This window comes from Protopterus annectens, chromosome 9.part0, assembly GCF_019279795.1.
Source record: "Protopterus annectens isolate FY-2018-M chromosome 9.part0, PAN1.0, whole genome shotgun sequence".
Classification (NCBI taxonomy): Eukaryota; Metazoa; Chordata; order Ceratodontiformes; family Protopteridae; genus Protopterus; species Protopterus annectens.
In genome coordinates, this window is record NC_056743.1 from 849,677,120 (window position 1) to 849,821,298 (window position 144,179).

Here is a 144,179-nt window from a genome sequence, read left to right on the forward strand (position 1 = left end):
CCTAAACCACTTCTGCAACATCAACAGAACAGATTGGAGGGACACATATATCTCACAAAGGATACATCTGTTCTAGAAAACATTCCTCATCCATGTAAAACAAAGCCACCTCTGTCCATATTCAAGCGCAACTGGGATCTATGTTTGGGTAATAGAAAATGTAACCTAGATCTGCCCCCTGTACTACTAATAGAGAGAGTAGCAGCTCCTAAATGCTTAATCTCATGCATGGGTCCCCTCAAATTTCAATGGTATGATCTCAGGCATTCTCACTAAGGGTAAGGTCAATCTAACAACAAAGAGTATAGTTTAATTTAAACATCAAAAAGCAAATTGGCTAGACTTAAAAAACTTCAACTCCCAGTTGCTTCACTGGCCTCTCCTAGTATGTTCTCCCCAAGTCACTGTTCAAACCTAGGTCAACATGATAACAAACAGGAGCACTCACTCTGCACACTAGCTGGTACAACTGTCAAACTAACAATGCCATCATTTCTGCAACTGCAGCCTCTTAAGCTTGGCAGATTGCAATATTTTCTACCAGAACTTACAATTCAGTCATTTTCAGAGCTTCATGCATTCCATAGCTGACATTTTCAGATTAAAAGTAATGTAGGAAACCAAAGCTAGTCTTAGCAACACCTATAAATTCAAAATTGAAATTAAAAATCATAGCATGGCCTTTAAAAATGCATAACAGAGGGCTTAAAGAGGAGTATATTTTGTTTATTCTTTGAAAAACAAGGCCGTTACTTGCTAGATTATTCATTTTATAGTCAGTGATAAAGAATCGTTCCATATATATAAAATCAGTAAAACTAGATGGGACAAGGCAAAATCTGAAGTAAAAAAATATAGCACTATGCCTAGATCACAGCAGTTAAGAAAGATGTATGCTGGGCATGCCTGGTCAAACTACAACTAAAATATAATGTTAATTGATTTCACATGTAGTCTTTAATTTAAACTGACCACATCAGAAAGGACTGTTCACAGAATATGTTAAAACTATAACTACACAAAACAGATCAGTATGGGAAACAGGATTGAAGTCATTTTCTTTACAAGACATTGTTTTACTGAAGGCTCAGTTTGGATTCAAGTATGACCCACTTTAAGAAAAGGGTATTAGAGCAAGAAGGGCATATCTACACGCTGCTGAGTCATTCTCTATCCATCAGATTTTGTTTGATTTTTGTTTTGCTGTTGTTTGCTGAAACTGCACTTGTATTGAGAAAGCTCAAAGTGTACTGCAGCATTTTTTTTTACTTTTCTTCACTGGATTGTGAGCATGGAGTTGGTATATATAAGATGATAGCGGAAGTCCCCCAATCAGGGGTCCAAGTTTTTATACTTTGAATTCTATTAAGATAAATTGTTAAAACATGACTTGCTGTTGGATGAGTAAATTAATCATCATGGAAGCAGTCAGAGGATCAGACTAAGGTACAGAGAGTCCATTAAAGCCTTGGGGTATAATGTTTAATGCCATGACCACTTTGAACTGTTTTTACAGAAGCATGTAAAGAAGTGAGACATGTTTGTTATTCTTGCAAATACAAATCAGTTTATCTTAAAGACATTATCTAGATAACAATTCCATTTAATCTGTAAGAAAATGAAAAAAAAATCACTGAACGATTCTTGTACAAACTGACACCATCAATACCAAATCCAAAAGTCTGTCTATGACTGGGAGACTCAATAAAAACTGACATCCAGGAAAGACTTTGAAGTTTTACTCATTGTGTATTTTTTAATGGACAGTAGCACTTTGATGGTTTGTATGTAGTCACATGCTTTCAGGGCTTTTCATGTATTTTTATTTTCATCAAAGCTATGGGTCATCCATTTTGGTAAAACCTGAATAGTTTCAGGCCTTGACGTTACTGTGTATGTCACACATACATCATTTTTTGTCCCCTCTTTATAAACATGCATTAGAAGTAAAGGAGAAATGATCTGTGAGGTATTAATCTTTATTAATTAAATGGATTAAATTTTGATTTATCAAAGACATACAACAGTAGACAACCAAGACAATGGGCCCAGTTCTAAAATAATCTGGTGTAAGCCTGCTTTATAGACAGGACTCATACCTGAGTAAGTCAAACTGAGAGTAAGTCTTTTGGAATCTGGCCCAATGTGTACTTAAAGTGATAGACATTTATAATTAATTAATTAATTAATTAATTCATGTTAGATATCTTTTGAGATCATGGAACTTTGTTTTTTTTTCTTTAAGTATATCACTATAAGAATGTTCATAATACATTTGGTGGCCTCATTCTGTGTACAGCAAAGTACCTGTATAGTTTTGCTTGCATTATGATATTTGCTAATTTTACAGATCATTGTCAAGAAACTGCTAGAGATTTAATGGATTTTCACAATACAATGTTTAGGTCATCATATATGCAAACATCAGTTATGATGCTTGTATTTGTAAATACTGTATCACCCTAAAGCATTGTACATCTAAATAAAGGTATCTGCATGCATTTTGCTGTGCAGTCACACTGGAACTTTTTCCTCGAGTCTGCACTGTAAAAGTGCTTTACTCAGCTGCCTATCTGAGTGAACAAAGTAAACAAATACTTAGTGGCAAAAGAAGGAATGCAGCCAAACTCTAAAGAAATAGACATTTTAAATGTCATCCCTGTGATGCCCCTGCACTGGCCCAGTAATCAAGGAGCCTCAGTCCTCACCACTGGCAACAGTGGGGAACGTACACAATGGGAGGATAACAAGTACACACACAGTAAAGTACAATTTCCCTTAAGAACACACAGAGATCACAGTCAGTCTGGGGCTGGTTTCTCTCTCTCTTTCTCTAGATCCCCAACAAGACTTCTCACTGGCACAGCTATAGGGTTAAGATTTCAGCTTAGAAGTCAAGCCAAGACCTCCAGCACCCTCTGTATCCAACCAGTGTTTCGTGTCCCTGCCCAAGTAGCTGACACACACACACTTTGAGGTTTGATTTATATACAAACACACAGACACACCTGGGGAAGGCTGGCACAGGCTTACTAGCTATGCCCCCTTCTGCCCAGACTATAAGGTAGTTATCACTGCCACCAACCCCTCCCTATCAGCCTCTAGAAGGCCTTCGCAAAGGGTGACCAATCCTACTGTGTAATATTACTATTATCCAAATGGTAAGTATGACCAAGACTTGCAAGGCTATATGCAAGTACTGTAAGAGCTTAAATGTGTCTCATAAATATCAGCCATAAAGATAGGTTTAAATATATTTAATAATAAATAATAAAAGAACAAGACAATACTCAATCAACACAGTTACTTCAGAGTTCAGAATCACAGGAAATATTTTAAAAACAACATTGCAGGACAGTTTCAAATAAATAAAGAAAACATCTAAACTAATCTTTACTATATTCATATCTATATCTAAGAGAGATACTATGCCCTAAGTCTTACTTACAGACAACACACAGGCAAAAGTGCTGATAATGGATGTTTCCAGGTGAAAGACAAAATACAAAATGCACAGCCTTTCTCTGAGAGAGTTCTTAAATTAATATCAAACATTACTTTTGGGTCAGCTTGGATGACATCACTCTTTGTCACCTGCCTTGTCTTCCCAGGCTAACAGAAACTAACATCGCTGTGTTAAAAATACACATCTCTCAGATGTTTGCTGAGAACTGGATGTCGTAAAACAATTAAAGACTTTTACGTTTTAGCCTAGTAATTACTTCTCTCCAAGACAATAGAAAAACCTCTAGCTCTAGACATTGTGTCTGCTTCACTGAAACTGGCAGATGACACAATTGTCAAACACTTTAATTTCAACTTATTTTCTTGAAGTTTTGTAAGTTAGCTTTTTATGTTCCAGCTTCTATTATTAAAACATACATTTGCACAGGTATATAGTTTATATACATTTCTGTTCTTTTCCAGTAGGGTACACTGTGGACACATCCTTGAAGCTCAGTACTGTACAAATCCTGTTCAACACACAATTCTACACCAGCAGTTTAATATACACAACATATAGCACTCTTACATTTGAAAGACAAGCATATGAATCATGTTGATATTCACAAATGACATATGATTATTTACAAATTTCCAGGTAGCTGGACTGGCAGTGTCACAATCCCTGCCCCCCCCCCCCCATGAAAACTCAAGCTAGTTTTTCAAATGACCGTTGAGAAGCATTGCTTGAGAGGGTTGAGCCTATCTGAGAATACCTTACCCCATTCCCTGTCTTGAGACCCCATCTGCATTGGCATTGCTAACCCATTGCGGTGCTGCACTTTCATATCATATGCTTGCAACTCTAGGCTCCACCTTAGTAACTTGGTATTTTGCTGGCTGGTTCAACGTAGCCATGTTAAGGGATTGTGGTCTGTAACTACAGTAAATTTACTTCCATACAGATAAGACCGAAGTTTCTGCAGTGCCCAACCTATGGCTAGGCATTCCTTTTCTACAGCTGCATAGCATTCCTCCCTGGGTTGGAGCCTACAACTGAGATATACCACTGGGTACACTTCTCCCTCTGAGAAAACCTGGGTAGGTACAGCTCCCACCCCACCCCATGGTGTGAAGCTTCCACCTGCACAACAAATTCTTTGTTGGAATCTGGACTGGCTAACACAGGGGGTCCTCCCAAAACTCCTTCAAGCTTCTGGAATGCCTGCTCACATTCTGGACTCCCACACTACCTTATCTGGCTTGTTTTTCCTTGTCCGGACTGTGAGGAAGAATGTCCTCACCTGCTTTTTGTTAACAGGGGCAGGCCATACCTGATTGGCTTCCACTTTGGTAGGTTCTGGCCTGATCTTAACACTCCCCATTCTATGTCCCAGGTAGGAGACCTCTGCCATACCCACCTGACATTTGCTGGGCTTAATGGTGAACCCTGCCCTCTATAGTCTGTCCAGCACCCCCCTGATATACTGAAAGTGCTGTAGCCAGGAATGGCTGTAGATGCCAATATCATCTAGATAAGCAAGGGCAAAATCTCCTGCTGCTGCTAGGATAAGATCTACCAGCCTCTGGAGAGTCATTGGGGCAATTCTCATCCCAAAGGACATCTTTGTGAACTCATACAAGCCAAAAGGAGTCACAAAGGCTGACTCCTCTCTAGCACTGGGAGTCAAGGGCATCTGCCAGTAACCCCTGGTAAGATCAGTAGTGGTAAGATACTTAGCCCCACTCAGCTGCTCTAGGGCTTCATCTGTCCTAGGCATGGGGTAAGCATCTGACTCTATGTAACTATTTAATTTCCTGTAGTCCACACAAAAAAACTGGTGCTGCCATCCTTCTTTGGTACCAACACCACTGGGGAGGCCAAGGCACTGCTGGACTCCTGAATTACCCCTAGTTCCAACATTTTCTGTATCCCCTCCCTCAGAGGCTATTTGGCTCCCTCAGGCCACCTATAAGGGGCCTGCATAATAGGCCTTTGGGGTCCTGTATCCACATGACACTGCACCAGATGGGTGCAGCCTGGTTTCCCAGTGAACATGTCCCCAAACTTCTGTAACACTGCTTGGATTTCTTGAACCTGGGTAGGAGATAGCTGCTGGGACATTGCTACCCCTTTCACTGAGGTGTCAGTCCGAGCCTCACTGAGGAGATCAGTCAACAGATCCCCCTCAGACTCCTCCTGCCATCCACTGCAAATACTCAGCACAAGGACCTCCCTATCATGGTAATGTTTTATCATGCTAGCATGGTACAATTTGTGCTCCTGCCTCCTGCTTAGCAGTTCTACCATGTAGTTAACATCACTGACCTTCCTTACCACCTTGTAGGGTCCCTCCCAAGCTGCCTACAGCTTGTTGTGTCTGACAGGAATGAGAACCATTACCTGCTGCCCTACAGCATACTCTCTGTCTCGAGCATTTCTGTCATACCAGACCTTTTTCTGCTGTTGTGCTTCTGCCAGGTTCTCCTGGGCCAAGCCCATGAGTTCCCTTAGCCTTGTCCTGAGGTTTAGGACATATGCCACAGCAGACTCCTTGTGGGATTCACACTCACCCTCCCACTCATCTCAAATCAAATCAAATCTAGAGGTCCCCTCACCCTATGCCCGTACAGCAACTCAAAGGGTGAAAAACCTGTGGATTCCTGGGGTACCTCTCTGTAAGCAAACAACAGATGGGGCAAATATTTGTCCCATTCCCTCTTAAACTGGTCTGCAAATGCCCATTTTCCATTGTCTTGAGTGTAGAGTTTAACCTCTCAACAAGACCATTACTCTGGGGATGGTAGGGGGTGGTCTTTAGGTGATTCACCCCACAGCACTTCCACAGAGAAGCCAGCAGGTCAGATATGAAACTGGTACCTCTGTCGGTCAGTATTTCTTTTAGGAAACCTACCCTGCTGAAAATCTCTGACAAAGCATTTGCCACCTTTTCTGCCTCAGTGAAGGACAGATCCACCACCTCAGGGTATCCTGTAGCATAATCTTCTACCACTAGGATATACTTTTTCCCTGTGGAACTTGGGGTACTCAGAGGCCCCACAATATCCATAGCTACCCTCTGAAATGGCTCCTCAATCACAGGCAAAGGAATCAAAGGAGCTTTGACCTTGTCCTTCTGCCTTGCCTACCTATTGGCACTACTCACAGGTCCTGCAGTACCCAGTTACAGCTCCGGAAATCCCAAGCCAACAGAAGTTCTGCATAACATGTCTCATATGTTTTATGTCCATATGACCTACAAAACTCACGAAAACATTCCCAAACAACACCACCTCCCCCCAAATCAAACCCTCTGCCCAACCTTCCACCCCAAACTCACCTCCCATATTCCACCTCAAACCCATCCCCACCTCATATATAAAAAAACGTCTCTCTAAGATTAAGCCTTGCTCCAATGCCCCTGACAATATCCCCTCACTCTTCTTAAGAACTGCAGCAGGCAGCATCGCCATCCCCATCAGCATACTCATCAACAGATCCATACAAGAATCATATGTCCTGAAACTGTGGCATGCAGCCTTTATCCTACCCCTCCATAAAGGAGGCAAAAAAAACAACATCTCCAACTTCCGACCCATAGTGATTCTCTCCCCTATTTCAAAAATTCTTGAGAAATGCATCCACCTCTAGCTCATGCCATTCATTACACATAACCAACTCCTTACCCCAACACAACATGAGTTCTTTCCTGGCCATAGCACAATAACAGCTCTTCTCTCTTTTCTAGACATTGTAAGCCATGCCTGTGACTCTGGAGAACTTGTATCCAGAGTCCTCCTTGACCTCTCCAAGGCTTTCGACACAGTCTCCCATACCCACCTTCTTCACCACCTTTCCAGTCTTAACCTCTCACAAAACACCATTACCTGGTTCAGAAGCTACCTCTCTGACAGATCTCAGGCAGTAAAACGGAAGACTGGAACCTCAGCCTTCCTTCCCACCCCAACCAGGGTACCCCAAGGATCCATTCTTGGCCCCATGCTCTTCAATATCTTCATTAATGATTTCCATGCAGCCATTCCTAACACTAAGATAATACAATATGCAGATGACTCAACTTTAGTTTGCTCTGCATCAAACCTCCCTGAGCTCCAAACAAAAACTCAAACTGTCTTCTCAAATACTGAGAACTGGATGCTCCAAAATCACCTCTCTTTGAATGCCAACAAATCAAAGATCCTTCTATTCTCTCCCTCAAAATCTATCTACCTAGACAAAACCTCTTTCAAGATTACAAGCCTTGCCATCTCCACTATAGAAGTTGTTCTTTTCGCTAAACTTCTTGGAGTTACTATTGACGAACACCTAAAATGCGATACCCATATTCAGCTAAATATAAAGAAAACCCATCAGAAACTTGGCATGCTGTACAGAAACTCCCACTTCCTCTCTCCCTCAACAAGACAGACCCTCGCCACTACCTTCTTACTACCCTCACTAATGTATGGTGCTCCCCTACTAACCAACCTATCTTCCTCTATCTCTTCTAAACTAGAATCCTGTTACAATAAAATCTCAAAGTTCACTACCACTTCCAAATACTCCACTCACCACTGTAAACTACTCCACCAGCTGCAATGGCTAGAATTCCCAAACTACCTTGACTACTTTCAACTCATCACCACTCACAAGCTTATTTTCAAACCAACTATATGCCCAGTGCTAACAAATATCTTAACATTATTCACCCCAAAACAGAACTCTAAGATCTAACCAGCAAAATCTAATCTCTGTTTATAAACCAAACCGTCCACTTGTCAGCTTCTTCTATCCTTTTTTGTCGCCAAAAAATAGAATTTTCTCCCTCCATCTCTAAGTATTTCTGAGAACTCTGAACACTTCAAAACCCAGCTGCATTCTTACCTCTCCCAAAAATGGAAATGCAATTGCACTCCACCTACCTAACCTGCTTAATACATAAATACTTTATAACACACAGTTTGTTCTTCCTTACACACTATTGATTAACCCTATGTACTGCCTTCATGCTAATGCTACCTCTATACCACTCTCAGAGGATTTAAACCTCTGTATTAATTTAACTCATGCTAATATTCATGTATAAAGAACTCATCCATGCTAATGTTACTTCTATATCATTTTCAGATGATTTAAATCTCTGTATTAATTTAACCTTGTACTACTGTTCTCAATCACTAAACATGTAAATATGCTTTATATCCTTCTCCAAGCTGCTGTTTAACTTTTGTTTAGTTTGTGCTATTGTGTATGTAAAATTTGCTTAGTTTGTTTCTGTTTCCACTATGTATTGTACTTCATATTATGGAGCTTGTACTATGTATTATTGGAGATTTTCTCCCAGGGCCTCCACTGAAAACAGGCTCTTTGAGCCCAGTGGACCTCCCTGGTCATCAAACTGGAAATAAATAAATGAAGGGAATATCATGGGCTATGCCTAGAAGTGCCAGATGGGCACTACAAACTGCTGTATTCTCTCACCCTCTAGCCCTCCCTCAGGGGTCTACTCTCTATACAGTAATTCTTTGTCCCAGATGAATCAGGTGCCTCACTAGCTACCTCCCTCAAGCCTTGTAATATAGGGTCTGAGAGCTGAGCCTGTCCCAACTCTCCCTTTGTAACCCTTTCCAGCTCCCCTTCCACAGGAAGTCTGGTGTCCTCTGACAGTGGTGCCTCACTGTTCGCATGGGTATTACTAGTACTCATTGCTGCCCTTGCAGTCACTCTGTCCAAGGGACCATCAGTACCCACAAGCAGCTGTGGTTCACCTTCAGTTTCACTGCTACAGGGTAGCTCTCTCCCTGACATAACCACCTCACCAGTCCTGGCTACAAGTGTGTGGTCTGTATGGGTCTCCTCCAGGCTACCAGACCTACATGCTTGTCTCCAAGCCTGAATACATGTAACTGCATGTACACAGGGTATTGCTTTATCAAAATTATTCCCTATCAGGACATCTGCAGGGATATCCTCAAACACACCTACTTGCTTGCTTCCTTTTCCACCCTCCCAGTCAAGGTGAACTCTAGCCAAAAGTATTTGGAATGGGATCCCTCCTAAAGCTCTGATTGGAGTAGACTTCCCAAGCAAGTAGTGCTCCTCTATAACCACTGCAGACTTCACAATGATTAGGTCAGAGGCTGTGTCTCTCTTAGCCATGGCCTCTTTCCCATTCAGTCAGATAGGATATAACCTCTTGTGGTAGTTTGATACCCTTGTTGTCTGGAGACAACTTACTGCTGGCATTTTGTCATTCGCACTTACTGGCTCTCCCAACTTTTGTTCCCCACCTTGCCTCTGTGGACATCTATATGCTACACTGGTTTCATTTAAAACATTTAACCCTTGGTCCTGGACGTATACCTGGACTAGTGGCTTTGCCTGCTACTGGTGGGCTCTATTGGGGCAGTCTGGGCTACCCACCATGGGTTCCCTTAGCCCCATGAGCAGCACTGAGTGTCCCTTTCTTGTGCAGTGATGCCCTGCTTCCTAGGTATAGGTCTCCCTTCTTCCTCAGATCATTTGCAGTAGTACATTGTCTATCAGCTAACCAGATTCTCATGTCCTCAGGCAAAGTGGTAAGGGCTTGTTCCCTCACCAAAAGGTCTGCCAGCCCTTCAACAGTGGTGACCTGACACCCACTCACCCACCTATGAAAATAAGTGCTTAGTTCAGCAACATATTCACACACACTTTCATCTGCCTTGCATCTATGCTCACAAAACTTTTCCTATAAGCTTCAGGTGTTAACTTAAAACATTCTAAAAGACAGTTCTTTACAACATTATAATTTAAACAATCAGTATCAGATAGTTTAAAAATGATAGTTACAGGTTTACCATAGAGTAAGGGGGGTCAGGAACCGTATCCAGAGCCCTTGGTCAACATTATACCATTCACATACCCTCTCAAACATATGAATGAAACTATCAAATTATCCCCCTCTGTAAATTGTGGAAGAAATTTACTGACCTTTGTTGCTTCTGGGGTTCAGTTACTCCCTTGCCCATGACTTCCATGACTCTGGTGAAGAGTTAGTATCTCCTTTTCATGTTGTCTCTGCCTCTCCTTCTCCTCAGCTTCCAGGTGTCACAGTTTCTCATTTTCCTCTGCCTTCAGACATTGCAGTTTCTCATTTTCCTCAGTCTCTAGACATCTCAGTCTCTCTGCTGCCTCTATTTCCAAATGCTTGGCCTCCAGCTCAAGTCTCTAACTCCAGATACATTTTTAAGTCCTCTGTGGAAAGGTCGAGCTGTCCATTTTTTGAGAGTTGTACATCTCCACGGCCAGTCCGATTGTCCTCCTGGTTGCTATTATGTGATGCAGCTGTGTCTAAAGCTGCAATCATGTCTGCTTTAGTCAGGTTAGTATGCACCAGTCCTTTAGCCTGGCACATTTTAGCCAACTGGCTCCTTGTCAACTTGCCATACTCCTCTACTGATATGCTTGCCTGCTCTCCCTGACTAACTTAGCTAACAAAAAAATAAAACAATTGTGATATGAACTCTGAATGTTCAATGCATGGCTGATTGAGAATACAAACACCTTCAGTGATCACTATACACAGGCTACAGGAATTCAATATCCACATCACTAAAAGCCAATTAATATGTGATGTGGATATAATATGCTACACCCCTGCACTGGCCCATTAATCAAGGAGCCTCAATCCTCACCACTAGCAACAGCGAGGGACATATACAATGGGAAGATGACAAGTACATATACAGTAAAGTACAATTTCCCTTAAAAGCACACAGAGATCACAGTCAGTCTGGGGTGGTTTCTTCTTCTTTCTCCAGATCCCCAATAAGATTCCCCACTGGCTCAACTATAGGGTTAAGATCTCAGTTGAGGAGTCAAGCCAAGAACTCCAGCACTCTCTCTGTCCAACCAGTGCTTCTTGTCCTTGCCCAAGTAGCTGACACACAAACCTTGAGATTTGATTTATATACAAACACACAGACACTCCTGGGGAAGCCTGGCACAGATTTACTAGCCATGCCTCCTTCTGCCCAGACTATAAGGTAGTTATCACTGCCACCAACCCCTCCTTATCAGCTACTAGAAGGCCCTTACAAAGGGTGACTAATCCTACTGTGTAATATTACTATTATCCAAATGGTAAGTGTGACCAAGACTTGCAAGGCTATTTAGGAGTGGCCTGTACAGTGTCACCAAATACATATGCAAGTACGCTAAGAGCTTAAATATATCTCTCAAATATCAGTCACAAAGATAGGTTTAAATTTATTTAATAATAAATAATAAAAGAACAAGACAATACTCAATCAACACAGTTACTTCAGAGTTTAAAATCACAGGAAATATTTTAAAAAACAACACTGCAGGACAGTCTCAAATAAATACAGAAAACATCTAAACTAATATTTACTATACTTCTATCTATATCTAAGATAGATACTATGCCCTAAATTTTGCCTACAGACAACACGCAGGCAGAAGTGCTGATGATTCCAGGTCAAAGACAAAATACAAAATGCAAGGTCACTCTCTGACAAGAGTTCTTAAATTAATATCAAACATTACTGCTGGGTCAGCTCGGATGACATCAGTCTTTGTCACCTGCCTTCAGTTCCCAAACTAACAGAAACTAACATCTCCGTGTTAAAAATACACATCGCTTAGATGTTTGCTGAGAACTGGAAGTCATAAACCAATTAAACACTTTTACATTTTAGACCTAGTAATTACTTCACTCCAAGACAACAGAAAAACCTCTAGCTCTAGAGACATTGTGTCTGCTTCACTGAAACTGAGAGATAACACAATTGTAAAACACTTTAATTTCAACTTATCTTCTTGAAGTTTTGTAAGTTAACTCTGTATGTTGCAACTTCTACTGTTAAAACATACATTTGCACAGGTATATAGTTTATATGCATTTCTTTTCTTTTCCAGTACGGTATACTGCAGACACATCCTAGAAGCTCAATACTGTACAAACCCTGTTCAACACACACTTCTACACCAGTAGTTTAATATACACATATATAGTTCTTTTACGTTTGTAAGACAAGCATATGAATCATGTTGATATTCACAAATGACATATGATTATTTACAACATTCCAGATAGCTGGGCTGGCAATGTCACAGTCCCTTTAACATATACATTTTGTTTAGAATTTATCTAGAAAATATGTATACATCTGTCTAGTCTAGTTTAATTGTGTATTCTAAGATTGCATTACTTATAGATGTAAATAAAATAGATCAGTACATTTGGTACAATATAACAATTTCTTCAGAGTTCTTCACAGTTGTGGTGACCGTCATTTTTTCAGATCTAGGGCAAAATGTGATGGTTATCATTTCACAGGTCCAGACTTCAACCCACAAGATTTGCCACATAGTTTCTAGATTTCTTTCCTGATATCAATGTAAGTGCTTGTCAGTATTGTTTGAGGCAGTATCATAAACATACTATGCTGAGCTTTTAAAGCATATTTATTAAAAACTTCCAGAATTAGGGTACCATGTTTGATACAACAAAGTCTTGAAGCTTTGGCAACATATGAAAATTTCATTTCAAACTGGCTATATAGTGCATCAGTCCGACAGCCTCAACACTGCATGTCCAACTTAAGGAGCAGGATCTGTACCTTAAAAGAAGATTTTGCCATCCCTTTGATAAAATATAACTAATTTTGATGTCTTGAAAAATAAAAGCTTGATTCCTGAGTTTCTAACAGACACCAGTATCATACAACTATGTTGATGCTCTAGGGTAAATGAACTGCTAACTACTAGGCCTTTACTAACATTTAAGATGGTGTAGCGAGTCAGCAAAGGATGGAAACTTTTAGTATTCTCACCCAAAAGTTAAAGTATATCTGTTTCTTCACAGTGTATCACTGGTCATTTCAGATTCATAGAATTCTACTTTTTTTACCCAAAACAGGTTTTGAATTTGTTGAATCAAGTCACATTTTAAACCAGGCACCTATATTTGATTTGTTTTATTAACTGTGGTATTCCACAAATGACACTGCTTAGGTTGGTTTCTGTGAAAAAATATTTCTTCGTAGTACCCATTAAGTATCTATCAGCAAGCATCACTGTGTATCACATGTCCTCTAAAACTGCAGTTTAAAAGCAGAAAAGGTTTCCCTGAGTCATTCAACCTATTGAAAATTACAAACAACCACAGCTGTCAGTGTGTATTTAATTTTAGCAAGACAGACCCACAGCTCAAATAACTTCCACTAGAGAGTTGTCATAACCACTATACTCGCCCCTACAAAATAACATATCTTAGTTTACATATCCCAGCAAACAGCTGTGTGTACTTCCCAAAAGATTTAGGACAAATAAGCAAATGGAGAGTAGTGGGCTATCTAGATCCCATCCATGTCACATGTAATTAAATGATTTTCCTTCAGAAAATTGTACATTTGTCACACAGCACCAAACGTTTCTGTGGAGCAAAGATCTCTGATAATTTACATAATCAGTTCTATGATCCCTGAATCTTACATAAATACAATCCATATCTGTACCGGTCTAGACGGAGAAGAGTTGTTTTGGTCTATTTATTCTCTTCTGTAGGTTTTGCTAGTAGGTACACTTCTATTTGATAAGTTTGTTTTCCTAGAAATTTACAGCACTGCTGCATGCAACCTATGCTATCAGGCAACATCTGACAATAGCAGATGCTTCTTTAATATATGACTGCCTGGTATGCATGTTTTATATATAGATGTTATCAGTTGTGTGTCATTTCTGGATGCCCATTGTCCTTCCTGTAAGTTCTACTTCCTGACCCAATATTAATAAACACTGCATTACACTATTGCCATTACATGGCCTGTAATCATGATAATATTATATTTACTTCTCATGATTATTATTAAAGTCAGGTAATGTAATATTTCTTCATACATTTTCCATGGATTCTCATGTCTTTTGCCTGAACAAAAAGGCAACTTGAGTATAGCAAAAATAACTATATACATATAAAAATAAATGAAAATAAAAAAATAACTAGTTAAGTGAAATCATAAAATCTGAGTGCCCTTTTCTGTGAATACTATACATACCGCTACTAACGATCACTTTCTTCATACAGTTGTACTCAGCATATTAATAGAGAAAGTACTAAGGATGTGCGTTTGTTGTATTTGCTCTCAGGCTGATATGCTACTTCCTTAGGATTTCATCCAGTCAGAGACTAAGACCTTAATAATATTTATTTTGTTTCACTTCCATTAGCATTTAACACTGCTTAGGTCGGCTTCTGTGAAACAATATTTCTTCGTAGTACCCATTAATTATCTATCAGCAAATGCCACTGTGTCACATGTCCTCTAAAGCTGCAGTTTAAAAGTTGAAAAGGTTTCCCTGAGTCATTCTTTTCAAACTCTTTACATGTCAAGAAAAGAGGCCTTGTTTCATTGCTGTTTTCTTTTCTTTCACATAGACTATACTCAAGTAAGCTACAGATCATCCCCGTAACTTCCATGTTCTCATATATATGTCTGACTTGGGAGTAATGTAATAAATAACTGTTTGCTTGTTTGGTGTGAGATTGTTTTTTTTTTTCTTTGTAATTAATTGTGTGAGACACAGCTGTTTGAAATTATGGGCACTGCCAGTCTGGAGTGTTCATTTTCCCTCAGCATGTAGCAAATTTCGAGAGGGTTATACGAACTGAGGGGTACAGAAGACAGACTACCCTCTACTGGTACACGAGAGTGGGAATTCTGTGCTCTGTGCACAACAGCTAATTCATTTGCTTTCAACACAAACATAACATGTCAGCTTGTAGCATTTTATTTGATGTTTATATTTACACAGTTTGTCATCAAATTATACATCTTTTTTGGTGATAATCAGTTCACAACAGTTCATTAAACTTTAGCATTGCAACCGTATCTTAATACATTAGCACACCCCATTTCAGCGCAGTTCATCCTGAACTCTTTATATTGCTTTAACCCATTAGCTATAGTGCAAACATTTTTAAATGTTAAAACAAAAGTAGGACCCTAGAAAACCAAATCTAAGATTCCTGCCAAGGAAGCTGATCAGGAGATATGCTTATCTGAACATCAGACTGTAGTCCATTACTACAAAGCAAGCAAATAAGTGTCTAGCTTTTGAATCATTTCCCATGAAACACATACCATGGGGATGATGACACTGCTGGTCCTTTGAAAGAGAAGATGTGAGAGCTTCTAATGCTCCAGGACATCACAGACCCTTCTCCACCGGAAGGACTATATCATGCCATCCTTTTCTATTAAAAGAATATCTCTTTTCATCACTTTATTACAGGGTGTAAAGCACTGCTTTGAGTACAGTGACTTACTGCTCTTAAACCAGGCATCAACAACCTGCAACATCCTGTTGAGCCATCACAGCATTTCGAAATGAGAGAGGCTCGATGGTCAAAGAATGCTCTGACGCTACTACAGCTGAAAGCAAGACAACGCAGGGTTTGTCAAATGGAGTTATCCAACACACCCTAACAGAAAACAATAGAAGTTTCTGTCTACCAGCATGGGTAAAATCTGACAAAGCTTTTTATTTATTTATTCATTTTATTATTATAAATGTCATACTCAGCCTCTAACTGCAGTTCTGCATGTACATCTCTGGTTACCCCTTGTGCCTCCCAGTGATTTAAAAGTGTGTCTAGGCCTAAGAGTGACAATAAGCTGTGGAATAAAGATCAGTGAAGCTCTGAAATTAAAATCTTTTAAAACCATAACTTTTCAGTGTTTCATTTGTTAAGATCAATATGCAACTCTATTCTGGTACTGCAGTTCACAAATTACTTGTTTAGTGGAGGAATAAACAAAAATGCATTGGTTCTTTTTATCTTTTGAGCTGCAGTCCTCTTCTGGATTCAAGCAAACGTTATGGTTTTGAGAAAGATGAGTGGGAAGGTTATACTTGAAGTGATTTGCCAACATTTCTGTATACATCGCAGCATTTGATCAGTCAAGTGCTACAATGTATTTTTCAGCTTGTCCTTTCTAACTTTTTTGGCCCATTTTTTTAATAAAAGCTTCGTAAACATTTTATTAAACCACAGCAAAAAAAATCAGCTTTTCCAGATGTGATGTTACCACAGGGGAACACAGGCTAAGTCTACAGACTTTAATGGGGCACCTTAGTATATGCGCAGTGCTGCACCCATTAAAGTCTACGGATGCAAAAGATGCTTTTCCTAGGTCTATGTCACTGAGATTAAACTTCCATGTTTTATCTTCAGTGATGTTAGTGCAAGGAAAATGCAAATTTTAAAATTAATTTTAAATATAAAAGTGATGACTAAAATGTTTTCTGATGGGAGAAAGTGATGTTTAGGAGTTTATGCACTCCATGCTGTAGTGCAAAGGTAGGTTTTGAAACATCAGCAAATCACTTTAAAGGACACATTTTGAAGCTTGTCTTGCAAAGTAAGCATCAGCTCCCCACTCAAACACACACACAAATGAATTGACCAAATTATTTTTTTTTCTCAGCCAAATCTGGAAAGAAGGATTCTGGTGTCTTCTTGTGGACTCCATCTGTAAATGAAGCAAAGCAGAATACTGTTAGTCCAGGCTAAACTTTGTACATCAGTTAGCATAACTTCTTTCCTTCCCAGAACTCAGTGATACCACCACCATCCTCACTGTAGAATTTTCTTTTCCAAACCTATTTATTGTTAATGCACTCTCTCTCTCTTACAACTTGCAGCTAACTCTTAGAGTGACCCGTGGACACACATTACTTTCCGTGGAGCTTATGTGGCAAAGGGGGAAACAGAAGTAGGTTGCCAGATCTTTCTTCCATATCTCACACACACACAGACACACACACACAGACACACACACACACAGACACACACACACACACACACACACACACACACACACACCTATGGACAGTTTAGTGCCCCCCAATCCACCTACACTTTGGAATGTTATAGAAAACCAGAGCACCCACAGATTCATCCAGTGACCATACCACGCATCTCCCTGCCATACTCCACTATCACTTACATCATTCGACTTTCTACCCACCAGTTAATTTATTCATTCTTCCATCCATCCAGCCCTTCCTCCCTCCCTACTTCTGTGTTTGCTTATAATTCAATCATCAGGTTGTACCTATGGACTGTTTACCTGACAAACACAAAGAAATGATGTGGCTAGATGCTAAAGACCTAGAGACAATATATATATCTGCACTGGCTGTGTAACTAGAAGACACATAGGCATCTTCTGTTTCATGTGCAAACTCTCCAAAATGTTAGGTGAACACTACTTTCTACTCATTGTGGTTAAAAATTAATTTTGCATGTGACATTTATCTACATGGACCTTTTTCAGATTTGGCTCAGAGTTACAAAAGTTAAATCCATTAATTCTTAAAGCAAACAGTCATTGTACTATTTACAGGGATACTTTCCTCAACCCAAAATATATACAGTAGAGGTTTGTGTCTCTCTTTTTGCAAAATAGTTTTCTATTTCTTTGTACTGATTCAGGACCTGACTTAGTTATCAGCTTTGAATTTAGGCACTCATATATTGTTACAGTCATACATTGCTGGTAAACTGCTGAACTGCCAAATGTATTATCAAATTATTTTGTTGTGTTATGTTGTTTTAGAAAAGAACAGTTTATATGATCAGTCTTTGTAACCTGTGTTGCTTTACGAAGACCTGCTTAACCTTGTCCTGTTCTGAAACTATTCTGAAATGGACAGAATGCTGACCACTTCTCTGACCCTGAAATTAAGACCAGTTTGTTATCACTTAAGCAGTCTCTTTCTACATTATTCCAAAAGATGCTGAGTTATGTACAGAATTAAACATTAATAAATAAACAGGTGCACTTTCAAACAACACACATTATTCTTCACTCTAATTATGTAAACTAAAAACATCCATTTAAGTAAATTTAAAAGTCATCACATGCTCATATATGCATACAAATATTTGTTCCACATTTTAATGTAAATATTTTGTTTGGTTAATCTGGTGGGTTCTGAAATGGGTATGTACTGCAAGTTTTGCAGCTTTGTTACAGCATTGTTCAAGTTTTAATTTTTGTGAAGCCGAGATGTTAGTAAGGGTGGCAGCACCATAAAGAAGAGTGGGGAGGAGATATCTGTTAATATTAGTTTGCTGTTCACTTAGTTTGTACTTTTATGAAACACTAACATAGAAACAATAGTTATTATTACTCTTGAATCAACACTGATCGATCCTGAAGGTACAACGAACCCAAAGGAAGAAAACAAACAATGGTTCAATGGTTCAACTGTTATAATGCTCAGAGGTGATCCAATTTTATTAAGCCGAAAAGGAAAATGTTATTATTAAAATGAGCAAGTATCTTAGAAGTAAACAAGTACTGAGAGGACTGGGATCTTGAAACAACCTCTGTATGACAAATATATTTTGTCATTTTTCAAAAGAAGGGCAATAGATAAATTAAAACACCACCTTTGAGAATATGAGATCAATTATTAAACATATTTAACTTGAATTAAAAGAAAGAAAGGGTGGCATCTATAAGCTAGAGAAATAATTGGTACAGTACAGTAAACATGAGGACTTTTAACAAAAAAAAAAAAAAAAAAAATATATATATATATATATATATATATATATAAATATAAATATATATATATTTTATATATATATATATATATATATATATATATATATATATATATATATATATATGATGAGGAGGAGAGTTCTTTGAATATTAAAATGAATAAATTATAGAGAAATGAACAAAGCTCTAAGCACTGGTGGACTTGTAATTGGTGGCCAGATAAAAAAGGATGTGATTGATAAGAAACCTATAGGTTATAAGATCAGAAAACAATTATATCCTGATGTTACAAATGTAAAGTGGAATAAGAATAAATAAATGCTTAATGATAGAAAGATTGCTGGTTCTAGTGTTAGTACCAATAATTTGGACAATAACAATGCTTGCAATATATGACATTCTAGGAATATTTCACAAGAAAGAACAAAAAAGATACATATAAGGGAATGCCCAGTTTGTCACTTAACTGAGATATTAAGCTAGATAGGAGAAATGTTGGCTTGTGTAAAACATTCTCTTTTTAAAAAAATATATTAGTATAACATTTATATACACAAAAAAGAAGAAATTCAATATCAAATACTGTTATACAATGTTAGGAATCGTCAAGATAATCTTGTACAATTAACACATTAAAAGTCTTGACATTTCAAGGCTATCCCAATCACTAAAAGTCTTATTATAATTTATAGATCTTATTCTGATCACTTCTTTTTCAGTTTTACATAGTATTGCTGGTAAATTTAAAAATGCTTTGAATGATGGAACTGAGTTTGAGTACCAGTGTTTTGTAATAACTTTTCTAGCTACTGCCAGAAGACTTCAGAGCATTTTTTGTTGTTTGGCTTTTACAGATGAAGAAAGTGGAACATTCATTAGTATTATTGTTCTATTTAAAAACAATTATCAGAGCACAGTCCCTTTAAAAAAAACACTTCTCTTCTGAATATATATTTAATTTTTCACAGTGCATAAACATGCGTGTCCAATCAGCTTTTACATCTTTACTATATCTCCAAAAACATAACTCATTTTACTAAACTTTTATAGTGAGTAATAAACATTCTATGTATATATTTCCACATAAAAACTTTCCAGTATAAACTTGAAGAAGTTTGACTAACTGATTTAAGTAAAAAAAGTTTTATTCTAACTACCTATTGAGTCACTAAATTCACCACTTATCTAAAAAGTTCTGGAATTTTGCATGAAAATTATTATTATTTATAATTAACTTGTATAACTTGGACAAGTTTCCTTTGTAGCTTAATTTACCTTGGATGATAGCATTCTTACATTCATATAATGGGGGAATATTGTTCTGTGTGAATAATATTAACTGGTTAACAGTTCCAACCAACATATAATCTTTCATTAAATATTCTGGCAACATAACTCTTCATTTTTCAAAGCAATCATACCATAATACTAACCCATTCCTTTTTAGTAAATTAATTTTAATATTGTTCTGAGTTTCCTTCAATCTAGAGGTGTGTGCAATGTGAGAGCATACAAATTTCCATTTAGATATTAATATCAACATTTTTAACTGTTTTAAAAATTGATTTCATATATGCAGAGTCCAAAAATTGAAATGAATTTCCTTCTAAGGTAAATTTTATTAACCAGTTGAAAGGATTCTCACATACTTCTAATTTATCACATTTGATAAACTTATAAGAATTTAGTATAATCTGCTCCTGAAAGGTTTTCAGTTGACTAGTGTAAACTAAGCTGAGTCTATCCAGAGTATAACAGAGTTAAACTTTGCAGCAACAGAATAAGATTCTACATCTAGGAAACTAATAGCGTCATACTCCCATAATATTATAGGATTTCTATAAGCAATTCTGTGATTTTTAGGATACCATAAAAATAAAGTTATCATTTTTTTCCATTTTATTTAAACATTTTTTGTCAGGTATTACAACTACTGAATGTAATATATGTATGTACATCTTGGGTAATCAATTTAATAAGTACGAACCTATCCTCAAAAGTAAAAAAAAAATTCATTCCATTTTTAATACGAAACATTTCAATTATGTTTTCAAAATTAGTTCTTGCTTATGTCTTGACAGTTCTTTCCTAAATATTGTAGGTATTTTCCTTCCCAATTATATTTATATTTATCTTTAAACTTACTATCTAGTAATTGATTTAAAACTATTATATTTCAGCAGCGATACTTCTTGAAACTTTTAAATTTTTTCAACTGAATAGTTTAAATCTTCTATAGTTAGTAAAATATCATATGCTAGTTTTTTTTAGATTGAAAATCCTTGTTAATTGAGACTCCATCATTTTTTCATTACTTCTTATACTATTAGTTAAGGGTTTGAGAACTAATGCAACTAGTAGAAAGGACAAGGGACACCCTTGCTTTGTGCCTTTGTTTAATGTGAATCCTTGAGAAATATAAGATCCAATTTTAACAATTTTAACAATAAATTGTTCTAGAAACGCAAATGTTTCTAAAGTTTTAAACAAGTAGTTCCAATCTACAAAATCAAAAGCTGTCTCTATATATAAAGTAATTACAGCCAATTTCTTGTCAATTCATTTTGCTAAATCTAAGATAGTTACTACTCTTTTTATATTATCATACATTAATTTACTGACTATAAATCCTGTTTGATCTTTATTAATCTACTATACCTCTTAATCTTAGAGTGAAGATGGAAGTAAACATTTTATAGTCTACATTTAATAATGAAATAGGTTTATATGAGGAAATTAAATTTTTATCCTTTCCTTGTTTAAGTATAAGCAAGATTACAGAAAATATTCATGACACAGCAATTATTTTATCACTCAGAATTATCCTGAAAATGTCACTAGTAATTCTAAATTATTTAATAGAAGCACACTATATAATTCCATACTTAAACCATCTAACCCTGGAAATTTACCATTTTTCTTTTTTAAAGCTTTTTTTACTTCTATTAGGGTAGTAGGCTTATTCAGCAAAAATATTATTGGTTATTGAGTTCATTAGGAACAATTTTCTTTAAATACGTGTCAGTTTTGTAATAATCAGGATTATTATTTGTATCTTTATTAAGATCTTCATGGAATATTTTACAAAATTCCAAGCATTTCCTCTATATTTGAAATAAGCTTATTAGTGTAAGATTTTGGCTATTACTGATTTGTGCCTTTTTGCTTAACATCTTACCATCATTAGCTAATCTATGTACATTTTTGAAGTAATCTCATAATGTGCAATTTTATTTTTTTTCTAAAGCTATCTCCACTTTATGCTTTAAAACTGTTTGATCTTTTGCCATTAATTTTCAATTACTTCAGTATTAACTACTTTCTTTGTTGTTGAAACTTTGCTTTGAATATTTTACCTTGTATTTCTAACAAATCTATATCCCACTCTTTCATTGTATTACTAGCCCATCTTCCCATTCTATCTTTACTTTGCATTTTCAAGGGGTCCCATAGTACTTTACCATCTTGGCCATTATTAGTCAAAGATAAACAATATTCTCAAAATTCTCCTAAATGTAATACTTAAATTCTTTTAATTTCATCATACATACTGGGATTTTATAAATAATCTAAAATGTCCTTATATCCATTAATATAGTAATGCTTAGTGCATTATGATCAGATAAAGGAAATAAATGGTTTTAAAACAATTCACTTAAGTGAATTTGTAGAGGCATAAATCCTATCAATTCTAGTGTGCATCCCATGCAAATAAGAATAATGTGTGAAGAACAATTACTTATCTTCTGCTTTCACTATTAAATCAACTAAATTATTATTACTAATCTAACTGTTTAGTTCTTTAGTTGTGCTTTTACTATTAAATCAACTATATAATTATTAATAATTCAACTGTTTAGTTTTTTAGCTGATGCCTGAATTTTAGCTTTCTTCTGTTCACTCCTATCTTCTATAGTAGATATAAAGCTAAAATCCCCTAAAATTAAACTTACTACAAAGTCATTGAAAGAGTAGTTTAAGTGATCTTTAGCCACTCTTGCACCTATTCCATGCATCCAGTAAAAATTAGCTAGTGTATAGAGCTTGCCATTATGTTTAATTAATACAAACGGGGTTACTTTAGGAACTTTAGGAAATTACTTTGGGATCATTAATGAATTCTGTGACCTTAGACATTACAGTATTTTTTTTCCAAAGCATAGCAGTTCCTCTCCTCTTTTTATTAAAAGAAGTAGATGATAACATTTCATAACCTAAGTTATTTAACTATTGTATATCTTTATCAAGTGAGTCTCCTGTAAGAATATAATGTCTCCACTATTTAATTTTAGATATCTCATTAATGATTTCCATTTGTTGTCATTATTAAATTTACATTAATACATAATGTATTAAAGCTATCCATACTGTGTATTTATAAAGATTTATTTTAAAAATAATATGACATTTATCCGTCATATTGATTTAATTGTATACAAGACTCTAATGTATTCCTCCATTACTATTTTAACATTCCGCATTTTTTGAAGTCTTCCTTTCTACAAACTAAACTACTAAAACTCATAATTAACAAAAGACAAAAACAAGTCTACAACTGTAATTGTATATATTGCTAATAAAACACAACCTACCATGGATACCAACATTCCTAGTTTGCCTGTCAAACTACTATACTATTTCTCTACCTACCAATATTTAAAAATTCTTGAAAAAACTAGTCAAAAGCTACAGTGACTTACAGATAACATTATATAACAGATACAATTAATAAGGGACTACTAATTTAGTTATATATTTTGCTATTTAAAACCTTTCCCCCATTACTGTATAAAAGCTTAATGATCCTATTCTATTAAATCACAAATATTAAATAATCCAACAAATAGTGTACTATATACCTATTTATGTAATAGTAGTATAAATTATCTACTAAATATTCCTGAATTATTCATTCATTCAACATTATTATAATTAAATCTTTAAATAAATAAGTAGATTAAAGCAGAACCTGAAGAGATAAAGATATATGTAAAACTTACAGGTGACAGTAATCTTACCATACTAAACTATTATATAGAAGAAAATCAATGCACATATATATTTACCATGCTGAAAGATACACACATTTATAGATGTAATAAAATCTCTGAATTAATTTTAAATATACAAGTGTCTATAGCTTAAAATTGTGTAGCATTCAACATTATAAATATTAAAATATTTAAAAATAATTTAGGTTATTAAACTAATTCATAAAAAATATGTGTATTACTAAGGTCAAAGAGAACATATTTCTGTTTCTGTGGAGTCAAAAAAATGCAGTCTATATTGCATTCAAAAGTTGCAATGTGCTTAATTCAAACCCCATTCTCCCTTCCTGGGTTCAAACATATTGAAAAATCTACTTTACTTTCTATCAAAATGGATGTACTGATTCAGCAATATAACACTCAAATTTCAGATCTGACCTATGAGTTATTTCAGGTAGTATTGGTGAATCTAATAACATACAATATGCAAAAACCTTCTAAGTTTACATGACCAAGCTTCAAATTGCAGATTTCAGGATATTTTCAAATATTTTTATATGATGTTCTAAGTTATATGAGATCTTGTACATTCACATTTCTGCCATATGTAGGATATGTAATACATATCCTTCTCATAAGCAGTTTGTTATTTAAATATATGTTTTGGTCTTATTTGTCCACTAGTATTCTACCTTATTCTATACAACTTGTACTTCTAAAATCTCCCATCAAAAAAGGTATTTAATCATCAGCTCTCTATTAGAGATTACAGTATGCATATACATTTCTTAACTTACTGATACTGTCTTTTCTTAATCTTACATAGTAGATATTTCATTCCTTGTGCATTTGCAGATTATTCATAAATGTGTATTCTTTTTACTAATTTTAGTATCATAATCAGGCTTGACTACATATAAAAGAATTCCTGCTTGTTTAATCTGAATGTGTGTTTTTAGCCATTGCGCACAGCTGATCTGATCTAAGCTTCACACCCTGATATTAAAATTTGATTACAGCATGTGAATATAACTTAGCACACAGTAGCTGTTAATTTCCTCTGTAGGTTCCTCATTCTTCTTAATTCTTAAAACTTCTCTAATTGGTAACAAACATCTAATTTTACTTATTTCCATTAATGTATACAGTTAGAGTTAATAACACTACAGCATAAGCTATTACCATACAAAATGTAAGTGAATTATATGTCAGCAACAGCTCAGTATAAACATTGCAATAGCTTTTGTTTTACCAATTCTTCACTTCTAAAAAAATATGTTATTTTGAATAGATTTTTCACACATATACTTAGAAAGCATAGAGAATAAACTGTTCTGTAACTGGGTAGATGTTCAGTCTTAACCTCAAAGCCTCACAAATATAATAAAAATTGAACAGACCACAGCTGAAGAGTATATAGTTGAAACCAAGGTTGTTTAATACACAAAGTAAGCACTTTCGTGATCTGTAACTGACCACTTCTTCAGACTTATACATTCAAATGAAATAATCATAGCATTTAAATAGTATCTCATCAAATCAACAATTAAAGTAAATCAGTAAAGTCTATTAATCAAATTAATTAAGCACTTAAAAACACAGCAAATAGATTCTGTCAAAACATTTGAAACCCTAAAAACTAATAAAACAGCAAAGTTATAAATACAGCTAAGCTGAATAGCAATAAATATCTTTCAAAAAGCTTAGTGTTTAAGTGCAAACCACTACCACTTGGAAGAAAAGGGTAGAGGCAGTCAAGAAGACTGGGGGCTGGCTAGGATGCCCTGTAAGACTGTGGGGCAAAGCCTGCCCTGGATTTGTAGAAGATAGGTAGGTGGTATTGCTTAGTGAAGATATGAAAAGTAGTCCATGTTGCAGCCTCCAGGATGTCCCTGGTGTGGACCCCTCTGAAAAAAGCTGCAGAGGTGGAGGTTGCCCTGGTGGAATGTGTCCTGACCCCCTTTGGGGGCAGTTTCCCATGCTGTTTGTAACAGAAATGGATGCAGTGTGCTATCCATTTGGAGATTGTTTGGATATGGCCTTGCCCTCTGCCCCTGCTGCAAAGCTGACTTACAATTGGTCAGTTTTTTCTAAAAGATTTAGTCCTATGCAGATAGAATCTGAGCTGACTGTGCACATCTAGAGAGCGCGGAATCCTTTCCCCACCTTGTTTTGTGGGAAAAAGGTGGGCAAATGAATGGATTGGTTGAGAGCCACACTGGACACCACTTTAGGTATGAAGGATGGGTTAGTCCTGAGGGAGACTCTGTCAGCATGAAAAATGATGAAGAGCTGTACAGCCATGAGTGCTTGTAGCTCTAAAACTCTTCTAGCTGAAGTGATGTCCAGAAGCAAGGCTGTTTTCCAAGAAAGGAGTTTTCACTCTGCTTAAGCTGCAGGTTCAAAGGGGGGGTAGGGTGAGTTTGTTCAACACAAAGTTAAGGTCCCAAGCTGGGGTAGGAGCTCTTCTGGGTGGCCTTAAGTCATTAGCCCCTCTTAGGAACTGTTTGATGAGAGGGTGTGAGAAGAGAGGTGGCTCTGTGCTGTAATGAGCAGATATGGCAGAGGCATGCATTTTAATAGAAGAGAAGGATAAACCCCTGTGTAATAGGTCTGCTAGGTAATCCAGGATGAGAGGTAGGGAGGACTGTGTCATTTCAGCTCCCTTAGGCTGGATCCAGGTGCAAAACCTTTTCCACTTGTCAGCATAGGATTTTCTAGTACTGGGGCATCTGGCCTCATGTACAACATCTAGGACTTGTTTGCTTAGGATGGCAGCTTGAGGAGAGGTCAGGGAATAAGCCAGGCTGCCAGGTTGTGGGTCTGCAATTGGGAATGCATGAATTTTCCATTCTTCTGGATCAGGAGAGTTGGGATCTGAGGTAGGTGCCATGGTGGCAGGGGTGACAGGCTGGGCAGCAGTGGGTACCAGTGCTGGCATGGCCAGTCTAGGGCAATCAGGATTGCCCTTGGTTTTTCCTCCCTTATTTTGAGCAGTACCCTTGAAATGAGTGGTAGAGGGGGAAATGCATAGACCAAAAGGTTTATCCATTGGAAGGCTAGAGCATCCACTTTCCAGGACTTGCTGTGAGGCTCCCTGGTGCAGAATTTGCTGAGCAGATGATTGGAGTGGGAGGCAAAGAGGTCCACCTTTGGGGTGCCCCATTTCTGGGTTACAAGGGCGAAGGTTCTGTGGTCTAGCTGTCACTCATGTGGGTCTAACACATTTCTGCTTAAGTTGTATGCCAGAGAATTTAGGGAGCCTGGCAGGAATTGTGCTAGCAGGTGTATTTTCATGGCTAAGGCCATGTGCCAAAGGGTCATGGCAAGCCTGCAGAAAAGATAAGAGTGAATCCCTCCCTGCTTGTTGATATACATTACTGTAGTGTTGTCTGTTTTGATCAGTAGAGGCCCCAGGGACAGTAGGGGTCTGAAAGCTGTAAGGGCATGCTGAACAGCTAGCATCTCTTTTTGGTTGATGTGCAGATGTATTTGATTTGGGCTCCAATGGTCCTGAATGCACCTGACATCCAGGTGTGCACCCCAGGCATAGTCTGATGCATCTGTGGTGAGGGTCTGGGCATCATGGGGTTGTGAGAAGGGAAGTCCCTTGTTGTGGTTGCAAGCTGCTGCCCACCAAAGAAAATCTTTCCTTAGACAGGGTATCATTGGTATGATAGTATGCAGGTCTTCAGAGTGTTGACACCAAAGGCTTTTTAGGTACCATTGTAGTTTCCTCATATGCAGTCTGGCATATGGAATGTGTGGAATGCAGGAGGCCATGAATCCTAGAGCTTGCAGGATTTTCCTTGCGGATGACTGGGTTCTGGTGGCTAGTTGAGAGAAGTAGCCTGTCAGGTAGGCTTGTTTTTTTGGAGTAAGGAATGCCATCTGTGATGCTGTGTCCAGGCTTTCTCTCAGGAATACAATTTTTTATGTGGGGACTAGTTTTGATTTCTTTTCATTGACAGTATACCCCAGGGAGGTCAGTAAGTCCTTTACAAAGGTTAAGTGCTGTTACAGCTTTTCCTGACTGCCTGAATCAGGCAATCATGTAAGTAGGGGTACAATTTGAATATTTCTTTGGCTCCCAAAAGCAATGGCTGGAGCCAGGCATTTTGTGAAAACTCTGGGAGCAGTGGATAAGCCAAAGGGAAGCATAGAGAACTGACAGTGCATAGATCCTGTCCTGAAACGTAGATATTTCCTGCAAGATTCCCTGGTTGGAATGTGTAGGTAGGCCTCTTTTAGATCTAGGGTGGCTAACCAAGCATCCTTGGAAAGCATAGGAAGAAGCTACTGGAGGGTGAGCATTCTGAATTTTGGTATCCCCAGAATGATATTTAGAATGGATAGATTAACGATTGGGCGCCAGGTGCCCTCTTTTCTGGGTACCAGGAAGAGTTTGGAATAGAAACCTTGGCCTATCTGGTCTGCAGGAACATGCTGTATTGCCCTCATGGAGAGCAGGGAAAGGACTTGCTTTTTGGCCTCTGCCCACTGGTTTGGAGGAAGATCTGGGAACCCTTTTGGGGTTGGCAGAGTGTGGAAATAAAATTTGTATCCCTGGGACACTGTGTTGAGGACCCATTGGTCATTGGTAATAGAGGCCCAGTTGTTTACATGGAAGGAGAGTTTTCTTCCTAAGGGCACAAGCAGGTGGGCAGAGGTAAGGGGTGGAGGTGTAAAGTCATTGTGAGTTCTTACCATAAGGGGGTGGCTTAGCACTCCCTTTTTTGAAGAGGAGGAACTCCATTGCTTAGATCTCTGCATTCCCTGGGACTGCTGTCTGGGGTTCTGCTTCCCCTGGGTCTGGGCTGAGCTGGCCTGGAGGGGGCCGGAATGGACCAGTTCTTGGAGGGGCAATGCCTACTGAACCTCGGAGGCCGGACCTGTAAAAAATCTTTAACTGTCTGCATAGATTTTAGCTATTTCTTCCATCTTTTTAAGACCTCTTCTGTATTTGTGCCAAACAAATTGTCTTTGTTCAATGGTGCGTCCAATAATTTTGATTTGACATGGTCTGGCAAGGTCTGTTCCTTAAGCCAAGCATACCTTCTAAGGGCAGAACCAGTGACTGCTGCCCTGCAAGATGCTTCTAGGGCATCAAAGCCACATTGCAAGGTGTGCTTAGTAACTTGGCTTGCAGAATGCATAAGCTCTTGTAATTCTTTATTTTCTGCACAAGCAGGAAAGGAAGATATTTTTGTTTGAGGAGTTCCATGGTATGCTGCTGATATTTCAGCATGTGGAACTGACAATTTAGTGTTCTAATAGCAAGAGTTGCAAAGGTTTATACTTTTTTACCCCATCTATCTAAAGCTTGGGAATCCCTGTCTGAGGGGGTAGAATTCTTAGCTGAAGTTGCTTTAATTCCTTTAGGTCCTTGGGAGATGACCTCTGGATCATCAGTAGGATTTTTGAAAAGGAATTTGTGAAAGTCAAGGACTCTGTAGTACCTGTCAGGTTTCCTGGGAGCAGGAGGAAGGGTGTCAGGAGTCAAACTGGATTCCATAAATACATCATCCACAACAAACATCCTGGATAGGAGGAATGGCTAAAGGTCTGTGCTGTGGTAAATCTAAGAATTCCCCGAGTCCCTTTTTTGACTGAGGATAGTCCTGACATTCCCATTGGAAATGCTCCCTTAAAGTATGTAGGGTTTCACCAAATGAAAAATCCTCAGGTGGAGAGGCAGAAGAAATGGATTCCTCTGCATTAGAATCCTCATAAGCAGAGAGGAGTTGCATGTCTTCATATTCAGAAGCATCAGAGTCATCGGACTCCTGTTCAGATAAAACTCTGGAGACAAGTCTCTTTTTCTTTTGGAAGGGGTAGACTGGTTTCCCCTAATAAGCATAATAAGGTCTTCTGCCATTTTAAGCATTTGAGATTGAGGCATGGAAGCAGGTGCCTGAGCTTGGATTGTCGTTTTTTTGGGTGTAGTTTGTACCCTGGGCCTTAGAAACTCAGTAGTTTTAGAAAGAACTGACAACGCGAAAGAAGTCATCAGTTTGTGTCGAGTATTGGTAGTGCGAAGAACTTCCTCGGAAGCCGGTGCCTGAATGGCTCCGGACCCATCCAAGGTAGAGACATCCACAGGATCCTTAGTCAAAGAAGAGTCTCGCGGCATACCGGACTCCAAAAGGGTCTCGGTAGCAGCCTGCAAATCCACAGAAGCAGGCATCAGGGAGAGAATTGACAACTAGCTTAACAGAAGCATCATCGGCAGTTTTGGACCTGCGAGGTCTGTCTCTATCTTTATCCTTATGTTTTTTCGGAAGATTGGTAGTCGGATGGCTTACCAAAGCCATATCAGAATTCAAGGACTGAGAGCAAAAATATCTAGCCACAATAAGTGCCCGATGACGTATAGTTCTGGCATTGAACAAAGCACAAAAGCGACAGCAAGGGACGTCATGGTCTGGGCCTAAACAGGTGACGCAGTAAGAATGGATGTCTCGGTGTGGTATTTGCTTTCCACAGGCGAAACAATTGTTAACTTTTTCTGACATTGGTTAGAGCAAGAAAAAAGGAACCCCAATGGGGTACTTAGCTTTACAAGACTTCAGCTTCAATTCGGAAATGAAAACTCAGGTAGTGGCCAACCGGCACTCATGCAAACTGCTTCTGTTTCGGGCTCCTTAGCAAGAATGACTGATGTAATGGCATCAGCTGCCTGATTTTATACCACTGATGACCTGATGTCAGTCCTGGAGCGACAGCAACTGACGCAGAAATACTAATCCTCTGGTATTCGGGCTGACTGAGGGCTACCTCTGGCAGGATAACCCAAGTCTGATGACTGCAACAGTGAAACACGAAGAACATCAATGCAAATGTATATCCTGGGGGATAAGATTTCTGCTTACCAAGCTATTGCTTTGTACAGCCTTTGTAACATTCTGATTCAAATTCTGTCACCCACTCAGCATGGCTTCAGACCAGGGCACAGCACCACTACAGCCCTCCTCTCCTTCCTTGATACAGTTAACTGGGCACGGGATTCTGGTAAAATAATCACTTCTCTTTTCCTCAACCTCTCCAAAGCTTTTGATACAATTTCCCACACTATACTCCTCTCTAAACTATCTACCCTCCACATTTCCCCACCTACCCTACAATGGTTCAATACCTATCTCTCCAATAGGCAGCAATCCACCAAATGGCAACAGTCTTACTCTTCCTTCCTCAATACTTCCACTGGAGTACGCCAAGGCTCCATACTTGGTCCTGTCTTACTTAGCATCTTTATTAACAACTTTCACATCACTCTCCCACAATGCTCAGTAATCCGGTATGCTGATGACTCTACAATAATATGGACTGCAAATTCCAGCTCTGAACTCCAGCAGATCACCCACAATGCCCTCACCTCTACTGAATCTTGGATGCTTAACAATAACCTTGCCCTAAATCCAAAAAAAAACTAAACTAATAATTTTTACCCCTAAGAAAACCACTCCCCTAGATAAAAAACTCTTTGGTATACAAGCCCAAGACAATACCACTATAGAAGTTGTCCCACACACTAAATTACTAGGCATTATTATAGATGAAAACCTAAACTTTGACCTATGCATAAACAGTAACATCAAAAAAACACACCAAAAGCTTGGTATGCTGTACAGGCACCAACACTTTCTTAGCCTCTCTACTAGACAAACCCTTGCAACTAAATTTTTATTACCCTCTCTCCTTTATGGTGCCCCTCTCCTCACTAATATCCAAAATTCTACAAAATCCAAATGATATGTGTTATAACAGAACAGCCAAATTTGCCACCAAGGCCAAATTTTCATCTCACCACTGTAACTCACTGAAACAAATAGGCTGGTTGGAACTCACCCACCATCTCTCATTCACCTAGCTAACTAGAGCACACAAAATAATCTACAGACAGACAGACTGTCCTGCTCTCTCAACTCTACTTGCCAAATACCAACCCAGCAGGCAACTAAGATCTGAAAATCATCTACTTCTAAAAGTAGAAAAGCCCACCTTACTGGCTGGTCAACTGCTCTACTCCTTCACCATTGCCAGACTATGGAACTTGCTTCCTCCTTCTACAAGAAACACTGGCAGCACCACCGCCTTCAAACAAACACTGAAAAATCATCTCAACTCTTTCTGGCTATGTACCTGCTCTATAAGCTAACCACTTCCTTCTCCTTATATTATAACTAAATTCCTATGCTTTTTACTACTAGTGACTGATGATACTTTTGGCGCAGTGGTGCAGCGGTAGCGTTGTCGCCTCACAGCAAGAGGGTCTCTGGTTCGATTCTTGGCTGAGGTGCTTTCTGTGTGGAGTCTGCATGTCCTCCCTGCATTCGTGTGGGTTTCCTCCAGGTGCTCTAGTTTCCTCCCACATTACAAAGACATGCATCTGGAGCATTTCTTCCCAGGCCTCCAATTAAAATTGGCTCGTTCCAAGTTGGACTTTCCCGGTTAACAAATATAAAATTAAAAAAAAATACTTTCTCCATATTTAATTTATTTTTTTTTCTTTCATCACTTGTTGATACTGGTACAATAATGCTGATTAATTTACCTCTGTTTTTACCACTCTGAATTCATCTGGCAACCAACTAAATTCCTGCTTTTATGTATATATTCTGTATATGTTACTGTAATCAAACCAACTAAATTCCTGACTTATGTATATATTCTGTATATATTACTGTAACCACTATGTGTAACACTGTTTCCACATCTGTACCAATTAATGTTTAATTTTTTTTTCTGCATCTATGTTCTTGTTGGAGCTTTTCTCCCCGGGCCTCCACCGAAAATCGGTTCTTTTAGGCCCAGTGGACTTTCCCGGTAAATAAATAAATAAATGAATAAATAAATAAATAAAATAAATAAATAAATAGTGTAAGACAGACTGTGTTAACTACAAACTTAATCTGAAAAAAAAAAAACTCTGCCTTGCCAATTGGGCGGCACAGTGGTGCAGTGGTTAGCATTATCACCTCACAGCAATAGGTTCTTCGGTTCGATTCTCAGCTGAGGTGGCCTTCTATGTGTAGTCTGTCCAGAGTCTGCACATCCTCCCTGGATTCATATGGGTTTCCTCCAGGTGCTCCACTTTACTTCCACATTTTAAAGACATGTGTCTGGAGTGTTTCTCACTGGAATCTGCTGAACATGGCTCTGTCCCATTTGGGCTTTCCTAGTAAATAAATGTAAAATAAAACAAAAATAAATATAAAAAATGAGTTACCCAAAGTGAGTATTTGAGTAGTATTACCCATGGCACAGCATTCCACAAAAAATAATGTTCTTCTATCAAGGCAGAGAACACCAATGACATTTAACAAAGGAATACGTGCACCATTAATCTTTATTACTGGGGTACTGCATGCCCACTCAGCACATACTAGAGCAAATACTCTTAACGAACATGATTATTCCATCCATGTGTGTGTAAGATTAGGAGTAAACTCTGTAAGCAAAGGGTTCCTTTGTAACTTGGAATACAGTACTTAAACCCAGAGAAATACAGCTTATTTCATTTCTTGTTAGTGCCACGGCCTTTGAGTGACATGTACTTACCTCCACATCTGTCCACGCTCTCTCCATAAGTCCTAAATTTAAGAAGATTTTACCTATTTAAAAACAAGATAAGAATCAGAAAGCTTTAAAAGCAATGATGCCTCATTCACTATAATTATACAGAGCTGAACATTCACATTTCATAAGCTGCATTTGTATAATGTGTGCATCTGTTACTAATTATGTGCTAATGGAAATATTGCTTTGCATTATTTGCTATTTAGTGGACTCAGGTGGTGCCACCCTGAATTACCCAGGCTGTTCTGGCACAGGCTGACACGTATTGACAGATTTACATAACCTTTGTAAACCTAGTAAGTCCTGTTATGAGCTGAACACCTTCTTGTCACTGAATTTTCAAAGGAGGGTTTTTATTGCAGTAAGAATGCAAGACATGGTCCCTTCAGTTTCATATTAGGTCTTAACTTCCCAGCATTAACTCACTGGTGACAAAAGTGAAATATAGCATCTGCAGTGGGAGTAGGGGGTGAGAGGCATGGTATAACCAGACAATGTACATTTGAAGCCTTCTTCTTCTGTATATAATATTAATATTAGAGAGTAAGGGTGTAAGAAATGTGGGTAGAGTCACAATTACAAAAACTCAGCTTTGAATTATGAGTAACACAGACCTGCATGATGGAATCTTAGCAACCAAACATTTCTACATTATAAAGGCTCTTAGGAGCACTAATGAAATGTTATCCGACTTCTGTCATAGGTAATCTCCATCCTTTCTTACTTCTCCTTACTGAAAGAAAGCTCACTTTGATCAGTGTTATCCCTGGTATTTGAATTAAACAGGTGAGATGGGAATGGGTGTTTAGGAACAAGGAAAAAATACCCCCCACTCCAACATCTACTTTTAAGTCCCTGATGACATCTGTGTCTGAGTCTTTCTAGTTCATCTCATGTGAACAAGAAATATACTAATGTTTCTTTTCTCAGATTTGTTACTGATCTTCCAGATTTTGTACTTTATGTGTTTACAGCAATATATATTTGAATCTATCTACATACACGTGTGTGTGTGTGTGTGTGTGTGTGTGTGTGTGTGTGTGTGTGTGTGTGTGTGTGTGTGTGTATATATATATATATATATATATATATATATATGCACATATATACATACATGCGCGCGCGCACACACACACACACACACACACACACACACTATGTAATGTACATCTACATATGGGCCTACTGAATGTTATCTAATGTACATCATTGAACTATAGCTCATCTAAAAGTAAGAACAGACATTGCATTCGTATACAATTCAGTTCATCGTAATCTACCTACAATTATCCAAACAGTGCATTCTGCACTCTCTCTTAACATAAATAAATACATAATTATGCCCATACATGGGAGGCTTTGTTCCCCACACCACCCCCCAATTTTCTCATACTAACTCCATGAGCATTCTATCATGAAGAGAAATGAAAAGCCTGCATTCACTAAATCGCTGCCAATGCACTATCACAGAATAGAGTGGCAATGATTACAGTTCACTGGAACATTTTACGGAATGTTTACCAACACCAACAACATAGAACTGTAGGTACACTGCCAGAGCCCTACCATCAACACTGCTTAAAAATGTGCAATAAAAACACATCTACCATTTCACATAGGGAATGTTAAAATGCTTTTTGTTCTAGTGTGTGAGTGTGTGTGTGTGTGTGTGTGTGTGTGTGTGTGTGTGTGTGTGTGTGTGTGTTTACTGAAAGATCACACTAGTTTCTTAGTGTCACACAAGGATGAAAAAAGATCACACGGACTAGTTGCTTGACTTAGTGAACAGTATGTAATAAACACTAGCTGACATGGGATTTGAACCCTAGCTTCCCTAATTCATAATTATGTTCTATATCTCAGTGAATCAGCTAGCTTCTGAAATCTCTGAAAATGTAAACTGTAGTTCAACCAGATTTGCATGAACAGAAAATATTGTGCCATACCTTTTCTTCCTTGTCAGAGCTACGTGCAGATGATGAAGAAACTAAAGACAGAAAAGAAAAAAAATTACCCACTTTGAAACTCATATTTGAAATAATTGCAAAGAATATCCTACCCATTGTCATTTAAGACAGAGATACAACCCACAGACTTTCTGATAGGTCAATCGTTGGCAGTACTGGAGCCTGCCATTTTGTGTTAGTAACAAGTATACTCTAGGACGTGGAGAATGCAAGCTTCTTAGAGCAATTCAAGTGTGAATGAAAGCTGGTGGACTGACTGCACAAGATCTAAGCCTTCTGCTTACCCAAAAGGCAACATGCATATTGTTCTCCTGACAATAGAGCAGTTGGATTTCCATCTTTGATTTAGTTGAAGTCTGGGTATTCGGTGTTACATTTCTTCCCCACTAAGAAGATCAGAACTTCAGAAACCTGACAGAGCGACAGTGTATTACAGTACCCTTGGCCTTAGCATGTGCCCTTCTCTGCACATATTGACTTTCATAAAGGAAAAAAGGTACGATAGTATGAAATGATGCCACACTCCCCACTCCCCATTACTGACACAGCCTGCTTGCTTTATTGAAAGGATGGTATACTTGTCCCAAGTAGCAGGACGGGCATGATGGGGAAGGTATTACTAGTATGGATGGGTTGTATTTGTCAACCGGAGTTGAAACAACAGCACAAATCTTGCTATAAATAGCACATAAAAAAAAAGAAATAGTACTAAGGAATTCCATTGAAGGCTTCTCTACTCTGAGATAAACTCAGTAGTAATGGACAATGAGGGGTCGTTACTACTCAGAAGGGTGCAGCCCTCAGTTCTCTAAGAAGCACAGGAAATATGCTTGTTTGAGAGAGTGGAGTTCCCCCTTATGGGGGGGGGGTCTCATTAAAGGCAGTTGTATGTTACATCTGCTGAGCTGCACCTTTCTCCTGTACTCACTGATTTGTGTCCTGCCACATGAGAAGGCAGAATCCTGATGCAGTTACTGTTTCTAGGAAGGAATATCCAGCTAGGAAATGTACTGTTTCATCTGATCTCCTGCATAAAAACAGAAACTCTGCTTCAAACAGGAATGCTCAGATGAGTCACAGAATCCTGATCTACTGAACTGACAAGGTCTGCACATCTCGAGCTTACAGAGTTTACCTTAGATAAGGACACTATTAGAGTCTGCAGACGTCAAGTCATTAATACACAGATGAGTTGATCTAGATCATTCAGAAACAGCAGTGGTTTGCTGTGAAATTCAAAGGTGGTGTGCTAACAGGAAATTTTCAAAATACTTCTTATTGAGGTCGAACATTCTATTTCAAAACAGGCAAGCACAGGCAGTAGGCATGGCGGCAGATATTTCCACACTAACAAAGAATTACTGAACCATTTCTATTTAACCAGGAGACTAACACTATGTAGCAGGAAAAATGGGGATAAATTTCAATGAACAAACCTGAGTTTAACACTCTTAAAAGTAAGAAGGGAAAATACAATAAATACGCCTGCTCTAAAAGGAATATTTTTTGTTGTAATAATTTAGTAATACAGGACTCCTGATATTTAATGTTTTCTTTAGCTATTATTTTGCAGTCGTAACTAATATGTTTTTGCTTCCTCTATTTACATAGTATTTCAGTTTATTACACCCAGTTGTCAGTGTGGGGACATTGATGTCTTACAGCTAAAGTAACAGTGTTTGGTTACTAGCAGAATAACAAACTTTTCAAATCTCTCCTGCACAATTTTTAACTGTTTTATATTCAAGTTTATAAATCTTGCATATGAACCCTGATAACGGAAAATACATTCCTTAGCATTTTAAAACGGATGCAAGCACATTCTGATGTACATTATTTCTCTTTAACTTAATTATTACTGTGTTTGCATGTTACCATATACAGCTAGTAATTCATACTAATTCATTTTGACACAGTGCTCAGTTTCTTATGTCACAATAGCTAGAAACATGGGACTTTGAATCCTTCATTTAACTTACAAGCGCTGGAAAGGAGCCAGTAGATCAATTTCAGAAATCCGTACAGGATGAAAGCTGTGATAAACATACCAATGGCATCTTCAATGGAAGGACCCGATGCTCCTGGGGGAAAAAAACAAACAATCAAACACATCAGCCTTCCAACAAAGTTTAGGACAGCCCAAAGACAGACAGACAGGCAGGGAAGATGAATATCTGCAGTAGGCAGGACTGGGAAGCATTTTGCTTGAGTCACCATCAATCTATGGCTATTCAATTGGCTTAGAACTCAGAACCAGGAATCTTAGCATAACAGTAGATGTCCTTTTCTTCACTGCTGCAGTATTCTTTACTATAGGGCAGGGAATGTAGCTAGTATTTTCAAATTTGTAATCACAGCTCTCACACTGCTGCCCCCCCAGTCAAGCTACAGCTTCATATAAATTATTTTCTCTTTTTTCAGCTGGCACCCACTAACTGTCAAGCCACCCTCCTATAGATATGTTGACTCATTTATTAATTCATATCCAGGGTCTCAGCTTGGGGGGAGTGGAGTCTTAGATTTTACACTTGACCAAGAAGCCAGGTAGGGAGTGGTGCCATCATCCTAGATGACCATTGTTCTCCTGTCCTTAAAGCCCTTCTCTTAAATGCTAACATAAGTGTTAGGCTGGGTAGGCAATGTTAAGTAGTCTGAGTGGGTGTCCTGTCCCATGTCCATCAAGTGGCCTTGCCTACTGTTGTCCTACTGCCCACCCCAGCTTGGAATCTTTTCAATGAGATCTATCTTGCCCTAGAGAGACACTTAAGTGTCCCTCCTCCCAAGACTGGTATGCTTATCCCTTTTGCCAACCCCATTAAGCACATAAATTGCTTAAGCTTGGGTCACCTTGACCACAGCTGGGACTTTTATGACTTAAACAGAACATGCTGAAGAGACAGATGTGTGTCCCAGAGACTACCCCTCCTATGGAAGAGGACATCATGTGAAGCCGAGTTTGTCTTACCCAGTGTAAGCGCAACCTCGACCAGTGGATGGGGAATAGGAAATTTACACAGGGCTTGGCACCCATGTCCCTTATGAACAGAGGTAGCTTATAAATGCTTGGTCCTCAAAGTCTTATTTGGATAGGAGACATCATTATTTTTTGAGAAAACTTAGCTAGGCTTATAAAGGCCCCGCCGGGTCATTAGCCTAGTAACACTCTATGAATCTATAAATCTATAAATGTTTTGGTCCCTTGCTCCTAAAATGTGTGGCTTGTTGCCAGTCATTGGGGACTGAAGTCACTAAATAATGATATTAAAGATGGGATTTTTATAACCATCAATGTCAAGGATTTATAATTGTATACCTCATAATATTGGTTTGGCATAGTTTTCAGATTATTTGGTTTTTAAGATGAGCATTAGTCAAAATCAGACAAATACTTTGACACACCTGGTGGAAATGGTGCTTCACAATAATTTTATTTATTATGAAGGCCACTTTTTGGAGACAGCTTGTGGGCTAACTTATATAATATTGTAATGGCAACCTGAGAATATTTATACTGCAGTGAATTTTTTTAAGTTTGTCAGAATGTATACCCGCTATCTAGATGATATGTTCATAGCTTGGCCAGGCCCTCATGAAATTATAGGAGAGTTTATGACATTCCTTAATAGTACAACATCATTTTTAAGGTTTACTCATACAATTGGTATTTAACATTTCTTTTTTGGATGCTCATTTGTCTAAAGTATATTGAGTGTTGTTGTCTTGTTTCAACTATTTATAGAAAGCCAACATATCCTAGTAGCTTTCTGCATTATAGTAGTAGCCATCCCCCACATCAAGAATGGGCCTTTATTAAGGGTCAGATGATCCAAGCAACTAGGATGACCACATTGTATGAAGACTTTCTTAAAGAAATTGATCTGTTGGCAAAAATGTTCACTAAAAGAGAATATCCAATGCAATTGATTTAGGAAATAAATAAGGAAGAAATACAGAAGAGATTGTCAGATGTTTATGCCCATTATTGAATACGAGTCAGAAATTACCAGAGCAGGTTTTGCAGCAGAGACAGTCATCTAATACTGAATATCAAAAAGGTAACACACAAGTACTGGAAAATGTTACTGATAACAGGAGTAATAATACAGAGGATTATACCCCTAAAATGAGTATAATTTTGTCATAACTTATAATACAGACAGCAAAATTATTAATCTTATTATTCACAAAAATTGGTCTTTAATTTCTAATGACAGAGATTTATATGAGAAACTAGGTGCTAGACCAAAAAAGCTTACAAACAGGGCACTAGTTCAAAAATATTTGATAACACCTTGAATACACCCTTGAAAGAAGTAGGAAAAATGTCTAAATGTGGTTCATGTACCAATACATATTCAGTGGGCAGGTACTTAATATTGGCAATAAGAAAATTAATATTATAGGTAGGTATGATTGTCATACTTCAGGCGTAATATATGCAGCAATTTGTAGGGATAATAGGCAGAACATTTGTATGCAATGGTCTGCCTATTATGTTGGAAAAACAGAAAAGAAATTTAGACAGAAAAACAGAAAGGAAATTTAGACAACACATATATGAGCATCAGTACGACATTAAAAAGGCTAACATGACTAATGCATTGTATAAACATATTCCAAATAATGTACATCACAATTTTCATTTTTTTATCCTGGAGAAGGTGAATAAAAATCCAAGGCACAGTCCATGGGGGACTATTTTTGAGAAAAGAGAATTATGGTGGCAAATTTTTCTTAATGCCACTACACTGCCAGGTCTTAATGACATAATTGCAAGCCTTCTTAAGATGAAGCCTTATGATAGATAAGTGTATCTTATTTCAAATTTATATTTAATAGTTAGTATTTTAAAAAATTATGGTTGTTTCTATGGCCATTCAAAGATGTTGCTGCTGCTAATATTATGCTAACATTTTTAGTTATGCTTTTGCTAGGTTTTAATCAATGCATAGTGTCTTATAGTAGATGCTTAGTAGTCATGTACTTTTAGTATGTAACTTATTTATTAATGTTATAGGATGTTAAATGGGTTTATAGTGACATTTTAGCTTAGGTAATGGGTATTTTCCATGATGAGTTATAATATGCATTTATATGTATCTATATGGTTTTATATATATTATGAGCATTTTTTACCATTTTGTCAAATATTTAGTATACATTTTATATTTTTCATCATTTTCATTATTTACAAATCAATGCTGTTATAAGCATAATATGGTAAGGTTTAGTTTTATGTTATAAGAGAACTTATATAGTTTTATGTATCAGTTCATTAGATAGTACTGTCTCTTTAAGGATTTTGACTCCAAATTCAAATAGCTGGTGGATACAGAATTTATTTATATTAGTTACATGCATAGTTACTTTGCCTGATGAAGTCTTGTTTGTACATTTCATAGAGATGAAAGCACTTAGCTTTTTTCAGTGTGTTATATTGTGTCAGGTACATTTTAACTTTACTTACATTAAATTTCTTTAGGTACTCTTTAGCATGCTATTTTGATGGGAGAATCAGTCGAAGCTGAGATCACTGGATGTCCTCAAAACTTGACTTTCATAGTCTGTAAATATTACCATTTAGACTTTAAATTTTCCCATGGGCACCTATAAAACCTGGAGGTCTATAAAGAGTTTAGGATGTAGGTCATGGGGTGCAGGGTGAGAAATGTCATCCCCAGGTAGTAGTGTAGTCCATGACATAGGAAGCCATCTTGTTTCAAGTTGTGCACTTGTAGCAATTATAAGTTTGGAGTTCTGGAAGGGGTGGTTTATTAAACCACTTAGTCTTCTGGAAAAAAATTGTCTGGCAAGTCCAAATAAATGCTTGCTGCTTTTCATGTTTTAATGGCATAGAAAAGGTTCCTAAAGCAGGGGTTAAACCATTAGGTTGTCACAATTCTTTTTTTTTTTTTTTGGCTTTTAAAGCATTTGTCATTCCCTGTTTGTTGTCACATTATTCATGATTTTTTTTTGCTAGTTAAGTATGACATTTCCTGTTTGTAACAGTGTAATGAAGTTCTATGTGGATGAAAGCATTCACTGTTACTTTTATTAAAGTGTCTTGAACATCTGAAGCATTTGATTCAAAGTGTCTTGGGTTTGCTGATTGCTTTGTTTTCACATCTGATTAGGGCAAAAGAATGGAGAGAGCAGTTACAAGCTAAGAAGCATATGGCTAAGCAAAGCAAAAAAAAAATTCTGCTGGCTTAACCTGAGCTTACAGGTGAGCTTGCTGGGCTGGCCAGATAACCGTTCAAAGACAGTGCTATTAAAAGTCAATTAATCGACTAGTTTGTTAAAACTGGTTTGCTTAAATAACATACTGAATGAATGGGTACTTATTAGAGTACCTTTCTGTACAAGCCAATGCTTCAGGATTACTGCTGTAATTAGATTTAAAGTTTAGGGCTAGAGTTAAGTTAAAGTTTAGGGTTAGAATTAATTTCTTTGGTTAGACATAGTATTAGAGCTTTGATTAGGGCTAGAGTTAGGGGGTGGAGAGGGTTCTCTAGCCCTCATGAGATAGGTTGTAATAAGTTTCTTCAGTGGTGATGTGATTTGAGCAATTTCAATTAATTGGTGCTCTGATAAAATTGTCTTCTGTGTTACTGACAACATCTGTGTGGACATGCCAAAGTTGTATTCAATATGATTTTTCACAAGTTAATCTAGATGCCCTTCTGAATACTCAAGCAAACAGATAGACTAGGGAAACAGGCAGGCAAGAACCAGACAATCCATTTTTATGCATATTTGAATTTTTTTTTAAATGCACTGATCCAAATCAGACCTACCTCAGATATAGTCTAGATTCAACACAAGAACAGAGTTTCATTACACAGTTTTATATATTGTAGTGTTTTAAAAGGATGTTGCACAGTAGATAATCATGGCCTTTTACAGAAAGACAGAGTACCTACAAACAATGCATACATAATGAGTAGAAGAATTTATGGTAGTTCTATTTCACTTTGGCTTATGTTCACAGAACTGGTTTTTCCACAGTTACTGGCATCGGTGTAAGGATGAACTTACAAACTAGATGGCAAAAAGGGTACACAGAAGAAAGTGTTCTTGTGTTATGAGGGGTATTGAATACCTACAATGGCTTGATCAGGGCTGGGGAAACAGTGGCTTTTGAGTGTTTTGCAACACAGATTAGCAACTGACTTCTGAACTGTCAAGTCTCTGGGACCTCTGACAACAGGTAAAAAGGTGTCCCAGGTTTTGGGGGTAGGACTGATAAGGAGTAACTGCTACAGTGCAGTATGTGAATTAGAACTAATAGTATCATAAAAAAACAGATAAATAAAAAAGAAAAATCAGAAGAGATACTTGAAAATGCTTTTCTCTATAACAGTGTTACTTAAGTTCATAACTCTACTATACTCACTCTGTCCTGCCTTCCTCCATTCACCTCATAATTTAATGTTAAGATATGGATAGATGGTTATCCATGCTAAATTAATCCCTTTCTCTCTTCTCTCTATCCTGTATCACCCTCTACACTATCACTCTCTCCCACGCTCCTCCACTTCCCCACCCTCATAGCACCAACCTCCATATATTGTACCTCATTGTTCTACCTGTCCTCTACCTTACACCTTAGCATCATGTCATTATAGTCCAAATAAACCTACAATAACTAAGTAAACAGAATTGTACGTACTTTGATTTGATTGATTCCTGCTTTGGTAGACCGATACCTGCAATGTTGTTATAAAGTTCTTGCATGCTTAATACTGTACTTGCACTCTTCATATGTATGGTAATCTACTTCTTTGTCTATTAAGTACATTGTACTGGCTTTTCCTGGGCTGATCCTGAAAATTGTCCACCTGGATCAGTCCTCAACTGCAGTCAAGACATATAAATTAAATAAGTAAAAATAAAATTAAAAAAATATATATATATATATATATATATATATATATATATATATATATATATATATATATATATATATATATTCACACACACACACACACACACACACACACACACACACACACACACACACACACACACACACACATTATAAGGCCCGTGATACCTTAAGGAATCAAATGACACAGCTTCAAGGGAATGTATCAAATTGGCGAATTTCATTTCACTAAGAGTAAAATGTGTGAACACTGTTCAGCGAAACTAACTTCAACAGTGGAGTTTGCTTTTTTCTTCATTGTTGTGTGACCTCAGAGTTGGTATACATGTATAAGTTTGGGGGGCATAGGGGATGTACCCTCACATGGCCGGGGTGCATGGCCTTCCTTATCTGCAAAAAAATGTTCTCTTATGTTCACAAAGGTAGTTTTAGGTGGAAGCTTTTGAACTTTCTACTATTGCCAAAATTATCTTTGGTGAGTTGAAATGATTTCCAGTTTCAAAGAGGTAGAGAATAGTTAACTGCAAGTCTGATAATGACAAAACTGAAGGAAAACAAAATGAAGAACCATGTATCCAAGGTGTGAAAATGGGATACAATGAGCAATCTAACTGTGGTCGATTGTGATCCAATCTGAGCAGAGTAAGCAGAAGTGACTGTGGCCTACATGCAAACCTTAAAGGTGCAGTTAGCTATTTTTATGCAGATGTTGTGCAACACCGTGCATATCTGTACAATGAAGCTGTTACTGGAAACCTGAATGTGTGATACCTGCCTATTACCAGTTAGAAGTGGTATAGAAGGCTAATGTGGAGACGTGCAGGACACTGCACTGGGGAAGGAATAGTGCACTGACATACCTACATGGGCAGTATTTGCCTGCCCATACTTAGCTATTCTCAGTACTCTGATGGACATAGCTAGCATTAATACAGAAGGCTAATGTGGAGAGGTGCATGAAAGTGCATTAGAAGGAATAGTGCAGTGACACACCTACTTGAGTATTACCTGCCTGCCCACACCTAGGTGTTCTCAGTACCCTGATGCAGACAGCTAGAACTGGTACAGAAGGTAAAGTTGGAGAGGTACAGGAAGGAATAGTGCACTGACATACCTGTATGAGTATTACCTGCCGGAACACACCTAGGTGTTCACAATACCCTGATGCACACAGAGAGAACTGGTACAGAAGGCTACTGTGGAGAGGTGCAGGAAGGAATATTACACTGACACACCTACATGAGTATTACCTGCCTGCCCACACCTAGATGTTCTCAGTACCCTGACACACACAGCTAGAACTGGTACAGAAGACTAAGGTGGAGACATGCAGGACACTGCACTGGGGAACAGTGCACAGGCATACCTACACGGGCAGTACTTGCATGCCCACACTTAGCTATTCTCAGTACTCTGATGGACATAGCTAGCATTAGTACAGAAGGCTAATGTGGAGAGGTGCATGACAGTGCATTAGAAGGAATAGTGCACTGACACACCTACATAAGTATTACCTGCCTGCCCATACCTAGGTGTTCTCAGTACCCTGATGCACACAGCTAGAAATGGTACAGAAGGCTAATGTGGAGACATGCAGGACACTGCACTGGGAAGGAATAGTGCACTGACATACCTACATGAGTATTACCTGCCTGCCCACACATAGGTGTTCTCAGTACCCTGATGCACACAGAAAGAACTGGTACAGAAGGCTAATGTGGAGGGGTGCAGGAAGGAATAGTGCACTGATATACCTACATGGACAGAGGCTGTTCTCCTAAAAGCACTTTAAGCAAAGACAAGACAAAGAGCCCTAGCTGTCACACTGCATGTTACATCAGAGGCAATTTATGTCTTTCTTTTGCGCACGTTGCATAATAATCACACCACACTCCTGGTTAATTACAATAATTTGGTTCCAAAAGGTTTTGCATCATAGAAAGTCTAATGTGTTTAGAAGACAGCCGATAAATCTGGTGCCTAAATGATGAGAATGACATCACAGTCAAAATATATGATTCATGGGTTCAAGCCCCAGCTAAGACATTGCCTTATTTAAATTTGGCTGCATGATTTTCATAACATACCATACTCTTCTCATGTGACTGAAATAAGTAATTATTTAAATCTGATCCATAATGTCAACAGCCAACTCACAGACCTCTAGCTCGTTGAATTTAAGCTGCTTAAAAGTCAGGTTTTGAAAGACTAAGAACCCAACTGCTGAGGTTCAAGACAAAAGACAGCAGTCACTGAACTGAAGCATTTTTTTTAAGAAGACAAGCCCCCCCAATGCATTCCCTCATGTGTGGGGCTGCATCCCCCACATATTCCTATTTTTACGTGCCATTTCCAAGATCACACAGTCATGGAGGAAGGGGAACAATCTAGTCTCTGTATATAGGACTCTTCCCTACCACCCATGATACTGCTCTTCAGGTTTATTTTATTTTTATTATTTTATTTGTATCTGTAAAGCACTATTCTCATAGGTTCATAGGTGATTACTAGGCTAACGACCGCAAGGGCCTTTTTAAGCCTAGACATGCATCCCAAATCTCTGACAAGTTCTGATACCCTTGATAAGTGTAAGCAGGGGCCTGGGAGATGAACAATTTACATTTTACCTGTGTCCATTAAGACATAAGTGCCAAACCAGGGACAAATTTCCGGTTTCCCATCCAATTGTCTAAGTTGCACTTGAATTGGGTTAGGGAGGTACTCTGCTTCACATGGATGGGGAGCCTGTTCAATAGACGGGGTAATCTCTGGGATACATACCTATCTTTACACCAGGTCCTATTTATATCACAGGCAAGGTTTAAGTCTTTAGAATGGCAAATTCTGGTACAGTTTGTTTTATGGATACAGGAGGTCCATCAGAGTGGGGTCTGACAAAGCCATGTATATGAGGCATAGATCTCCCCTCAAAAGCCTGTAGGAGACAGAATACAGGGATAGGGCCTTGAGGCAGTCTGCATAGGACATATTACTTATGTCCTGTATTCTTTTAGTGAAGAACCTCTGTGGACATTCCAGTTGTTGGATATGCCTGGTTAGGTACATACCAAAGGGGGCATTGTACTCAGTGATAGGTCTGATGAATGCCGAATACAGTGGAACAATGACTTCCTTAGACTTAGATGCCATACCTTTGTTTATAAGTTGCGCAACAGAATGATTTCCTCACCACTATAGACACATGATGATGAAAGGCTAGATTACTATCTATGTGTGTCCATAAGTCCCTGACTACTGGGTCAACTCTAAGTGGTGTGTTGTCAATATGATAGTTACTAGGGATGGATGACTTCCCAAAGGACACTACTATGTATTTCTTGGCATTTAGTTTTATTCCATGGCTCTGACACCAGCTGCTTGTCTGTGTCAGCCCCTCCTGGAGAATATTTGTGTCAGTGTGAGATTCAATGACAGCTCCTAACTTGCAATCATCTGCAAACTTAGTCAGCCAGAGACCACTGACATTGGCCTTGACTTCTGAGAAGTAAATGCCAAAAAGGATTGGTCCAAGGACTGATCCCTGAGGGACTCCACTTGTGACTGGCCTCTTTGTAGAGGTGGACCCCCCAATAATAACTTCCTGGGTACTGTCTGTGAGCCAGTTGGCTATCCACCTGGTGTCATTGGACCTTTTTCAGAGTCAACCTGGATGGACTATCTGGTTAAGTGTTTTGCAGTGTTTAGACGTAGCTGTGGCACTTAAGATTTCATTACCATTGCTTGCTTTTCAGTTATTGTTTCCCTTACTTGCCGGAATGATTAAAGCCTTCTGAACACAGCTGGGATAGACCTTAATTTCTGAATGCAGCTGAGAGAGACTTTTTCTGTTAACAGCCTTTAATTGTTATATGGCTGAATGTTGCTGTCTGGCTGTATTCCCCCAGTATATGCACCTTCCCTGCCCTGCCATCCATCTGAGGTATCTTCCCCATCATCTGCACCACCTTTTCCAATACTTTCCTTTCCAGATGCATGACTATCTGCTTTAACATGGCTGAATTACCACAAGTCTACAGCTACTAACATGCCACTGGCTGCTATTCAATGTTTCAGTCTAAGCTCCCATTAATGGTCATTTAGATGGCAGTGCTTAACACAGGCACCTCTACCAGTTGTGACATTGTTATCTGTCTTTACCAGGCCATAAAAAACAAAATCTCTGCCCTATCAGAGAGCTGCCCTGCAATTCTACTATTCTCTCTCTTCAGCTATACTGTCTCCCCTGACTTTTCCCTTATCTTTAAAGTTGGACAGGTCATCCTTGGCTACTTTTGCAGTTCTAATACTTTAAGCTACATGGCCAGTCTTCAAGTTGTGCTACACCATATGCACTTCTGTTAAATGCAGTGCAATGCTTAGAATTGCTAAACTGAATGCTGCACTACCAGGGTGGCTAAACCAAAGCTAGCATTTAAGTACCTTCTCTTGAATTTTAGAGGCCCCTTGCTGTTACAATGCATCTCTTCTTCATCCTCCTGTTTACCTGATGTCCTGAGCTGGTGATCACAATTAACATATTCCAGGGATACACTTAAATTGACATATAAAATACTACAGCCTTTTTCCAGAATACTGAGCCCTACAGAAAAATCCCCTCCCCAGTACAGCAGGATAACAGAGCCAGCCCTAGCTTTGAGCTTACTACAATGAGATTCAATAGAAAATGAGAGAGAGAGAGAGAGCGACAAACCTGCCATCTTCACAACAGAGGTCTTCTTGGTGCCTGTCTTCAAGGAGACATGTGAGACATAACAGGTGAAAACTGTCTCATGGTCTTTCATCTCTGGCCGGATCCAGATGTGGCTGGTAACATTATACGTGCCATCCGAGTTCTGTCTGTGACTGGTTTGCCAAGATTCATTGACATACTGAGATTCACTCCCTGGAGCAGCACTCTTTGTTAACCATTCTATTGTTACATCCAGTGGGTAGTAACGGGAAATGTCACAACTTAGCTTCTCCTCTCGTCCCGGGAAGACATACACAGGGTTCGGGGTGAGACTCAGCTGGGGAGGTTCTGTAAAATAAAAAAAAAATAATATTTATATCAGTAAACATTACTTTCTTTGGAAATTGTAGGATTGTTTCTCTAGCAGGTACTAAATGGGCATTTTCTCATTTTCAGAGAAAATTCTAGCCTTTCCTAGCTGAAAGAACACATACTGAGCCTTCAAAAAGACTGCTAAAATATTAATTTATCAGAAGCAAGCATATCATCACCCTGTTATCTAAACTTTGTGGCAACTTTGTGTCCCTTGAGTCCTAGTATTGACTTATTTACCTAACTGTCATGGGACATCTCCAGCCATTCAAAAGCCATTGTACACTTCCTATGCCAGAACCTAATACGGTATCAAAAAAAATGTGAAAAAATTTAAGGATTTTCCATCTCCAGCCAAAAGTCAACATATTATTTTCCTGAACCATAAGAACTTTTATAAACTTTTCCCAACATCTAGGAATAAATATGGTACATCCTTACTGCCCAAGAGTCAATTAAAATGTTTCCAACCTCAAATAACCAAAGAAAATTCATTCTGACAGATAAAATATAACATATTATTTCTATACCCTCCAAAATCCTTTATGGAATGACTTTAACCCAAGAAGCTGTTACTTGCCATACATTTAGAGCAAACATCTTCCCAACCCCAAGGAACCACAACAGAATTTCACCAATGCACAAAGTCTCATATGCTCCCTAAATCGTAATATTCACATCTTATCACCAAATGATGTAGCATTTCCTCTGACTTACAGCTGACAGCATGAAGACTTCCTAATGCCAGTGAATTAACATGGCACCTTTCATATCCCTGTCTCTGCTAAATTATGATTTAATAAATTATCTACATCAGCTTATTAATCAACATCACAAACACTGCACTCCTCACAAGATCTTTACAAGATGGATATAAAGTATTTCTCCATTCCCTTATGACAGTGTATCCTCCTCTCATGGACTAGAACTTGTCTACATATAAGCAACACACTACGGTCATTAACACAGAGACAACTTTTGTTAGAAGGCAAACAGTGTGGTTATCAAGACAAATTCTACAAGGTTACCAGGTCAAATTCTCTTGCACTGGATTGTTGCTACATTATTCAGGAGAATGTTAAGCTTAATAATTACATATTTAGTTCCTCACAATGCTGTACTGTAGTGGAACTTGCTATTGTTACTGTAATGACAATTAAGTGTGAGTCATAGTACAAAATGGTCTAAGCTATGGTACTGTACCTATGATCTCCAGTTCGATTGCTTGCTGGGAATGAAGGTACGGTACATACACTGTACAGATGTAAGTTCCTACATGCTTTATATTGACATCGCGGATGAGAAGTGAGGCATTGCCACTGGCGTGAAGCTCCTCAAAGAAAATCTGTGTTCCTTCCTGTGCAATTTCCACACGATCCCGTACTCCATCATAAGCATAGACCACATGGCCAGATCCCTTGTACTGATAGCGCCATTCAACTGAGAATTCCTTTGAGTTTTCTGCTGTGAAGCCGCAATCAAGGATTACGTCACGTGACAGTCGGGTCTTTATATTTGGGTTGCGAGTGAACACATTCAGGGCCACTAAATAAGAGCAAGAAAAAAAAAAAAACAAGAAAAGCAGTCCTCATTACATTTTAATCTTTTTCTGTATTTGAGTCTACACTTTGGACTCAAAGCCAGGCACTGAGACTAAGCCAGAGACAATACAACCTACATTCTAAAGGCATTACCTTTCAAATGTGAAATTTCACAGGCAACAGAGCATTTTAGTCTTGGTGTAAACACAAGGACAAGACATTAAGAATACTGATGTGCTCACATCACTTCAGTAGCTAATTTTTTTCATCTGTATTATTCATTCAGTGGTTTGAAAGCCATACATCCTTCTTTTATTTTATTCTTTAGATTCTAGTGACTTAATTCTGTTTTTTATAAACTTGCCAGTCAGCACATCAGCAGGATTTCAAATTAAATCACTAATGACTTGGGTTGAAGATTGCCTAGCCTGCCTGTAGAGATGGGTAGGCAGTTGTAAAGGTACCACGAATGAGCATCTGATATACAGTTCTCTTCTCTATGAATAAAGGTGTAGAGTTCAGTGTGAAATGACACCTGCTGTTGGTTTGGTACTTCACATTCGGCTGAAGGGACTACCACATATGTGACGCATACTGGTGAATCACATATGTGACGCATACTGGTGCATCACATATGTGATGCATACTGGTGCATCACATATGTGACACATACTGGTGCATCACATATGTGACGCATACTGGTGCATCACATATGTGATACATACTGGTTCATCACATATGTGATACATACTGGTGCATCACATATGTGATGCATACTGGTGCATCACATATTTGACGCATATTGGTGCATCACATATGTGACGCATACTGGTGCATCATATATGATGCTGCGGTGGTGCAGCGGTAGCATTGTTGCCTTACAGCAAGAGGTTCTCCCGTTTGATTCTCAGCTAGTGTGCAGGGAGTGCCTTCTGTGTGGAGTCTGCATGTCCTCCCCACAGGTCGAGTGGCATTCCGAAAGACGTGTGAATGGGCGTGCCTTTGTTGAAGGTTGGGCATTGAGCTGGCAACTCAGCACCGTGAAAATCTACTGCCAATCATTATTGGACCGGAGTTCCGCTGTGGCGACCCCTAACCGAGAAAAGCCGAAAGACAACAATAACAACTGGTGCATCATATATGTGACGCAAACTGGTGAATCACATATGTGATGCATATTGGTGCATCACATATGTGACGCATATTGGTGTTCCCCAGGAAAAAAAAAGGAGTACAGCCTTTGTTCCTGTAAACTGAAAGTGCCTCAGCCACACTGAAACATTGTCATTATAAGTATGTGTCCAGTTTTTGAACAGATCCCAGACAATTCCATCAAAGAGCATTATAGATGTCTGAAGGCAAAGACCCTGACCCCATCTGGGGCATAAACTTTTGACCTGATTCCAAAAGAGTTGATCTCAGTGTAAGTGACTTACTTTGGTGTAAGGCCTATCTATAAATAAGTTTATACTGGAGGCCAGATTCCAAAAGACCTTTTCTCAGTCTGCCATCAGTGTAAGTGGTCACTTACACTGAGAGCAAGTCTTTTGGAATTGGGCCCTTTCAGTGTGACTTTTACCAGTATAGGCTTTGTCAGTCAAGTAGCATACTCTAAAAATGTGGGTGGCAGTGTGATGGTAAGTATTCAACAGTGGGGGTAGATGACAAAAGCCTTAGAAGATAATAAAAAGGCTCTCCCAAGTGAGTAATGTCAAAATTACATGTTCTGAAACAATACGTATTAAAATCAACTGATATATCACAACATGATTCATCCTATACTGGGGTCCAAATGGAGAGATGATGAAATCAGCAAGAAAAGGAGAGAAGTATTGCTGGAACTGAATTCATTCTCAAGTCTTGGTGAGTACCCTCATGTGGCAGACCACGTTTTTTGCAAAATCTCACCAAGATGATATTGGACTGCATTTATATAGCATACATTATGGAGAAAAGTAAATTAAAAATACAAAATGGCAATTGGGTGCACAACTCCCAGGATAAAAAAAGTGTCCAATCCTTGTGTGCACACTGGTGCCAGGACTGAAAAAAATGGCAGTATAGTATCCTCAAGATACCAAAAGTAGTCCACAAAAAACACAAAAACTCACAAGCCAAAAAAAGAGCCATAAAGATGATAGAGTAGATTGTTGAGGACAAGGAATAAATTGTGTATTGTTACTATTATGCATGAAGCCCAGAATGTCCAGATAGAAGATATTCTGAAAGATTAAGAGAGAAATTAAAAAAAATACTTCCACAAGAAAAACTCTCAAAAGCTTCAAATGCAAATTTGCATTCATTAATACAACATATCCATGAAAAACATTACATAGAGAAGAAAATTTCAGCCGCCTGGAAAAAGAAGTAACAGACAAAGTGCAAAAATATAAAGAACAAAACCCAGAGTTTTTTTTAAGTATAAAAAATAAACATAGTCAAGGGAAAGAAAAATAGATCTGATATGATGTAATATTTAAGCAAAGGAAACAGCAAAACTAATCAATACAAAAAAACAGCACCAAAGATATTTGCAGAGAAACACTGGCAGAGGCACCTGGATATGGAACATTTCGCAATACATAAAAAGGAGGGGATAGAAAACAGGATTAGTAATAGAAAAGTTAAAAAAAAGACAGAAACTGAAGTTATGGATTACCTGCAAAGTGAAGGATTTAGTGTAGAAAATCCAACTTGGGTAATGTCACAGCATGATAAAATAATGAGTCACCAAATTATGTAGAAACAGGTAGAGTGGGAGACATCTGAAGAAGAAATATGGACATGGGAAAGAAAAAGATATGATATAGTGAAATATTTATGCGAAGGAGAAAACAAAACTAATCAATACAAAAAAGCAGCATCAAAGATATTTGAAGAGAAATAAAGGCAGATGCACCAGATATGGAAAATTTCACAATACAAAAACAAAAATAAGAAAAAGGGGAAAAGTAGAAAAGAGGATTAGTAATGGAGAGGTAAAGAACTAGAAACTGAAGTATGGATGACCTGTGAAGTAAAGCATTTAGTACAGAAAATCCAACTCTGTTAATGACGCAACATGATAGGACAATGGGTCCCCAAACCTAGCAATAACAGGTGGAATGAGACCCACCTGATGATTTGTCACACGATTATGATGCTCTGGAGCCTTCAGTAGGAAACTAGCTGGAGCTGCACAGCAAGGGAAGGAGCAGGAAAGAGTGGCAACTCTGACAGAGGCAATACTGTGAACTGATGAGCCAGTGAGTTTCCATATGAAGGAGCAGTTAAAGAGGCTATGTCACAGGAAGACATTCTGGAACTTTCTGTAGAATGCCCAGAAACAGAGAGAAAAAATGTGATCTCAGTTTAGCCACAAAATGATCTAAGGGAAGAGTTGTTTGCTCTAATAGAGATGGATAGACATATTAAGATCGATGAATGAAATAGACAGCAGAAAGTAAATAAGACCCAAAATGTTAGAAGTCTGATAAAACAGATGAACACAGTGATGGAAATTCATGTGATACAACAGAACTAGGTAGGATATATTACTGTGCAGCTAAATTAATAACAGAAAAAGTCTTACCACAAAAACAAAGCAATAAGGGAAATGAAGGGAAGAAATAAAATGTCATCATGGAAACATTGAATAGAAAAAAAATATAAAGCAAGTAAGACAAGAAGTGTCACTGTTAGAAAAATATAGAAGAGGGAACAGATCAACAAAAATACTTAGACAAATAAACATGGTAAAAGCAACGCACAGTATCAAACAGACCAGGATCTATCATACACTGTTGCAAATAATAAACTAAAGCTATCAGCACAGGCAGAAAAACTTAGAAGACATGCAGATAAATATAAAGGAAAAGTACAAAATAAGCAATTTTGTTAACGACCTAAAAAAGTTTTGTAGAGAACTGGGAAACAAAGCAAAAGGAACGGAAACCCCACCAAAAAAAAGAAGAAATAAACACATTTTGGAGAAATATTTATGAATACCCTGTGGAACATAAAAAAGTTGCCAAATGGATAAAAAAAAATAAAAGAAACAAGTAAGGAGTTCAAATGTACAGGATATGAAACTAAATGAAGGAATGGCCAGAGAAATTGAAACAAAATTTAGAAAAGCTCCTAAATGGAACCCCCCAGCCCAGATACAGTACCTGACTTCTGGCTAAAAGTATTACTATTGTTAGGCAAAAATGTAGCCCTGAGTAATAATTACCTATATGCGCATACGAAACAGACACCAACTTGGTTGGCAACAAGAAAAATGATACTCCTCCTTAAAAGTGAATCTGTAAACCATCCTAAAAACTACAGACCAATAACTTGCCTTCCGACGACATACAAGCTATATGCTGGAATTAATGGAGGCAGCGTCATTTAGAAGAAAACTTAATCATTGCAATAGAGCAAAAGAGTGACAAAAGTAAAATGGAACAAAGAATCATTCGTTGCTAAATAAAATCATAACAGAGAATTGTAAAAAAGGGAGGAATCTAAGAATGACATGGAAAAATTACAAAAATGAATTTGACAGCATCCCATATTCATGGATAAAGGAGACCTTAGAATGTATAAGAGACATTCTACATTGATCAATTACATTACAGTGACCATGAAACAGTGGTAAACACTTCACAATTAAGCCATTACAAAGGGCAAATTATTATCTCATGGCTAAAAATTCAAAGGGGGATATTCCAGGGTGATTCTTTGTCACCGCTGTTTTGTCTTGCCCTTAACCAATTACGGTGTTTACTTAACAGATTAGGTCTGTGTTACAGTTTGGCTCCTAGAAAACAGCATTGCTTAAAGTCTTCTGATTTCTTTTTTGTGGATGACTTGAACTGTATAGTTCATCAGCTGAGGAGAAGAAAGCATTATTGCAAGTGGTTAAAAGTTTGTCAGATGGTAGAGTGACACTTAGTCTCAGTCTTGATAAATGTGCAAAAGCAGCATTTAAACAGGAAAAGTTGCACTACCAAGAAAATATCAATTTGGGACAGGAATGTGATATAAAAGAACCTGAGCAGGAAGGAGTGCACAAATATTTGGCATTGGATGCAGGATCAGCAAAACAACATGAATAAACACAAACAAACTCAGTGAGGAATACTTCAGAAGACTAAAACTTATACTGAAAACAGAATTGACATCTAGGAATAAAGTCTAAGCTATAAACCAATTAGATCTTCCTGTTCTAACCTACAGTTTTGCTGTGACTGACTGGCCCCAAAAGGTATTGGATCTGATCTGAAGGAGTTATGGGCCTTTTGAAATTGATTACATGTATAGATCTGCAGTCATTGGACTGCATACGTATCTGTTGACATTATCAGATCTAAACATAGTGAAAGTTTTAAAACATGGAGGAGAGGAAGTCTTAAGCTTAAGCTTAGTTTAGCAGAAGCATTCCGGTGTCAAGCGGGAATGGAAGTCAAACCAGGAGTAGACAAGATCAGAGAGCAACTGAATGTGCCAAAAAACAAAACAAAGATTATAAGGAGAAGGAAAGAAATGTGGAAAAGCCATAAATATAGTAACAAGTACAGAGATCTCCTGGAACAACTTCATATTGATCAGGATTTGACACAGAAATTGTTAATTAGAGTTGAGCTGAACCTAAAAGGTGAAAAGTTAATAATGGCACCCCAGGATAGTAGACTAAGTACACTTTGGCTTACAAAGTCCATTTGTGTACAAACACTATAACACAGAAGTAGCTGAGAAGCACTTGAAACATGAATCACAGAGCATTATAAAGAATGATGAAGTATACATCACATCTGATGAGAAAAACCTAGACATAGTATTCAATGAAAAAAGACAAAATGTAGCACTGAGCATTGAAATTGCCACACCTAGTGATTACAGTGTCTCACGTACAGAGAGACACAAAGTCATAAAATATCAGGATTTGTGGGCAGTAATGGGAGCAATGTTGAAGGAAAATACCCAGACTGTTTCAATAGTAGTAGGAGCAATGGAGCAAATAAAAAGAATCTACAGGCATACTAAGCTATGCTACCAATACACATAACACTGTATGAATTCCAGTCGGAGTCACTTCTAGGCACATTGTGGGTGCTGCAAAGGGCACTTTTGACTAACAAAGATTAAAACAATACTAATTTCATGAACTTTAATTATACCTTGACTTAAGAATGGGGTCCATTCTTTCTCTACCCTATGCCTGGAGAGATCGAAAGAAACAAGGATTAATTCATTTCCTATCAGTGAAACATAATCCCAGTGTATCCATGTGTACTTTGATTGTGATGTCAAAAACTTAGCTGTACCCAAAACCAGTCTTAAAGCTTTTTTAGCCACTAATAAAATCAAACAGCTGGTAGTAGGTACCCACAAACCTGCATACACCTTACTGACTTGGTGTACAGGGAACTTGAAAACAGGACAATGCTAAGCATTATTTCATAACCTCAGCTAGCCTGGCTGGACAAGCTGAATGTTGGAAGTAGTGGGGATCTTTGCACAGTGCATATTACCATTAGTAATTTTTTTGATGTATACTGACAGACACTTGGAAGAGGAAAGAGCACCTCTGATTGTAAGGGTTAGTAATGCAGCAATGCAGTCAGACAGCAGTTCTTGGATGTGTCACATACAGTAGATGAGAGGCATCGTATATTAAGCGGATTGAGATAGTGGAATCAGAACAGTAAACTCAATGGACATTAATGCAGACATCCGAGAAAGAGAACTGAAGGGTGGGGCCAGGCTATCACTAGACATAAGAGAATCACAATACTTAAACAAGATAAGGATAAAAGCATGTTATGGGCCATGAGACGGGTCTATGGTTAATTATCAAACCAAGTAAACGTCAAACAGCTATCCATCGACGTCTATCCATCGAAGGTGCACTTCATCGAACCTGTGAGACAGGGAAAGTAACTACTTGGCGAACACTTCCTCATCTCATACCCGGCATGATTTCAAACCCACCCAATGGGGGGCTTTGCCTCCCACACCCCACCAACTACATACACCAACTCCAGGACTGGATTACAGTGGGAAAATGGGGTTCATAACACTGCCATACGTGAGACAGGGAAGTGTTGGCCAACTAGTTACTTTCCCCATCTCACAGGTTTGAGGAAGTGGATGTTCGATGGATGTACATTCAATGATTTTTGTTTGATGAATAGCTGTTTGGTGTTTACTTCATTTGATGATTGGCACTAGACCCGCATGAGAAGCAGCAACATAGTTGAGGTAGTCAGCACAGTATCAAAATACCTAGTAGCTCAGTGGGATATGGGGTATCACTAAACACAGGACCTACAAATGGACCACAGTACTTCCACACTAGGAACTGTTATTGGAAGCTCACTCTGTGACAAAAAAGGGGTTAGTGGGCAAGTGCAAACACCTCTGGAGCAGCCCTTATTATAATGCTGTGCTCGGGGGTAGTGAACAACAATCTGAAATAATTTCTAATTATTACACTCAAGGATAATCCAGATGCACTCTTGGATGGATAGAGTTTTCTAGATGCTTGCATTTGTTGTGTTCTCCTGAACTTTAGGGACATCAGGGTAATAAGAGGATGCCTAGATATCTGATTAAAATCTCACACTCCTCACCAAAAATCTACACAGCCCACAAACATTTCTTGTGGCCTATTCAACCTCTATCAAGTGCTTGCAAAGTTACAAGGATTTCTTTTATCTAGTTCAGTTAGTCTGAGACCAGGCAAGCACAATGAATCAGATTAAGCTTATCAAGCAGGTACATCTAATCAACTAATGCCACAATTTGTTCAACTTAAAAAAATGTACTAATCCAGGATTTTGTTTCTATGCTTTCTACCCTAAAAAGTTCTAAAAGTTGGCACAGTTTCTTTTTCATTTGTCACCAATCAACACACTTTCTCCTGCAAAAAGTTTTAATAGCACAAGTTCATGCATTCATGGTGTGAAAAGTAAAACTTAGTTTGGTAGGTGTATTACCTTTAAAGGAAATGCATAGCCTACATACTTGAATTAACTTAAGATATGACAGCAGAACTAGATGCCTCCTGCCCCTCTCCAACATACCTGAGGTGATTGTTCCAAGTGCTCCTTGCTCATGGTTTCCTTCGTCGTCACTTGTGCCTGGTGATGGTGATATCACCTTCATGATACTGGAGATGCTGAACTTCTTGTTGGCTGCTTGGATGTTGCTGGTGTACCAGACCCCACCGAAATGGAGTGGGCTTACCTCATTTTTGGTTAAGTATACAGTCCAATCCACAAAGGCAGCCTGTGGTGTATACAGATTAATCTCACAAGCCGACTTCTCATTTTTTTTCTGAGACTTATGAAAATTGTTATTCCTGATGACCCCTGTTGGATCTGCCAAAAATGAAGCTTAGTGTCAGCAGATCAGAATACGCTTTCAGGTTTTCTGAGTAACTTATTCTTTTCAACATGCAAAACACATTCATACAGTAAATGCAGTTTTGTGGAATACATTATACCAATATGCATCCTAACTGAAAAGTAGAAAGTAGTCAGAACTGAATTTACTTATTAAACAGACTTTCTTGTTTAAAGTACGCCACAAAATCTTTAATTTCTACTTTAGCAACTTCTAGAGTTAGCATAAAAATGTGCAATGTTTTACTGCTCTTGTTTGATAATGTCCCCAATATCAGTAGAGTCACTAAAGCTTATGAAATTCTGTTTTACACACACAAATAAAGCTAACCTATCCTCCTAAAGCACCACAAACACATTGTTTGCTTATCATCATACAAAAGCTAAGCCCAACCTTACAAGCTTCTTAAATATAATTGGCTTAACTTCCATGCTTGTATACACAGAGCTCTCTATCGTACAAGAAAAGCTTTATGCTTGGAAACCTGCAAACATCCACATCCATTTCAAACAAAACATAAAACGTAAGTCCCAAAACAAGACCCTACACTTTAAGCTGAAAAAAATACTTTTTAGGAATTTTCAAGAATTTCTGGATGAATTCTTTGAGTTCTGTAATGGTCGCATCACAATTTAAATGATACTATTGATACCTCAACTGTTGTGCATGTGCCATTACTAACATTTTATAAACATCATTTACCACTTTTGTTTGTTACTTGTGTAGATTATTTAGTCCAAAAAAGTTTCAGTTACAGTCTGAACCAAAAGGCAGAGAAAAAGCATCTAACCGAGTACTTAAGAAAATAAACAAAAACAAATTATTAACAGCATAGAAAACCAAAGTATAAAAGATATTTGCCAATCTCGGATCCTACACCAAACACTTATCTACACAAACATGTTTTCAACCTCTTTCTCTACTTTAAACAAGTCAAAAGGCTGTCAATCCCAGAATAAAACAATGACACAGAAGGACATAATGGAGGACAGAAAATGTAACAATCAAAACATGATATGTGAATAGCGCAAATCATAATGCACTACCTGTGCTTCCAAAAGTTTGCATTCACTCACACCGTGTAGGTAATATACACACGTACAAACAGAATTTACAATATGTACACTATTTACAAAAGATATAAATATCGGCTAAAAGTGATACACGATGAAACAACTGCAATAAAGCATATCAGCAATAACTTCATGAAAATCAAGAAGACTTATCCTGTGTTCTTAAAGCATGTACATTTATATGCTCTACATAGGCGGTAATTTTATAGGTTCATAGGTTCATAGGTTCATACTAGGCTATCTGCCCTGGGGCATTTATAAGCCTAGGCCGATTGTGTTTGGCTTACGCCACCCCTTTATTTGAGTATATTGTGCCCTTTTTAAAGTTTAGTTTACTGTGCCGCTGTCTAATAGGGACACGGAAGTAATCCCCGGGACAAACCTACGATCCCCCATCCACTCATCAAGATTCTTCTTGAAGAGAGTCAGTGAGGTGCTCTGCCTAACTTGAATTGGAATTCTATTCCAGAGCGAAGGGAGCCTCTGGGTTATGAATCTGTCCCTGCAGCATGTTCTATTTATTTCTGTGCTGAGGTTTAAGTCCCTCGAGCATGTGGCTCTAAGGGATTTAGATTTACTGAGGTGGAGCATGTCCATTAATTTTGGGTTGGACATAGCTTTATATGTCAGGCATAGATCACCTCGAAGTAGGCGGTATGCAACTGAGTAGAGCTGGAGCATTTTTAACCGAGCAGCATATGGCATCTGTTTGAGTCCCTTGATCCTCCTGGTGAGGTACTTTTGGGGTCTTTCTAATTGCTGCAGGTGTTGGGTAAGGTACATCTCAAAGGGGGCATTGTATTCTATGATGGGTCTGATGAGGGATGAATAAAGGGGCACGATTACCTCTCTTGATCTAGATGTGAATCCTTTCATGATGAGGTGGGCTATGTAGAAGGTCTTTCTAACCACTTTGGCAATGTGGTTGTCAAAGGAGAGATTGCTATCAACTTGGGTCCCCAGATCCCTAATTACTTTCTCTGTACTTAATGGGTTACCACCTATGTGGTAATTTGTGGGCACATTGTTTTTGCCAAAGGGTATGACTATACACTTTTTGGCATTTAGCTTTAGACCATGACTCTGGCACCAGTTATCCGTCTCTGCGAGACCTTTTTGAAGGATGTTTGTGTCAGCTGGAGAGTCGATTATGGCGCCCAGTTTGCAGTCATCTGCGAACTTGGTGAGCCATAGTCTTCCCACATTGGCCTGTACCTCAAAAAAGTAAATGCCGAACAAGAGAGGTCCCAGGACAGAACCTTGTGGGACGCCACTTGTGACCGGTTTCGAGTCTGACATGGCTCCAGCAACTCTGACTCTGTGGGTTCTGTCTTTGAGCTAGTTTGTGACCCATCTTGTGACATAGGGGTTTATATTTAGGCTGGATAGCTTATCTATGATGCCCGAGTGGGGTATTGTGTCAAATGCCTTTGAGAGGTCCAGATAGGCTGTGTGGACTACCTTCCCTTCATCTATGGCCTTGGTGACTGTTTTAAAGAAGTTGACCAGGTTTAAAAGGCAGGATCTGCCCTTGACAAAGCCAAATTGGGTAGGATCTAGTGTCTGTAGGTCCCCAATGTCTTTGTTTATGAGTTCCATGATGATCCTCTCCATAGCCTTGCAGACTATGCTAGTCAGGCTTATAGGGCGATAGTTTCCAGGGTCTGCAGAAGCGCCACCTTTGTGGAGTGGGACCACTGTTGCTGTACGCCATTCTTTGGGCACATATCCTGTAGTGAGGCTGAGATTGTACAGCAGTTTTACTTGAGGGATTAGTTCTTCTTGGAGTTCATGTAGGACGCAACCCAGGACGCCATCTGGTCCCATGGAAGCAGTGTTTTTTTGCTTTGGAGAGGGCGGCCTTCACCTGAGCATCAGAGATGTTTGGGAGGCTGCACTCTGCCAGGATAGATACTTGCTCTTTTGGGGGGGGGGGGTTTGCACTGAACCTGTCTGCCAGGATATTGGCGATGTCTTTGTCAGTGTATTTTTTGTCGCTTAGAATCAACTCAGAACAAGTCTGGGAGTTGCATCCCAGGTTCCTAACATAACTGAAAAAAGCCTTATGATTGTCTTTAGTGTCCTGTGCAATTTTTCTCTCGAAGCTGGCCTTGGAGGATTTTATGAAGGATCGTAATTTTTTGCTATTACCGATCAGAGATGCCTTCCCTTTTAGGGATTTTGCTCTATCGTGTAGTAGCTTCCTCCTTCTGTTGTACAGTTTATTTATGGCTGGGGTCCACCAGACTGGACGCCTGCCTTTGGATGATTGGGTCTTGATTTTGTTTGGGATAGCATGATCCATGCATTCCTGGAGATGTCCGTAGAATGCGTTTATATAGGATTCTGCAGTTTGGGCCGTAGTTTCCACTGGCCCTGGGGCCTTGAAGAATTCCACTTCGGTTTTGAGAAGTGTGAAGTTCGCTTTTGAGAAGTTTTTCACTGTGGTTTTCTGGGCTGGGGGTGGGGTCGGGATGTGGATATCCAGTGAAATTAATTTATGGTCTGATCTTACCAATGAGGGATATACTTCTGGTATGGAGCATAGAGTGCCCATGTTTGTAATGATCAGGTCTAGTATGTTTTCCCCTCTTGTGGCAGTGGTGACTAGTTGTTCCATAGCATATGAGTTTATAAATTCCAGGAACCTTTGGGCTAAGGTGCTGAGGCTTGAGTAATGCTCTCAGTCTATGTTTGGGTAGTTGAAGTCACCCAATATAATGGTGTTCGGAGAGATCTTCATGTTCTCCAATGTTTTCAGGAAAGCCGAGTGGGATTCCTGACTTTGAGAGGGTGGTCTGTAGGATGCTATAAACTGAAAAGCAGTCTTGCCCACTGTCAGTTGCACATGGATGGTCTCTGATACTTCGTGCAATGCCACTAACCTGGAGGTGTGGATATCCTTGATAAATATGGAAACTTCCCCCTCTTTTTGTGGTTCGGTCCGGGTTTTGGGGCCGAAAAGCATGATATGAGGTATAACCTGGTAGTGCTGGGGTGCTCTCTGGAGCCTTGAACCAGGTTTCTGTCACTGCACAGATATCGATGTTCTCCACACTGAGGAGAGCTTTGAGTGCATGCATCTTGAGGTTAAGACTTCTGGCGTTTAGCAGCATTACCCTTAGTTTCTTGTTCCTTGTGCTGTCTATGGAGGTGGGTTTGACTTTTGAGCCTTGACTAAAAAAGGCACTATGGGGGTGGCAAGAGCCTTTGCCAATATCCGAAAGCCCAGGGGTGACAGGTGCAAGCCGCCCTAGCGAAGCAACGTGGCTTGTCGAGCATGTCATCCCAGGCTGACAGACACTGGATCCCCTTTGAATGACACCAAAATTTTAGCCAATTGTTAAAATCGATCATTTTGTCTTTATACTGTGGCATCATTCTAGGTGAGGGTAAGATGCTGCTCAAGGTCAGGGTCATACTGGCCTGGGCTACATGATCAGAGAGCTCCTCTATGTCTCTTTTTAAGTAGTCGAGGGAGGTACGTCTCAGGTCATTCATGCCAGCATGTACAATGACAGAGTCATATTTGTATTTGCTTTGGAGTGACCTGAGTGCTTGCGTTATGTGGCGGATCCTAGCGCCCGACAGGCAGCTCACTGTGACCTTCTCTTTATTCAGCCTGGTGAGCGGGATGTCAGTGTGTCTGACAATAGAGTCACCTATTACAAGAGTATCAGGTGTGTTATTCAGCCTTAAGGGCTGTGACTGCTTGGCACACTGACTTTGTGTGCTATGTGTTGTATGTGTTTTGTTTTGGGGTAGCGTTTGCTTGGATGTCTGCTTTGGAGGTCTCTGTTGCTTAGGTAGATTTTTGTTTAGAGCCTCCGAGTATGTTTTTGTGTTTTTATGTGTTTGGTTTGCTGTTGTGGTGGGACTATATGATACTGGAATTGTGTTGTGTGAGGTTACCTTCTCCTCCTGACCGGTTACACCAGTTTTGAGATGAGAGAGCTCAACCTCCAGTTTGGCTATATGGCTGCATCTCTCACATATATTTGAACCTGTCTGGAGGAGGAGAGGGTTGTCCGTGTACATGAGACAGTTGTAACATTGCCTCAAAATTCCCAGATTCACCAGCTGGACTGGAGAGGAAACCATTGACTGACCTTTGGACATGCTAGAGTAATATAGGGAACTGAATTAAAATGGACCAATAGGGGACAAGGTAATCGTAGAGAGTATAAGAGTAATAGTGCTTATGGTTTATTAGTGCTAACTTGTAAAATTACTTATTTGGAGCAGTGAGGGGCCTTAGAATGAGAATATGGTGTTTAAATTGAGAGATAGAACAGTTCTAAGGTAAAAAGTGAAGAGCAGACTTTGTGGAGCCAGGAATAGTTTAAACCCAATTAGGCGGCGCTGCCCGATGTTGCGCTATGTGCAAAAACATGCAAAACTGTGCAAAAGAAGGTTTTAAGAGAGGAAGATCAAGGAGTTAGGAATTTACCCAAAATGGCCAATAAAACTACAGTTTCAAGGCAGTAACCACTCCCACAGGGGCAGGCAGGCTGCTCAATGTTTATCACTGCCACTGATGAACACAGAGACTTCCCTTTAGCCCAAGCAAACAATGGCCTCCAAGAAACTTACAAACAGTTCAGAGCAGCAAATCTGTAACTGAACTTTTATAAATCTCAGAAAAGAGCAAGATTTTTTTTTTTTTTAAGGAGAGCAGAGGTTCACAAGTATCAACAAGTTAGAACAGTGCAGTAAATGACCCTACACTTGAGTGTTAGGACAGAGACAGATAAAATGCAAGTTTTAAGAAAAAAAATGATTTTAAAAATAAGTGCAGGCAGGAAATTCAGTAATCAGCTCTAGGTTGTGTTCTAAATACAGTTACCAACACAGAAATCAAATTTAACAAGCCAGAAAATGCTCAAAAGTAGGCGGCAATGCAGAAAAACGTAACAAATAATCTGAAGCAAAATACTTAAAATCTCAAAAGTGGCTCCTTTCTTCTCTCAGCATTTTCTCCTCTTGGTGGGTGCTTCACCAACAGCCAACAAGTCCAAAAAGATGCTAAAACCACAAGGCAATCGGGTTTTAAGAGAGGAAGATCAAGGAGTTAGGAATTGACCCAAAATGGCCAATAAAACTACAGTTTCAAGGCAGTAACCACTCCCACAAGGGCAGGCAGGCTGCTCAATGTTTATCACTGCCACTGATGAGCACAGAGACTTCCATTTAGCCCAAGCAAACAATGGCCTCCAAGAAACTTATAAACAGTTCAGAACAGAAAATCTGTAACGGAACTTTTTTAAATCTCAGAAAAGTGGGGAAAAAAGCAAGATTTTTTTTTTTTTTTTAAGGAAAGCAGAGGTTCACAAGTATCAACAAGTTAGAACAGTACAGTAAATGACCCCACACTTGAGTGCTAGGCCAGAGATAGATAAAATGCAAGTTTTAAGAAAAAAACGATTTTAAAAATAAGTGCAGGCAGGAAATTCAGTAATCAGCTCTAGGTTGTGTTCTAAATACAGTTACCAACACAGAAATCAAATTTAACAAGCCAGAAAATGTTCGAAAGTAGGCGGCAATGCAGAAAAACTTAAATAATCTGAAGCAAAATACTTAAAATCTCAAAAGTGGCTCCTTTCTTCTCTCAGCGTTTTCTCCTCTTGGTTGGTGCTTCACCAGCAGCCAACAAGTCCAAAAAGATGCCAAAACCATGAGGCAATCGGGTTTTAAGAGAGGAAGATCAAGGAGTTAGGAATTGACCCAAAATGGCCAATAAAACTACAGTTTCAAGGCAGTAACCACTCCCACAGGGGCAGGCAGGCTGCTCAATGTTTATCACTGCCACTGATGAACACAGAGACTTCCCTTTAGCCCAAACAAACAATGGCCTCCAAGAAACTTACAAACAGTTCAGAACAGAAAATCTGTAACGGAACTTTTTTAAATCTCAGAAAAGTGGGGAAAAAAGCAAGATTTTTTTTTTTTTTTATTAAGGAAAGCAGAGGTTCACAAGTATCAACAAGTTAGAACAGTACAGTAAATGACCCCACACTTGAGTGCTAGGCCAGAGATAGATAAAATGCAAGTTTTAAGAAAAAAACGATTTTAAAAATAAGTGCAGGCAGGAAATTCAGTAATCAGCTCTAGGTTGTATTCTAAATACAGTTACCAACACAGAAATCAAATTTAACAAGCCAGAAATAGGCGGCAATGCAGAAAAAATAATCTGAAGCAAAATACTTAAAATCTCAAAAGTGGCTCCTTTCTTCTCTCAGCATTTTCTCCTCTTGGTGGGTGCTTCACCAGCAGCCAACAAGTCCAAAAAGATGCCAAAACCATGAGGCAATCGGGTTTTAAGAGAGGAAGATCAAGGAGTTAGGAATTGACCCAAAATGGCCAATAAAACTACAGTTTCAAGGCAGTAACCACTCCCACAGGGGCAGGCAGGCTGCTCAATGTTTATCACTGCCACTGATGAACACAGAGACTTCCCTTTAGCCCAAACAAACAATGGCCTCCAAGAAACTTACAAACAGTTCAGAACAGCAAATCTGTAACTGAACTTTTTTAAATCTCAGAAAAGTGGGAAAAAAACAAGAATTTTTTGTTTTTTTGTTTTTTTTTAAGGAAAGCAGAGGTTCACAAGTATCAACAAGTTAGAACAGTGCAGTAAATGACCCCACACTTGAGTGCTAGGCCAGAGACAGATAAAATGCAAGTTTTAAGAAAAAAACGATTTTAAAAATAAGTGGAGGCAGGAAATTCAGTAATCAGCTCTAGGTTGTATTCTAAATACAGTTACCAACACAGAAATCAAATTTAACAAGCCAGAAAATGCTCAAAAGTAGGCAGCAATGCAGAAAAACTTAACAAATAATCTGAAGCAAAATACTTAAAAATCTCAAAAGTGGCTCCTTTCTTCTCTCAGCATTTTCTCCACTTGGTGGGTGCTTCACCAACAGCCAACAAGTCCAAAAAGATGCCAAAACCATGAGGCAATCGGGTTTTAAGAGAGGAAGATCAAGGAGTTAGGAATTGACCCAAAATGGCCAATAAAACTACACTTTCAAGGCAGTAACCCCTCCCACAGGGACAGGCAGGCTGCTCAATGTTTATCACTGCCACTGATGAACACAGAGACTTCCCTTTAGCCCAAGCAAACAATGGCCTCCAAGAAACTTACAAACAGTTCAGAACAGCAAATCTGTAACTGAACTTTTTTAAATCTCAGAAAAGTGGGAAAAAAGCAAAATTTTTTTGTTTTTTTGTTCTAAAGATCTAAATACACTATACTTTGCAACTTTTCAAATATGTTGCGCAAAGAATTTCAGGCTGCTGGAGCGTGTGTCTACTATGAGTGGGCAAAGTTCAACCTGCTGAGGATCAGAATCCCTGAACTGCATTTCCTGAAAAAAAAAAATTTGAAAAAACGCAAACACAAAGAAGCGGTATAATACCCCTGAAAAGTGACAGTTTTATATTTTTCAGCTATGTGTGGTTATGAATAGCATAACTGGAGCTTTTGATGTGTTAATGCCAAGTTTGTTATAGGACAGCCATTTCCAAATCAGGCTACAGTCATGTTGGAACTCCTTTTGCAAACCATGATATGATATGACTTTTTAATGACTTGTTTAATATTACAATGTTATAGTTTGGATGGAAACTGATATTTCCTAATGTATTCTAATATATACATACCTATATATATATATATATATATATATATATATATATATATATATATATATACATATACATATTCATATGGGTACGTATCACTTCACCTAAAACTCATTTCACCTAAACTCAATTCACCTAAACCAAATTACCTAAAGTTCATTTCACCTAAAACTAATTTTAAATCAAAGGTATATTTCCTTTTCCCCACTGTCGTGTGATCTTGGTGTTAGTATATATAGTTAGGGTGGTGTGGGGAAACAGCCCTCCACAATGGGGGGGTGGGGGGTGAACCCCCCACTTATTTTGGTTTTATGTTGTCTGGTTTTGTTTTACATTATTTGGTAAAAGCCATCTAGGTGTGGGCCTAAGGCCCCCACACCCCCCCCCTTACTATATATTCTAACAACAGGATTGCACTACAGTGGGGAAAAGGACATATACCTTTGATTTGCCTTATTGCAGTACTTGTCAGTGAAATGAGTTTTAAGTGAAATGAACTTTAGGTGAAGTGATACGTACCCATACACACACACACACACACACACACACACACACATATATATATATATATATATATATATATATATACATACACACATACATACATACAAAATGTGTTCATTCTTAAAGACAAAAAAGTTGGTACTCAAAACATACTCAATGGAGTCCAACATAAATCTACATTCCCTACTTCATACGATGAATGAAGATGAATGAAGAATTTTTGCAAATAAAGGGTATGGCCATGGGGGCCAGGATGGCTATAAATTATGCCAACTTGGTTTTGGCCTTCTGGGAGACTAATATTTTATCCCATTTAGAAGGTAGAAGTAAGTTGTGTTTTTACTATCCGTTTATAGATGATTTGTTTTTGTTTGGAAAGGGACAGCAGCTGAACTGGATCGTTTTGTAGAGTGTAAGAACAAAAGCACATCTTTTAAGTTTTTCTTTTGCATGGAGTGTTTCCAGTGTTTGGGTTTTGGACTTAGAAGTCTTTAAACAAATTGAGGGATATAAGTTTGGCTCTATCATTAGTTATAAAAATGTGCAAGTAATACTTTATTGCACTATTCCAGCATACAAACTACCTACGTTAAGCATAACATCATTAAAGGTCAGTTGGTGAGATTAAAAAGCTTAACTACAGATTTTACAGTTTTGGATAAACTCATAGATGAGTTACTTGTTAGGTTTACATATAGGCAATACCCATCGAAGGTAGTAAGGAAGATGTTGATGGGGGAAACATTCCATCATGATGTTAACGTTAAAACTTCACCAGATTGGTCCATTTCCATGCCACTGTTTTTTAGTATTGATTGTGAGGCCATCAAAGGGGTTATAAGAAACAATTGGATGATTTTGGAAGCTAACAGTGGAGTGAGATCAGTTTTGGGTTCTGCTCCTTTTTTTTTATTAATAACAGGGCAAAGAACTTTAAGGAGTTGTTAGAAGTCAGTCACCATTCAGAGGAAGTGAGAACAAGGGGCACCTTTAAATGTATGAGTTGCAATTTTTGCAGATTCCTAGGAGAAGGTCCGCATTTTCAGGTTAGTACCAGTAGTAGGATCTGGCAGGTTACAGGAGTGTTTCATTGTGGGTCAACATTTGTGGTATATCTAGCTCAGTTTTCTGAATGCACATCATTCTACATTAGCAAAACCAATAGTCAGTTGAGAAAAAAGGATGTATGAACATCTATATGCCATAAAAATACAAAAATATGGACAGTGCACTTTTGAAGCACACTTTGGTATATTCAAATTATAAAAAAAAAATTATTTTAGTGTAATTGACTGTGTGCCTAGTAATTTCAATAGTGACTAAGCGGGAGAATTGGACTACAGTGAATTAGAACGGCAAACTGCATTTAATGCATATAATGCACCTGGGATGAATGGTGGAGTGAATTATAAAGCAATTTTACATAGGAAAGTTTATTATAACAAGTGTAGATAAGATTTTTTTAGGTTTTTACATTGTTTTAGGTGCACAATAATTGTACTTTTTTTTAAATTGCATCATTATTGTTTTTTGAGATTATTGAGAATACGAGATTGGGTATTGTTTAATTGGTGAGAGTATTTAAAAGTGTAAGGAATGATATTTCTTTGCTCTGAAGAAGGCCTGTGTTATAGCCAAAAGCATTTAATTCTTGTATTCATATTAAATTGCTCAAGATTTTGGTGGTTCACCTCTTTTTTTGTTTTATTCATGTAGTGTTTTGTTTTATTTTATATATATATTTTTTATGTGTGTGTGTTTTATTTGTGTTTTGTTTTATTTTTTATTTATATATATATATATATATATATATATATATATATATATATATACACACACACACATACACACACACACACACATACACACATATACATCATATACATACATAAATGATTTTATGTACTAATTTGGCTAATGGCTAAAATATTGTATGGGAAAGAAATCATGTTTTGAAGAAAGGAAATGGTTTAGATAAGAAGGCATATCCTAGCTTTAGCAGCTTTGAATGCAGGATGTGTGTCTTCAGGTAATTTATGTGTTCTACAAGTTATACAGTCGTTTGACTTTTTTTTCAAATAAAAGGCTGAGTAAGAAGCACATCTGTCTGTTGTAGGAGGATTTAAGACTATAAAATTGAGACTGGATGGAAGAGAAGGAAAGGTGAATTAATGTTTAAAACCCTTAGTCATTTGAGTATCCACTAATGAAATTCTGTGAGTATTTGTAATTTAAAACTGTAGTTCCTAAAGATTTTATATTCTTCCAAAATTATTTAGGGTTTCCTAGATGAACGTTTAAAGCATTCAAATGGTTGTAGTAGAATCAGTGTTAAGTCTGGTTTTGATCCTAAGTTTTGGTACATATTACATTTAGTATTGTTGTAGGGATATAGTTTCCAATTGTCAGTGAAACCTTTTCTGTAATCTTTATTTGGTCACTCATGTGAGTCATACCCCAAGGGGGAAGGGGAGTTTTTATTTTTCAGGTTTTTAATGGGTATAACGTATCCTGTATAGAACTGTGAATATCATATAAGATTGACAAAATAGCTGCCGGACAGTTTTCAGTGTTTACCAGTCAATACAGTCTGGGTCAAACAGCAAGCAAATTCTGGAATGTGAGAAATATTTCTGTTATGCATTATTGTTGGAAGATATTTATTTTTTTAAGACAAATCAGACATGACAGGACTGTGGTAACTCACCAAATTGGGAAGAAACTTTAAATGAAACTGCTTTACTAGGAATGTTAATAATAATGACATCTAGTAGAAAGCTATTGCCTGCTTGAAGATTAGGTTTTGTTACTTCATGCAATTGGAATTCATTGGAATAAGATCGTGGAGAATCACCTCTCAATCGTTTCAGTGAGCTCAGGCATGTGAAGGATTAAGAAATATGAAGAAAAGGAATTCCAACTTAAGTTTAGATTACCAAGAATAACCAATCTTTGTCTGATTAAATATAGGTTTTAAAGTGTGTTTAAATAAAAAAAGAAGAATGTGATGAGAAACAGACTGAGATAATGTAAATCTTTGTGCATACCCCTACATGTAACTTAGTTAAAATCCAGTTTAGAGCTGTAGTGCAGTTTGTATTGCTTCTAGAATTTGAGGAATGGTTTGAATTCTTATTCTATTCTATTCCTGTAAGGCAACATGCAGAGTTAGCAGCACAGTAGTTGGGGCTTGACTGGAGATTACTGTTGTTCCAAACTACCACAAGGGATTGTACCCTGTCCTGATGGAGACATGCCATTGCCAGGAGGGTAATCATCACAACAACTGTTAAACCTGCAGTGAATAAACAGAAGTAATAGCTGCCCAAGCAGTCTACTCCAGTTAGGCCCATCGGAGGGACACTTTTTTGAACCAATGGCCAGGGTTCATTTTGCCTGGGAATGGGGCACGGAGACAAGCAGACAATAGATCTTGATGATTTCCTGGAAGCTGTCCTGATATGATAGGACACTGGTGATTCCTTACCTTGTACAAGGAAAGGTATTATCAATGTCATACCTTATTTGTGTACATACAATCATATACAGCCAGGCATAGAGAAAAGCATGTGAATAAGGAATCAAAGGGGAACACAGTCAAAGCCCACAGTTGTCATAAAGGTTGGTAATGTGGCAATTTCAGGAACTGGGTTGGGCGTTAGAAACAAATCAGAAATAGAGCCACAGATGTGAAAAGGTACTAGACATCTTTTGAAAGGGGCTTTTTTAGAGGAAGTGATAGTCGTCAGCTGTAAGAATAAATCTGAACCACAGTTGCCAAAAGATGCAAGATTTCCTCCTTGGATGTGAAGCTAAAGAGGATCGTGATGGGAGAGTGGTGACAGGCATATCTCTCAAATACCACCTTGCAAAAACTGAGGAAGACAGCCAAAGGGTCTTCTGACGCTCAAGGGCAGAGGATATCTGTATATTAGGATTAGAAGTTATTATACAAAGAATGAAGTCTTAAATGGTGTCTACAGGGGAAAGGGATAGAGCAGTTTGTACTCCCAAGTTCGCAATATCAGGCTTTTCTGGTCATAGTCTATGATATTCCCTTTTCACACCATCTAGGCATAAAGCATACAAAATAGGCATATGCAAATGTTTTATTAGTCAGGTACCGCAAAAGAATTAAGGCAGGTTAGTATAAGAAATCTAAGAAATGCCAATTTGTCAAGGCAAAGATAAAACTAATGCTACTTTGGTGCCTTTGCTTGCTAGCCTTGGATATTGTGGGACCTCTCAATACACCAAGCACTGAAAATGAAAGATAAAGCTTGGTGATAATGGATCATGAGGTGATGACTTTGCCCTCTACTGAGACAGAAAAGGTGGAATATCTTCTCTTAGAATGTTTCAGTAGGGTAGGTTTTTCCTGAGAAATACTATCAGGGACTAACTCTCTCTACTGCCTGCAAACAAATGGCCTAATCGACAAGTTTAACACTAGTCTTAAAATCATGCTTACAGCATTTGCAGACCAATTTAAGTGTGAAAAGTAGCTGCCACATCTTCTTTTGGCATACAAGACACTGCTTGAAGAATACTCAGGTGTTTTGCCATATCACTACTTAACAGTTACAACAGAAGGAAGTATTTAGATTCCAGTAAGGAGTCTGTTGGAAAGTATGTGTTGAATTCTAAGACCAACCTTAAGGAGCTCAAGTTGGCATAGCAGCACGTTACAAGCACAACAGCAGCAACAAAATGTTTGGCAAGACAAAATGTAATGGTGCTTATTCCAGTTTGGGAAAATAAGTTGCAGTCAGCATGGGAAGAACATTTCACAGGTCTAAGACAGGTAAATGATGTTGAGTATTTAGTGGTATTGCCAGGCAGCAAGCAGACACACAAGCTTTGCCATATTAATAAAATGAAACCATAACAGAGACTCATTGGTACTCACAACTTCTGTATGTTACCGGTGGAATCGGAGGTGACTGTTGAAGTAGACCTTCACAGTGAGGCTTGGTCTGGCACTTTAGTACATGAGGCAATTCTCTCACAGCAGTTACCCCCAACTCACATTCAGAAACCCCAGACAGTCCTATAACAATTTGGTGACACATTTAAAGCTAAGCAGGGGTGTATGCAGCTGGAAGAGCATCATGTAAAGTCAGGGACCCAATGGTCAATATAAAGGGCAGAAAGTAAAAAGATGCCAGGTGGTATTCTAAATCTTCCGTTACCAAAAATGCAAATGGCTTCCCAAGGCAGGGACTTTAATGACTGCTCTATATGAATGTATTTTCAATCTAAGAAATGTTTCTGGGAGGTCTATCAAGAAAACTTACTTGTTGTCTAGAAACGGGGAGAGAAAGGTCAAGAGCTGTATATTTCTCTAAGATGTAGAAAGGTCAAGAGCTGTATATTTTACTACGTAAGTGAAATATACATTTTTTAGCAGTAGAATAGCTGTGTATAATAGACTAGAACTGTACTCATACTCACTGTTTCTTTTCAAAAACTGCATTATCACTCATGCTTCCTTTCAAAAACTGTATTATGTCACGTAGAAATGAAAATCTTGGTGTATTCTAAGCAGAATAGTTTAAAAGGGAGAAAAATATGTTTTATTTGAAACAGTAGTCCCTAGAAGTACTAAACCAAGACAGTTGCTTTTTCCTTCTTTGTTTGGACTGCTTCCCATTTGTAAAGAAGGCTTAATCATGACTCTTACAATTCCCTGTTATTTTGGATTATGGACCTGAAAACTTATGTTCAAACCTGGAAGCAGCAGAGCATTTTGACAGGGACTTTAGTGAACAGAAAATACAACTTACCCCCCCCCCCCTCCAAGAGTCAGTAAGCCCAAATCTTGGATAATCTGCCTATATGTTATTGCAGCTTTTGAATATTTTACTGATTTTATGGTAAACTACTGCATTCTCTTGAAAGCGGTAAGAACAAGACTATTTTGGTGCATTTAGAGCTATCCTGTTGCCAAGTATCTGTTTAAAATAGTTTCTCTTATTCTTCCCTGTACAAACAGTTATTTGTTTGCATATTTAATTGGGCTTGTATATTTTTTGGTCTTTTAATTTTAATTCATTTTCTAGTCACACATATTCAGTTCTGAAACTGTACGACTACTGTTTTAATTGTTACTCTACAAGGATAACCTAACAGCCCTTGTGTGATTACTGGCATCTGCCCCTTTTGAAGAGAGAGAGAGAGACTACTTGGCTATAAACTAGTGTAATTTAATATATTAACTGGTTCACTGGCAGAGTTTTATTTTATGTTTTGTATACCATGTCAGCTGACTATAAAGTCTCCTCAATCAACCATGTCCACTCATTCTCCTGCATGATAATTCCACTCAGGATTTGGGTGAGAACTATGAGGAGGGGGTTGTTATTCAGGCCTCCAGGAGGGTACTAGCAGCTACAGAGGCATCTGTCCCACCTACTGTGTGATAATGGCTTATTCTCTGAACTGGAATGTTGAAGAGTGACCTAACCTAACATCAGCAAGCAGGCGGGCTCCTCGTCCAATCAGTGGTCTGCATCATGCTGTAACAGGTACAGCAGGCATTTCCTCCCCTACCCTAACTCTGCCTGTACCCCCTCTTCTTGGTAGTGACACAGGCATCTCATCAGTGGAGGAAATCCAGTGCCCTTCCCTTGATACGTGTTTGCTCAAACACAAACATGACTCCTGAGGACTCTCATCACTGGCTTAAGATGCCAAGCTTACCCCCCATCAGCAGATTTCTGAGTAAGCTTTCATGGAAGCATAGCTAAAAGACAAACTCCCACTCCTCTGCCATTGGAATGGACAAGCCAATCCAGCCACTTACTCCCTCCCACTCCCCCATACCAGCTCCAATGGGCATCCAAGCCACTAACTGAGCTCTGGTTGTATGGGTAGTAGTCAGGACTTCATCCCTCTATGTCATTAGAACTAGTTAGGTCATTGGAATAGTTTTCAGCAAGAGACCCTGGTAAAACATTAGTCTGTTTTATGGCAACACGTACCGTGAGTACATGGAAGGGGTGCTGGCACTTATTGAGGTATCAGTAGCTCGACCTGGGAAACACTGTGTGCATGTGTGTGTGTGTGTGGGGGGGGGGATTCCCTTCACAAGCTCAAAGTTTTAAAATTTCGAATTGCAATTCGAGACCATAAGATCGAAGTTTTGAGAGATTGCTGTACAGAGCGGAACGGGATATTTACTGTTTTCCTCATTATAGAGTGATCTCAGAGTTGGTATATTTATTTAGCAGGGGGACTGATGGGTGCAGGGGGGAGGGCTTGCCCCCTGCAAAAACATAAAAAAAGTTTTTATTTTTATTTTTTTTATTACAATTTCAAAGTTTCAAAACTTTTGTCTTATGGTCTTGACAATTTTCAGTTCAAAGTTTTGAAACTTCGAGCTTGTGAAGTAGATCCGTGTGTGTATATGCGCATGTGTGCATGTATGTGTGTGTAAGAAAAACAGTTTTAGCCAAGTCTCAATTACTGTTGCTATGACTGTATTACAAGTCACTGTGCTCATTCTGATGTTAGTTAAATCCTGGGGAGCCAGTGATTATAATTCTGTTTATGGATATACCTAAGGGCACTCACCCCCCTCATATGTTGATTTGGTGGTCAGTAGTGTAGATGGTAAATCTGTAGCTCCTGGATATTACATGTCAGTTGGTATCAGTGGTATACAATTTAAGGACTGCACCCTGGCTCTTCAAATAATTGGTTGCAATGGTTTATGACTCAAACCCTATAACCCCTAATCTCTCACAAAGTGTTTCAGTATACAAAAAATACAAAATCCAGCAATGGTGCAAAGACAGTTTTTAGCTGCATAGCTGTACAGAGTCAGCTACCCCATATTTAAAATTGCATTCACAACAACTTTTATCAAAACTTTAATCACCAAGCGGTGAAGTACATATAGGATAATTTTACTAATATACAGCCGTTTACACACATAATTGGATAACAATTATACTGATCTGTCTCCAACACAATGTATTAGCGTAAAAGAGCATGGGTTGTTGCCAAGCCTAACTGCCAGGCACATAACATATTTATGGCATATGTTATAGAGAGATAAGAACATATCTGTACCATTAATGTCGAAGAACAGCCCTTGCTCCACATCATTAGGAGGGATGAAATCCAGCGGTGCACCAATCTGTTCATTTTTCCGTAGCAGAAGCAGCGATTTCTTCTGAGTGATTGCAGTAGGGAAAGAACCCATGCGCCCGCCCTGTTCTTCTACGTACCAGCAATCCAACACAGTGCCCAGCACTGTTTCAGAATTATCACAGCAAACAGCTGGAAAACAAACCATGGCAAGTCTAAGAAACAGAATCCAACATACATCATAAACTTATCAGCAGATCTTCTAAACAGGTGGACTCAATCAGTACTGCTGAGCTAAACATTTCAGTTATTTTCACTTCATGCATTTGTTTGTTTGCTCCTTTGGTGTTTTTCAGGACCATTTTCTCATATATGACCCAAATAATTAATAATGGCACAGTAAGATGAAGGAGAGACACAAATGACATGAAAGGCCTTTCAAAGAATTGGAAGTTAAAAATACAACAGTGGGATCTGTTTTATTATTCCACGAAATAGTTGCTTAAGAGACGAGCACCAACACAAAGTTATTCCAAGAAGAATAGTTTATTCCAATACAGCCTTTAAAAACATCAATTCTAACAGTCCAATTTACCTTTTATACTAATTTATTAAATGATTAACCTATTAAAACAAACTCTGTTTGTTCAAACTAACAAATCCAATTCCTATTTCGCTCATAAATATTCATTAGTTTAATGAATATTAAACATGTATTCTTCAAAACGTTTCATTTAGTTGGACTTCTTTAAAAATTAATAGTTTGTGGATTATAAAACAGTGAAAATATATAATCTGTTAAGAAATAAATTTTGTGAATAAATGTGAATGAAGATAAATATAAGAATATATATATATATATATAATTCCTTGATGTTGTCACAAAACAATGATGTGTACTGAGTACATAAAGCTCCCTCTAGTGTAAAAAACGGGGATTTTCCCTCCAAACAAATATTCAGTGCTTACCTAATCTACTTACAAATTCCAATAAGTGTGTGACTACCTAAATAAATTAAAAGATGAGTTAAAAACTTAATAATGCTTAATAATTTAGTCTACTACTGGTGATGTCACGATATTCTGTGTTAAAAAATATATTAACACATTCAGACTGTTAAATGTGCTTATTTGTACAACTACTAAAACTCAGTGAATGCTCACTGTGTCCATTTGGCCTGACAATACAAGTCATTTGGTCACTGTGTGAAAGGATTCATATTGACTGCTACAAACAATTATGGTAGTTTATTCTGCAGGACTATGCTAGTAATCATCCCCACTCTTTATACCAAAACATTTACAGAACGTCTATTACTTTTATTTATAATTTCTCATATGTTTATTCGGCATCCCTGTCTTCAGTCTACAGCTTTGCAAAAATGTAAAACTATTGTTTTGGGCAGATTAATACTTTTTAATGTTTCATTAATATCACCATGAATTCAATTTATTTAGTAAATTACTACACAATTTTCACAATGTTTTATAGAGCATTTCATTGGTTTATTATTTACTAAAGCAAATATTACCTGCTATGAACACGTGTAATACTTTGTATAGTGTTTCTTTTTGTGGAATTTTTCTCTCCAGGCCAAAGCTAAAATGCTACTTTACCCAGTCAGACTTTCTCAGTCAGCAAATGCAAATCAATCAATAAACAAATAAATAAATTTCAGCATGGTTAATAGAACATTAATGCTGACAATTCCTTTTTCTACCCTGACTACAGTTCCCTCTACTAAATAGTTTCTCACAGAAGGAAGATGTTAATCGGTGTAGACAGTTTATATGCCACTTACAATTTAACCTCTTTATTGTAACTGCACAATTATTCATTTATTCTCTGATTACTAACTTAATCCAATTCTACTTGTAATTTTGTTTTAGATTTAAATGGCTGAACATCTAAGAACGATTATTCATAAAGATTACTCAGAAAATGAAAAAAAAATATATTAACACAAACAACAATATTAATAATGAATAGTGTGTATTAATAAATAATGTATAATGAATAATATATGTATATAAATATATAAATATGAATTTATGAATAAATATGTAAATAAATAAATTACCCTTCCCTTTATAAATTCATACCTTGTTGTACTTTAACTTTAATAAGGGTCCGATAGAAATGGTTTCATTTAAACCAGGTTTCCTGCTGGCATCAAGGAAAACCTGCCACCACAATTCTCTACTTTCCAACCTTTCTTCCCATGGACCCCCTCTAAAATCTGGTTTTACTTGTTCTAAAACAAAGAATAAATATTCAGCTCCTACACAACATTTAGAGTGTTTATAGAGTGCGTTTGTATCCTTAGCCTTACTAATTTTGTATAAATGTTTGTAAATACGCCTTCTGAAGACCCTCTCAGTCTTGCCAACATAAAATGCCTGACAATGTTGGCAAATAGATATATAAACATATACATAAACTATTTCGTGGATTACTGGTCATTGGTTGAGTTGCTACACTTGCTTTATCTGGTTATCTGTTTTATTATACTTAATGTTGAGAGTCACCAAAGAAAAATATGTGATATACAAGATGCAAATTCACCTGCCAGGGTGTAAGATGAAAGTAAAAGAACCAATGAATGTATACGTCACACCAAAAAAACAATTACTAATAAGCCTTTTCCAATAACATAATACACAGTTGTGGCTCATGGGCATCCTTTTCAGTGCCACCATTAATTTAGTCTTCAACAGTGTGGATTACAGATATTGACTTTGGAATGCTTTTACTGTACCAGGAAAATATTGGATTGTGGTGACAAAAAAGTACACGTGCCCCAAAAAAATAAAGAACCAGAATGAAAACAAATAACAGCTGAACAAGCTGAATTCCTGATCTTAAACTAAGAAACATGAACTATGACTGAGGAAAATGAAGACCTGCCCCTATGCTATCTACTTCATCTGTCCCTGTATCTTACTTCTTCAGTGCACTGCTTTCTACTGGGATTTGGCTTTGCTTACCTGACAAATGTTTGAGCCACTACACAGTTTAAGTTTACTTCTGCCCCCACAATTTCTAACCTCCACCCCTGGGAATTCATTAATTGACCACTGCCTTAACTTGTTCCCTGTAGAGGTAAAGGTAGGATGACAGACCCTAAAGCTGTCATACTGTAGTGTGGGGCAGTTATGTCCTCTCCAAAATGCTCCATCCTCCTGATACGTGGCATGTAACTATGTCAGTGTCAGAGGTATATGAATGTTCCACAGGTACACTGTACTATAGATAGCTCTCTGCCATCCCACCATGCTTACCTGTTGCCTAAACCTATGACCACATGGAATAGCAGACAGAGGTAGTCACAGTTGCTTGGGTACCCCCCCCCCAAGCTGGTTCTCCATTACCAAGGCTGGTAACTGGACTTGGGTCAGTTGCTGTCATTACAGATAGGAGCTCTCTGTACACTAGCCCATCAGGTTTTCTCATTTTCAGGGCATCACAGCAATCATCCCTGCTCATAGGACCAGATATCCACACTCAGTGTACCACACAGGATTTATGCTCCTGCCTGAAATGCATACATCCCAGAAGGACAAAACACTGATCCAAAAATATTACACCTCAAGTAAATGAAAAACCTAAAAATACGAAAACATGTTTTATTCAGGGGAAAGCCCACCAACACTATCATACTTCTTGTATATACCAACTCTGAGATTGCACAACAGCGGGTAATAGGCAAATTACCATTCCCTGCTGTACCATGATCTCCCAAAAGCAGGTACTGGATTTTTTGAACACGTGAGATTTTGATCTCAAAAGCTGGAACAAGACAATGTTCAATATTCCAAATGTTCAATGTAATAGATGGATCCAACTGCAGAAGATAGTGAAATATGGAAAATCGGACAAGATAAGGCCTGTAGATTCTCTATATTTGACTGGATTTTCCAACACAGACCATGTTTCCCACCCTAGATAATTCATTATGTTTGTAAATAATGTTGGGAAGCACAGGGCACATGTACAATTTTTAAGTTATTGGATGAAAGGCATACATGACATTAAATACCAAGCTGTAGCACAGAGGATTATAGCAGTGTGCCCTAATCCTTAACCACGCAGGCATTCTGAACTGCAATAGTGACAGAGGTGATTTAGTACAACTGTAACACTGTTACTACATGTAAAGGAATGACATTGGTTTGATTTGTTCTGCTCCATTTCAGAGCAACCAAAATTCTGCTTTTCTTACGATTACAGAATACTGTGAGGATTTTGAGCTATTTTTATTTGTTGTATGAAAAACAGTAGACTCAACAATATTCAATCATCTTTTGGTCAAAAGGCTCAAAGATGGATGTTTCAACCAAAGTCCAGTGAAAGTCGAATTTTCCTAAAAACAGATTTAAGAATGCAATAATTTTCATACAAATAAGAAAACAGTCTGATTAGCTTAACAAATTAACTTTAAGAAGGCACTTTCTGCAGTTGTTACCCATTTGACTAGACAAAGGGCCTCTTCCCATAGTCCAGCTGTATTTGCAGTTCAAAATTACTTCTTAACCTAGAAAAGAAGCTCATTTTGATGGATTTTGTCTACAGAACCCCAGACTGACCTACACCCTTCCTGTTAGGATTATCCTTTACCGCGCTGAGCTACAGTTCTCAAGATATACAGTATCAAAATGCTGCAAAAAAACTTACAGCCCAACATCTCACGGCAGTTAAAAAAAAGACAATTTAAACTCACCCCACATAAATGACGCAAAAACATATGTCAGACTTTGATTACTCAAAGTCTGTGAGTAGATATTTTATTACAATTTATTGGAATTAGTGGCTTACTATATATCGACCAGTGAAACAGCAACAGAACATTGGTATTTCAATACAGTATTAAAAAAATATCATTTTTACTTGTGTTTGTAGATTGACAACAGGGTAAAACAGTTCCTACATTTCATTTTAGTTTAAAATTCCTTGCTTTAGTTCTAGTATGCTTGAAGGTCGCTCCAGAAATCCATTCTGTGAAGTATTAGTTCATCATAGTTATCTAAACCACTCCTGCTTAAAGCTTCTCTGTGTTTTTGTAATTCCTAACAAATATCATCTTGATATATGTGTACACCCCATAAGATGTTTAAGGTCTCTGTAATATCCCTCCAGATTGGGATTTATGGACCCCTTATAGCTAGAGCAGGCCCTTCCTTATATGCCCCATATACAAGTGATAACCTATGAAATGCAAATTCAGAAAGATATTCCTACACCAACCTGCATATCTGTTCACCACTATTACATATAGGGTATACAAACAAAGTAAATTTGCATTTCACAGATCTGACTGCTCTTTCTAGAAGCTCTGGTGGAGTATGGTGAAAACATCTGGCATACTGGCATACCAACATCCAACAGCAGACTGTCACACCCAGACATCATTCTGAGTCCTCATTTTCAAGGCCAATACACAAGCACACAGCAAGTGGCAACCATCATCAAGTCCCACACCTGTTTCAGCAGTGATCTGTATTCTTGGCAGTCTACATGTAACAGCGGTCAGTGCTGTCAACACCCCAGTGTTTGATGAGTGGTGCACACCTTCAGTCTGAGAGATAAAGGAGCACCACACCACTAAGCCCTATGCAACCCAGTCTACGATCATAGCCTTGTCTCACTTTTCCCTTACCCCATATGCAATTTATGTCTGCAACCTCCTTTCCTCTAGTTTACCAGTGGTGGCCAGTCTCCCTTTTTTGTCAAAAATCTGTGTCCTTGACCTCCTTACATATAGCCTATCTGAAGTCGGAGTCACTCCCACCTCCCTCCGTAGTCTTTCTGACAATATTGCACATCGATTACCACTTACCAATCCTTCTGCTAGTCAGTGCACTTGCCTACCCCTGCTCCCATTTTATCTACCACCCCAAGCCAGACATGAGCAGACACAACTACCAATTTGCTCTCTGGCCTATCCTGACTAGACAAATCTATCAATTGCCCCACTTAAGTTGGTATGATCAGACATACCAGCCCAATTGGCTTGCATCTTACACACAACAATCATTCCCTTACTATCCTAAGTGACTTATGCTGAAGAAATGACTGATCTGCCCCTCTCTCACACACAGTGCACATTCTCTGTCAGGTACTGAGCTTGTTTATTGCAGCAGACATCCAGACTATGGTAATACTGTGTAATAATTATGTTTATGAATCATATCTCTGTAACAGAGTGTATGGTGACTGGTGTAATGTATGCCGTCAACCACCCAGTACTGTACTACATCTGATAAGGCCATGTCATCTTACTGATGTCATGAAGACATTTCTGCAGCACACTGCAGTAGTGTCAGAATGAACATCAATATTTCTGTCAATGCCAGCTCCCACATCTTTATAATTCACAAATCTGCATTAGGAAGTTTTTTGGCCTTTGTTTTTAAATGCCTGCCTTAGAGAAGGAGGTGCTTCAACTACCAGACGATATCATACAAATATCCTTCTCCAAACCACTTATAGACATTTGTAAAACCACGTCATAGCTATTGATTCTGTACACAGGATGAATAGAAAAACTGAGTGATAAGACCTCCTGCATACAAAACTGACAGATGCTATGCATGTCTCAGGTGAAATACTTTACAAATAAGATAAAACGCGTGGGTCTAAGTACCCTGAAGTCCATCAAGGACGGTAATGAAAAGGCATTCTTTGCCCTGATCCTAAGTTTCCTATAGTCAGTATTCGCTGGTACAGTAACTATTAGCCAGTCCAATGCTCTTCACTACTGCTGGGTGAAGAATATAAACTGACTCAAACATTTTTTTTTCTAAAAGGTCAGTAAAAATGACTTAATTTAGGAGGCCATTGTCCATATTGTTGCTAAATGGTGTGATGTCTGATTATAAGTGGGTTACTGTTATGAGCTAGAATGTAAATGATATGTCAGCTGTATTTTAGCTGGTAAACTGAAAATATGTTGTTTAATCTACAAAGTGTGTATTTTCCATTGGCACAGAAAGATGTGTGAAGGTGTGACCTTTTGCTATGAAAAAAGTACATGGAGTTTCTGAACTAAAAACTGTGACTTCCTTTTCCTGGGAATTACAATAATGACACAGAATGTAAAAATGTAATTCCTAGAAGAGGAAGTTACATTTTTTATTTATTTATTTTATTTTACATTTGTTGACTGGGCTAGTCCAAACTGTCCATTTTCAGTGGAGGCCTGGGGAGAAAAGCTCCACTAAAGATAATAGCAATATCAGATACAGTACATTTTTAAGGCTAGGAATACAAGTTATTTACATAGTAGCTTAGTATCATATCATTGACAAAATTTTACAAGATAATAGTGAAAGTCACTATGTAGTGATCTGCAGTAGGGATCTGACCCCTAAAGGGTCAGAAAAGAAAAAAATATTTATTTATTTATTTGCAGTTGGTTTACCAGGATAGTCCATTGGGACAAAAGAACCCATTTTCAATGGAGTCCTGGGGAGAAAAGCTCCAAAAACAATTAGCAAGGTTACAATAAGGTATTTCGTTTCAGTTATACAATTCCTATGGACTTGGAAATACAGTAGACTAGTGTACAAACATATACAAATATTACAATCTTGTATCGCTGAAAACAATTTACAATATAGAAACCGAGAGGTTTTTACAACTTAGGGTGGGTTACACTGGAGATATCTTTCATACATTCAGGATGAGTAGCTTAATACAATCAAGAGAAAGGTATATGAGCTGACATAGAACCTTTCAATATAGAAACAGAGAACCTTTTCCATCAGAGGGTATATTTACACTAAGGTACCTTTAAGTATTCAGAAAAAGCTAATACAAGCAAGAGCAAGATCTATGAGTTTAGGAGAGTAAGTAGAAATTAGAGAGGAAATTGCTAGCACAGAAAAAACAAACCCTGCTTAACTGCCTCTGCAGCTTCTGTATGAAAAAAGAGATGAGCAATGTAAAAGCTTAGAATACTTGGGAAGGACTGCTATCTGGAACTTGTGATGTACATATGTGAGTTTGTTTAGTTGCACCTTCTTGTATTTATTAAATTCTGAAAATTCAGGCTTATTAGTTAAGGGCAGTAATTCTTTCAGTAAGAGACTACAGAAAAGGCTTAGTTTTAGAAAGATATTTTATTTCATGTAATCTATTTTCTGAAACACTATTTTAGGTTTCTTTGTGCAATTTTATAACCTCTCTCTCTCTCTCTCTCTTTATATCCCTGTTTAACAGTTAACTTTATTGTTTAACTTGTTATTTTCTAAGTAATCTATTTGTAATCACTTTAAAAAAGGTTTGTGTTTGGTCATCTGTTTACTCATTTGTTATTGCTACACAGTGACAGGCTATTGGCAGACTGCAGTGCATTGTCATTTGCATTTATAATTACTTATTTACAAGAGTGAAGCAGTGACGGGGATCCCTGCCTGATACCTGTACTGATAACAGTTTACTAAGTTGGGGCAGAGCAGAAAAATACAGTGTTGAATATTACCAGTCTTCTTTGGGAATTAGAGAGAGGGGGATAGAGAAACAGAGAAAGAGAGAAAGAAAGAAAGAAAGAGAGAAAGAAAAAGAAATCAAGTGTGTGATGTGTGTGTGTGTGTGTGTGTGTGTGTGTGTGTGTGTGTGTGTGTGTGTGTGTGTGTGTGTATGTATGTATGTTTGTATAAAAATGTTATAGTTTATTCTAAGTACAATTATCATGGATATATGAGCACAGAAAAGCACTAATATTTAGAGAGACTGGTGGAAAAGAAGTCCGGGAAATAGGCCAAAGACTGTACTTGGTGGAATGTTCAATGTGAATGGATTAGGTCCTTACTCAAGGCATCAGTACACCTTTTCTGCAAGCTGCTGTGGCCAGACAGCATTTAGGCATTTGTTTAGTGATTCGCATTTGTGCACCTTGTTTATACCTTAATCTGTCTGGTACTAATGGTGAAATTCAACAGACCATTTACCTGGTAGGCATCAGATTTAAGATTTTAAGATCTGTAGATTTAAAATTTTCATTTATTAGTGGGCAGTGGCAGTGGAATAGATGAATTAGTTAATGGTCAAGGTGTCAGAATTTGTATAGAATCCATTTTGGTCTTAATACCACCATAAATGATAGATTAAAGGAAATAGCATATATATGTCCAGTGTCATTGTTCTATACATGGAGAAGAGTGAAACGGAGTAGAAATATAGGGTACTACAACAAAATGCTAAGAATAAAACAGTGCAGAAGGAAGGATTATATAAAGTCTTCATAACCAGTTGCATGTGTATAAAGAATTAGTGAGTCAAGTGGCTATCAAGACAAGACCCAAAGAAGTATATTTCCGTTACAGAAGTGGCTCACCTGAATTTATGTAACATAGGTCTATACATTGATTTGGGTAAATGTTTACATTTCACATAGGGCAAAGGTAGACAGGATGGTATAACTGAAGATGGTAGATGATGGAGCTGACATGCCAGGTGAGAAAGATTAAACTGCACTGTCTGCAGGTTAACACTATATGGGAGGCATGGAATATCATGGGCTGGAAAACTAGGACAGATCATTCTGATTTACTAGAATTTATTAAATCTTTTGCTGTATTGCACATTCAAGAAACTTGGTTAGAAAATCCTTTACTAGACTCCTGGGTAGGCTTTAAGGTATTCCAAAGTGAAGCAAGGTAGGAGTCAAAGGTTGGCAGACTGGGAGTTGGGGTGGGGGTGGAGAGGATGTATTAACTATGTTAAAGCTGTTTAGCATGATTAATGCAGACCGTTTTCTTAACAGATTACTGTATCATTATTGAAGGCAACCCAACCAGAAAGGAAGAAGGATAATGCTGGTTATCGTCTATCTACCTCCTGCAGGGCAATACAATAAAAAAATAGTGTCTGGAAGAGATTTGAAAGCATTGCATCTCAATACCTTGTGAATCTAGAGTAATGAGTGTGCTGAAAGCTGAGCATTTTAATCCCCATATTGGGATGTGGGATTGTAGTTGAGATAACTCCATTTTTACAACTTCTGATGTTGCTTATACCCCAGAATACGATTTAATGACCCCTTAATTAATGAACAGAGTAAGAGATTGATTATCCTTTTGGATGAATACAGTTTTATTCCACTGAACGGAGATTTGAGCAGGCTAGAAAAGGTAATTCATATGCAGGATCATTTTTTATAGTTATTGATTTTTGGTTATGAAGAGATGATGGTTTTAAATCAAACTTGGAAACAGTATTGCTTACTGAAACTGATGACATGCCTCTGGTAATGACTACATAGTTGAGATGTGAGAATAATGTAACTATTATTCCACTAAATTCAAATAAAAAAGTCAAACGGATTATCAGGCAAAAACCTCACCAGTTCATGGCAGTTAGTTGGTACAATCAGGCAATGGCAAAAAAAAAGTACTTTGATTTCACAAGGAGAACAGATAATTTTTGTAGAGGTTAACAAGGTTTGTGAGACTTTATCAAGATACATGTAATGAGCTTTACACTTACCTGTTATAATATTTATCAAGTCACCAGAGGTGATTTTTTTTTTTTTGCAAACAAATGTTCTAAGCTATTTGCTGGCACTATTCTACCTAGGCACACACTTGTCCACGTATCTACTTAGATGGTGTTGTGGTGTGGGCCTGTAATCCCACTGGCCTGGAAGGCAGTGCTTTTTGGATTGAGTGAATCTGAGGACAGACGGTTGAGTAATAGGCCGGGCTCAAGAGCAGATAATTTTCATCCCGGAAATCACTGAAAGACAGCTGAAATAAAAAGGTCTGATTAGTGATACAGTCTGGAGTTTGGTCAGAAAATAACCTGATCTGAGGGAAACCCTGCCAGTAGGCTTAGAACCAAATGGAAACGTGGAAGAAGATGATCCCGTATGAAGCAGGAAATGCAGTTTTCAGTGCTGGCTAGCAAAGAGGTGGTGGAACAACCTAAATCAGGAGTCCCATGCTAGTCAAAGGGACCTTTTATCCCACTCCCACAACTTCTCATTTAACAATGAGTAAAAGTGACTTGTACACTGAGGAGGAGTTTTTGACAGCTTCCATGATATCCTCAATCAGAATTTCCAGAGCGGACAAACAACAAACTACACAGATTGCTGGCCCAAATTAAGCCACCATTAAATTGGGAAACTGATGATGAAATTAACTTAAAGCAATCTCTGTTGTGACGGGCAAATGCTGAAAGGTGGGTTAAAACTGCAACAAGCAATACCCTCTGGTGTGATGCTGTGAAAAATTAATAAAATGGCAAATACTGAAAAGGCATATTAGGACAACTCAATCAAACAGGTGATGAAATATATCCAGTTAACACAGACAGTATGAAAGGCCAGAATGTTGGGAGTAGTCCACTACACTGGCAAAGAAGCACCGCTTGTTGGACATTTAGGGAGAGTAATACTGTTTTTTTGTTGACTTATGACTCTCTCAGGTAGTGGATGAGAAGGATGGTACCAAACCTCAGAAATGTCCTCACTTATCTAGTAGCTACCATGACTGAAAATGGCACCTCTCAGAAAGAAAAGAAAAACAGAGAGAGAGACACACACACAAACAAATAAAGAGACAGTAGCAGTCTGAATTAGGTGGGATGGTAACACACCTATTTATGTGTTAAATAAATAAGCAGACTGCTCCAACTAATCATTTGTAGCACTGTTTTGGGCCAGATTCTGGCAATATCACTGTGGGGTTACTACACCATTTGGTATGTACAGAACCATCAGAAGGACGCACCACAGTACCGATCAGGCTAGGTGGGTTTCAGCCCAGGGTACTTAGGCTGGATGGGTCTCAGGATATGGTACTTACTTGGCTGGATGTGTCTCAGCTCATAGTAATGAGCAGAATGGATGTGCTTTAGCACAACTAGACTGTCTTTACTATTCACAGGACTTTCAGGAAATGCAGCATAACAAATCACAAATCTTTCAGGAAACCTTACGTTTCTCAACATGCCATTAGTGACGAGAATCCATAGAACAGAACAGTGGCCTTATCTTTCACAAAAGTTAAACAGGCCCAAAATGACTGCAAGCTAGAGCACACACAGAACACACACAAGATCAATTTTATTGTAACTTCTTACTAGATACCATGAGGGCAATATTAACAAACAGCTTCAGTCTGAGTTTTAAAAGTCCTAATAAATACAACTTCCACCTCTCCATAAATGAGCACTTTGCATCTGTTTCAAAAATTGAATGCAAAGAGTTCAGTAAGTCCTTGCAAATGCATTATTTGAGTCAATAACATTTCGTAAAGGCCTCACGCTTCTCAGCATAAGGTAACAAAGCCTGAAATTTTTATGATGTTTCGCAGGCCACCTGCTGCACAGATCTTACAGATGCACAATACTGCAGGGAAATGTCATCAGAAAAGCAAACAAAACTGTTACAGAGAGGAGCTACCAAATCTGAGAGAAATCAGCCTGAACAGGAGACCTTCCTGACTTGTACTTTAAATTAATTATCCAGTGTTGTAAATAAGAACAGAATTAGTAAGAAAGCCAGAATGCAACATAGAACGTTCAGCTAAGGCTGGTAAACTAGCTAGATGAAGACAGTAATAAGGAGACACTAGAATTCTAGTTTTCTTGAACAAGAATCTTAAGTCTGCCCTTACCTCCAAAGAAGCCAATAGCTCCGATGGCCAGTTTAAATACTATTGCATTCATTTTCCAGACAAAACAGCAGTAGACACGTTATCTAGAAACCTACAAAGTAGAACTCTTTGATACAACTGATATGCCAGACTCTGTTTCACTTTCACTTTCTCATAACAACCAAATTCCCTTTGGTGATACCAAGTATGGGGGAGCTTAGCACACTCAGGTTCAGCACATGCTGCTGCTAAACACGTCACACCCCTCTGAACTATGAGGCAGAAAGAGTACAATATGAACAAGTTATACGATGCTACAGGCCAAATAATTGCAAACAGCACACCTCTTAACCTGCATCTTTTGTGCTAGTGTGCTAACGTACTTCCACCTTCTTGTTTGGCTAATCGTTGCCTTATCTCTTAAACTTCACTGGAGCTCCCTCTGCTGGAGATCATGGGCGCTGCCAGAATTCCCCTTGTCATGCACTTCTGAAAGTAATGTTTATTATTCCTTTTTTAATAAACATCTTTATAAAATCAAAACTAAAACAGTGACACAGGTACATACATATATGCTAATATAAAAGAAAACAAGCCTGGTAACATTTTTTCATGCAGTATACACATATGTTTCCTGTAACAATTCACTCAGGCATTACATAAATTGCTGAATTTCTTCCTTCACACTCCTCCTGAACATTATTCTGCATGTATTGTTCCCACAGATTCCATTTATGTCTATGTAATTTCCTCTTTCATTTTTAAGGCTCCCATTTAATATTTAGTATTATTTTAACCTCCTTGCAAGTAGACAGGGTTTCAATATTTCTTCTTTCTGAAACCTTGTCTCAGATTTGTCTGTCTTTATTGTTTCCTTATTAGAATGACCGTTGTTTTAGACTACATCAAATGGCGTAATATCAAAGCAAAACGCAAGATGTAACACAGCATCTAAATAACACTGAAAAATATTTTAGCAGGTTATGATAAATCTTAACTAATATGTAACTAATTTTGGTAACAATAATTTTGTTACCGATTCCAAAGTTAAGCATATATATCCTGGGCTCATATACAAAATATGCTAATACTACATACAAACCCTGAGTAGCATCCTGCCATCACCCAGAATAATATCACAGTACAAGGACAAAATGATTGACTTCAGCAATTGGCTAAGCTTCTGGTGTAATTCTAAGGTGATCCAGTATCTGTCTGCCTGGGATGACATGATCGACAAACCACAATGCTTTGCCAGAGATGGCCTGCACCTGTCGCCCCTGGGATTCCGGATACTGGCTAAGGATCTAGCTACCCCTATAGTGCCTTTTTTAGGCAAAGTTCAAATGACAAATTCACCACTGTAACAGGTACAAGCAAGCAAAATCTGAGGGTACTGCTACTTGCTAGAAGTCTAAACCTCAAAATGCACTCACTCGAGGCACTCCTTAAAATGGAGAACATCGACATCTGTGCAGTGACAGAGACCTGGATCAAGGCTTCAGAGAGTTCCCCTGCATTACCAGGCTATAATTCATACCACACCTTTCGGCCACCTAACCTGGACCGAAACACTAAAGGCGTAGGCGTGTCCATATTCATTAAGGATATCCACACCTCCAGACTAGTTGCTCAGCATAATGCATCCAAGATTATCCAAGTGCAACTAACTCTGGGCAAGACCACAATCCAAATTGTAGCTTGCTACAGATCCCCCACCATGCCCCAGGATTCCTACTCCTCTTTTCTTGATACATTGGAAAATATTAGGGTACAACCTAACACCCTAATAATGGGCGATTTCAACTACCCCACCATTAATCCAAAAACAACAGGAAAGGACCACCATGAAGTAAAACATGCACAAGGTTTATTCCAAATGTATAAAATAAGCACTTTCACGTGCTGCCAAGGCATGCTTCATCAGATTTCAAAAGACTGATTAATTTCAAGATGTATATATACTCATTGCATCACAAATTAATTAACACATACAAATAATCAATAAAGCAATCAAATCTTATTAAACCATTATGATTCTCTAGGTTACCAGGTCCTTCATTCTATATAGTGCTTTTACATCATGTTTAACAGCTCCTTCATAGTCATGAAACAGTATTAAATGTCATTTACTATTGATTATATTACTGTACTTATTGCCTAGTCAAAAGTAAAAAAATAATAAAGAACAATCATGTACATATGTATATGAAACCATGTTAATAAAAATAAATAAAATAGGATAAAAGTCCTCATAAATGTAATATATGAGTATAAAATTATATACTGAATAATCATGATAGTCTAGTTAAGATGCTGCTACCTACCATCCATCTATCTACGTGCAGCCAAAATAGACTTAATACTAATAAATTGATTAAGACCCAGTTCTACATGCGCTCTCAACCTAAAAATCCAACATAATTACACTGACTCCAAATAATTCATTTTATCACCACCCTGCTTATTGTTAGTAACCATTTGTAAAACTCTAAACTTAAAACCATGATCTGTATAGGCTGCAATGTGCTTAGCTAGTGCATTAAGTTGATATATTTTCCTAATATCATATATATGGTTGTACATCCTGTCTTTTAATCTTCTAGATGTCATACCTACATAAAACACCTTGCATTTTGTGCATGTAGCTAAGTAGATAAGATTCATACTGTTACAAGTCGCATGAAAATCAGGTGTAAATGTATACTCTAAAGAAGGATGAACAAAATACTGTCTATCAATAATATAGCTGCACATATTGCATTTATTGCATGGGAAAGTACCTAATCGTGGTGATTCCCTGTGTGTCCCTTCTTGCGCCGTGTATGTTCTTTCTATACAGAGCAACCTTTTAAAGTTCTTGCTGTTCCTATACCTAAATCTTGGTGTTTCTCCTACTATTCTAATAATAGAAGGATCTATGGTCAATACATCCCAGTTCCTTTTTATGACATCAACTACTCTCTTATTATCATTTGTATATCTGGTTGTAAATGCTATCTTGGCACAATCAAAACCATCTCTATAATCACTAAGAACTTTCCTAGATCTACTAGGAGCAGTATAGTATCTATTCCCATCACAATCTAACGGGTTTAGGACTGACCTCTTCATTGCCCTTATCATAGTATCAGTGTACCCTCTATCCTGGAACAACATTTCCATGATATCAAGTTGTTCATACGTATCCAAATTATTCTTACATATATTAATAATCCTTGTATACTGGCTTTTCACTATGTTAGGGAATACAAACCGAGGATGCATACTGCTATAATGTAACAGAGCATTCTTCCAACATGGCTTCCTATAGAGGGAAGTTGAGATCTGATCCTGATTGATCCTTGGTAATGGTTATATCCAAGAAGTCAATCTTTATATAAGATGATTCCATGGTGAATCTTAAAAAGTCAGTAGTTGTTTCTAAATAATTTACGAAACCCTTTAGCATATCCATGCTATCATTCCAAACAATAAGTATATCGTCCACAAATCGTCTATAGAGAAGCACGTGTGGATAGAATGCACTGTTAAATAGAAATGTCTTCCCCCAATAGTGCATCACCAGGTTTGCATAAGAATTTGCGCATGGGGTGCCCATAGTGACACCCCATTTCTGTACATACAGTACTTCCTGAAACATAAAGACATTATTAGATAGTACTGTATCTAATAAGGTACAAATAAGCAACTGTAATTCATTGCTAAATCCCTGTGTTGTGTTCAATATATCTCTAACAGCCTCAACCCCATAGTCGTTGGGGATTGAGGTAAATAAATTCCTAACATCAAGAGTAGGCAGTATACAGGAAGAAGGGAACATTTGTTGTGCTGTTAATTTATCCAGCTCTTCTATCAACTGGTATGTATCCTTTAAAATGGTAGGGATACTCCTGGTCAAAGGTCCTAATACTGTTTCTAGATAATTAGAGATGTTCTCTGTCACCCATCCCACTCCAGCTACTATCGGTCGCAATGGGGGGGTATAATGTTCTTGTGTACCTTTGGTAGACTTTTTATATAGGGAATCAATGGGGAATCAACCATAAAATAGTTATAAAGTTCCTGGGTGATCTGTCTGCACATTAGCATATCATATAAATCATCATAAACTTTCCTAACTATTCTTACAAAAGTATCCTGATCTATCTCAACGTAGGTATTGATATCCTTAAGCATCTCTAGCATGGCATCATTGTAGTCACAGGTATCCAATAACACTACACCCCCTCCCTTATCAGCGGGTTTTATAGTCAGTTCAGAGTTATGAGACATATATTGTAAGGACTGTCGTTCCCCCTTATTTAAATTAAAATACAGGCATTTACGTGTTGGTTGCAAGAAATAAGAGTAAAAGTCTTTCTCTCACATTTGTACAAAGCATTCCACATTAGCAGGCAAGCTAGGAGAAAAAGTACTTTTACGTTTGAACCTGTTGACAGGCTGTATTTCTATCTGGTTATTAACATCAAACAACAATCTCAAAGAAATGGCTCATCCAAACAGTCTCAAATCAGTCAGTAACTCACTAAGGCTACTGCCTTGCGAAGGGATAAAAGAAAGTCCCTTGTTCAGCAATGAATAGTCTGTGGAATTAAGTTCATAACTTGAGTAATTAAAAACAAGTTGGTTTAATTCCTGGTTTGTTGTCTTACCTCTGTATTTCCTCCTGAAAACTTTTGTTTTCTCCGCCCCCGACTGCTTGACCTGGTTTTCGACATTCCCCGGTACTGCATGGGGAAAGGTAAAAAATGTTCCAGGCTCCTGCCTGGAATTTTAGATCTGGCCCCCATCATATTGGATTCTCTTTGAACCGTTAGGGCCTGCTGATTCGGTGGTGGAGTAGCTGTCGCTTGGGAGGTACTTGATTCAGACCCTCCACTTGATGATGTCGTCGCTACGCCCAATTCATTCACATTGTCTTTATGGTAAATTTGATTACCATTTAAAGAAGCAGTATCAGTAATCAGATATTCATTTTTATGAGTGTCCTGGTGGGCTTGTATGACTTGTGTAGATGGACTTCCCAAGCCATTGGGCTGGTTATTTCTTGGCCAAACAAACACATGACCAGATGTAAAATCTCTATAGTCACGTTGTAGTTTTCTATATTTCACCTGTTGTAACTTATCACTGTACATTGCGACTTGGGCGTACATATTATCAATTTTCCTCTCAAAAACTTCACCTTTATATCGTGTACGTAGATCTTTATTCAAAGCCTCTACTTTTAAAGTCAAATCAGATTCAGCAGGTGAAAAATAATCAATTAGGAGCTTCATATAGCTATTACTCAGATCTATATTTAACTGCTGCCATTTTTTCAACAGTTCCGGATGGCTATCTCCATATGTTGGCATGCAGAGCACCCGCATGCCTTGGGGGACTATATGGAAGTGTAAGCTTGCCTCCATATGTCTCCTCTGCCAAATCAGTCTTTGTAACTTGTATAGATCATTTTCAAGTTCTCTGAGACTATTATTAAACTCATTAAGATTTTCAACAGTACCTGTATACGAAGATGGAAAAGAATGGTGCAACTCCAGATTTAATAGTGGGTTGCTCCGTTGTTCAAAAATGTCATTCCATTTTTGGTTAAGATTCATCCCTTCAGGATTATAATCTAGCTCAACAGCAGGTGTATCCATCGTGTGAGGACTGCAATTACCAGGCATGAACATAGAGATGGAAGATAAAATATTGCTGCCGTCCAAAGGTCCACCTCCAGAAATAAAGCTCCAAATATCCAAAAACAACAGGAAAGGACCACCACGAAGTAAAACATGCACAAGGTTTATTCCAAATGTATAAAATAAGCGTTTTCACATGCTGCCAAGGCACGCTTCATCAGATTTCAAAAGACTGATTAATTTCAAGATGTATATATACTCATTGCATCACAAATTAATTAACACATACAAATAATCAATAAATCAATCAAATCTTATTAACCCATTATGATTCTCTAGGTTACCAGGTCCTTCATTCTATATAGTGCTTTTACATCATGTTTAACAGCTCCTTCATAGTCATGAAACAGTATTAAATGTCATTTACTATTGATTATATTACTGTACTTATTGCCTACCCCACCATTAACTGGGAAAACTACTCATGTACCAACTCTTGTGCTCAACATTTTCTGGAATTCATAAATTCCAATGCCTTGGATCAACTTATCCACATCCCACCAGGGGCAGCAATATCCTAGACCTGGTAATTACCAACATGGGCAACCGGTGCTCCACACCTGAGGTCAATTCCTCGTTGGTCAGATCTGACCACAAGCTAATCACCCTAAACATCCACATCCCTCCCCCACCCCCCATTAGGGAAACCACGGTAACAAAATTCTCCAAAGTCAACTTCACGCTTCTTAAGACAGAAGTGGCAAACTTCATGACACCCATGCTGATGGACAATAGAGGTATGACTGCTGAATCCTACACAAATGCACTTTACAAGCACTTACACGAGTGCATGTATCATGCAATTCCCTAACAGAACCAAGATGCTATCCTCCAAAAAAAGGAAGCCAGTCTGGTGGTCCCCTGCCATAAACAAACTCTACAAAAGAAGAAAGAAACTGTTGCAAAAAAGAGTAAAACCCCATGATTGGAGGAACTCCATGGTCAGCCTCAGTAAGAAGCTGAGCTCCCTCATAAAATCCTCCAAAGCTAGTTATGAAAACAAAATTGCCACTGACTCTAAAGACAACCGCAAAGCATTCTATAGCTATGTCAAGAATCTCAGTGGCAATATTCAGATCTGCTCTGAGTTACAGCACAATGGCACTAAATATACAGAACCAACTGATATTTCCAACATCCTGGCAGATAGGTTCAGGGATAACTTTACCCCCCTCTCACCCCCTAAAGGGCCCATCTCTATACCGGACGAATGCAAAGTTCCTGTAATCACGGCTGCACAGGTAAAAAACACACTCTCCAAAGCCAAGAACGCAGCATCCATGGGACCTGACAACATCCCAGACTGCATTCTACATGAACTACTGAATGAACTGGCACCCCACCTAAGTACCATGTTCAATCATAATCTCACCTCAGGCTATGTGCCCACTGAATGGCACACAGCAACAGTTATCCCACTGCACAAAGGGGGAGCCACCATGGACCCTGGAAACTACTGCCCCATTAGCCTGACAAGCCTGGTCTGCAAGGCTATGGAACATATCATTATGGAACTTATAAACAATGACATTGGTAATCTCCAAACTCTGGACCCAACCCAGTTTGGGTTTCTAAAAGGCAGATCATGTCTCCTAAACCTGATAGACTTCTTTGAAGCGGTCACCAAAGCTGTATATGAGGGTAAGGTGGTTCACACAGCCTATCTAGATCTCGCCAAGGCTTTCGACACCGTCCCCCACTCTGGAATTATAGATAAACTCACTAAACTAGGTATAAATCCCTATGTCACAAGATGGGTTGCCAACTGGCTCACTGACAGAACCCACACTGTGAAGGTAGCAGACTCCAAATCCAACTTCAGACCAGTGACAAGTGGAGTACCACAGGGTTCAGTCCTGGGTCCTCTCCTGTTTGGTATCTACTTCTCTGAAGTACAGGCTAACACAGAAGGTCTTTGGCTAATGAAGTTCGCAGATGACTGCAAACTAGGAGCCATAATCAAAACTCCAAAAGATGTGGACATCCTACAAAAGAGCCTCGCTGAGACAGATGCCTGGTGTCAAAGCCATGGCCTCAAACTCAATGCCAAAAAGTGCATTGTCATCCCTTTTGGTAAAAACTCTGTACCCATGAACTACCACATAGGCGGTAGTCTACTTAACACTGAAAGTGTGATAAGAGACCTTGGGACACAGGTGGACAGTAGACTCTCTTTTGATAATCACATCGCCACAGTAGTCAGGAAATCCTTCTACGTGGCACACCTCATCACAAAAGGTTTCTCATCCAGGAAAAAAGATGTCATTGTTCCCCTCTACTCATCACTCTTTAGACCCATTATAGAGTACAACGCCCCTTTTGGTATGTACCTCACAAGACATCTACAATAACTAGAAAGGCCACAGAAATACCTCACAAAGAGGATTACCGGCCTCAAACAGATGCCCTACACAGACCATCTCAAAAAACTGCAGCTTTACTCTGTCGCATATCGCCTACTCAGAGGCGATCTCTGCCTAACATACAAAGCTATGTCAAACCAAGAGCTTTTGGACATGCTTCACTTAAAGAAATCCAAAGCCCTCCAAGCTACACACTCTAGGGATCTAAACCTTGTCACCACAATAAACAGAACATGCTGGAGAGATAGATTCCTGTCCCAAAGACTTCTCATACTCTGGAACAAACTACCTATCTATATCAAACAAAGCTCCTCATTAGCACTTTTCAAGAAAAATCTTGATGATTGGATGGGAGATAGGGAATTCACCCTGGGGATCACTTCTGTGGCTCTGCTCGACAGTGGCACAGGAAAATAATTTTCTTGGGTGGCGAAAGCCAGGGTACCTTTTGGCTAGGCTTATATAGGCCCTAGGGCCAATAGCCTAGTACCTACCTATGAACCTATGAAACAAAGCACACATAGTCAATAACAGGTGGGCATTGCTCAGGAGGAGAGAATTAAGATGGCAGACATAGTAAGGACATCACAGCACAGACAAAATCTTTTGAATGATATCAGCATAGTATATAAATATATATATATATATATATATATATATATATATATATATATATATATATATACATATATATATATATATATATATATATATATATATATCACATTACAAAACCATTGAAATATATGTTATTATAAAGACCAGCTGGACCATTTAATTTCATAGCAATTTTCAAGATCTACTGCATATCCTAATTTTCTTCCAGCCTTATTTTTGCCACACTCCCCTCACCTCAGAAATCACTGTATGCTTATATTTTATATTTTTAAATTCTTTTATTGTTTGTAATACTACAACTTCTTTATAATGACTATTCTATTCTTCTACCACCATATCCCTGAAAAAAATGCTTCCTAACTTTGTCCTTGAAATAATGTGCATCTGTGTTCAGTTTGTTTCCTCTCATTATGACATGAATTCTCTTCTGATGTGTAATTATATGATTTCAAATAATTTTTAGCCTCCCCACTACCTATGAACCATCAGCCAGCTTATTACCAACTGAACCACTTGTTCTCTGTGGGACAAGCGCAGGTCATGGGAGGATGTCATCCAGGCAGCTATTAGGAATGGACACTCTAAGCTCCCTAATCCCCTACAAAGGCTGATTGAGCTGTCTCAAAATACTGGCTTTGGTGTACATGTGCACTTGTGGGAATGCCCATTTCCAGCTGCAGCATGTTCTGTTTGGCAGGCACACTTCCAGCCATGACTCAGTCACCACTAAATTTCACATTCTGTACTAGAAGGCAGACAGCTTCCACTACATGTCAATGCAGCAACCAGCCTGTCCACTTCTTTTTCCCAAGGACGGTCAAGCCAATGCCAGCCATACACTCTCATCTTCCTCACCTGTACCCTCCAGTACCTGCGCCTCTAGCTGAACTGGGATCATCTGGCTTGAAGGCAAGGATTTACCTTTTGTATCATGGGGTTGGCTTTTATTATATTTTGGTGGCTGGGCTGTTTATTGAGTCTACTGTAAGTGAAGGGGTTGTCCACTGAGTCCACTCTCAGTAAAGAGGCTGTCCTTTGAGTCCATTCTCAGTGAAGGGGTTGTCATTTGAGTCCACTCTAAGTGATGGGATTGTCCTTTGAGTCCATTCTCAGTGAAGGGGTTGTCATTTAAGTCCACTCTAAGTGATTGGGTTGTCCATTGTGTCCACTCTCAGTGAAGGGGTTGTTCATTGATTCCACTCTCAGTGAAGGAGCTGGAGAAAATCCTCCAGCTTTAAGTTGTAGATTCATGATTTACCAGAATATAAACAATTTAGACAGTGAACAATTTGGATAACGTACATCAGTAGTAAAGTAGTACATCATTAGTAAAGTGCAGTTGTGTAAGTTGCATTTTAGTAAAAAACACAGTTAGTGTTGTATGGCTGGCTTAATCATGTGATAGAATTAATCCTCTATTTAAAAGTAATGAATGGATGTATTTGGATAAGTTGCATTTTACCCATAAAAGCAGACATTCAAATTCCTCACTACTGCAGTAACTTATGGGTTGTGTCTTGTCCAAGACACAACAACAGACCAGCTTCCAAAAGTTCTGACTCCCTCCTACAGATCTAGTCTGGCTAGTGACTGGACAGCTCTGAAGAAGGAAAATCAGTAGTCAGAGTGCCTAACTAATAAGAAGTAGTGTACTTATCCTGAAATAAACAAAAAAGAAACAACGCAATGCACTACTGGGAAGCTGGATGTGGCTATCCACCAAGTAAGAACCTGCTATTAGAAACAGTTTTACTAAGAAAACACTGAAGAAAAAGAAGAGTCTAAGGGCAAATATAATGAAGTGGCCACAAGATGTACCTTGACAAAGTAGTACAAAGGCCAGAGGGTAGAAACCCTCACAAATATTTGAGCACCAGTAGTACAAACCCAGATAGGGCCCTGTTATTTGGTAGACACTAACTAGAAAAGTCTTCCAAATATCAGTATACAATTTTCTAGTAACATGATTTATTGCTTCTTTTAGTACCTGCTGTATGTCCTCAAAAAAAGAGGTGTCTAAAAGGTATCAGAATCCAGGTAGATAATTAAAATGTCATAGATTAGGGGTATCAAACTCCCCCAACTTGTGAGGAACCTTGTAGTAATTGCACTTGGTGAATTTTATGAAAGAGTGAGTCAGTATTGCCTGGGCAAAAAGGTAATCACCACAAAAGTATTTTGAGAGTCCTGAAACTTCAGAATTACCCTGGATATCAGTGAAAACAGTGGAGTGCATAAAGAAATTCCCTTGTAAGTGAATAAAAACGGTATATATTTCCTGTTTTGAAAGCAGGATAACAGATCTGTTTGATGTATTCCTCAGAAATGGATCAATACTTTGAAGACCCACTCTCTGAAACAATATTCTTAAGGTATGTTCTGGTTCTGCGGACTTTGTCTGCCACTGTGTTTTTGCTCTGATGGAAAGTAGCTTGTTCAACCAGCACCCTGTGCCAGTAGTATGAACCAGCGCCCTACTCCCTCAGCTCTTCAAGTGAAGACCAAAAAAGCAAGCACCTCACTGTAATAAGCCAATCTCAACACCCCCATCCCTTCCTCTTCCTTTAATGCACAAAAAAATGAAAAGCGCTCTACTGTAATAAGCCAATCACAAAGATCAGCTTATTACAGTTAGTTCTACATCCCCAACTCCCTCTCTCTTCCTTTAAAGTGCAAAAAAATGGACATTCCTTCTATTAGTACATCAACCAGGTGGCTAGATGCAGAACACCCCACACACACACACACCTCTTGCCGCAGACATTCAGGTCCCATTTCTGTGCCCTGACCCAATCATCCTTCAACTTATTTTAATAAAAAAAGTTTTTTTAAACTGCAGCAAACTGCTACAAATGTGGCAAATAGTTGAAAAAGTTTATACTCTGCCTGCATGAAGGGCTATGGCACTCATGTTTTAATTTAAAAAAAATCCTCTTTTTAGACTGTAGCAAACTGCTTGCTACCAATGTAGCTAACAGTTGCTATAGTTTATACCCTGCCAGCAAGGAGTGCTACAGCACTCAGGTTTTAGACCACACACTGAGCGCTACAGTTCTCAGGTTTGATCACATAAGCAATATTGGCATTTAAAAGCTGGTATTGCATTAAAGAGAGATCGGGATCAGCTGAAAGCTGATCATGCCCCAAAATACTTTGAACCCAGGGCAACTGCCCCTCTCTACTTAGTAAAGTGCTTGGAAGATTAAGGAATGCTGAAGAGCTAACTCCCAAGTGCTGATAACCAGCCTGTATAGAGATGCAGCCATGTCTTTGTAGCTTGTTGGTGTACCACATCACTGTGGTGTTGTACAACTGTTAGATAATTATGTACTTTATCTGTCTGATAAATGTACAGGCCTTCCATCTTTGCCTCATAGGAACTGTCCTCCAATGAAATTCTGAGGTGTATTTTGATACAGAGTAAGTTGGAGGTTGAAGAGGAAGTACAATTGTGTAAAATCTTACCATAACGGTAGATGACCTTGGCTTCACTGCTACAGTATTCCTAGCTATATGAGATTCCCTGCCGTGGAAGCCTGACGTCCGGCTATTCTTCCAAAGACTTCTGAACTTAAAAGGTATGCCGAACATCACCATATATTCTCTGTGTAACATAGGCCATAAAGGTGACATTCAGGCCTACCAAAACAGAACTGATTGCCCCAGGAAGAACACCAGTCGAAGGAGCCCAAGAGGTAACATGTATATTCAGGAAGGCAAAGAACTAGGGGGATGAAGGGAGGGAGCGAATACTACAGCAGTGAAGGCAAGGACATCTACCATTATGGTAAGATTTTACACAACTGTACTATGTTCTTACATTCACTGTTGCAGTATTTCTAACTATATGGGAGAGTCCCAAAACTCAAGAGGAAACTTGGGCGGAGGAAGGGCAGAACAGTCCCCTAAAAAACATAAAGAACTATGTGAGGCTGCCAGCCCAGCTAGCTGGAATTTTGTAAATAATCATATGTCATTTGTGAATATTAATATGACCCATAGGCTTGTCTTACAAATGTAAGAGAACTGTATGTTATGTGTATATTAAACTACTGATGCAGAAGTGTGTGCTCTGTACTGAGCTTCAAGAACGTAACCACAGTGTACCCTACTGGAAAAGAACAGAGTTAACTTGCAAACTCTGAGAAAATAAGTGAAAAGTTTTACAATGTGTTACAAAGTTAGTTAATACAACAAGAAGACAGGATGTCTACAGCTAGAAGTTCTTTCTATTGTCTGGAAACAGAAATAATTACAGGTTTCAAATGTAAAAGTTTTTAACTGTTTTACCACTTCCAGTGCTAGGCAAACATCTGAGAGCTACGTATTTTTGACACAGAGGTGCTAAATTTTAACTTTCTGTTAACCTGGGAACTGAAAGCAGGTTTCACAGAGTGATGTCATCCAGCTGACCCAGCAGTAATGTTTTGATATTAATTTGGGAACTCTGTCAGAGACTTTGCATTTGTCTTTGGACCCAGAAACAGCCTCTCATCAGCACTTCTGCCTTGCTAATACTAAGTACTAGAGTACAGTAATCTCTCTTAAAGATAGATAAGAATATAGTAAGATTAGTTTAGATGTTTTCTGTATTTATGTGAGACTGTCCTGCAATGTTGTTTTAAAATATTTCCTGTGATTCTGAGCTCTGCTGTCACTGTGTTGAGTTATTGGGTATTGTCATGTTCTTTTATTATTTATTATTAAATATATTTAAACCTTTTATTATGGCTGGTTTGTTTACAGATATTTAAGCTGAGCACTTGCATATGTATTTGGTGACACTGTATAAGCCACTCCAATAGCTTTGCTGTTGGTCACACTTACAGTTTGGGTAACAGTAACATTATTACACACTAGAATTGGTTACCCTTTGGGAAGGGCCTTTTAGTAGCTGATAAGTAAGGATGGTTGGTGGCAGTGATAACTACCTTATAATCTGGGCAGAAGGGGGCATAGCTGATAAACCTGTGCCAGCCTTCCGCAGAAGTGTCTGTGTGTTTGTATATAAATCAAATTTCAAAGTGTGCGTGTGTGTGTGTGTGTGTGTGTGTGTGTGTGTGTGTGTGTGTGTGTGTGTGTGTGTGTGTGTGTGTGTGTGTGTGTCAGCTACTTGGGCAGGGACATGAAGCATTGGTTGAACAGAGAGGGTGCTGGAGGTTTTGGCTTCACCACTCAGCTGAGATCTTAACCCTATAACTGTGCCAGTGGGAAGTCTTACTGGGGATCTGGAGAAAGAGGCAGAAACCAGCCCCAGACTGACTGTGATCTCTGTGTGCTCTTAAGGGAAATTGTACTTTACTGCGTGTGTACTTGTCATCATTCCAATGTGCACGTCCCTCACTGGTGTTAATGGTGAGGATTGAGGCTCCTTGATTACTGGGCCAGTGCAGGGGCATCACAAACTGAACTAGTAAAACCAGCCAACTTGTAGTGCTTGGTAAAGATATGCATAGAAGTCTAGGTATCTGCTTCAAGAACAGAAAAGCACCAGAAGAAGACACAGCTCTAGAAGAATGAGCCTTAATTGAACAAGGGAGACTGTCACCATGAAAAGTGTAACAAAAAGAAATAGCCTTAGAAATCCAAGAAGAAATAGTTTGCTTGGATACAGAAAGCCCCAGTGATCCAGGATAAAACAACTGAACAGATTTTCTGATAGCCTTGTTCATATCCACATAAACTCTAAGTTGCCTATACATTTCCAAAGTATGCAGCAGCCTCTCACTGTCAGTTTGTGGAGCGGGGAAAAAGTAGAAAGATTAATAGCCTGATTAAGTGATAATCACCTTCAGCATAAAAGAAGGGTTTGTGTGCAAGGACACTCTGTCCTCATGAAAATTCAAAAAAGGAGGACAAGCTATAAAAGTCTGCAACTCAGACACCCATCTGACAGAAGTAAGTGCTAAGAAAAGAACAGTCTTCCAGGAACAATGTTGCAAGGATAAAATACCACCCAACAGAGCAAACGACACTAAACTGAAAATAAAAATAACAAAATAATGCCACCAAAACACTTGTAGTACCACAAAACAACTAGGAAAACTTCAATACTGTAAGGCTTAACGCTTTCACCCTCTACTCTCAGGGCTTCATCAGAGTACTAAAACAAAGACATTTGGAAGTTAAATAAACACAAAATCACATTTACATACTCATAAATTAATTAAGCAAGCTTAATGTGATACCCTTCTAACACTATTGTAATTCATTCATATATTAAATAAATAGAATATCAATATTAACATTATATAAAAATGGAGTTTAAAAACATCATACTATTCATGTTGTGTACATAAGTTAAATTTGCTTAGCTCTTAACTTTAGCACTGAAGTTAATGAAATGGAATCATTAATGCCTGGATATACTGTGGCATTAGTTCTAATTTGCCATTCCATCTCAAGTTTTTCTAACCATAAATTCAGGTCACCTCCTTTTCCATGATCTCTTACTCTGTCAATGGCAAAAAATACATTTTTTTTAAATTAACACAATTATCTGAGTGTGTATAGAGAGCACTTTCTTTCTTCCTGTTTTTAATATCTCTAGTGTGTTGTAACACCCTTTCCTTAAGTTTTCTCATGGTTTTACCCACATAAAAAGCTGGGCAGGAGATACACGTAGCCATGTATATCACCATCCTCGTGTTGCAATTACACATACCAGGACATGGGATGGTACGAGGGTAACTATCAATCGCAACATATGGGCCAATATTGATGTATTTGCAGGCTTTACACATTACATTTAGACATGCTTGAAGTCATATTTTTCTTACTCCTGCATTTTTCCACTAATTTTTTTATGTTTAAGCCCCTGTTGTAAGTGATCCTCAGAACAGCTCCTAAGATGTTCAAGTTATCATGATTGAATACTAGTTTCCATGTGTTATTCAAAATATTTCTAATTTTCAATGCCTCATTGTTATAGAGAAGTACAAAAGTACTTTCCACTGATTTGTTTTTCACAATTTCAAGTCTACTCCCAGGTGTACTAGATAAAATTGGAGTAAACTTGTCATTCCTTTTCTGTAATACATAATTTCTAGTTCTTAATAATAATTTAATTGGATATCCCCTCTCCCTAAACATACCTATTAAGGTATATAACTCATCTTTAAATTCAATGTCATTACTCGTCAATCTTGATATTCGCACCATCTGACCCTTTACTATACTATTCTTTTGGTGCGTTGGATGACAACTATTGTAATGAAGAAATTAATTTGAATATGTTTCTTTCCTATGTATTCTTGAATTCAGTTTTTTACTTGAACTATCCCATGTTAATCTAATATCAAGAAAGTCAATAAATTCTGTACCAACTCTGTGGGTAAACTTAAGCACCTTTTAGACCAATTGTGGCAGCATCTTAGGAGCTGTTCTAAGGGTCACTTACAACAGGGGCTTAAACAAAAAATTTAGTGGAAAAACGCAGGAGTAAGAAAAATATGATGTCAAGAATGTCTAAATGTAACATGTGTAAAGCCTGCAAATACATCAGTATATTATATGGCCCATGATGATTGATAGATTACCCTACATCCTAGTCCTGTCCTTGTTGCATGTACAATATAAGGATGATATAATGATATCGTGATATACATCTTATCCTGCTCCTTTTATGTGGGTAAAAAAAAAAAGGAAAAAAACTTAAAAGGAAGTACAACACACACTAGAGATAGAAAAAAAACAGGAATAAAAGAAACACTACACTACTTGATATTTCTCTTAATTCCAAAAAATTGATTTAGTCATTGACAGAGAAGAAGAAAGAAAAGAGGGATGGAAGAATTTGACTGAATTACTTGAGATGGAATGACAAATTAGAGCTAATGCAACAGTATATCCAGGCGTTAATGATTCCATTTCATTAGCTTCAGTGCTAAAGTTAAGAGCTAAGCAAATTTAACTTATGTACACAACATGAATAGTATGACGTTTTTAAACTCCATTTTTATATTACATTTTTAGCAATGTTAATATTGATATTCTATTTATTTAATAAATTAATGAATTACAATTGTGTTAGAAGGGTATCACATTAAGCTTGATTAATTAATTTATGAGTATGTAAATTGATTAGCTAATGGTCTTTGATCATATGATTTTGTGTTTATTTAACTTCCAAATGTCTTTGTTTTAGTACTCTGATGAAGCCCTGAGAATAGAGGGTGAAATAGCTAAGCCTTACAGTATTAAAGTTTTCCTAGTTGTTTTGTGGTACTACGAGTGTTTTGGTGGCATTATTTTGTTATTTTTATTTTCAGTACAATGTTGCAAGGAAGCTGAAGCAGCAGTCTCAAAAGGAACCTGAGTCAACTTCTCTAAAACAAAATTAGGATCCCAGGGAGGAGGAGGAGGAACAGGCTTCCTGGGAGGTCTAATATTAAGGACACCATTAAGAAATTGTTTCACTTCAAATCTAGTAACTAAAGGAAGAGAAAAAGGCATGCAAGCAGAGATAGCCGATAGGAGGGCCTTAACAGAAGAATAGGCCAAACCAGCATTGACCAAGTCACACAAATAAGCGAGAACCAAAGAAGCATCCACAGTAAGTGGGTCCAGATTACAAAACAGAGACCAAAAAGAAAACCTCTTCCATTTAGATAAGCAGGATTTCCTAGTCATACATTTCCTGGTCTCCTGCTGGACTTACAGCACATCCTCAGAAAAAAAGGTGTCTTATGAGGAATCACAATCCTATCACCCAGTGTCAGTTGAAATGTGGACAGGTGGGAATGGATAAGACATCCCTTGTCTTTTGTGACTAGATACACCCTGTGAGGTAACTTGCGATGATTGCCACTGGCTAAATGCAGAAGAAGAGGGAACCAGTGCTGTCGCAGCCAAAAGGGAGTCACCAAAAAGATTTTGGAGCATCCTGTTGAAATTTTAACAGGACGTTTGGAATGAGAGGAAGGGGAGGCAATGCATAAAGAAACATCCCCTTCCAACAGAATAAGAGGGTGTCCACCTTCCATACCAGAGGACCTGTGACTCTGGCACAAAACAGAGGAAGTTGTCTGTTCAGAGGGGAGGCAAAAAGATCCACTTGAGGAGTACCCCACTGGTGGATAATGTCCAGAAACACATCCCTGTGAAGCATTCATTCATGGGACTGAGTTAAGGATCTGCTCAGAGTGTCTGCCACAATGTTCTGACCAGAAGGGATATAAACTGCCTGAAGAATCACTTGACACCTGTCAGCAAGATACCATGCCAGAAGTATAAATTGGCAAAGAAGATAAGAGCTTGTCCCTCCCTGCTTGTTATTATACCACATCACTGTGGTATTATCTGTGAATACCTTCAGAGGTCCTGGATAAAAGAGAGACTGAAAGGCCTGAAGAGCCAGCAGAAGAGCTGTCATCTCTTTGGCATTGATGTGCTCCTTCTGCTGATGAGGTGACCACACCACCGGTACCTTTATGGAGCCAAAAGTCACCCCCCCATCCCATGTCTGAGGCATCTGTGAACAATTCCTGAGAGGGAAGAGGGGGATGAAAAGGGGATCCCTAGATTCAGAGACAACTGCTGAATCCACCAGAGAAGTTCCTGTCTGAGACAAGAAAGGAGAGGAACTATAAATTCTAGAAGATGAGCATGTTGAAGCCACACTTACTTCAGAAATCACTGAAACGTTCTCATATGAAGTTTGGCCAGAGGAAGCATTGGAATGGTGGATGCCATGAAACCCAGAGCTCTCAGAAACCCCCTGGCAGTAATGGAAGCCAGAGGAAGGAGAGTGTGGAAGAAAGAAATGAGAGTTAAGGCCTACAGAGGGGGCAGGGATGCACTGGCATCATCTGAATCCTGCAACCCAGAAAAACATGATCCTGAGAAGGATTCAGAAAAGACTTTTTGAAATTTATAGTGAACCCCAGGCTCTGAAGAAGGGATACAGCAAAATTAAGATTTTGCAAAAGAGTTTCTGGAGAGGTCATCTGAATCAACAGGTCATCCAAGTAAGGAAATATTTGGATCCCTTGAAGTCTGCAAAAGGCAATCACATGAGAAAGACATTTGGTGAACTCCTTTGGGGCAGTAGAAAGTCCAAAGGGCAAAGCAGAGAACTGAAAATGCCAGGAAGCAATAGAGAAATGCAAAAACTTCCTGAAAATAATATGGAACAGAATATGGAGACAAGCATCCTTGAGATCCAGAGACACCATATAGGCTTGAGGGAGCAAGAGAGGAAACAGAATCTGAAGGGACAACATCTGAAAGGAAGGCACTTTTAGAAAAATGTTTAGATGAGAGAGGTCTAGAATAGGTCTTCAAGTGCCCTCTTTTCTGTGCACTAGAAATAGTCAGGAGTAGAACCCTTTCCCCCTTTGAGACACAGGTGCCTCTTGAAGAGTACCCTGAGACAAAAGATCTTGAAGAACCTCTGGTAAAAAGGGAAGATGTTCCCAAGGAGGCTGAGGAATGCTCATAAAAGGAGGACAGGATTTCCACACCATGAAGTACCCTTGACGAATGATTGACAGACCCCAAGAATCCTGAGTGATCTGAAGCAAAACTGAAAGAGAAGGTGGAATGAGGCTGGGAAGGGATGGATAGTCACGCAGCTCCTGGTTTGTCCAGAAAGGAAGTCTTTAGAGTCCCTGAAAATTGAGAAGCTTTAGCAGGAGGAACTCATTTGCCACTCTTCTTACCTTTAGTAGAAGGATGGGATTGCTTATGAACAAAGGCTGGCTTAACGGGGTAGTTTCTCTGAAATTTAGGCACAGGAGAAACAAACACATGTTTAAGCTCCTGTAAGGCCTTACCCTTATCCTGAAGGGACTTAAAAAAACAGCAGGAGCTTCTCCAAACCAAAGTTTAGAATCCAGAGGAGCATCCATCAACTTAGCGTTAATATCATCAGGTAGAGGTTGAAGCCCAAGCCAAGAATACTTCCGCATAACTGAACCAAAAACAGCATCCCTAGAAGAGGTATCCGCCACATCATAACTACATTTAACAGAATGATAAACAACCTGAGAAGAAATCCCTAGTAAGGAAAGAAAAAGAAGTTTTACCATCGTAGTCCAGAAAATCGGAAATAAGTTGACAGGCCTGAGAAAGAAGAGCCAACATATACCTAGATGTATGGGTCTGATAATTAATCACCCTAAAAGCTAGGGTAGCAGAAGTGTAAATCTTTTTGCCCAGCCTGTACATAGTTTTGCTGTCCTTGTCAGAAGGCAATAACTTGGGCAAAGGAAGCAATTGAGATGGCTTATCAGAGGGTACAGACACTACTGAGGGGTCAGCAGCAGGACATTTATATAAAAAAGAACATTCCTTAGGTCAGCAGCTGTACATTTATATAAAAAAGAATAATCCTCAGGAACCCTATAAAACCTATAAGGCTTCTTGGGAGCAGGAGGGAGAGAATCGGTGCCTGAGAGGCAGTGGAGAAAGCATCTAGTAAAGCAGTCAAGACAGGAGGAATAACCACAGGTTTAGGAGAGTCCAGCTGCAACAACTCATAGTATCTCTTATGGATATCAGAGACCTGAGTACAGTTCCACTTAAATAAAATCCATCATCCTAGAGAGTGTGTCTCCAAAGGAAATTTCATCCAAAGCAACATCAGGACTGATAGGTTCCTCCTCCTCTGACCCATACTCCAAAGGAGAAGGAATTTGAATATAATAAGTTAGGGATTCTTCAGCAGAATCCAACTAATCCTCAGAAGTATCCTGGTCTCTAGGCCTTTTAAGAGGAGTAGAAGACCAAGGAGGAGCAGGAACTGAAACCCCATGAGGAGGCTTTAAGGACATTAAGGCAGAAAATAATCCCTGAGTAAAAGCCTGCCACTGACTTTGTAGATGCCTAGGAACAGAAAAAACATTTTTTTGTTTCTTTTTTAAGGGAACATACTGAGAAGGCTCAGATCCAGGACGACAGTCAAGAACCATAGCAGGAACTTTTTCCCCAACTAAAAACTGAGGAGCTCCCCTAAGTCCCTCAGAAAAAAATAAACCATGGTTCCTTCTGAATGTCTGAGACAGATGCCTGCAAAGCCTCTTTGGATGTGCCATCAGCCTCACCGGCCTCCAATATGGTCGAGGCAGAGAAATCTGACACCACAGCTGGGTGAGGCTCCAAGTTTGTAATGACCTTGGGAGAAATACCTGGCAGAAGCTGGACAGCAGAAGATTCCATCTGTACCTTTTTCACCTTCTTCTTCCCTAATGACTGACCCTAGGGGTAGGAGATTCCTTCCAATGTATCTTTAGCAAGTAGCTTAAGATGCTGAATCTCAAGATACAAGGAAAGGGAAGATAGTCTACTGCAAAGGGTTTTTGGAACAAATGTCTGACAAATACAGCAAGACATATGGTCATGAGAAGCACCCAAGCAAAAAAGACACTTATCATGGTGGTCTCTATAAGGAATCTGTCTCCCACACTGGCATTTACCTTCCTAGATGACATGAACTCCAAGGAACACAAAAAACAAGAAGAAACAAAATCCCCAATGGGGCACTTAACTTGCAAAAACAGCAAACAAGCATAGGAAGTCAATGGAGAATGTAAATGCATTAAACTGGCAGTAAATGGATGCAGGTAAACAGACTGACGGTGTAAAAGACACATTCAGACTGGCGGCAAGGAAGTTCTGTTTTGGTATGCCTGAACGTTACCTTTATGCCCTACGTTATGCAGGGAGGATATAGTGACATTTGGCATACCTTTTAAATTCTGAAGTCTTTGAAGACTGCCTGGACATCGGGCTTCAGCAGCAGGGAATCCAATATAGGTAGGAGTATTGCAGCAGTGAATGTAAGGACATCAAGGGGAGACTTTTAATAGCATATACTTGTAGTCCCCACCAGTGCAATTCCATTATACCAATCCCAAGATCGGTATGTAAAAAAAAAAACAAGTATTTAATTGTAAATAGACTTGATATGAACCCAGACACAAGAGTCTGTACATCGTATAGGTCCCATGTTGCTATAAAGCTTCCTTGGGGAATAAAAGGTAACAGGCTCCAAGGGGTTGATATAAAGAATATTGGAACTTCCCCAGAAAGAAATAGGAAAGATGGAAGATTTAAAACTGGGCTCCAAGAAGGCCCTGCTTTGGTGCCAGAAACATTCTGGAATACAAGCCTTTGCCCCTTGAAATATTGGCATCAGTTTTAAGTCTCCTAGGATAAGCAAAGTGGAAGAACCTGAGGAAAAAATTCTGTTTGGTTTGGAGGGTGGGGACTCATTTCCTTTAAAGGAGGTTTTTGTATCCAGTGCCATCTGTATCCCTCAAGAACCACCTTTAACCTGTGGCAGCTTGTGACTTCAACGTAAGGCGATGGGACTGCAGAAAGCAACTGAATGGGTGGGACCAAATGCACTGGGTGGGGCACTATTACAGCAGGCCAATAACCACTGCATATGATCAAATAAGAGATGGGGTTATTCACTTTCATCAACGGACTGACTCACTATATACCTACTCATTATAGACACCTTACTAACGATATACACCTTTGATGTCTACCTACAATCAACAAAGCCAGCCTTAGGTGAAATGGAACCTTAGACAAAGAAATCCATAGATACCCTTTACTAACTAGTCTCCCCTGCACTTCCCCAGTGCTCTTCCTAGATTTCCTCTCATTCTGGCCCCACAACATTTTCCACATAGATGACTTCTTTCTTACATTTTCATACTTTGTTGTACCTCTTAGCTCCCCCTTGTTTGTAACACTCTGTAACTGGACAACAATCTAGTGTAATTTAAGACTGGAGGAAGTAACTCAATTAAGCCTGGGATGTGGGGCCACTAGGCTTCCAGAAGATATAGAATTCTAGATGCTCTTAAGTACATCTCAGATATTTCCTTCACAAATATTTAATTTAATGATGATGGCCAGAACAAAAAAATCATGAGTAATGAAATATATTCAGTCTTATTTTTTTATTTTGAGGAAAAATAATTTGTGGCTTAAACTTAATGTTCAAAGTTAAGACAATAGCAGCTCCCAAATAAACTAAGAAGATAAATGCAAGGATACTTAAATTCTGTCTGGGATAGTGGCTTCCTTCCTTCCTCCCTTCCTACCCCAACCAAAAAGTCATAGATATCGTCTGTGTACCACTCTGGTGTTAGACTGTGTAGGAAAAGTAAATCAACAAATGGCCAGAAGCATATATTATACAGCTGAAGGTCTGGGAAAAGAAACCACCTCACATCGATAAGATCTGCACAGAGACAAGGAGTACATGTGGAATCTACATAGAAGGAATGAACCGACAAAACCCAGTGGTAGAACCAAGCACTCTTAGATGGCAATAGTACTTGATGTGACACTCTGCCAGTGATCAGTTGCTAACAAACACAACACACACACACACACACACACACACACACACACACACACACACACACACACACACACACACACACATATCCTTCACAGATTGTCACTTATCGTGTGGGTCTATATCATAAACCCGAAAGCCGAATTAAGCGAATCCGTGTACATTGACACATAAAGGTTGATGTACGAAATGAGCGAACACCGTAAATGCCGAAAGGGAGAACACCAAACGGATTTCTTCGGCCAGCAGGGTGATCATGGGGATGAGGAAGTAAATCCTTTTCCCCACTCTAGTGCGGTCTCGAGTTGGTATATTTAAGTAGGGGGTGGGGGTGCAGGGGGGCTTGCCCCCCTGCAAAAACGTTTTAAAAGTGTTTTACTTTAGGTTTTTTGGGTTGGGTTTATCTTACCTGTATGGTGCTGTTGCTTCCGGTATCATGTTCGGCGTTTACGGTGTTAGCTCATTTCAGTCATAGACCTTTATGCGTTGATGAACTCAGATTCGCTTAATTCGGCTTTCAGGTTTATAATATAGACCCTGTTGTGTACAATGCTGATGTTTGACTGTGACAGAAAGGGAAAAAAATTGTACACACGACTTCTGCAAAGCAAGAATAATTGCTTATTTTGAACAAATGGCAACAGTGCCAATCACTTTCATCCACAGACATCCCATATACCTAGCAATTAAAGCTAATTTTACTGACTAAATAAACCTCAGATATCAAAATGTAGTAGAATAAAAAATAGCAACAGATGAGTGTATACATAAATAGCTATGACACAGGAATTTATCATCATCTCAGTTCACTGCTGTCAACTCACTGAAAGCTCCCCACTACATATGTCTCAACGTCTTATCACTCGGGAAGAACACTGAAAATAATGGTGAACAAAGGACCAAAATAAGTGACAGCTATTGCTTTTATATACTTAGAAACTTTCTGGAATAACAGGCTTTGCATTAGCATGCTTTTTGGGAGGCTTTTAAGTCTGAAACTCAAATGTCTGCAATCATTATGTAGTGAATGCAGTTCTTACTGAATTGCAAAAAAGAACACAAACTTTACAAGGAACATACAAAAATGCAAAATATCAGAAACATTCTGCAAAAATTGGGACAGCTGAGAACAGTCATCAAAGGGATAAATAAATACCCCCTCAACCACACACACACACACACACACACACACACACACACACACACACACACACACACGTGCGGATGTCACCATGGATTATATCTATATCCATTTGTAAACAGAATCAGTTGTTGGGACAGGTTTTAAGAGATAAAGAAAGAAGTAAGGCTGAAAGAAGGAGGTATTCTAGTATACCCATCCTGAAGTTGTAAACTGCCCCTTTATTGGAAAGATTACAGATTGTTTTTGTTCCTATCCTGATATCTTTAGTTGATTGTTTAGCATAGGGCAGGATTTGAGAGATTTGAAAGGGAAACTTAAGAATGTTAGAAACTCTCTAAATAAATTTCCCTCTTCCCTGCAATTGTTTGTGGTTCTGATAAAGCTTCTGATATTATATGCAGTTATAACTCCTCAAACAGAAGTAGAAGCAGAGGTCCTAGACCCAGCCTCTGCACAATTATACAAAACTTAATGCATGTTTAGCAACTAGAAACATGTCAAAAATCTGCCTGCAAACCTTCCCTTCTATATCTAAAAGGTAAGGCTCAAAAGGTAACAGTAGCCTGTCACTTATCTGTTTTTATGGGAACTATAGATTGTGAATCAATGTTGACACTGTCTGTGTAATATGTAACTCCTCCAAGGCTAGCACTGGAGGAGGAGAAGGCACGGAATGAGGTAAATCCACTTACCACATACTAGGAAAAGAATCTCTTCGATGCAGTGGGAACATCCATATGTTCCCCAAGAGTCACCTCATTCATCCTGGCAATAATTCAAAAATAAAAATCATCCCCCAAGGTGATTGTAAGGATTAGTTCCCCCCACATCCCTGTATCAGAGAACCAGGATATGAAGCCCCATCTCTGTCTATTTCAGATTCAGCTGATCTGTCCCCTTCAGGAACATTTTTTGACTGACCTTCCTAACAGGTACTGAATTTCATGTACCAATACCATGTCTATAGATGAAGAATGGGTAACATTTTGTTCTTTTATTTTTCTTTATTTTTTCAGGTATTGGCTGTGACTAACTAGAAGAGGAATCTCTGCTCTTTCAAGTGGATTCTTCCAAGAGACTCATCTCATTGCATCCCCTTGAGAAATGAAGGATTTCCCTCAGGGCTGTCCAATCAGCAGTCAGAGTGGATTTGTGGGAAGGAAACAAAACTTTTGAAAGTTGGCTGGTTATTGTGTCTTGGGCAAGACACAGCACATAGACTACTGAAGCAGTGGAATGATGAGCAACTGTAAAAACAGTTACCTAGTACAGTCATGCTTTACTGAGCAAGGAAACAGGGGAGCCCTGTCACTGAGGGGATAGTTCAGCCTATAAATAACAGTTCTGTAAAAGGAGATGAAGCATAAAACAAGTGGGAGTCACAGGAAATGCAGCAGGGGCGAGGGGGGATGAGTTGGGATAGCTACCACATGAAAGGTAACGTAGGGAAGAAGGTGAAAAGGAAAGAATAATAAAAAGATGCTATGCAAAACCCACAGCCAAGTCAATGCAAAACAGCTGCCTTTACACAAGTGAGAATGTATAGGGCAGTCTAGGGTGACACCACGCTTGAGGCTGCACGGTTATTACAGCCAAGGCAGTGCTTACGATTTAAAAGTTTGTTAAGGTCCTCTTTTTCTTCCTCTTCTCAGTGGTCTACACACTAAGGTTCTTCAAGCTCTTTCATCACATGACTTTTGATGCAGACCCTCCATTACTTTTGTTACACTTCCTTAAACTGCTTCAGATGGTATCTCTAGAACAGCAAGCAGTACACCCCATTGCGGTCGTACCACCCATCCATTCTTGGGAAAATAACTCCTTTTATTCCGCATGATACCTCCTGAATCTCTTGGGAAAAATAACTTCCTTTATTCTGCTTGTTCCATCATGCTAGTATCCCAGTAGACATCTTTACTACATTCTCACAATATTAACTTTTAGATCATCATAGAATGTGTGCCTAAGACCTTTCCCATGTTTATTTTATTTCCCCTTACACGGTGCACTCATTTACTAGGGTTTTGTTTCCCAGACAGATCCCTCTGCCCCTCTTTCCAATGAATATCCTGTTTCTGACCATGTATTTGGTTTGCCATGGAGCCTTCTCTCACTCTACTACATGCTCTGTGCAAATTTTTGTTTAATTTGAAAAAGACATGCATTTCCTTATTTAAATCTTCTGAAATTTCTTATATGAAAAACTGAAAACACTTTTAAGCACTCTGTAGTTTGGTTAGCTTTAAACCTACACAAGTGGAACAGGGTCCTACTAGTGAGGTCAGAAAGATTGCAGTAAGAAGATGAAAGCAAGCTAGTATAAACCCAAGTGAACAGCACTCATCTGCCTTTTGCAAGAATTTCTTCAATAAAGGATTTTTTTGATAAAACATGAGAAGCTCCATTCTAATTCCATTTTGATACATGTTGTAATTTGGCTCGGGTTTATACTAGCTCATTTTCATCTTCTTACAGCAAAGTGCCTTATATGAGGAAACTGAAAATAACCATCCCAGTATGAATCCATTGGTTGCCCACTAATAACCATTCCTTCCCAAGAGCCAGATCTACGTGTTGCTATCCTGTGTGTATAGTTGTCTAGACAATATTGAACACATAAAACTCCTCTTTAATGGCTCCTCAGTTGTTTTAATTTGCTTATTAGCATGTGTATGATATGTTGTCAAACTCCTTGCAAAATCTAGATGGGTCGTATCTATTATAGACCCTCTTAAACAGTGCTTTAGCGTTTAAGTGAGATTACTCACCTAGAGTAATTTGATAAGCGTGCCTCACTGTGATGCCATATTTTTTGAGCCCTGTGCCCTGTATGGGTGTATATGTAAAGGTGGTCTGTGTTTTGAACAGAACTATGAAACTTAAGTCAGAAAATCGTGTTGGAACCTTTGAAGTAGCTCATGGGTATCACACACTCACTCAGTGAGATGGGTAGCACCAGTGTAATGATGCAGTTGTATGGGATCCCGACTACTATTATTTTAATTGTGTACAGCTGGGTGCTGGAATCTTAAAAATATTGACATAATATTAGCCTAGCTGTTATTACAGGTATATAATTGTTGTGAAAATTAACCTTTTTGGAAAAATCAAAATAACAATATTTGCCATTTTGCCCTCATTCTGTCTCACATAGACACAGAAACACACATGCAAATAAGTGCATGAACACACGCACATACATACATATAAAAACACACAATTACACTCATACTCGTGCATATGCAAGCAAGCATGCATGTGAGCATACACACACACACACACACACACACACACACACACACACACACACACACACACACACACACACACACACACAAAATCACACATACCCATATATGCACAAACACACACACATGCAGATCAAGGTGTTTCAAGGGCTCCGTTAAGATTCAGGGTGGCATTGCCACATTTTTTACTCATTGAAGGTAATAGCCGAGACAATAACTGTATATATTATGCTGTATTAATTGAGTTTTTTGTTGTAATAATAATTTTATTTCTTTTGTCATGGGATATATGTTATCTCCACATTCAAATGTATGTTTGGCTGTATTTAAAATGAAGTTTGGTCTTAGAAAGAATACCCACAATGTCAGTAAATACCCACAATATTAATGAATACCCACAATATCCGTGAATGCCCACAATTTCAGTGAATGCCCACAATATCAGTTAATACCCATAATATCAATGAATGCCCACAATATCAGTGAATACCCAAAATATCAGTGAATGTCCACAAACGTATTTTAAGATATGTGAAGTGAGAACAGATTTTTTTCTGTTGTGTTTCATAGGTTCATAGGTAGCCCAAGGGCCTACATAAGCCTAACCAACAAGGTTCCCTGGCTTACGCCACCCAAGAAAGTTATTTTCCTGTGCCACTGTCGAGCAGACACAGAAGTGATCCCCGGGGTGTATTTCCTATTTCCCATCCACTCATCAAGATTTTTCTTGAAGAGTGCTAATGAAGAACTTTGCTTGACATAGATGGGTAGCCTGTTCCAGAGTATGGGAAGTCTCTGGGACAGGAGTCTATCCCTCCAGCATGTCCTGTTTATTGTGGTGACAAGGTTTAGGTCCCTAGAGCATGTAGCTTGGAGGGATTGGGATTTCTTTAGGTGTAGCATGTCCAACAGCTCTGGGTTTGACATAGCTTTATATGTTAGGCAGAGATCACCTCAGAGTAGGCGATATGCTACGGAGTAAAGCTGGAGTTTTTTGAGGTGGTCAGTGTAGGGCATTTGAGGCCAGTAATCCTCTTTGTGAGGTACTTCTGTGGCCTTTCCAGCTGCTGCAGATGTCTTGTGAGGTACATTTCAAAAGGGGCGTTGTACTCTATAATGGGTCTAATGAGTGTCAAGTAGAGGGGAACAATGACCTCTTTTTTCTTGGATGAGAACCCTTTTATGATGAGGTGTGCCATGCAGAAGGACTTCCTGACTACTGTGGCAATGTGACTATCAAAGGAGAGACTACTGTCCACCTGGGTCCCAAGGTCTCTTATCACACATTCGGTGTTAAGTAGATTGCTGCCTATGTAGTAGTTCATGGGTACAGAGTTTTTACCAAAGGGGATGACACTGCACTTTTTGGCATTTAGCTTGAGGCCATGGCTCTGACACCAGGCATCTGTCTCAGCGAGGCCCTTCTGTAGGATGTCCACATCATTTGGGGACTTGGCTATGGCTCCTAGTTTGCAGTCATCTGCGAACTTCATTAGCCAGAGGCCTTCTGTGTTAGCCTGTACTTCAGAGAAGTAGATACCAAACAGGAGAGGTTCCAGGACGGAACCCTGTGGTACTCCACTTGTCACTGCTTTGAAGTCAGATTTGGAGTCTGCAACTGTCAGTGAGCCAGTTGGCAACCCATCTTGTGACGTAGGGATTTATACCTAGTTTAGTGAGTTTAGCTATAATTCCAGAATGGGGGATGGTGTTGAAAGCCTTGGCAAGGTCAAGATAGGCTGTGTGAACCACCCTACCCTCATCTACGGCTTTGGTGACTGCCTCAAAGAATTCGATCAGGTTCAGGAGGCATGATATGCATTTCACAAACCCGAACTGGGTGGGATCCAGAGTTTGGAGGTTACCAATGTCTTTGTTTATGAGTTCCATGATGATACGTTCCATGGCCTTGCAGACCAGGCTCGTCAGGCTAATAGGTCGATAGTTCCCGGGATCAGTGGTGGCTCCCCCTTTGTGGAGTGGGATAACTGTTGCTGTGTGCCATTCAGTGGGCACAAAGCCTGATGCAAGGCTGTTATTGAACATGGTGCTGAAGTGGAGAGCCAGTTTGTTCTGAAGTTCATGTAAAACACGGCCTGGGATGTTGTCCAGTCCCATGCATGCTATGTTTTTGGTTTTAGAGAGTGCATCTTTTACCTGCGTAGTTGTGATTACAGGGACTCTGCATTCTTCCTGTATAGATATGTGCCCTTTGGGGGGGGGGGGGTAATGTTAGCACTGAACCTATCTGCCAGGAAGTTGGCAATATCAGTTGGTTCTGTAATTTTCGTGCCTTTGTGCTGTAACTCTGAGCAGATCTGGGTGTTGCCATCGAGATTTTTGACATAGCTATAAAATGCTTTGTGGTTGTCCTTAGAATTAATGGCAATTTTGTTTTTGTAGCAAGCTTTGGAGAATCTTATAAGGGATCTCAGCTTCTTACTGAGGCTGACCAGGGAGCTCCTCCACTCATAGGATTTTACTCTCTTTTGCAACAGTTTCTTCCTTCTGTTGTACAGTTTGTTTATGGCAGGGGACCACCAGATTGGCTTCCTTTTTATGGAGGATAGCGTCTTGGTTCTGTTTGGGATAGCGCGATCCATGCACTCGTGTTAAGTGCTTATAGAGTGCATTTGTGTAGGATTCAGCAGTTGTAACTGTATTCTCCATCTGCATGGGTGTCATGAAGTTCACCACTTCTGTCTTAAGAACCATGAAGTTGGCTTTGGAGAAATTTTTTTATTGTGGTTTCCTTAATGGGGGGTGGGGGCAGGATGTGGATATCAAGGGTGAATAGCTTATGGTCGGATCGGACAAACGAGGAGTTGACTTCAGGTGAGGAAAACACCGGTCACTCATGTTGGTAATGACTAGGTCTAGGATATTGTTGCCCCTGGTGGGGGTGTGGATAAGTTGAACCAGGGCACTGGAGTTTATGAATTCCAGAAAGCGTTTAGCTAAAGAGTTGGTACATGAGTAGTTTTCCCAGTTAATGGTGGGGTAGTTGAAGTTGCCCATTATTAGGGTGTTTGGTTGAACCCTAATATTTTCCAGTACATCAAGAAAAGAGGAGTGGGAATCCTGGGGTATGGTGGGGGATCTGTAGCAAGCTACAATTTGGATTGCAGTTTTCCCCAGAGTTAGTTGCACTTGGATAACCTTGGCTGCATTATGCTGAGCAACTAGCCTGGAGGTGTGGATATTCTTAATGAATATGGACACACCTCCACCTTTGGTGTTTCGGTCCAGGTTACATGGTCAAAAAGTGTGGTATGAGTTATAGCCTGGTCATGCAGGGGTGCTCTCTGGAGCCTTGAACCAGGTCTCAGTCACTGCACAGATATCGATGTTCTCCATTTTAAGGAGTGCCTCGAGTGAGTGCATTTTGTGATTTAGACTTCTAGCATTGAGTAGCATTACCCTCAGTTTTTGCTTGCCTGTTCCTGTTATGGTGGTGAATTTGTTATTTGAACCTTGCCTAAAAAAGGCACTATAGGGGCAGCAAGAGCCTTAGCCAGTATCCGGAATCCCAGGGGCAACAGGTGCAGGCCATCTGTGGCAAAGCATCGTGGTCTGTTGACCATGTCATCCCAAGCAGACAGATACTGGATCCCCTTAGAATGACACCAGAAGCTTAGCCAATTGTTGAAGTCAATCATTTTGTCCTTGTACTGTGGTATCATTCGGGTCAATGGCAGAATGCTACTCAGGGCTAGGGTCATACCTGCCTGGGCTACAAGATCAGAGAGCTCTTCCATGTCTCTTTTCATGTAGTCCAGGGAGGTACATCTCAGGTCATTCACACCAACATGGAGAATGGCAGAGTCATATTTGTACTAGTTGTGGAGTGACCTGAGTGCGTGGGTTATGTGGCGGATCCTGGCACCCGACAGGCAGCTGACAGTAACCTTCTCCTTGTTTAGCCTAGTGAGTGGGACATCAGTGTGCCTGACTATAGAGTCACCTATGACTAGTGTGTTGGGTACGTTGTTTTGCCTTATTGGCTGTGGTTGAGTGGCACACTGAGTCTGTGGGCTATGTGTCATTTGGGTTGTGTTGGAGGATGGAGGTTGCTTGCGTTTCTGCTTTGGAGGTCTCTGTTGCTTAGACAGATTATTACTGAGAGCCTCCACGAATGTTTTTGTGTTACTATGTGTGGATTTTGGTGGTGTAGATTTAGTGGGACTATGTGATGAGTGTGGTGTGGTGCAAATGTTTACCTTCTCCTCATGACTGTCAAGTTCAGTCTTGGTTGGAGAGAGCTTTACCTCCAGTTTGGCTAGATAAGTGCATCTCTCACAGGTTGTAGTGTTGGGTGATAGGAGGAGAGGGTTGTCTGTGTACATGAGGCAATTTCTACATTGCCTCAAGATGCCCAGATTCATCAGATAGACAGGAGAGAACACTGGGAGCTGACACTTGGACATGCCTGAATAAAAAACTATTTTCCTCTAGATAAGTGAGGAAAGTGAGTACAAGAGCTGTTTTTCTCTAAGCAAGTGAGAAAAGTAAGTACAAAAACTGTTTTCCTATAGGTAAAGAGGAAGATTGAGTGCTATAGTAATTAGTAGCTTATTTAGTGCTTACAAGTTCTGAACAAGTGCTGAGCATGAATAAGCAAATTTAAGTGCTAAAACTAAGAATCTGTATCTGCACTAGACGAGTTACAGAAGAGAAACAAGTGCAAATGCAGGCATTCAAATCAGAAAGTTGAGAGAGATGGAAGAGATTGCCCAAACGGCCAATAACTACAATTTCTGGGCCAGAACCACTCCTTATGTGGTAGACAGGTTACCTAGTGCTTACCACTCCCACTGATAAGCTAGAAGGCTTCCCTCCAACACAGAAAGGCTTGGGGGGCTCAGAAGCTTACATACAGTCCTGGATACAGCAAATCTGTATCTGGAACACTAGTTACTGGAAAGGTAGGAAACAGGCTTACAGGTTTTTTTTTTTTTTTTTTTTTACAGCAAAAACAGTAGTAAAAACAATTCACATGCAGTGTAAGCTAGCACACTTGAGCATGTAGCAATATTAGACCAAACACAGTTTAAAAAATGCAATTACATTAAAAAGGACTAAAAAGCAAGTGCAGAAAGAGTTTATTAGGTAAAATGTAGTAAAGAGATGGGACTGGGGGAGTGTCCCAGATCAAATCTACAGTGGGGCGGGCAACTGCAAAAGCCACCAAATTTAAACTACAAACCAAAAATAGGGAAGATGGGTGGGACAAAACAGTTTCAACAGAGATCTAAGCAACAACTAACAGTACAAATTCTAAAACCAAAAAATATACTCAGCTCTCTATATTTGCAGATCTGTCTCTCAGAACAGTGAGACAGCAGTTTCAACAGAGATCTAAGCAACAGTTAACAAACTCCATAACAAAAAAATATATACTCAGCTCTGTATATTTGCAGATAGTCTGGAAGGCAGTCTCTCAGAACTCAGATTCCAGCAATTAAATGCAGTCTGTTACTCACAGGTCAAATTTTATGCAAGTGATCTTGAGTTAGATAACACACAAGCTGTAATACCAACTGAAGACACGGCAGAAAATAGTTGGGGGGGCAGTTTCAACAGAGATCTAAGCAACAACTAACAGTACAAACTCTAAAACCAAAAATATATACTCAGCTCTGTATATTTGCAGATCAGTCTCTCAGAACAGGGAGATAACAGTTTCAACAGAGATCTAAGCAACAATTAACAAACTCTATAACCAAAAAAATATACTCAGCTCTGTATATTTGCAGATAGTCTGGAAGGCAGTCTCTCAGAACACAGGTTCCAGCAATTAAATGCAGGCTGTTACACCATCTGTATACAAATAGCTCATGGTTTTACCTTCCTGGGAAGGAGGTATTTCATCTATCCTCCTTCACTTTTCTGCTAACATTTTGGAAATGTTAGTTAGAAGTGTCACAAATACAGAGGTGAATCCCATTAGGCATCATTTTATTTAATTATATTTTATTTTATTAAGTGATTTTTTAACCTTGGTAACCGAGTAAATGGCCTGATGCAGCAAACCCCAATTTCAGGCACAACCCAGGATGCACAAACTGTTCCTACAAACTGTTACCAGCACAGCAATACACCAAGCTTATTGGTGTCATTAATGTACTTAAATATCAATAAAAAGCATGTTTATATCTACCTCCAGGTGATTCTTGTGAGACATCTACAGGCTTTGATCTAGTAGGCATTTAGTTAACCAATAAATATGGGGAATAGATGGAACTACATTCCAGAGTTCAAGGCTATTAATGCAGAATACCTTGTTACTGTTACAGAGCCTCTTTGAATGAAAGCCAGTGAGAATAGGCAAAATGTGGACAAATGAAGGACCATGATGGGGTTATGTTCCCACACAGTCTGATTGCTAGCCTGCTGGGTGTTTTGTTCCCACATAAGATGAATGCTAGAAGGCTGGGAGTTCTGTTCCCACACAAGATAATTATTAGAAAGGCTGGGAGTTCCTTTCCCACATAAGGTGATTGTTAGAAGGCTGGGAGTTCTTTTCCCATACTAGATGGTTGCGGGCTCTTCATTGCTGGACCACTTGGAAGATAAGAAGACTACAGAAAATGAGGAGAAGCTGACAAATCCATTTTCCATCTATGTTTGTGCTGATTCAGTGTACTACAAGGACTTCATATGCATCCAAGGACTAGGTCAGCAGTGTTCCATACTCTAGTGACAAAAAGGGCTTCCACGTGACAGCTACTTGACCTTGTATTCTGGTAAAGGATTTCAGTGCCTGTCTTTGATAGACCAGCTTCTGCAGAGGCATTAGCTGGATTTTGATTGGCTAACTTCTATGGTGATGAAGCCCTACACATTTTAAATACCTGCTAAATGGCTCAGGTCTGCACTCTTCTGTGCTGGCCTGTTCTGAAGACAAGAAGTCTATAGGGAAGGAGTAGAAGAATACAAAGCCCTTTTCCACCTGAGTTCACTCATATATTAAACTATAAGGACTTGACAGACTTCCAAAACTGGGTCTGCAGTGTTCCAGCCTCTAATGAAAGTAGATGCTTCTACATAACAGCTTCCATGAGCTTGGTTTCCAGTCAAGGATTGGACTGCCTGTTTTTGATTGGCCAGTTTTTCATAGCCATTGGCTGGATTTTGATTAGCCAGTTTCAGCTGGTGTGGAACTTTGTAGATTTTAAATATCTCAAGGCATGCTCAGTTCAGAGCACTGTAGCACTTGTGTAGGAGCATGAAGCAATTTTAATCTTACTGGGTAATGATCTCATGAGCCTTGATTACAAATGGTAAAGCAGCCTCTTTTCACAGACTTCTCTATCTTACCGTAGTTGCACTAGAGTGATTGATTTTTATTACTACCATATTACATACAGTGAAATCATTGTCACTTTTTTAACTTATTAACTTATCAACTGCACGTCATATGGATACAATGCTGAAATCAGAACAGAGTACCTTAATTACACCAGGTTATGCCACAGTTGTTAAGAGAACTGCCTAAGCCTTCCATGGTGGGGTCGGAGTTGGCATAATGGTTAAGAGGTTTACATTAAAGACACAAGATACAGGGTTTGATTCACACCTTTGAGAGAAATTGGCATGGCTTAAAATAGCCCACAAGGACAGCTAACCTAATACTTACCTATGTTCAAATGACTATGAAACCTCAGTCATTAGTTTACACAGCAGCATACCCACCTTCATCCTGCATATCCATACCTCTGAGAGCCGCAGGGGTACAGACGCCAAGCCCTTAAGACACACTGAGAGTGCATCCACCCAATGAAATGTTTTAATAATAGGTGACTGTATTGTCAGACATACAGACACTGCCTTCACCAGGCTAGATAAGAAAGAGGGTGGTGGGTAGCTATCTTTCTGGAGTAATGACCTGGGATGTAAAAAAGGCTCTTATATCCCTACTTCATGACAAATGCAATTATGACCTGATAATAGTGTATGTGGGATTGAATGATCTTAGGCACCCTGTCCAGAGAGACACACAGAAAGGCATGATTGAGACTACTATGCATGTGTCCAAGGAAGAAAGACAAAAGCCAAGAATCAAAGACAAGATTTCAAGACCTTAATAACTGGCTATCTAGCCGGTGTCATTCTAGGGGAATTCAGTATATGTCAGCTTGGGAAAGATGGCTGTAAAGCATTTCTGCTTTGCCAAGGATGATCTGAACCTCTCTTACCAAGACTTTTGCATTCTGATTAAAGCCTTTGTTGTGCTTAGAATGCTTTTTTAGGCAGCGGTTGTCTGCTGGACATTCCAACCTTGTAAATTCTAATTTAGGACACATTAAAGTGTCTCTACTCAGCGTCACAAATCTTAACAAAAATGTTCAAAGATGAGGCCCTCCTGCAGCATAGTCACATGCATATATGTGTAGTTACAGACACATGGCTTCAAATCAACTGGTTCACTTCCTGTATTCCTGGGTTTATGCCTATCATAATTTCAGATCTACTGGTGATTTAGGGGAAGAATCAGTATTTCTGAAAGATATAATCTCCTCACAAATGAATCCTTGAGAGTCCGGATTTGAACTCCTAGATGTCCAAATTAAACTAAATCAGATTAATTACCATTTCACAGCTAGCTATCAAACACCACCTATGTCTCCTTTTAAGTATGATAGGAGGACTTCAACTATCTATCAATAAACTGGAAAGCCTACACTGCAAGTGGCCCAATGTTTCCTTGATATTATAACTGCTATCTTCCTCGTAGAAATCCTTAGACATCCAACTAGGGTCCCATATACATTTGAACTTGTCCTCAGAAATATGGCTAGTTCTTGCACAGTTACATATGTACCATTTTCCCCATATTAAATCAGACCATACATCAGTGAACTTTTTCCTTGGTACTTCCCCAGCAAATACCGCTGTGTTTAGGAACTTCCCAAAGGCAAACCTTCATCAGTTACTTAATGACTTAATTAAATTCTGCTGTAAACAATCTCTGATAGATCCCATTCAAGCCACTGCATAGCCTCAGACCTTTACTCCCGCAAAATTAAAAAAACACTGTCTTGGAATATCTGTTTAAATAAATTATATAACAAGAGAAAGAAATTACTTTTTTTAACAAAAAAAAAAAATCTTTATTGAATTATCACTTATGATATAGGCAAACATACATTTATATAAATGAATACAAACCATATTGACATATTTTCAGTTCCAGACATTATACATAGCATATAATCTTTTATACAGTCACTGTTAATCAAACATTACCTAGCTAGCTCATTCAATTCCTGCCTTCCCTTAAACCTCATTCCTTCTCCAAAGCAATATTCTGCATATATTGTTCCAGCAATTCCCATTTTCTATGTAATTTGTTCCTACCCCTTTCTAAATATCTGACTTCTATTTCTATTACTATATTAACTACTTCTAATAGAGCTGGTTTAGACTTTGATTTCCATTTTCTGCTAATTGCTTTTTTGGCAGTCAGCAGAATTAAACTCAGCAAGTCCTTAATATGTCTAAGCAATTCAGATCCTGTATCACAGCTCAAAAATCATTTCCTTAGTTACACCAATTTGCTCAACCAGTATTTTTGACAGAATAGTCTGCAGGGAATTTTTTACTTTAATTTATTTTTTTATTTTAAAATATATTTTGTCGTACATTACATGAACTCAGAATTGATAATATACAATTTTAAAATCTATAAACTACAGAACAATATAGAACTATATACATTGGTGTCTATACAGAAGAAAGCAATAAATACATTTAAACACGTTGTGAAGAATAATATATTAGTTCATATATCTTTGTTCATTTTCTCAAATATTTCCAATATTTTCATCCAAGAGTTATACAATGATGTAGGTCTGGTAGGTCTGTTCTTCAGCGTAGATATTTTCATATGCCCAACTGTTAAAGATGAGTTTTTAAATTCCTTGAACGTGGGAGGAGTCACACTTTTCCAGTGAATGGTGATGATTTTGCGTGCTACTGCCATCAATGTCCATAGAATTTTAAAGTCTTTTTTAGGTACACAGTCTGGGTTGGGAGAATTGAATAAAATCATTGACAATCTGGAAAAAATAATTTATATTATTCCAATACAAAGTGAGACATTTACATTCGTAGAATACATGTTGCCAGTCAGGCCTTGTTTTAGTCTGACATCTCCAGCATTGATCCTCACTTGCACATATTTTAGCTAGTTTGTGTGGTGTATAAAAACTTCTGTATAAATATCTCCAAGCAAATAGTTGTCAGTATATTGACAATGTTGACTGTTTTGATGAATTTAAGATAATCTTTTTTTCTTCTTCAGTAGGAGGGTGGTTGTTTATCTGTGTGAAATGGTCCCAGTAGGTGTTTACATGGTAGACTTTTGTTTTTTTTTACGATTTTATAAATAGTAGACAGGTAACCACCGCCTTAGTAAGGTTTAGTTGTGATTATAATAAAATATTCAATGAATTTTGGAACATTATGTCTGACTGATGCTTGCATTTGTTCAGTTTTATTTATAAGGTATTGTCTTAGATTTTGCAAAAGCAGCCATAAGTCATTATTTATATTATATTTGTTAACTATTTGTTCATTAGTTAATGTTTTCCCTTGTTCTGTCAGTTGGTGCCAATAGCTTATTGAGCCTTTCTTAAGTGTATTAATTTTCTGAATTTGGGATGTATCAAAGATAGTGGGTGTAAAGGCTATGGGAAAAGTCAGAAAAAACAATAATTTATATCTGGGACTTTGTTTATACATGTTTTAAATGTTGTTAATGTAATACTTATATATTTTGAAGGCAGTTTGTTATTTTTATGTTTTCCCACTAAGTGATCTTTTAACATCCAAATAAGGGGTAATAATATGATAGTTAATCAGGCTTGTATATGGTTGTGACTAAGTTCTATATAAATCTGTTTGTGTATTTGTTTCCAAATAGGTAAGTAGTAGGCATTTAACCAAAAAGTTATATTTTTAACAACAGAGGATATAATGTATGTCTCAAAGTCTGGTAAATTAATTCCAGCATTCTCCCAATTCAGTAAATGTTCATTTAAAGCAATTTGGGGTTTGCTTTGAAACCATAAAAAATGTAATATCAGTCTGTTATATCTTTGAATGATATATTTGGGAGGTGGTAGTGAAAAACTTTGTATTAGATATAATACCTTGGGAAAAAATATTGATTTAATAAGATATAATCTGTCTCCCATTGTAAACATATATTTGTTCCAGTTAGATATTGTTTGCAATTATGGTTTATGGTGTTGGTAGAGGCTAGGAGGGCTGAAATAGTGCTGTGATGAGGACGGAAGCCATGCTGAGTGTCTGCCATAAGGTGATTCTGGATTAGGTGGTGCATGAGTTGTCTATGAATACATTTTTCCATAATCTTTGCAAGTGGAGAGAGTATAGCTATTCGCCTATAACTGGAGAATTCAGTAGAGCTGCCTCCTTTGTGAAGTGGGATTACATAGGATATTTTCCAGATGGTGGGAATTTTAGCTTCTACTATGGTTCCATTGATTAGTATTGAGACGGGGTAAGCAATAGCATCAGCTGATTTTTGTAGGTACTCGGCAGGGAGTTGATCAGCAGAAAGTGTAGTGGTTTTAATTTTTTGATCAAGGTATGAATAAGTGAAGTGGTGACTGGTTGGAAGCTGAACACGAGTAGGTTTCTAGGGGTGGTACTTTCAGGACCAGGGGAGCTAGTAGGTAGTTGGCTAGCTAGGGCTTGAATTGTCTCAGTAAAGAATCAGTAAAAACTGTCAGAAACATCTTCAGGGGTTTTATCAATAGTAGCAGCAGGGACTGGGGTTGAAGTTTGTCCAGGATGTAGTAGATTATTTAAACCTGCCCAAAACTTCTGAGGGTTATCTTGATTTACTGTCTGTAAATTACAGTAGTATTGTTTTTTGTCTTGTAAAATGGATTTTTTAGTTTCGTTCCTGGATTGCCTTTATTTAATGTGATCTTGGGGGTCTTTAGAAGAATGCCATAAAGCCCATGCTTTGTTTCTAAGGGTAATTTTGAGTTTAGACTCTTTAGAAAGCCATGGCGCAGTTTTTGCCTTTGTTCTCTTCGAATGAACAGGTGCATGCAAATCAAGGATCTCAAGGAATTTGTTGTTAAAGTATGCTACTGCTTCCTCTAAGGGGGAGGTGTTTTAGAATAGACCAATTACATGAGTTTAGTTCTTGTTGGAATTTGGCAGGTTCAAAGTTTTTATTGTTTCTAACCTTTCTGAGTAAGGGTTGTTGGGAATTAATGGCTTTGTGCTTAATTACATATGTGAGAAGGTGATCGCTTAGGCCATCAGGGGGGTACCAGAGGTGTATAGTTGGAGGTGCCTATTTATGAGTACCCAGTCAAGTATGCTTTCTTTTTGGTTGGGTTTACCTATCTTGGTAGGGGTGGATATGATTTGTGTAAATTTATGCAAGTTAATATGGGTGGTTGGGGATTCTGAGGAACAGGTGCCCCAGTCTATGTTAAAGTCTCCAAGTAGTACGGTTTCTTGGGGGTAGTGACATGATAGCCAGTGCAGGATATCTTCAAGTGTAGATATATTGTTACCTGGGGGAATGTACATACAGATGATATTAATGCATTTATTTTTATTAAGTTGCAATTTGGTGGCAAGAATCTCTGAGTTATTAATCTGAGGTGGTTGTATTGCATCTATGGTGACATTCAACTCAGATTTATAGAGTACAGCTACCCCACCTCATCCCTTCCTGGAAGCATGATCCAGCCTGTATATGTTGTACCCAGGTGGTAACACTTCATTCACTGCAGTGTTAGGTTTTAACCAGGTTTCAGATAAACAGAGAATCTCAGGGGAGTGGACATCCAGAAGTGCATGCAATTCATGTACCTTGTTATTAATGCTTCTAATATTGAGATGACAGGCTAGGAGAGAGTTAGTTGGCCTATTAATTGTAAGTTTGTAACTTAGATTGCAAGTAGAGGAGGTATGTGTATCTGAAGTGGGTGGGCCAAGGTTGGGGTGAATATCACCACCAAGTATTAGGTTAAGTCTATACTTGGTGATGAACTTCAGGAATTTGTTTATTAGTTTGTGGTAGCGTTTGGATCTAGAGCTAATGTGCCTGGGGTTGAGATGTTGATAGACTGAACAAGATGTTGGATAGGACCTGGTACTGTAAGTATGGTTGAAGGTGGGAGGATTTACAGCTAGGGAGATAGTATGGCCTTTCGGGACCTGAAATCCCATGAGAAACTGGTTTTCATATGGGGTAAGGAGGTATGGTGCGAACAAGAGGGGTAGTAAAGAGGAGTATATCATTATTTGTAATTCAGCTAGTGAGTTAAGGAACTGTTTTACCTGGTGATGCAACACCAGAAGATAGAGTGGTGAAGTAAAGGTACTGGAAGGGGGATGGGAGAATGCCAGATGAAAGCTAATAGGTGCTATTAAAATGTAGGTAGAAGAATGAGGGTGGGAGGAATTATCCCAGATGAAAGCAGATAGGATCTAGAAAGTGGGGAAGTGGCTATAGTACTTTAAATTTAGAGGTACTGGGGGTGGGAGGGAATTGAGGGCAGGGTGGGGAGTGAAGAGAGCCCGAGCGTAGCTAGGGTGAACGTAGCGGGGCTATTGCAGTTTACAAGGTTTCCTAAGATGTCCTAAAGCTATAAGGTAAGTATTATAGCTCTTAATGTAAGAGTCAGTTTACTTAAGTTACAGGGGGAAGGAGGCAAACACTCAAGTAGAAAAAAGAGCCCTATGGATGACCAAAATGGTGACCTGCTTAATTACACAGCACTGTAAGTGAAAGCTTAACAAATGCTTTTTGTGCGCAACCTACTCTGCTTAAATGCTGAGAGAAACTGATGTTGTTATGGTGACCAATTGCAGTCCTGTAGACTCCGTTTTGTAGGTAAATGTAGAGTTCAATCTCCTTAAATGCTGAGAGAAACTGATTTTGTTATGGTGACCAATTGCAGTACTGTAGACTCCGTTTTGTAGGTAAATGTAGAGTTCAATCTCCTTAAATGCTGAGAGAAACTGATTTTGTTATGGTGACCAATTGCAGTCCTGTAGACTCCGTTTTGTAGGTAAATGTAGAGTTCAATTTGCTTAAATGCTAAGAGAAACTGATTTTGTTATGGTGCAGTTGCAGTCCTGTAGACTCCGTTTTGTAGGTAAATGTAGAGTTCAATCTGCTTAAATGCTGAGGGAAACTGATTTTGTTATGGTGACCAATTGCAGTCCTGTAGACTCCGTTTTGTAGGTAACTGTAGAGTTCAATCTGCTTAAATGCTGAGAGAAACTGATTTTGTTATGGTGACCAACTGCAGTCCTGTAGGCTCCGTTTTGTAGGTAAATGTAGAGTTCAAACTAAGTCACACCAGGACAGCCAAGGGGGGAAGAGAGAGGGAAATCCTAAGCACCTAGATTTGAAAATGATGCCTGTACTGAATTGTAGCAGTATAAAGGTAGCCTGATAATAGCTTATTTATATCTTTGGTGGGTACTTCTTTAGAATTTGAAGAAATATCAGTGTTATATTGAAGTCTAAAGGCTTCTAAAATACCATTTAGATTTGTAACTTTCTTCTTAGTATTAGGAATATATAATTCTTTTATTTGCTTGGATTTGATTATTTTTTTGTTTTGTTGGCTAGTTGTCTCTGGTGTGCTGGATTTGTGGAATAAGAATTTAGTTTTATCTTTTCCAAGTTAATCATAATCTTATGATGTAATATTTCTGCATATTTATTATTGGTTTGTATTAGTTCTTGTACTAGATCAGTGTCTCCTTTTTGAATTTCTAACTTCAGTTTGTCAGCTTTATTTTCCAATTTTAGCATAACTTTATTCCATATTTATCTTTTATTGATATACCAAGATAGCATTTTCCCATATATAAATGCTTTTAGTGAATCCCAAATATATATTTCTGAGATGTCCTCTGTAGTGTTCAATTCAAGAAAAGTTTTAACTTCTTTTTCATAGAATTCTTTAAACTCTGCTAATTTTGTGATGTAAGAGGGTATTCTTGTGATGGGATTTGTATATGTAGGTGTGAGTTCTATTTCAAAAACTAGAGCATTATGATCCAATAAGGGGCAATTTATAATGTTAACTTTATCAATTTTTGTTATTAGATCACTAGATACATATATTCTATCAATTCTAGAATTAGTCTTGTGTCTAAATGAATACAATTAATAAATTAATGAATCTGGATCTGTGTACTCATTTATATCTTTTATGCATGCTGTATCAATAAACTTTAAAAGTGCCTTTGATATAGGTTGCTTTCTTCTTGTGGTTTTTGAATCTGTATCTTTGTCATCTGTTATACAATTAAAATCACCTGCTATTATCAGGATACCTTTAGCTAAATGTATTATGTCTTCAAAATGATGTTTAACTGTTCCAACTCCTAGTCCTGGTATCCAATATAAATTGACCAAGCTGTATATTTTCCTATTTAATTCTATAGACACCAGACAGAACATACCAGATGTGTCTTAATGAACGTTGATTATTCTGAGTGATATAGTTGCATTATGGAGCAGTATAGCTACACCTCTCTTTTTTTGTTTATATTGTGAGCTTACTAAAACTGTATAATTATTGATATTTAATCTATTTATGTCTTTATCTGGTAAGTGTGTCTCTTGAAGGAATAGTATTTGTGGCTTGTGTAGATTTATATATTTGAATAGATGACTTCCTTTGTTACTATTGTTCAGACCATTAACATTTATAGACAAACATTTCATGTTTTACTATTAAGCTGGATTTTGTATAACAGTATATGAAAATAGTTTTGACTGTTGGTAAGATTTGAATAGTATGGTATTAAATGATTTTTTATGAACAAATACTGTATATTTCTGATAGACACCAAATCATTAGAAAAAAATGAATGAACTTCTAAATGTGTAATTTTTAAACATATAACCCATTTCCTATCCCTATGAGGTAAAATACCTCTTTGCTTGACTTGTTGAACTACCCAAGCAAACCTTATAAGTCTGTGAATAGTGTTTAAATCAATCTCTGTAAACCTCATAACTTTATGTAACAGTATTTACAAGTCTTAAAAAAATAATACAATATATATATATATATATATATATATATATATATATATATATATATGAGTATCAGTAAATGTATTGATAATTCTGTCTCCAAATATTATAATGTGTTTAATATGCCAGGATTAAGTCAATTTTTTTTATATGCCATATATTGGTTATTATTATGATAAATGTGATCTAAAATGATTATGTGGCTAGTGTATCTCTTTCACTTCTTCATATCAAGAGTATTAGTTAAAACTCTTTTCCAGTCATAAATCAAAAAGCAAGACTTCTACTTTACATTTAAAGTTATTTCAAAACAATATGAAAATTTACAAAACATTTTGATAGTTTATAGTTGTTCTCCTTTCATACTGAATTTTTAGATGGAATAGTTGAGTATTTCTATATTGATTAACACTTCTTTCAAAGCATTAAGTATTTTATGTTGGACTTCTCTGTAACATTTCTGTTCATATTTGTTCATCAAAAGTAAAACATTTCATATTCAAGATATTATAAATATTTAACAAACAATAAACATTGTTTCTTAAAATAGTTTTCAAGGACTTAATATTTTAACATGTCAGTTGTTGTTAAATAAGAATTTTCCCCTAACAGCGGGAAATCACTATGGGCAGGAAGTATCAATCCTAAAGTAGCTGTATATATGCCGTTTAAATGTATTATAATCTTTCCTATTTCACACAATCTGCGTTTTATAATATCTTTGTACCAGATGTCTTCTTTAATATATCTAGGGCATTGGTACATTTACTATAAGTTAAATGGAAAATAGTTGTATATATTCCCTTAGTTACCTGTATATATTCCTTTAGTTACCATTCAGAATGCCATAGAAAAAATGTATAATTTCCTCTGTGAACATTTTCACAAAGAGCTATTATAATATAGAGCTCAGTTTCTGCTGTTCTAGTTGTATATACTAAATATTCAGTGGGTATCTTAAGCTCTGAGCATAGAAACAGATGGCTGTTTCTACATTCACAAACATATTTTTGTATCAAAAACAGATATTCCATATTAGATGTCTAAAAAACTTTTTTCATCAGTTGTAGAAAAATATCGTTTGTAGTACTATAGCCTATCTCAGTGTACGTGTGATTCCCTAAAAAGAAGCTGAAACAAATCACTCACTGTATTCATGTATATTTAAACCCTTAGAGAAACAACAAGTAGTGAGTACAGCTCACAAAATGGTGTTTTTGCAGAAGGTAAAGCCTCCTGTACACAATCTTACATAAGTATGATAATGCTACAATCACACCCCATTGTTGAAAAGAAAAAACTCCCTGTAATAGTACATAAAGTACTCAAATGTACTTTAATACTAGGGATTGTGAAGAATTATATTCACTGAGATATTTTTCATTGAAGGACTTATTGTATGTTTTGGGGTGTGGTAGACCATACGCAATGTCTTCTGGGTTCATATTTCTAATATCTGTTTACATCCACTCTATAGACACCAGGTTAAAATCATCTACGTAATGCAGCTTCTGAAGTCTTTGTGAATATTTCAAGCCTGCCAGTCATGTGTGTGTTTTACTAAGGAGATATTTAGCCTTTTCATGCTGTTTTGTATCTTGTTTGAGGGTGCTTGATGTAATTGTAAGTAGCTTTAATTGTGGTATTGGAATAAAGTCTAATACAGCAGTAAATGTTTGGAAATATGTACTAAGTCTAATATCAAAGTACGTCTGAAAGTTCCCCTATTCTGAGGAGCAGAAAGTACATAATTGGTATATATATATATATATATATATATATATATATATATATATATATATATATATATATATATGGTAAAAGACAGACCAACGAATGAAATCCAAACACCGGTACCTGGCAAACGCTGAGTTGGATGACACGTAACTGGAACAGCAATGCACCAACACAAAGTCCGTGACAACAAGGGTATTCACCTCAAATGAGACCCAAACCTCCGTTTCTGGCAAACGCTGAATTATAGATCATATAACTGAAACAGTAAGGCACGTAACCAAACTCCTTTGAAAACGAGAGTATTCACCTCACTCGTAGTATCCACAAATGACGCCAACTGCTAAAAATCTTCTTTATTTGGGATATTTATAATTATATATATATTTAATCACTTATTTTATATTATACATTTTATATTTTATACTGTTAAATCAATTACATATGATCTATAATATATATATACAGCAGGAGGGAGGGAAAGACACATGATGATGATGGGGGTTGTGGGGGTGCAGACAGGCAAAACCTAAAAAAAAAATGCTTGAAGTGCCCTTTTTGAAAACTGTAGCAAAAAGCACTATATTCTGCAATAGGTTATCTTATTGAGAATAAAGCAGTACAATGGTATCCCTTGAGTGATTAGACATATATCTATCTGAGTGGTTTACAGAATAGGTCCTTCAGACAGACATCAGTAATTACTTGGTTGCCTTGTCTTTCAGAAAACTGTGCTTTATATATAATAATAATCGCATTAAACTCTATCACTTCAGCATACTTGTGCAGAGCTATACCACAAATTACGTATTTCCACTCAAGACAGCAGTTCTGTAAATATTTGGTTATTGAATCAATATAAATTTCTTTGCTTATAAATTTTTTTGCTTTAGCTCAAGTTGTAAGAACTTGAATTATCAAGATAACACTGTAGTGCTTAAAGAGCTATGTCTTCATGAGGATCAGTGTTTATAGTGCTATAAATAAACATTTTCTCAAATTCTAGTGTAAGTTGTAGAGCTGTAATAAGTTATTTCAAATTTACTGCAATAAAATGCATAAATGTATAGTTTGTTAATTTATTATGTTTTTATTTAAACTGTTTGTGCAACTGGGAGCACTGTTATTTTAAGGCTAGGATTTAGAAATAATGACTTTGCCCTTTGATGCTGTGAATATATGCGTTCAAAGGTCTTCGCACGTATGCACTGAGTGCTCGCAGGGAAGATCTGTTGTGTTTCAGTGCGACTGAGTCTAAGTGAAAGAAGTTAACGTCTCAAGGACAAAGTGGGAAACCAAATACAGTTTTTTCCTTATATATTCCAGGTAACGCTCATGCAGCTGTGTTATAATGTTTATGAGTGTACGATTTATGTGTAAACTTATGTACGTGGCATTTTTCTTATGTACTAAGTATCATTGCACACTCAGCTTATTTAATCAGTCTATGCACATTCATTACAGTTCAGACTTCTGACTCGTGCAACAAAACGTTCACTCTAATATCTCTCTTTAAGATTATTATCCAGTATATTTCTATTTGCCTCTAGTCTGTGGTTTTTTCAGTTAAAGACTCAGCCATTAATAATTTAATCGTTTGAAATAGCTAAGTAACATTCGTACAGCTGTATTATTATGCTTGTGATTGTGTGTATTATGTATAAACATATATACATGGCGTTTTCTAATACACTAAGCATCCCTCCATATTCTGCTTAGTTTAATCACTCTATATACATTCATTACAGTTCTAAACATCTGATTTTTGCATCAAGATGTCTGCTTTAAAACTGTATTTTGAGATTAATATGTTATATAGTTATATCTGCCCCTAGTATATGGTTATCACAGTTGAAGACACAGTTGTAAATAATTAAAAGTTTGAAATGTTAGTAAGTTGTTTTATGTTAGTGTAAGCCCATAGTTTTAAGCGTTTTGTCAAGTGAATATCAGTATTAAGTAACAAATAATTATACAAAGAAAACTGATCATATGATAATATTATGTTTACATATACTGTGATGATTAGAAGATGTTTGTTTAAATATTAAATTCAGATATATTTGATAAAAGAGTAACTATAAAAGGAAAAATACCTGTTTTTTAGATGAGTTTGGTAACATGAATAATTCTTGTTGCTCTTATAACACTGTATAAGATGTTTAACTATATATAACAGATTTATTTGTCCTTTAGTTTTTTTTCTTCTTCTGTTCTACAGTCTTCCAGTTATTTACTTCTGTATTTCTTTTTGGAGTACTGTTTGTCCAGTCCATAGACACTTCTTGTGTTAAGATATTATTATTGGAGAAGTATTTTATTGCCAAATCCACTGTTTCAAACATTTTTGTTTCTTCTGGTAGGAAAATTCTGAGTCTTGCTGAAAACAAAAGGTAGGTTTTCAGTTGTTTCTTCTTTAGGATTTTAATTACTGGCAGAAATTCTTTTCTTTTGGAAAACACTTTTGCAGAATAGTCATTATCAAATCTGATTAATGCATCATTATATTTGATTGGTGAGTTTGTCCAGGCATTTCTGAAAATAAGTTCTTCATCTTGTGTAGAAAAAAGTCTCACAATTATAGATCTCTGTTTATTTTTGATTGAAGAGGTATTTCGTAAAGTTGTTAATGACCTGTGCGCACATTCTATGCCATATGAAAGGGCTTCAGACAATTTCAGTACATTTGGGATCCAAGTAGTGAGGAAGTTTATTATATTGTCCCCTTCAGTTTTTTCTGGCAAACCATATATCCGGATGTTATTTCTTCTTAAACGATTTTCCATGTCATCAAGCTTATCCACCAAATATGTGTTTTGTTGTAGTAGAAATTCTGTTTGTTGTTCCTCTTGAAGTCTGGAGTCAATGTCATTTAAAGACTGTTCCATTAGTGAGATTTGCCCTTTCTGTTGTGTAAGCATTTCCTGTAGTTGTTCTAATTGCTGTGAACATTTTTCTTTGAAAGAATCTAGTTTGTTGTCCATTTTGTCAATTTTAGTTGTAAGTTCCTGGATGTTTGAAATAAGAAAATGTAGTTCCTTTTTTAGGGAAGAGCCCTGTGCTGGGTTCTTAAGGTGACTTATTATGTATAGCTAATGATGGTGATGATTTTCTAGTAAATAATTTGACAGGAATTTTTTATTGGCAAGCAATAAAATTTCTTCTGTAGATGCTCCAGAGTATTAAGAGTTGATTGGTAGTAAAAATATCCTCAATTTGTTTCTTATTTCATAAAAGTCCTGTCAGAAATAGCAGTGAGGTAAGAGAGCTGTGAGAAAGTGCTGCTACCAGGTCACCATCTTGGCCACGCCCCCTGCAAAGAATTTTTAAAGAATTCTAACTCATTACACTTCCAAAAAATATGTTCCCAGCTACCTCATTCTTCCACATCACACCTCCAACATTTGTAATCTACCTGAGGAAAAAAAATCTTTGGAGTTTGCTTAGGGTATAAAATACCTATGCAAATACTTCCAAGCAAAGATCTTAACCCTTCTATGTCCTACTAATTGTCCCTTTTTAACAGCACCTTCTGTTCTAGATTCTACTAAAAACTCTACCAGTGCTGATCTTTCATTTAGGATCCCCCTATTCCTTTCTCTTTGCCTATTCTCTGATATCAGTCCTTGATAGAGAAGGCAGTCTGTAGCCTGCAGTCCAAGTGTATTCTTAACTTCTTCCCATTCTATTCCCTTTCCCTCCCTAATTATTTGCTCCCAATACCTTGGTTCCTTTGCCAGTTTTCTCCAGTAAATTCCATCCTTCTCTTGCCGGTTGTCTGTATCAGTAATTGTAGTCATCCCTATCGGCAGAATCTCCTTTCTCCATTCCTGTGTTGGTTTAGTTCTTAGAATACTTTCTACTACTTTATGGATATAATATTCTATATGTCTATTGTTATCATCCTTAAGGAACTGCATCCAAAATCTCAGTCGATCCTTATTTTTTTCTTTTTTTAAGTCTCTCCTTATTTCCTGAGTCCCCCCACAGCTGTTTAATCATCATTCGTTTCCACTTTGTGTTATAGCTTTCTGCTTGTGTTATATATATTAGCCTTAACTGTGTAGCTCTAAAATATCCCTTCTAATCAGGGTATACCAAACCATCTTGTTCTATTGGAAGGAACAACTTATCCCACTCGACTCTTGCCTTCCCCTCCCAGATAAAGTCCTTCAACTCTTTATTAATTGCTATCCACAACTTCTTATCTGGTTGATACAAATTGACCTGTGTATAAAACTAAAGGGACTAAAAGCATTTTCACAGCTTATATCTTGCTATCCATAATGATAAAACAGAGTTTGCAATTTGTCAGTTTTTATTATCTTTTGTTTAGTCTCTTCACACATATCTTTAGCTGCCATAACACAATCTTTTTTAACCCCCCTACTCCTAAGTACTTCATTTTATCATATTCCCATAAATATGGGTATTGCTGAACCAATTCATGTGTGGGTACATAGTTTATAGCTATTGCCTTTGTTTTATCTCCATTAATTTTGCATCATGAAAATATTTGAAACTGTCTCAGAATGTTCTAGAACACTGAACTGTCATTTTCTAGATTTATCAGGTACAAAATAATGTCATGTGCAAATAAATCCAACTTTCCTTGATTACCATGCCAATTATATCCTTGAATGTCTGATCACTTATTTTTTTACCCAGTGGTTTTATATATAATGCAAATAACAAAGAGGAAAGATGGCATCCCTGCTTGGCTCCTCTGCTCAAACTGAACTTATCAGAGAGGAATCTCCCCAACTTTAATTTTTCACCCCCAATTTCTCATATATTCTCCTGTCTTGTTGTTATTATTGTATCAGAGAATGCAAATGCTTCCATTACACTACTTATAAAATCCCAGCTTACTCTGTCGAATGCTTTCTCTGCATTAAGTCCCACCAACAACAGTGGTATTTTCTTACATTCTGCTTACCTTTGAATGTTCATTGTCAAATGTTTATCTGCCCTCCACTAAACCACATTGATCTACATCTATCAATTTTGGCAACACCCTTGCTGTTTGTTTAGACATTATAGACATAAACACTTTATAATCATGATTTAGAATTGAAATGGGTCTATAAGAAGGTGGATCTGATTGGTCTTTGACATATTTGGGTATTACAGCCACCACAGCTTTCTTCCAGGATGTTGGCGCATCTCTTTTTAAAAATAGTGTTATGCAAAACCTTCCAGATCTTTATCACTTTCTTCCCTCCAGGCTTCCAAACTTCCATAGGAATATCATCTATTCCTGGAAACTTTCCTGTAGATTGGTTGCACATCATGATTTATATCTCATCTCTTTCTGTTCAAACTGTTAATAATTGAGCCTCATCTAATTCTAACCTTGACATATTTAATTCTTCCATCAATATTTTCATTTGTACTTTTTCTTGATTTCCACATTTCTCTGCTTTATACAGATTTTCATAAAATTTCCAAAATATTTCTAGTACCTCAACAGGATCTCTAGTTATTTTCCTTGTTATAGGTGAAAAATTAATGTTATGGTTCTAAACCAGGGTGCTGTTACTGTGCTGCTTACTGTGATCGCTCCGAAGTCTTCATAAGACAATCAGTCTTGCTGGCTGGGCTTTGCTGAAATCAAAGTCTGATTACAGTCTGTTGCATATAGAAACTTGCAGAATATACACTGATGAGAGAATATACTTTGCAGCACCAAACTCAGAGCAGTAACAAATAACTTTTTATAACAAACCACACATACTACTGTAGCAGCTTTAGGTATTGTTCTACTTTACTTCTTGAACATGGATGATGTGAGAGATACAATATTACCTCAGAACAAGTGTGTGTTCCTACACAGATATCTCTAACATAACTAAATTAATACAGATCTTATATACAGTTCTAGTCACGTACACACATATAGATTTCCTCTTGGTATTCTATTCTGGAGAATTGCTCATCCTGTAAAAACAATGCTGATTGTTGCAGATTTTTCAGATTTCTTCCTTAACAATGTTACATTTCTCTTTGGTATTCTATTTTGATCTTTGTATTATAACATCTGTTCTTGTGCAAATGCTGATTTCAAACCTTCTTACTTAACAATGTCATATGATGCAGATTGTTTTCCTGTTTGTCCAGCCTTTAAGGAAACAGATTAGCTTTTTTCCTGACAATGTATAAACATACATCCTGTTTTTCCATGTTTGCTCTTTACTGGCAATGTAATGCATACATAAGAGGTCAGTTTTTACATTTTTGCTGATTCTGTATGAAAACATGTCCATTAAGCAAGTTCCTTATTTTTCAAGCCACAGTCATTTAGTATGGATGCTGATCACATATTACTGAACTCTATTTCAACATTTAAGCAAGCTTTATTTTATACCTTATTTATGTTACATATTTGTAACATAATTACTTCTAAACTTAATATTTTGTTGAGCATAATCTTATAATAGGCTCTCTAAGCTTGGCAAGAAACCTTTCTACTTTCTGTTGACTTATCCATTGTACTAAAAGCTTTTGTGCTCTGGAATTATTATTAAAAAACAGTTGCTTAATAGCAGTCTTTCTAAACTCATGCATATTACCCAGGTACGTCCCTTATTTTCTCTTTAGCACTCTGCAGGTGTGCTTCTTTTTGTTCTGTGAGATTTCCCCATTCTGCAATACTTTAACCTTTGTCAGTCCCTATAAATTTGTTTTACTTCTTAAAAATTAAAGCATACAAGTAAACTAGTAAAGAGTTTAAATGAATGATTAGGAAAGATCTAATGCTTAGAGGCAAAGCATTACAATTCTTAACTATTGAGTGAGGGTAAAGTAACTTGCCTGGAGGAATTCATCTAGTTCACTCTAGCCCCTACAATGCACAAAATTTGTGATTTTAGACCTGGAAACTTTTTCACATTTTTTAATATATTTACTAATTGAAAAACATGGTTACATTCAGTACCCTGCACTAAGAATCTATTTTGGTTTTGTGTGTGTATTTGTAGAGGGGATATATGAATGCAATAAGGCATGGGGGTGTGTGCTTGGTGCAGAAATTACTTCATACCCTTTTGGCAAGTGTCTTACAATGCCTGGATGTGTGGTAATATATGTACCATGCATTCCCCCAAGTTCCTTATTGCAGTTAAAAAGGACATCTGTTTGTATTTTTTTTCGGTTTGAATTTCACATTTAGTACTTTATGTATGATAATTATATGTTTATGGTGTATTTTAATGTAAAATAGTTCCTTTGCCCAATTTAACTAATTAGTCGTGGTGTAGGGTTTTCATTTTTTAATTTCATGGAATTTTTATTTGAAAATTTCAGGGTAGCCATTTAAAGGACTCTTCTGTCAAACCAGTACATGCCATTGCATAGTCCAGTTTATAAACAGGTATTAACACTACACAATACTACAACAACTTCTGGCATGTGAATGAGTCTAGATTAGGAGACGTACATATCATTAGGTTAGTGCTTCATACAAATGTGTACTCTTTCCCATCTTAGAATATTCAGAAAATAATAATTTTGTTAACAACTGCATTACAAAGATACAGATATGTAAGTAGAAATGCTTCCCCCAGTCACTTTTAAGTTCAGTTAGCTGATATGCTTGCTGCACCCTAAAAATATACACAATGGTAATAATTTTAGTGGCAACTTCCAAGAACTGAAAAAAATATGAAAGTAGTAATGTTCACAAACAATTTTCTTAAGCTGGTTTAGATGATGACATACTTGTTTCTATTTAATTTGGGTTTCTACTACCATATTTATCTGCATTTTATTTCTATTTTACTACACATTTGTATTTATGCAGTGCTTTCCTCTTCTGAACTGTATCTTCAAACTTACCTCTTAGGTCAAACAAAGCCTGGCAGTGTTTCTATAGTATTTATGTGTGTAAATTGAATCTTAGATTACAGTGGCTGCTTTCTACTACTATAAAGATTGTTTCTGTTTTATGTGATTAACTTCCTGTCTCTTCTTTCAATGATTCATTTCCTGTTTATGGGGTTTATGATTTCACTTTCTTTGAGAAATAATGTTTTTATCTTATTGGGTGGCTTTTTGAGTTTTTGTGTTCTTATTTCTGTGAAATGTATTTACTTTGTGTCATAGTCCTGAATACTGTTCTATTCTGATTTGCTTTTATTATTATGTTTATGCAGACTTAGGAATGTATTTAATTTGGGGATATTTACTTATTTTTTATGTTTCTTTTTATTGAGTTGCTAGCTCATATTTCTGTTTTTGGAATATTTCTGTGTTTCACAGTTTTTTCTTGCTAAATGACTTTTCAACATGGTATCATTATGTTGGATTTTGAGGACAATATGGGAGTGCTACTCTATGAGTGCAGATGAGAACTAGATGGTCTGCTTTAACCTTTCCTGTGCATGGAGCAGATTTGATGCACAGGTAGCTAACAATTCGATTGGTCCATGTCCCTTGCCCATTTTATTTGCCTGTCTATAAAAATCCACACATTGATTGCTTCATAAAGAACTAACAATTCAGTGGTAAGCAGTGGTGCTGTTTCATGGGATAAAGTTACTTCTAGTGTCTTTGATATTTATAACTTGAATTATATTTTGTTTACTGATGCTGATGTGAGTATTCTGAGAAAAAATGGGTTTAGCTTTGTTCTGGCATCACTGGCCAAGGATTACTGAGTGATAGTTCAGCTAAAACTATCAACCATTAAGTTGAAACTAAACTTTTTGTTGTTAGGTACTAATGAGTTATTGTTAAATGAAAAAAAAATTGTAGAAAATGAAGTACTACTAATCCACAGTTAAACCAAACCCTAGTAGACTTTGAAAATGTGAGTGAGTTGGAAATTATAGCCTTTTAAGTAATCTTTTGAAAATACCTTTTTAACGTCTCTTGACATGAAAGGGTAGATTAGCTAATGATCATAGAATCAGGAATATAAAGGCAGTCAAGGGAGTTAGTATAGTAATTATTCATTATTTGCAGTATATATATATATATATATATATATATATATATATATATATATATATATATACATATATAGCAAATGGAATTGATGCTTGAAGATGTGAATTCTTACAAGGAAGTAAGTATATTTAACATCAATAGAATCTAGGTGCACTGATGCTGGCTTGTTTGACTTCTTACGCAGCTCCCTACCGAAATGTCAGCATCCTGAAAAAACATCAAAAATGTAGGAGAAGATTATTGGACATTGCTCTTCTCATCTAAAACTTTTTCTTTTCAGTGGAGCAAACCCCTATGCACCCCCCCCCCCCCATTTGGAGGGGTAGTCCCTTTACATGCCCTGAACTTATATATATACAAATTCCAAGATCAAAATTGGAACATACTGGGAAATGGCCATCTTGGACTTAATAAATGTAGTCCATTTTTTGGCTATTTAATCTTAGCATTACAGGACTGGCTAAAGTGGGTTCTAACATTTTAAATGGCTCCTCTCTTACTCATAAACAGTTTCTTTGGATGTTTATATTTTTTGTTTCTTAAAGCAGCTCACATTCCTACTAACAACACCCCAGTTAGGTTCATTGTCTCTCTTAGGGGTTTGAAGACTGAACCCTTGGCTATTTAAATGGACAGTCTTTTTAACCATGCAGTAAAGCTGGACAAATCTTATTTGTGTGACTTTTAGCATTTGTTAGAACTATTTAGAGATGTGTGTTTTGAAGCAGGCATGTACCTCTCACTTATGAACTTGAAGGACCTGTACAAAGTGATCCCACAGACTCTAGGTTTAGAGATGGTGATGAGAGAATATTTAAATTATATTAATTATGAGTGTGGTAAGAAACAATGTTGTCTGTAAATTGATTGATTTAGTTCTGACCAACAACTTACTTAAATTCAGCAATATATATTGCCCGTAAATCTGTAAGGTGGCAAGCAGAGTGGCTGTGTTCCCCAGTTTTATAAATTTAGTTTTAAACAATTGTGAAAATTTGAGTTACATTAGATTATGCATATATTAGATTGATGAATTACTTTCTTTTGCCAGGGAATGAAGAAGGCTTCTGTAATTTTGCTAATCACTTGAACAGCTCCAACCCTTTTCAGGTTCATAGGTAGGTAAATGCAATCAAATATAACTCTCCGTACTATCACTAGGCAATAGGTCCTCAATGCTCTCTCTAAGGCCAAGAACACTGCATCTGTGGGCCTAGACAGTATCCCAGGATGCCTTTTAAATGGCAAGAAACATGACCTATCAGGCCATCTGGAATCACTATTTAAAGATAGCCTCCAAATAGGCTTCATGCTTTAAAAATGGAGAACAACAACTGTCATCCCTCTGCATAAAGGCGGGCCATCTACAGACCCTAAAATCTGGAGAGCCATAAGTCTCACTAGTCTTATATACAAAGCCATGGAAAGAATTATCATGTAAATGATCAATACATTTCATAGCTCTCAACCTCTTAGCACAAAAAATCAGGGCAGAGTCAAGAATAATGGGGGAACAAAGCCCTCAAAATAGGGGCAAATGTTAGATATCGCTCTTATAAACTTAGAATGTTGCTAGAATAAAAGGTCTTGTGTTACCATGCATTTTCTGAAGGATATGAACCCTGAAACATAAATGTCTTTCATTATTTAGTGAATTCAATTCTCACTAATTTGCTGCAAAAATCCAGAAAAT

The 144,179-nt window shown here is 38.0% G+C and overlaps 1 protein-coding gene across 1 annotated transcript; it reads right to left on the reverse strand.

Annotated features, from left to right (window-relative positions):
* Window positions 1-15,225: 15,225 nt before the first annotated feature.
* On the reverse strand, window positions 15,226-88,726 carry LOC122811593 (TAP binding protein). Its single transcript, XM_044083544.1, has 9 exons — window positions 88,379-88,726; window positions 75,737-75,946; window positions 58,115-58,411; window positions 49,723-50,064; window positions 48,169-48,495; window positions 37,549-37,650; window positions 35,549-35,589; window positions 33,585-33,637; window positions 15,226-16,986 (listed from the first exon to the last, which is right to left on the reverse strand). Exons 1-8 carry the CDS (start codon window positions 88,428-88,430, stop codon window positions 33,623-33,625), a joined length of 1,386 nt encoding a protein of 461 aa, XP_043939479.1. The 5' UTR covers window positions 88,431-88,726; the 3' UTR covers window positions 15,226-16,986; window positions 33,585-33,622.
* Window positions 88,727-144,179: the final 55,453 nt, after the last annotated feature.

Excerpts from the sequence above, each read along its gene's own strand:
- LOC122811593 (XM_044083544.1), bottom strand. The coding sequence starts at position 88,430 with ATGAATGCAATAGTATTTAAACTGGCCATCGGAGCTATTGGCTTCTTT. Across the intron at positions 50,065-58,114 it reads ACTTGGAACAATCACCTCAG|TGGCCCTGAATGTGTTCACT; the intron begins GTATGTTGGAGA and ends GCTCTTATTTAG. Across the intron at positions 37,651-48,168 it reads CTCTGTTGTGAAGATGGCAG|GAGCATCGGGTCCTTCCATT; the intron begins GTTTGTCGCTCT and ends TTTTTCCCCCAG.